The 144,179-nt window shown below is 40.6% G+C and overlaps 1 protein-coding gene across 2 annotated transcripts; it reads left to right on the top strand.

Moving 5' to 3' along the window:
* The first annotated feature begins 28,420 nt into the window (after positions 1–28,420).
* On the top strand, positions 28,421–119,317 carry NRIP1 (nuclear receptor interacting protein 1). 2 transcript variants are annotated; one of them, XR_010918823.1, is made up of 3 exons: positions 28,421–28,752; positions 36,934–37,015; positions 81,698–81,778. XR_010918823.1 is itself a non-coding variant. In XM_067543227.1 (3 exons), exon 3 carries the CDS (start codon positions 110,893–110,895, stop codon positions 114,394–114,396), a length of 3,504 nt encoding a protein of 1,167 aa, XP_067399328.1. In that variant the 5' UTR covers positions 28,421–28,752; positions 36,934–37,015; positions 110,530–110,892; the 3' UTR covers positions 114,397–119,317. The 2 variants fall into 2 exon arrangements, 1 of the variants encoding a protein (XP_067399328.1); XM_067543227.1 differs by lacking the exon at positions 81,698–81,778 and adding an exon at positions 110,530–119,317.
* The last annotated feature ends 24,862 nt before the right edge of the window (positions 119,318–144,179 follow it).

The raw sequence follows: 144,179 nt of genomic DNA on the forward strand, positions 1-144,179 counted from the left end.
TCTTTTCACATATAAACAGGCTGAAGTCATCACAAAAATCTTGTTAAAGATTATCAGGGTTTTTTTTTTTTTTTTTTTTGGAGGGTGTGGGGAGGAGTTGGCACACTCAGGGATATCTGTATATTTAAATTTTATAATGCACCCATCATTGTGGCATCTAAGCAAAGACTATACCATTCAGAATACAGCCCATGGTAAGGGGAGTTGCAAGGCCAAATTGCCTTAGCGGGGAGCATCAGGAGGCACCCTGTCTCAGGGAGACACAGTATTTATGAGGGCACTACTCGTCACCATTGCGCTAGCAAGATCAGTCAGCCTTGGTAGCTAATGTGGAGGTGGATGGAGCTGTGGCCCTGCTTCCTCCCTTCCCCCATGCATCCCTGGAGAAGCAGGCAGCCCCTGTCCTCCCCAACATGAAGGAACTAGAATTCTGTCTGGCCCTTGCACAGGTCATGCAAGAAGGAAGAATGCTTCCCTTGCTCACTATGCACCCACATAATGGCCTAAGCCAACTGTAACAGTTGCACCCACTTTTGGCTGAAAGATTCCCCCCACTGAAATCAATGGCAAAATTTCCAATGACATCAATAAGGCCAGGATTTCACCCTTTAATTTTTTGTTTCCAACCTCAAGAGCTGCTGCAAATAACCTTCGTCCTCGTCTGCTGCATGCATCCAACACTGAGGGTTAAAGTCTAGCCTGAGAATTTGGCACTGCTGTGTATAATGATACCATGAAACAGTCATCCAAAGGTCAGTGACTTGCCAGAACTCTAGAAGTCTGAGTTGAGTGGAAGATAGATTTATTTGTTTTAATTCATTCTTGCTTTTCACAGATTTTGAAGGGGGGAATTAGTAACCCAACAAAATTTTATTTAAAAGTTGTATGTGAATATAGTGCTTATTAAAGATAAGATTAAAGATCAGCTATAGAGGATATGGAAGCCTTCTGTTTATCCATATAACAGGTACAGTACAGACAGGCATGTAACGTTATACTTACAATAGGACTTGGTTGTGAGGAATGGGGAAGATGGCTCATTTTCCAGAGCCATCCTGGAAAACTCTATTGAAACTGCCAATATTTTGAGAAAGTCTGGCATCTAGTATTTGCATGTTTTTTGTTATACTGATTGATTAGATCTACATATGTGTGACTCTTTCTATCCCAGGAGCTTTGTCTAGCCTTTCCCACACAGTCTGGAGATCCTCAGTGGAGTATTCTTGTCAGTTTACATTCTCCTCAAAACCATATGTCTCCCAATTAGCGGATTTTGCTATAAGATCGGTCACAGGGGTTGTGATACAGAAATACGACAATCCTTTAACCCAGAGACTGAGTGTATGACCTCCATAAACATTCTCAATCTGAGCTACTCTGGGAAGTGAAAAATTCAATCTGGGTCTCTCCTGTAGCAGTACAAATTCCAGCCCCAGGCTCATCAGGTCAGTTTTAATATCTTATTCTTTCATTTGTTCATTAACAAAACAACAAATGAGATACAGAAGGCATAAAAGGCTAATTTGTTAGTACCAATACTTTTTGTGATGATTGTCAAACATTTGTTATTCTGGACTTTTAACATTTTGCTAGATCACTCTATATAACTTCTCCTTTATATTAGTTATGTTGTGTGTAATGGCATGTCTTCTTTTGGGGGAGATTATAGGCATATTTCAACCCAAGCAGTGGATGAACCAATCTGTCAGTGTGTATAAAAATTTAAAAGTGCTGGTTACTCACCCAGTGAGGTGTGCAGGTAAATATGATACTACTGGATGATTACAAACTTTATTTTCAGAGGGTATGCCATAAACATAACAGATGTACTGTACAGTTAGTCTCTTTTTTCCTTTTTAGGTTTATAATGGTATTTCACTATATGTGAAATAAAAAGTATAAAACATGCACTAACAACCAGAAAATAAAGCCAGCTGTCCTGTGGCTGAAACACACTAAAACAAAATAATAAGATTTAAAGTTAGAGATACGAGCATAAAGGAAATCATTGCAAGAAGAAAAAGTCTGAACTAAAGTGTAAAATGTATGTGAGAGGTTAGATGGGGAAAGGGTTAATTAATGGACCAAAGGGTGTGAGGCCACACTCTAAAATAAACTGGTGATAATTACTCAGCTAGAGGATGCTATAGAACTGATAGTAATATGGGTTTGGGAAGAAATAAGATTTTTAAACAAAACCAAAAAGAAAATAGAAAAGATAACTGGATCTACTTATTCTACTTTAATTTCTTTATTAAATTACTCATGAAGAACTTTGTGATAAATAAATCCATGGAAGTACTGTGAGAGATTCACAGACTTATTTGTTGAAAGATACAGTAATGTGCATAGTTCACTCATGATAGGTCTTAGACATCAAGACATAACTTTTCCCTGCGAGTTTCCCAATTTGCCATGCTTCTGTTTCAATACATGTAAGTGATGACTGCAGCACAGAAGGAAATGAAGAATATTCTTAAAACATGCATTAGAAGTTTCATAGAATCATAGAAATGTATGAATGGAAGGGACTTTCATAGGTCATCTAGCCCTGTCCCTTGGACAGAGGCAAGACTAAGTATTATCTTCTAGACCAGTGTTTCTCAACTTTTTTTTTATATCGGGGACTGACTTTGTACCTTCCTAAACAGTGTCAGAGAGATCTCAGGGATCAGTGCCTGGTTCATGGACTAGTCGTTGAGAAACATGGATCTAGACCATCCCTGACAGGTGTTTGTCTAAACTGTTCTTAAAAACCTCCACTGACAGAAATTCCACAACCTCCCTAGATAATTTGTTCCAGAGCTTAACTACCCTTCAATTAGGAATCTTTTTTCTGAATGTCTAACCTAAAATCTCCCTTGTGCAATTTAATAAGTCCATTACTTCTTATCCTGTCTTCATGGTTAAGGAGAACAACCTTTTATGTATTTGAAGACTTATGTCCCCCTTAAGTCTTCTCTTCTCCAGACTAAACAAACCCAGTTTTTTTTTCAATCTTTCCTCATAGGTCATCTTTTCTAGACCTTTAATCATTTTTGTTGCCCTCCTCTGGACTTTCTCCAATTTGTCCACATTTTCCCAAAGTATGGCACCCAGAACTGGAAACAGCACTCTATCTGAGGCCTTATCAGTGTGAGTAGAGGTGGAAGAATTACCTCTCGTATCTTGCTTACAACACTCCTGCTAATACATCCCAGAAGGATGTTTGCTTTTTTTTTTTTTTGGCAATATATTTCATTGACTCATATTAGTTTGTGATCCACTATAACCCCCAGATCCCTTTGAGCCGTACTCCTTCCTAGGCAGTCATTTCCCATTTTTTATGTGTGTAATTGATTGTTCCTGCCTAAGTGGAGTACTTATTGAATTTCATCCTATTTATATCAGACCATTTCTCCAGTTTGTCAAGTTCATTTTGAATTCTAACCCTGTCCTCCATAGCACTTGCAACCCCTCCCACCTAGGTTCATTCACAAACTTTATAAATGTACTTCCTATGATCTTATCCAAATCACTGATGAAGATATTGAATAGAACCAGACCTAGGACCGATCCCTGCAGGACCCCAAATGATATGTTCTTCCAGCTTGATTGTGAACCAGTGATAACTACTCTGAGTACAGTAAGTTTGTTACAGCCAGAAAGGGAACGACAATGTCACTACACTTGACTGTATTATGGAGAACTAAATATGTGGTGCTTCCCATTTTAGGGCTCAATTCAAGAGCCGATGACGTCAAAGGGCTTTAGCCGTGGTCTTTATAAAATTATGCAAACATGCTTGCAAAACATGACTCTCTTTTTACCTGCAGCATCTCTTATTGGAGAACCCATGAACTCATTTAAGATACTATTCCTTCCTTTGAAGGAGACTAGCCTTGATTGGGGATGTTTCTAGGACTCATTTAACAATGATCAGATGTGAATCCCCGATGTATACATCAACTGATACAGATATTGGGAAAGGAAGTAAATTATATTTGTAGGGCTTTTCTCTCCCAGATCTGGCATGTATATGAATATCGTTTCCTCAGTCAACATTTAAAGGAAAGATATATTGAAAATTTTTTAAAAAAAAGACTCAGATAATTTGGCATTTCATCAAAATGCTCCAGTTTTAGAACTAAGATTACATAGAACAGTAGAACCAAATTCTGGCACTACTACTCAAGCTGAGCATCCCCTAACTACACAAAAACCCTCACTGAAGTGAATGGAACTTTTTAGGAAGTTAAATGCTATGCAGTATGAGTAAGGGTGCTGATTATTTGGTACTTGCAAATCAGGCCCATAGCTTTAAAGAACTTAAAGTGACCCTTACATCTGACCTTAAAATCATGGCGGAGTACTTCCAAAAGTGGTGGCGGAGACCTTGATAATAGAATCGCAGAAAAACACTGGCAAGTTTTGTGGTGAAACTGTGCATTACAACCCAAGCCAACATATCGCAATGTCATTCTTCACTGCACACTGACCTTTCATGATCAGCTCAAGAAGGTAGCCTCTAAAGTGAAGATTCATATCAACGTTATTCAAAAGTTAGCAGAAACAAGCTGGGGATCAAACACCTCAGTGCTACTAACGTTGGCATTAGCCCTGATGTACTCAGTTGTAGAGCACTGTGCATGGTGTGGACAAGAAGCTGCCATACCCAACATGTGAATAGGCAGCTGAATTAGACCATGCAAATCATCATGGGAAGTTTAAAATCAACAGTTCTACCATGGATTTCTGTATTAGCAAACATCGAACCTCTAGCTATTCATCGAGATACAGCCACAGCACAAGAACTTAAATGCACTAAAGACTACCCAGAACTTCCCATCCAGCAGGTTATGGATAACATACCCCAACAATGCCTGAAAACATAAAAACCACTATGGACCACATGTGACCAGGGGTGACACCAGCTTCCTCCCGGTGGGGGAGCTGAGGTGGGCTAGACAGAAAACTGGAGGGGGCTCTGCCCCTTGGTATCACCGCCCCCTTCTCCTAATTTCCGACTACACCTCTTCCCCCCCCCCGAGGCCCTGACCCCTGGCTACAGCTGCAGCTGCTCCTCAGCTCCCTGCTGCCTTTCAACTGCTCACAGATACTAACATCCACCAGAGTGGAGGGACCTGGCTCTGGGGCCAGCAGAGACCTCAGGGAGCAACAACCATAGGGGGCAGGGCTCAGGAGCCCGGGCAGGAGCAGGTCAGTCCAGGCAGCTGTGTGGAGCCCTGGACCCTCCACCTGCCCTGAGCAGCACACCCCAATGAGTGAGGACACAGGTTGGGGGCTTACTCCACCCCACCAGGGCTTACTCCTGCGCTGCTGCATCTTCAGAACTGAGCACCCAGCTATAAGCCACTGATCTTGCCGCTGTGCCTTCAGAGCTGGGGACAGCTGGAGAGCAGTGGCTGCTACGGGGGGAATTAAGGCAAATTTTGGGGTGGCATAGCCTCCGCAAACCCCTTCGTAGCACCATCTCTGCACATAACCACCTCACGTCTCTGGATCTGGATCCAAACAAGAACATTATTACTGACCCAACAAGCCACCCTCCTGGTTTCAACCTGCAATGCACACTTCAGACCACATTGAACTACATCTGAACAAACCATGAAAGGTGCAGCTACTCGATGCTCAAGTGGAAAATCAAAGACTGCCCTTTGTGCAACTGTGATGAGACCATCCAAACCATTGAACACATCATAATTCAGGGCCCCAAATATGGTTTCAAAGGTGAATTGGATAATATCCATAATATCACAGAGGAGGCTCATAGACTTATAGGCTCTAAAGTCAGAAGGGACCAATGTGATCATCTAGTCTGATTTCCTGCACAATGTTGGCCACAGAACCTCACCCATCCACTCTTGTAATAAACCTTTAACTTACGACTGTGTTGAGGACTTTATTAAATCATTGTTTAAAGACTTTAAACTACAGATAATTCACCAGCAAGTGAGCCATGCTTCATGCTACAAAGAAAGGTGAAAAACCCACCGAGCCTTTGCCAATCTACCCTGAGGGAAAATTCCTTCTCGACCCCAAATATGGTGATCAGTTAAACCCTGAGATTGTGAGCAAGACTCACCAGCCAGACACCTAGGAAAGAATTCTTTGTAATAACTCAGAACCCACCCCATCTAACAACCCTTCACAGGCCATTGGCATATCTACCACCAGTAGTCAAAGATCAGTCTATTACCAAACTAGGCTGTCCCATCATACCATCCCCTCCATAAACTTATCAAGCTCAGTTGTGAAGCCAGCTAGGTTTTTTGCCCCCACAGCTCCCCTTGGAAGGCTATTCCAGAACTTCACTCCTCTGATAGTTAGAAACCTGCGTCTAATTTCAAGTCTAAATTTCCTGATGACTAGTTTATATCCATTAGTTCTTGTGTCCACATTGGTCCTGAACTTAAATAATTTGTCTCCCTCCCTAGTATTTATCTCACTGATATATTTATAGAGAGCAATCATATCTCCCCTCAACCTTCTTTTGGTTAGAATAAAAAAGCCAAGCTCTTTGAGTCTCCTCTCATAAGGCAGGATTTCCATTCCACGGATCATCTTAGTAGAGATAGCTTGCTGAATCCAGCCGAGGCTTATTTTGTTTTGCATTCTTAAGAACTTTTTATGATCTGTGCACAGAGTGGAACGGCCTTGCCTTATAAACAAAGAAGCTGCAAAAATGGAGTAACTATAGTCAAGCAACTAAAAATCAGCTTACAATTTTTTTTTTTTTTTTTGAGTTAAACTGTTTTGCAGTTTAGACTTATTTATATTATTTGTAGAAAGCTTGGTTTATTTTTAGTTTATTTTTTTACATCATCTTAGTAGCCCTTCTCTGCACCTGTTCCAGTTGGAATTAATCTTTCTTAAACAGGAGGGATCAGAACTGCACACACTATTCCAGATGAAGTCTCACCAGCACCTTGTATAACAGCACTCCCTATCTCTTCTGGAAATGCCTCGTCTGATGCATCCAAGGACCGCATTAGTTTTTTTCACAGCCACATCACATTGGCGGCTCATAGTCATCCTGCATAAGGGCCAGGCTTGTACTGCGTGTGTTACCCTCAGGAAACTGATATCACACATGGTCACCTAGGGAAGATGGTGCAAGTTTATAGTACCGACCAATATAATCACTGCATGTTATTCCCCTGCCATGGATGATGTCCTGGGCCCCCACACAGACAATAACTAGTCATGACATTATTGTCCTGGGTGTTAGGGGTCTGGGAACAGGTGCACCTATGTTTTCTTCAGAGACACTTCACCCACACCCTCTTCCAATCCCTTCTGGATCACCTCCTCCCAAACAGGTCTTTGGGATGGTAAAGAGGAGCCCAATGATCCTGCTCCTTGGTTAAGTGTGGATTGGGGAATTTAGTGCTGCACAAACTTCCCTATAATGGATGCAAGGGCCCCTTACCGTGGCTAGAACACCACTCCCACCCATGCACTAGGTACAGATTGGTATGCAGATCTGGTGTTACCTTGTGGATATGAAGGGGAGTTCTTTTTACATTGTAACATTGCTTTTTGTCCATGGGACCAGCTAACAATGGAAACTTTGTGATTTGCTTGCCTTACAATGGACAGCTCAGTCTTCACCCCAACTTCTACTCCTGCAGAGCGCCTTCCCAAGTTAGAAGATGAAAAAACCCCTGAAAACTTGGGATGACATGTTCAACAAACTAATGAGCACCTCCGCAGTTGCTGACACAGCACTCAGAGCTTGGAGGATGTCATTGTCAGAAAAACTGAACATGGACATGGAAAACAGAAAATCAGCCCAGGAGCAGGAGCATGCAATGCACGAGGAGATGTTGCATATTATGAGGGATCAGTCTGACATGCTGAGGCATCTGGTAGTGCTCCAGGAAGAGCAGCGGTAGGACAGACTCCCTCTGCAGCCCCTCCAAAACACTCAACCAACAAACACTTTCTGACCAGCCCCCACCCCCAAGTGATCTAGGAAGAGGTTGAGCAGAGTGTAGTACGTGCTCTACTCCACGCCGGTGGAGGGGAGCAGAAAGAGGAGACAGACCCTTTAAGAACTGGGAATGTGCATTCTTTGCTGTTTGCACAGTCACACTTTACTCTGGATCCCATAATAGCCTTATGATAATTTTAAATTATCTTCCTTTCCCCCCCACTGTAACACATCACCAATTAAACTATTGCTTTAAAAAACATTATTCTCTTTATTCATTGAGAGCTCAGAGATTGTCGAGGGGATGAGGGGAAGTGGAATGATGGTGCGAAGGTGGGGGAAGGGAAGGCACAGCACTGACAGAGAAGTACATTACAGTAGTTCATTGCAAAAATGGGTTTTCAATGCTTCCCTCTGTGGTTGTCTCTCAGCATTGCACTGGTTTCTGGCTGCTCAAAATTTGTGGCCAGCCTATCAGCCTCCATGACCCAATCCAGTGGGAACTTTTCCCCCTTTGTTTCACACACATTATGGAGCACACAGCAGGCAGAGATAATTGGGATGTTGTGTTCACAGAGGTCTAAGCTAGTGAGCAAACTGCACCATCGTGCCTTTAAGCGGCCAAATACACATTCCACCACCGTTCTGCACTTGAGCTTGTTATTGAAATGCTCCTTCTCGCTGTCCAGGTGCCTAGTGTAGTGTTTCATTAGCCAGGGAGCAAGCAGTAGGCAGGATCCCCCAGGATCACTATTGGCATTTCAACATCACCAATATTTATTTTTTGGTCAGGGAAGAAAGTGCTCACCTGCATCTTTTTGAACAGACCTGAGTTCCTAAAGATGTGTGTGTCATGCTCCTTTCCAGAGCACCCCACACTGATCTGTGATCCACAAAAGTCTGCAACACCATTGAGAAGTATTCCTTTCAGCTTATGTACTTTGTGGCAAGGTGGTCCAGTGCTAAGATAGGGATATATGTGCCATCTATCGCCCTGCCACAGTTTGGGAACCCCATGGTGGCAAATCCATCCAGTATGTCCTGCATGTTTCCCAAAGTCACTACCCTTCTTAGCAGGTCTATTAATGGCCCTGCATACTTGCATCACAAAAGCTCCCACAGTGGATTTACCAACTCTGAATTGATTCCCAACTGACTGGTAGCAGTCTGGGGTTGCTAGTTTCCACAGCGTGATGGCCACTCTTCTCTACTGTCAAAGCAATCTCAAGCGAGTATTCATGCATTCCAGGGGTGGGGGTAGCTCTGCCAAAAAGGTCAGTGAAAGTGGTCAGGATGGGAAGACTAATCCTGTGCATGTGACATAGGGCCCAAACTGTGTGTCTTGTCTGTGTGTAGAGGGATTGCCAGGGAGGAGGAACTGGTGACCCAGGGCCAATAAAGTCTCTGGGATGCTAAAACCTCTTCCCCAGCTTCCTGTCAGTGTAGCTCTCACTGAACCATATTAGCATGTCTCTCGTCAGCTCACTAAATGGGTGTTGCCCATGACAGAAGAGTGGTTGGGCCAGTGGTTCTATTCCCTTTTTTTCCTCCTTAGACAAACTGATAAGGACTGGTAGGAGGGATGGTATGCATCTCCTTTTCTGAACCTGCCAGCTTCTTTCCTGTCCCGCTCAATTCCTGTCTCTTCCACTCACCCCAATGAGGATCCCTCTGAAGGGTCAAGGTGTAGGAGATGATATCACCATGGCATGAATGATTTCCACCACCCTCTTTCTTCCAACTGGGGAGGTGGAGAACCACATGTAGACCAGGGAGGCATGATCATAACTGTACATCTTAAACCAGCCTGAAGTTTTGCTATACAAAAGATTAAACTAATGGATTTTATCTAGTTGCTTTTGGCCACAGTATGTATATACATTAAAATTAAAACAGTCACATAATTCACTGGTTTGGTAAAGGGTAATCCCTTTAATGTAAAATAAAACCACTAAATGTTTTAATACAGCATACCTGTCATTTCATTGTGTATTTGTTTAAACTGAGACTTACAACATCGTTGAATTTTACAGTACATGAAATGCAAAATCTGCTGCAGTTCCAAATGTATAAAATAACTTTACACAGAATATAGGCCTATCAATTTCACAGCCTAATTTCTGACTAGATTTAACAGCACCTCTGATGAACTGCATAGTTTCTACTCATTAAAAATGATGACTATTCAATTTAATCATTTTAAGTGGAATTAAGCTCAGTATTGCCAAGTATGATAATATCCTAAAAAAATTGAACCAACATTACAAAAACAACCCACATTAGTAGTTCTGTGTAGGAATACTGCACTTGCCATTTGTGAGGCTGATCACAATATATTAATGCATTAAAGTCTCTGTGAGCCTGATCCAAAGCAACTGAAGTAAGTGAAATAAATTCCCTATGGACCTTGGATCAGGCCGTCACAGGAGTAACAGTAATCATTTTTATAGAACTGTATAAAACCAATATTTTCACTGGCAAATATCAAATTTATAGAACTGGCTGGAAAAGTATACAGAACTGTTTTCAATTGGAAAATGCAGCTCCATTGAAATAGAAACGCTTTCTGAAATTGTGCTGATTTTTGCCAAAATTTTATTTTGGAGAAAAACTGGGGAATATATACTGTGACAGTGCCAGACCGACCGGCTATGAAAGAGTGCTGGAAGGTATGTATATTAGCCCCAGGCTCCATAAAGCCCTCTTCCCTGGGTAACCCAGCCGGGGCTAATTCAAGGCAATTGGGCCAATTAGGCCACCTGGAGCTTATCAAAGAAGCTGCCCCAGCAGTTAAAAGCCTCCACTTCAGGTAGGCCAAAAAGGGATGAAAGGGAGTTAACAGCCAGAGCAAAGCAAAGCGGAGCTGAGCTGAGCTGAGCTGAGCTGCCCGCCCCAGCTTTAGGGTTTGGGACTATCACCCGCTGCTGTTGCCACACCAAGACAGAGAGGCTCCAGCCGGGGAAGGCTGAACAACCCTTCATGCCGGTACCAGGGAGCAGGCCACAAGCCATGGGGCCGCGGACAGGCGACCCAGGGAAGGTAGTCGGTCTCAGGGACTAAGCAGGGGGCCCGGGGCAGAGGGCGGGACTGGGCCCCCCCCTTCACTCTCCTCCCAGCTGCACAACTGGCGTAGCCAGTGAAGCGCAGGATCCACAGGGCGGAACAGGCGCACCCTGCCACAATACAGATATATATTTTACTGTCTCAACATTCCATTTTGATATTTTCTTTTTCTATTTTATATATTATAACATTTGTGAAGTCATAACTGAAAAAACATTACGATTGATCTGAAATGAAAATTTCAAAAATCTCCAAGATAGAAAATTCTGAACAAATTTTCAAGTTTTATTCCAATTAGAGCAAAAGCCAAATTTTGAAATCCCCAAGTCCTTCACAAAACAAAATTACTGTACACAGTTGTCTACATTTATGATTTTAGATATAGGGCCTGATTATGAAGTCCTTGCTTGACTGAATATTCTTGTCAACTTAACTTGAATAAAAATTGCAGGATCGCCTCTGACTTTAGTGACTGGATCAGACCCTTATTCGGTATCTTAGTTATTCTTTTGTGATAGCAGCAGCAAAATTTGTTGCCAGTGGACTGTCTCAAGGAAGAAAATTGCCAGTAACTACTGAGAACTATTCTAAAAATGCAACCCTGGCTGTCCAGCCATTGGAACAATGTTATGCTACATTTCTGGAGAAAGGGGCTCAGACTGAACTGCGTTGATGGCACCAGAAGTCCCTGATGCCTGGTTCACTAACAGAACTGGCAAGTGACACTGAAGATAAAAGTTCTTGACGTCTTTCCAAGCTGAAGGAATGGAGCTGAGTTTCACTTATAACAGTATAGGAGAGGGAATAGCATGATCATGAATGACAGAGAAGCTCCCATGAAAGGTTTGCATGTAGGACAGGTCAGATGTACTACATCAGAGTGGAGTCTGGGGAATTTGTTTCAACTGGATAAATTTGTAAACACTAGGATGAAACAAAGTTTCTCTGAAACTCCAGAGAAAAAACATATATTCCCATTTACGTGGTTAAAAGCAAAGAATACAGATATTTATTTCCTCCCCTATAACTGACCTCCAAATAATGGCTACTGTAATTGATTTTCAAAGAGATTAGCACTCTATCCTTACTGAGGAAATATATTTCATGCAAGACATTTGTCATTTCTCTGTTATTTTAATTCATGATCTTATCATTCATTCTTTTCCTTGCTCAAGCAAATAGTAACAGTACTTTTAACCTGATACTTCAAAGGTAAAAATGTTGTAAAAGGATCCACGTATCCTTCCGCTCTCAGATCTCAGCCAAAGTCTTTGATCACCAAAGATCCTCAAAGATTGGGGCAACTTCTTAAGGATTGGGTTACTACACTGAAATCTATTGAACTTCCATGTTCATATTCAACATGGAGCAGAATGAATCTTTAACATTCATAAGTATTTTAATTTAATCACTTATAACAATTAAAGTGATGATCACTGCTTAAGTTTTTTGCTTAGTACAGTGAGACTCTCTCTCCCGCCATACTGCAGTTAATATTGTCACTACGAAAAATCCGAGATTTCAGTGATTTTGAACTTTGTTGTAAAAAGATTTTTTTATCCAAGAATTAAAACAAAAACAAATAGAAATGTCACATTAAGTTACAGTAAAAATACAACAAAATACCTTTGATTCTAAAGTGAATTGTGTGTTATTACTTAAGTAGCTTTCATTTTTAAGTGTATGGCACCATCTAAATTAGATACTTTTGATCTTTATCAATCTTTCTATGTGTATTTATAGTGTGGAAATCACTGGAGTCAAAATACATTAATCTTCAGCATAAGCCTGGTCCACTCACCACGAGGGGCACCTCCTCCTGGCCGCTGTGGGGATTAGCTCCACTCACATCCAATGCCCCTTTCTGTCATTCATTCGTGCAGCTTGGTGCCTCTCTCTCTCTGCAACTCTAGGGGCTCTCTCTTTGTGACTTGGTTCTCCAGCCAGGTCATTATAGTCCTTTCCTTCCAGGGTAGGAAAGTCATACTAGACTATCACTCTAGGCAGTCTACTGCTCCACCCTCTGGTCTGTGCAACTTCCCCAGTGGCTGGCAGGGGAACCCAGGGCCACCCACTATTTCAGATTTCAGCCTAAGGACCCTACAACCAGCAGCCAAGATCTGCACTGTCCCAAACCTTACTACTCTTTCCCCGAGGTGCTCCTACTGTGCCTTTATAAGGCTCTTTCTCCATCTTCCTCTGGGTACATCCTTCTCTCTGAACCACAAGACTTCTAATCTCCCTGTGGATGTGCCCCTGGAACCGGGGAGCAGCGTCCGGGTTTTTCCCTCTCTGGGTCCTCCTCAGAGGGGGACCACCCCTCCCAGCTACCTCTCACCGGGAGCAGTCGTGTGTCCTTCTCAGGGCAAGCAGTCTAAGGCCGGGCCCTCAGGCCGGGCTGGCAAAGCAGGCAGGCCGCTCGTTAGAGCGGTATGGCGAGGAAGGCTTCCTCAAAGTGGGTAGGGAAGGGGGGAGGGGGACGCAGGCCCACCCGTCTCCACTGCATCCCAGCCTAGGGCCCTGGCAGTGGCAACGGCGTTTGCCACGGAGTCGGCAGGGCTCCGGCTGCAACACGCTGCCCAGGTTGCCCCTGACTCAGCCACTAACTTGCAGCTATCCCTGGGCTTCTTCCTCTCCGAAACCCCTGGTACCTGCCTCCTCTGGGTCGCTGGGGCGTGGTAGGCCTACTAGGCCCTCCTCATCCACAGGCTGCAGCTCGGGCAACTCCATGGGCTCGTCCTCAGAGGGTAGCTCTTCCAGGTCCTGTGGCCCCCAGGCCAAAGACAGGGCTGGTAAGTTCTCTGGGTTCCAGGCTCTGTACTGCTCCGGCAGGTCCGCTTCCAGCTCCCAGGCTCTGGGTGTCTCAGGGGGGTTCTCCTCAGGCTCGTAGTCAGCAGGGAGCCCCAATGGGCCTTCTTCCAGCTCCCAGGCCGTGGGGTCCTCTGGTGGGCCCTCCTCCAACTCCCAGGCCATGGGGTACTGGGGGGAGGCCTCCGCGAATCCCCAGGCTGGGGTTAAGGCCTACTGCTCCCTTTCAGCGTGGCTCCTTGGCCCAGCCATAGCTAGGAGCTTGGGAGAAGACATGTCCTTCCCCCTTAGCCATCCCTCCTTAACTAAACTCACAGGCCTGGCTTTTAAAGGCCTAGCTCCGCCCCCGCTTCCTGTCAGGTGGGGGTACTGGGACCTTTAAAGGCCTGGACCCGCCCACCTGCTTCCAGTCAGGGCTTCCCCTGGGGGAAGGCTCTATCAGCCAGGGTGAGTCTGGCTCCAGCTCCGGCTCCCTCTCTGGGCCCTCCTCAGAGGGGGACTACCCCTCCTGGCTAACACTCCCCCTTGTTTCTTCCTTTCTTTTCTAAGGCTAGAAAGTGACTGCTTCCCCCTACTGCTGCCAACTTTGATTTTATCATAGCCCTACCTGCAGAGTGACCAGATGTCCTGATTTTATAGGGACAATTCTGATATTCAGGGCTTTTTCTTTTATAGGCGCCTATTGCCCCCCTCCCACTTCCTGTCTTGATTTTCACACTTGCTATCTGGTCACCCTACCCACCTGTTCCTTCTCAGCTGGGCTCTATTCCCAATCAGGGGTTGCTTAGTCAGCCTATTTCCCCTCTGCTGTAGCCTATCAAGTTAATTGGCACCCTCCTCAGCCTCATTAACCCTTTCAAGGCTGGTGTGGGGTTAACACCCTGTCATAAACCCCCATAGGACCATATTCTAAACTTTAACCTCCGTGGGTTGTAGTTTCATAGTTTATCTTTTTCTTTAGGTATTTAAAGGAGCAGGAGGATTTGCTGGCCACAGAAGTGCAATTTCTGAAAGAAAGGCCTACTGCCAACAGATTCTTAAAATAGATGAGTCTTGCAGAGAGCGTTCTGAATGAGACAAGACAGGAATTCATCTTGATTACTTGTGGCTAAGGGTTCCATGGCAGGGTGCCTCCCAGTGAGAACCATCCTGTGTACTGTCAGTTGTATCATATCTACTGATTGCAAATATTGCTGGAGTTTTACGGAGAAAAAGATGGCATTTCAGGTAGTTGGGGCCTATCCCATTAAAGCAGCTGAAGACGAAGATCAGGATCTTGAACTGAACCATTACAAAACAGAGTCACAATTGTAAATAGAGACCAGATGTGATGTGTTCTCATCTACCTGTTCTGCTTAGGAGATATGGGTAGACCATCTGAACCTTCTCTGTGGTTTCTTCCCTCAGCCTCAGATAATGAGCATTATAGCAGTATACCTTAAAGAGGCAAATGCCTAGATCTCTCAAATCTGGTCTTCATGCATGAGAAATGGCTTTAGTCTTTTCACCAGCTGGAGATGGAACTGTGCATCTATGTGCATCAGAGTCAAGTTGATTACATATGCCTGACTCACTATTGTGGTACTTTGTCAGAAGACTGATGTAACAAAATGGTTAACCAGGCCTAAGACTACAGACCTTCCAAGCTATCCGTGTATAGTTGCTCACAACTGCCTTGGATTCTATAAGATATTAAAAATACTAGCATTGCGTCTGTCTTATTTGGGCTAAGCTTGAGCTGGTGCTTATTTCTTTTAGACATTGACATAACTGGGTAATGTCATGAGCTGCTTCAAATGAGAATTCTGTCTATGGACATGTATAGCTGGTATTTGAGAGAATAAACACTAATTGAGTGAATGTTTGAAAACAGAGTCTTATTTATGTGGAGTACTTTTCTCCAGAGTATTTTGACACACACACCTGTTAATTTCCCCATTTTCCCCAGAGACTCCTGATTTCGGCTGCCCTCTACTAGAATTCAAGGCAAGTTCCTGGACGTCCAAATTCAAAAGGAAGTGAAGTAAGACATTCTAATCCCATTCTCTCCCCCAAAACAGCTCACAAACAAACACTATTTCCTAAGATTTCAGGTAGGTTGCTCGAGTCGGTTTATTTTCACATTTATTTACGTCCTTCAATATGAATTTAGGAGCCTAACTTTAAGCACTTAAATTTTAGTCTACTTTTGTTTTTAAATAGAAAAATAGTAAATGTATGATTTAAACCAACAAAATCAAGGAAAATTAGTGCTTAGGCTGGAACACTCCTCAGCTCCATGCAACTATAACTTAACATACTTTTTTGTACCTATATATTACAAACTTCAGCAATCAATCAAAAAGTTGCATGCCCTTGTCTGGCAGACAAAACAAGGTGGACTATCAACTCTTGTCACATATGGTAGCTTCTTTCATACCATATGGTGTCAAATCACTTGGCCCAGATCCTGATACCCTTACTCACCTTGAGTAGTTGTAAACATTCCCTGGAGTGGGTGGAAGTGATGGCCCTCCCTCACTGTCAGTCTCTGACGGATGCCACACCTCCCGGCCCCTATGCCAGGAGTTCTAGCAAAAACAGGGGAAGTTAGCAGTTCTGAGCCTCTTTGGACCCACTGGACAATCCCACTGTCCTGGGTCCCCCGCCAACCCTCAGGCAGGGCAATCCAATAAATTGGGACCCAAACCTGCCGTCGGGGATGGACAGGCCAGGTAGGAGGCTTCTAGCCCTCTGCAGGGTGAGCAACAGTTAAAAGCCCAGGCCCTCAGGCAGGGCGGGTGGGCAAAGTGGAGCAGTCTCACTCTCGACCGGCGAGCAAACAGTTCAAAGCTCAGGTCCTTAGGCAGGGAGGGCAAACAAAGGGGGGCAGTCTCGAGCCCTCCGCAGTGCGAGCAAAGAGTTCCTGACCCAGGCCGTTGGGCAGGCCTGGGCTGGGCCGGTAAAGTGGAATAGTCTCTAGCCCTCTGCAAGGCAAGCAAACAGTTCTCCGCCCTGGCCCTTTGACAGGGTGGGGCAGACAAAAGGGAGCAGTCTCTAGCCCTTGGCAGGGTGAATCAACAGTTCGCAGCCTAGGCTCTCCAGCAGGTCAGGACCTGACGGGGTAAATGGGCAGTAGCCCTAGGAAGGGCAAGGAAATAGTCTAAAGCCCAGCTGGCAGACAGGCCAGTAGTCTATAACCCTTGGCAGGGCACACAGTTTACAGCCCTGTCCTTCAGGCAGGGTGGGGAGGCAGAGCTACGAGTCTCTAGCACTATGTGGGGTGATCCCCCCAAGGTTGGGGTAGGAGGGGGGGGGAGACCCAGGCCCACCTGACTCCACTGAGTCCCAGCCCAGGGCCCCAGCAGTGATGGGTTGTCCCGTCACTGAGTCAGCGGGGCTCCAGCCAAAATGCGCTGACTTGGCTATAGGCCATAACACAGCTGGACAGGTATCTGGCTTCCCTGGGCTCCTTCCTTCCCCCGTTTCCCTGGAGTACCTTGTCCTCCGAGTCACCCTCAGTCTCCTCGGGGTTTTCTGCCAGCGTTCCACAACCCTTCGGCCTCGTTGATCGGTGGCAGGTCTGGCAGCTCCTTGGGGCAGTCTGTGGAAGGCAGCCTCTCCTCAGGATAATGGTCAGGCCACAGTACCAAGTGAGAGATGTCCTTCTCCCTCGGCTGCCTTCTCCCAACTAAGCTGGAAGGCCTGCCCTTTATACTTCCTCTTCTTTTCCCACCTATCTGCTTCCGGTCGAGTGGTGGTGGTGGTGTGGACTTCCGGGTTCCACCCCTCAGAGGGGGTTTGGCCCTCCCTTGCCATCAATCTCCGAGGGAAGCAACAACTCCTGTCCCCTACAGTAGTATCTTATTTGGCAAAATTTCCCACTGATTTCAGGAGGTAAAAAGGTCCAAAAGGTAAGATGATAGGCAAGTGGAATTAGGGGATCGGAGAAATTGCCTATTTAAATTATTATTTATTTATTGAGATTTATCATAGAAAGGAATGTTTACCCCTTGTGGTTTTAGGTGTCCCTGCCATAAATTACAAGAATCAAAATAAAATTAAACAACAGCTTACCCCTTGAGAGCCAACAGAGAACCCAATCCCTGACAAAACACACAACTTTGCTCCCACACCCAGCTCTAACCCCACTTTCTTCAACAGCTAGCACAAATGAGATGTATCTTGAAGAGCATCCTGAAGGTCAATGTGTGAAAAATGTACACGAAATATAGACTGCACCTGAGACAAAATATGTGTAAAATAAACAACTCATTTACCAAATACAGAGCAAGAACTTATTCCGAGCATAAGAGTAGAAATGTGCCCCCCATTGCTGATATCATAGCTTTAAGAACTTGGACCTTAGGACTTTAGCCTGCTTTCAGTGAAGTCAGGAGCAAAGCTCTCATTGAGTTTAGTGGTGGCAGGATCTGCCCCTTCATGAATATATCTTAATATTAAATCCAAGATACACCGGGGCCCTGTTCATGAAAGACTTTGTAGGTCAACAGCAATTATAGCTAATGTAGATCCCATGGGTAACAGATAACTAGTGTGTCGATGCCAAGATGTATAATGTATTTGTTTCTCTGCACAATATACTGCCCTGGAAGCAGAACTGGGTATACAAGATGAAATTTGATAAACAGTCTCATTGGCAGATCAGCAAGCCAGGCATTACAATAATCTAGTCTAGGGAAGATAAAAGCGTAAATGAGCAATATGCAAAGCAAAATACATTTATTTCAACTAATAGGAGGCCTTAATCTTCTGAATGCAACATTGAAAGGAGATCTTGCAATCAAAAACCACAAAAAGGTTTTTAACCAATGAACCTAGGTTGAATTTCACAGATGGGTTAAAAGTTCAAGTGCCAGTCATAAACAACTCTGTTTTGATTTTAACCAAAGAAAATTGATGCTCATGCAGACTTTTATAGTCACCAACTTGTCAATATGGTAATAACATAGTCTGAAATTGTTGGTTTAGTTGACACATAGATCTGTGCCTTGTCGGCATAGAAACGAAAACCAATATCATGCCAAAGAATAATCTTGCATAAAGGCAGTTTAGGAATGCTGAATAAGAGCAGGGCCAAAGTGGAACCCTGTGGACCACGAGAAATAAGTGCACCAGCATAAGGACACAAATTACCCTTGGAAATATACTCCAGGTAACTGTTGGATAAATATGATTCAAGCCAATGTAGGACTATGCCAAACAGAAAGTCCCTCAGGCATTCTAGAAGAACATTGAGATCTAGCAAAATGAAAATGGATGGAGAATTAGAATCTGCCTTTAGGAATAGATTATCTCATTTATATTTTATTACAAATTTTAAACAGACAAAGACAGAGCATATAGGATTTGATACTGCACCCAGTAAAATCAATGGCTGCAGTGATATGGGATTAGGCCCATGCAGACTAAGATTGTTCATTTAGGGACATGTCTTTTTTCCAGTATAATTATAAATACAATTATGTGCATGTTTCATCTCTTACTTATTATGGTGCCAACTCAGAGATAACACTTCTTTTTACCATTGCTCTTCTACTTCCCAAAATACTGGTGTTTATCATGGGGCAAATTTGAAGTATATTGTAGTAAGGACAGAGGAGGAAAACAAAGAGAAAAATGACTACCAACCTAATGAAATGTATCCAGCTTTTGATTTTATAGATTGTAATTGAATCCACAGACAAGATTATTTTCTGATCACTGAGAAACTATATCTCTTTTGCAGGTCCTTCTCTTCTACTTATTATAAAGCTATAGGATGGTCTTCCTCACCAAAACGATAAGTTTAGACTAGAGTATCACAGTCATTAACAGAACTCTCAGAGGCCCACCACAAACAACGGCATAGATTGGTTGAATTTTTTTGAAATTGAATTTTCATAAAAATTTTGAATTTTGACCAAAAAAAAAATCACAAAATATTTTCATGAAAATTTCCTCCATCCACCAACTTTTCAATCAGGAATGGATCTAGTAGAAATTCAAAAGGTTTGATGATTTTTTAATTTCTAGTTTCAGTTAACAAAAAAAGGAAGGGGAATTAGCCATCTAGAAAGAACTCTATTGTAGGAGGAAATGTGTAATTGTTCCCATCCTTGCATCTGGGCGGTGCAAAATTTGGCGCTGAGGAAGACAGGAGAATTTTCAATGAGGCTGAGAATAGAAAAAAAAGGGTAAATTTTAGATAACAGAAGTCTTTGTGTTTCAGATAGTAATTTGTACAGTCTTTTAGTCATGTGAGTATAAGAACAATTCATTCCTTGAATCCTGCTGGAGTCTCTGCTTCTGAGAGAAGAGTGAAGACCAATTTGAATGAAATTTAAAATGTTTTTTACGTTGTCACTTTCTTGTAAGAAATGAAGGAAACTGCTTAACAACTGAGATGATAGTTCAGAAAACTATTCATAAATATTTGTTGCAATAAAAACTGTCAATTTGCTTCAGTGGTATTTATGACCTCTTTTCCCAGCTTTCCTCAAACGTTCATATGAGCAACTTTCTGTTTGTGGAAATAGAGAGTGCTGGGAATAGTCCTGCAGGTATATTTTTACACCAGAAGTGCTCATGTGGCAATTTTGACGTTTTTTGCAGGTTTGGGAATCAGCCAATCAGAAGAAAAAATATCATTTGACTTAAGTGACCAATCAAACAGAATGAATAATAAATTACAAATGGCAAATAAGTGAATAAATAGTTTGGGTAAATAGTTCATGAGCCGTCCCTGAACTGAAGCAAAGTGTGTTGAAGTCAATCAGCTCACAAATCATTTGTCAAACCATTTTGAATAATGAACATATTAATAAGAGTGGAAGTCTGTTCAGAGATAAATCACAAAAAAAAAAAGAATAATTATTTGTTGCAAACGTATCATCCAGTTCTCAACTCTTCTATATCTCTTCAGCAATTAGACAGAGTCACCAGCCAAAGAAATAGAAGAAAGGCACTACTGCTCTAAGATGCAATATCTTTTTAAGTAGGGGGGCATAGTTTGGGAAGAATGATCCAATCTTTGCTGTCTTATCAAAGGAAGTTAGCTATATCCCATACTGGAATAAAACCAAATTTTGAAATCTCGAAACCCTCTGCAAAATAGAATTATTGTTTTCCACCCAACTCTACAGTTAAACAATGCTCGCCCGGCTATTGAGGTTTCAGTGTAGTGGATGCCATTTGGACAGCAATGTGTTTATTTAGGAGTAAGCTGTTTGAAGAACATTGACAGGAGGACTGTGTGCTGTGAATCCAAAACTCTGAATGACTGTCTACTGAAAATGTTCTCAAGTGTGTTTTGTTTTATTACATTATACATCAGATAGAAAAAAGCTGTAATCGTTACAAAATTAAATTTAGAAACTGTAGACACAGCCTGCAACAGCTGAAGTTTATATTTGGGAATAAATCATACTCTTACTAAAGGGTTTTTAAAGCAAGGGTAATCTTGTGAAAGCAGTTCTTTGATAAGATACACAGTACAAAAAATAGCAAGAGAAGTTTCCCCACTCCTAGCAGAGGGACACACCCTGTGTGAACATAACTGTTGCCATCTGGTTTATGGTGAGTCAGACTACTATCCTGGCCCTGCCAGCTTTATGTGACATTCAAAATCTCAGTCTTATGATCAACAACATCAAAGTCTGATTTTTATGTAGCTAACATTTACCAAGACCATTTTCTTCTAATGTGACTTGGATATTTGCATGTTAATAAACCCATTGAAGGGTATTCAGGTGGATCTGTTAGCTATACCATAAATTTAAATTAAAATAACAAAGTAAAAAAATCAAACACATGAACGAAAAACCCACATATGCTGGCAGAACTCCCTGGTGATACTGAATGCTTCAGTTTTTGGGTGCCTAATTTAAGACAACTTAAAGTTGTTCTGTTTTTTCTGATTTTCAAAATGTTGAGTGCCCAATTGAAGGTAGCCAAAATCACTAGTACTTTTGAAAATGTAGCTTTATGAATAAAAGGCCAGATTTTCAAAAGCATTCAGCACCCACAATTGGGACCAGATTTCAGAAGAGCTTCGCTATCATTTAGGTGCCCAAATGAAGTGTCCAGATTTTCAAAAGCGCTCTGTGCAGTCAGTGGATGCAGGCTTTATGGGTGGTGTCAGCAATATTCAGATAATACTTCCCCTTATGTTCACTTCTAATCTATTTGGTGCAATGATCAAAGTTATTCATTGTGGGCTTTTTAAAACTAAAACATTTGTCTTCTCCCCAATTCACCATTGGACAGGAAAATTCTACAGGTCTTAGATTCAGCACTCCTGAAGACCTTCTGAAGCAGGTTCCTTCTGAAGCAGGAAGTGGAAAAGAGGAGCTCTTACTTCATCACTGCTTATTAGCTCTTTTCTTAAGGTCACAGTCCCAAAGATAGAGATATTTTACCGCTGATTATTATGGCTTCTGAGAAGCAAGGTGCCCTCATTCTCACTTATTCAGTGAAAATGGGAGTGTTCTGCACACGAATGAACAGGCCCTACTTATTTTTTCTCAGGTGTTCTTGGAGTCTCAGGCTTAATAATTCTTAGGGTTTTTTTTTGTTTTGATTTGTTTTGGTTTTTTTTGAGGAAAAACAAATTGGGATATCAAAACACCAAAACTTTAGTTACTTTAATCTTAAATTTATGAATATGAGTGCTCAAAAGGCAGTAGAGAGAAAATGATTGTCCATAGTAATGATAACTTGGCTGCATTGAACATATGTTGCATTTTCTATTTTTGTTATTCCTTTAAAGGTGAATCATCTTATTCTAATATATGTGTAGTTAAACATATAACATAAGATATACAGGATATGCAGCACAGCTGAGTTAACAGTATCATAACATCCTCATTTCCTGAGTCAGATCATTTAAATTAGGAACATTTATATTCATGTACTTTCTTAATTTTAATATGTAATCAACATAGGTATATGTTATGAAAGATTTATTTGATGCATATTTTATTTTCAAAGGAACAACACTTAGCTTGTCCTTTCAGTTATTTTCTAATGTTAACATCTCAAACCTGATTCTTTTTATTGTTGGGCACTGGCTGCCAGTTTTCAGTATGTATAATTTGTACATAGTGTTCATTTTATTTTAGAACATACTGTTTCAACAACTTGGTTTGTCTCATCTTAAGAACCAATACAAAGGGTTATCCAGATCAGATGATAGCCAGCCAGCAACCCGATACTGTGAAACAATGGTGGTGTACACTGATAACCACTAGCTGTTTAGTCTGACAGAGGGCCAAATCCTTAGATTCTTACTCATTTTGTTCTCACTGATGTGACAGCTTTGCCTGAGTAAACACTGAGGAAGACCAGTGTAAGAACAGAGCCCAAAAAGAATATACGTAGACTAGAGATGTTGCAGATGCAGCTATATAAAACCAGGACATCTCCACAGGTAGCAATACCATGGTTTTTTTCACACCGAGTTTTATACCTACTATACTGGTGCTCTCTGAGGTCATCCCCGGAAGTAATAACTCCAGACTATTTTGCTTCTGGCCATTACTCAGGGGGTTGGACTAGATGACCTCCTGAGGTCCCTTCCAACCCTAATCTTCCATGATTCTGATTCTAAGTACTGGATGTATTCCATGGGTAAAGATAGATAGCAAGTATTTTACTACCCAGTTATTCTGAAACAATAATAAATTAAGCTTAATTAAATAATGTTTGTACAGCTTTGTGATTCTTGCATAAAAGGTGTTACAGGGGTTCAAAGTGTTATTATTTATTATTTCCTGACACAAAATATAAGAACAAAATGGTAGTGCCTATTGAGATATAGGCATGCACACACATGCTCACACATATACACAAACATGCAAGCAAACATAAATATGCCCTCCTGCGTGCCTCAAAACAGATGCAGTATGTGGATGGTTTTGTCCATGCCTTCAGTGTACTGTAAGCATATGATGTCTCCATGAGAGTTTATAGGATACAGCTGACTTCACATGATTTTGTAATTGAAAAGGCTATGACGCTGGTCCTTGGGCTATTACTCTTACTCAAAGAGTCATGATACGAAGTCTACTTTTTAATCATGCAGAGATTTCTGATTGTGAAACAGTGAGAAATGTTTTTTTAGAATGGTCCGTCCAGCTGAAAGAGAAATTCCAGAAACATGGATGAATATGAAAACAAAAGAAGAGAGTGAATATAGGAATTTAAGGTGCTGAAAGTACCTCTTGTGGAATGACTTTTCTTGATAATATTCATAAAGAAGGGCTTGGTTTGAAAAGCAACTCCAGTATGAACGTTAAAAGAACTCACAGAACCTCTGTAAATACACAGAGTTTTATAATATTTTGGAAATGTAAATAGATTCATTTTTCTAAGATGAGTGGTCTATAATGGCACACACTTTTGATACTTTTTATTGATATACAGGTTTGGTTATCCCCCTTTGCAAATACCCTCATATGAAGAGCCAATTAATTTTCACTTACAGTGATTATAGACTTAGTACTCACATGCACAAGACACTACATGAACAATGTATATCCACATAGAAATTGTCACTCTGAACCAAATTCAGCCCCCAGTTATACCAGTGCAACTCCCATAGATTTCTGGTCAGTCTAGGTATTACTACTGATTAGAAGCCAGATACTGCTGACCTTATTTGAGTGAAGAGCACTAGATAAGAGTCATGTGTTGTTGTTATTATGTATTATTATTTAGGCAAAACTCTCATTAAGTCAATGATGCAATAAATAAGATGTGTCAGTGTGATTTTCACCTGTGTAAGGACTGCAGTATTAAGTGATTTGATGCTCTAAGAAGGGACCTTCCTAAAAGTGGGTAAGTCAACGCATTATATGAATTGAACTGGTCTGAATCAAGGATGGGCTTTAATCATTTGTCCATGAACCTAACCAACTATTGCAGAATAAAAATGTTTGTGTAAATATATTTCTGTGAAGCCATCTAATTTCCCAAGCATGCCCCAAGCGTGGTTTAAATATGTCATATTATGGTTGGTTGCCACAAGCCAAGGACTTCATTGTCCTGATTGGAAAAGGTAGCTGTTACTGGTTTCAGAAGAGAGAGCCTAAATAATCATAATTCACTTAAACTGTTCAGGGAGCACTTTGCATGGTTTAAAGTGAAGCTAGCCTCCTCTTGCTTCTGTTGAAGCTCATGGGAGTTTGGAAATTTTGTAAGATTACTTTACAAATATACGGTCCATGTGGGAAAAGATGTTATCCATTTATGTATTTTGTTTCAACATCAGAAAAACAATCTTTTCTAGCTGGAACTGTATTGTAGATTTGTTAACCATTTATGAAATTCATTATCCTGAGCATAAAGACGATCAAATAGAAAGTCAACAATTTTTAAACTGTTTTCAGATAGCTAAATAGAAAGATCAAATTTATACTTCAAGAATGTAAAAAATGTAATTACATTTTGATTTTGCAGGGGTTAGTAATACAGAGACATGTTTGCCTTTGATCTGTTTTGAAATTTCTGGTGAGAAATATAAGTAGAAATGGCTCACTGATTTGGCAAATATGAGTTTGCACTTCACAAATGTTAAGCACAGTACCAACAACTTTCCAGTAAGTGCTTGTAATTCTGGGAAGCAATTCAACAGTAACTTCTGTAAATTTATATTTCTTTCAAGAGTAATTCAAAAATAGTCTGCTTTCTAGCAGTCATAAATAGTCTTGGACTTGTAGATGATTTGACAATGAAGAAAACCCCTGAAGCAAAAATGGAAAAAGTAGCGCTCTTAGGGTCGCCAACTTTTTAATTGCTGAAAAACAAACACCCTTGCCCCGCCCCTTTCCCTGAGACCCTGCCCCTGCTCACTCCTCCCCTCCCACCCCCATCATTTGCTCTTTCCCCCTCCCCATCACTCGCTCCCCTGTCCCCCGGGAGTCACCTGCCATTTGCAGAGCCAGGCTGAGAGAAGCTGCTGCAGAGCCTGCCTGCCCAATTGGGGCACAGTGTGTGTGTGTGTGGGTTGTTCCCCAGAGTGAGGGTCATTGATGGGGAAATTGGGGCACAGCGGTGGCACCAGTACCTATCTCTTGGAGCCAGATCCAGAAACCAGCCTGTTCTCTCCATCAGGCATCAGCAGCTGAGCAGAGCAGCTCCTCCAGGACCCAGCAACAGCTTCTGCTTTTCCCATCCCTCATTGGCAGAGGCAGTGCTGACCGGAGTTGAAAACTGGACACCTGGCAACCCTAAAAACACTTACATTATCTACTGTGCAAGTGCGTCACACCCACATATGTGTACATTGTCTATGTTGGGGGAATTTGGCTTTGGTTGAAGACTAACTACACAGAGAACCAATAAATATATACAAGTACTGTGATAAAGTCTTGCAGACTAATTTATTATTTCTTTGTGGACTAGATTCTTCCACCCTTACTCATATGGAATAGTACCTTATCTGGCAATGTCATTTGAACTACCCAATGAGAACTCAGTTTGAGTAAGGGTGTCAGAATCTAGCCCTGTATAAATATGATTTAAAATACTGAATATAAATTGGTTCATAAATGACAACACTGCTTAATACAATCTCTGCTGATTGCACCACATAAAAAGATGCTTTCCAAGTTCTGCTCATTTTATATTTTGCTAAAAGTTCTATTAAAGAATATTTCAGATAAGCATTCTTACAATTGCTTGTTCACAATTCCTCATTTTGTAGGTTCCTTGTCTATACAAGACATTCCCTAAGGTTAAGAATGAAAAGGTATCTACTACAGACATACTTGATTGAAATAGCTGGTAAATTGCTGCAGTAATGAGAAAATTCCCTTTCCTCTGGATAGTCCAACTGCTTAACACTGAAGCATTTTTCAGATAAAGAATTTTAAGGAAATTAAAAATTAAAGAGAATTTCTTTAAAATCACAAACAAAGTGTCTGCTCCCATTGAAATCAGTGGCAAAACTATCTTGCAGTGTTAGGCAGGATCAAGCCATAGCATTAATTTTTGCTCTGTAATAAAACAGACTGATTTTTACAGGCATTCTGATGTGCATATGCAATGATGCTTTAGAAAATGCTGGTAATTTTAAAAAAATGTGATTAAAAACACAAGATGAGGAAGTTCACCAAATATCTCATCGGCTTAAAAATAGGTCAAGTAAATACATTATTAGCTCTGCTAGTACACAATTCCTACATTCCAAAGTACAAGAGATTTTGCTTAATATTTCAACATCCTCTTTCATTCATTAATGTCTGTGAGTTGAAATATTTGGCTTTAGCCATGTGTGCCTCTCTTTTATTTTTTAAACTGGCATCCAGATGCTATTTGTGTAGTTATTATATATGTCTGTTTAGTTAAAAAAGATGTTTGAATATACTCATTTGTTTGTTTCTTTGTGTTTTTAAAAAATGTATTTTGGGTGTGTTTTATCTCTAGAATGTTTGCCTGTACTTTTGATGGTTATTTGCTTGTATGTAGCTGCAAATGTATTGTTTTCTTTCCTCCTTTAAAACTTTGTTTTTAAAAAGGCAAGCATTCTGTGTTGTTTTAGAAAAGGCAAGCATTACCATGTTTTTTGCTGTGTACATAAAAATCTTAAAGTGTGCTGCAAAGTACTTATGAACCCATTTGTTATGCTTGCAGGCTCTTTGAACACAAGCACTGTATTTATAGATAGGATGAGACCAAGGTCAGACATTTTGTGGTTTTGCATATACAAAACAAATAAAGCAGCATATCCCATATCTGTGGCCCACCTCTCCAACTTTTTCCATGGAATGGCACTAAAATACCTGAAGTAGGAGAAATTAGACGTTAGATTGTAATTCCTTGTGACATGGACAGTGTCTTCTTCACATAGGTTTGGACAGCACGTGGCGAAATATTTGGTAGCCCTGAATTAGTGAGACACAAAGCTCTACTCAACCTCAACTATGGGAATTACTACCACTACTTCGCTGAAATACTAGAACTAAAGGCAAAGATTCAAGGACAATAACATGAGTTTCATCTAGTAGTGAAAAAGCTGGTTCAGTGGGAAGGACTAGGGGAAAGGAAGGACTCAGTTCTCTCACCTGCCCTCCCTTCATCACTATTGTCAACTTGGCTCACCATACCTGTTTTCTTTCCTTAAGTCCCAGCTTCTGGAGCCATGTGACCAAGGAACCCTAAAGTCTCAAAACCAAGAAGGCAAAGAGAAAGAACCCCAGGTTTATTATTTTCTAAAACCACATTAAAAAAACACGAAACAATCTCAGGGGTTTTTTGGGCCCTGGCTCCACGATTTTGGCAGTACTGGCCCTTTCCAGTCTCACTCCCACGGACGCCTTTCCTTTCTTTGGGCTCGATTTTAAGCAAGGTTTTCTGCCTGGGGCCATTTACCACCCTGTCCTAAAATCTCCCTTATGCAAATAGAGCCAGCTTGCCCTGTTGAGCGAGATGTGCGTGCGTGTGCGTGCGTGGTGGTGGCAGGAATTGCCTTTCTCTGGCACTGCCCCTCCCTCACTCGCTCGCTGCGGCGGGAGGGGGCCCAGGAAAGGGTTAAGAAGAAACTTGGCGAGGAGCTGAGCGGCATGGAGAGGGGAGGGACTGGGCTGCGCTCAGCTGGGTGGAGGGAAGGGGGAGGATGAAAGTCAGCCAGCCTCAGCCATTGCAGCAGAGCGAGCCAGGGTGGAGGGCAGGCAGGGAGCTGTGTGTGTGTGTGCGCGCACGCCGCCTGGTCGGGGAGGCTGCCGAGCTTTGCAGTGCAGCCGGGGAGGAGAAGGAGCCCCCACCCCTCCCTTGGAGCCCGGCGGCGGCCCTGCCTAGAACTCAGCGCCTGAGGGAGGCGCCGCCGCTCGGCTCCGCAGACGGGCGCGTGCCGGGTGCGCGCTGCGCTGGAGGAGCCTCCCGGGCGTGTGTGAGCCGGCCACGCAGCCCAGGCGGGCAGGGCGCCCGCGGGCCGGAGGAGAAGCGCTGCTGGGCCGGCGGCGAGGGTGAGTGTCGGTGGGGGGCTGCGCGGGGCGGGAGGCGGCTGGGAGGGAAGGAACAATGCCGGGGCCCGGGGTGGCCGCCGCCGCCAACCGGAGCGGGCGCTGCTGGCTGGGCACTGGCAAGGAGGGAGGGATTGTTTCCGGTGACATCCAGCCCGGCCCCCCGCCCCCCTTTCCAGCCGCCCGCCGGCGCCTCGGGAGAGGGAGTGGAAAGTTTGGCCCCAAATTGCGGTTTCGGGTGGGGGGAGCTGGGATCGTGGCAAAGTTTGCGGCTCCCACCCCGCCGCCCCGCTTTCCGGGAGCCCCGGCTGCACACCTCCGCCCCCGCTCCGGAGGGACTCCCCCGCTTCTTCCTCCGGCCTCTGCCCGCCTCGGGTGAAGGGTTCAAGCAGAGCAAACTCGATGCGCAGCAGCTGCACTTCCAGCCGCTCCGGGGTGGGTGTGTGGGGGAGGTGTGTGAGGGCAAACCCTGGGGTAGAGAAACATTAGATCAGGCTCCCCCCAATCCCACTGTCTCCCCCCTTCTCGATCCACCGCCGCCTCTTGCTGCTTGCACAGCAGCAGGCAAGGCCATGCTTCCCTCTGCTCACCCCCCTTCTTAGTCACTTCCTCCCCCGCCCCGAAGGCGGAGGGAGGCGCCTACAGTTTATTGTGGGCTAGGAGGTCCCCCCGACTCCATCTGCTGTGTATGACATCCCCCTCCCCCTGCAAAAAAGGGTGCTTTCTCACCATTGAAGTTCCATAACCTGCAGTCCCTGGGGTATTTCTTCTTTGCCGTTTAAGGTTTGTACTTCAGGGCTTGCTACATATTTGGTGTCCCCAAAGCCCTTAAAGCAGTGGTTCTTAACCTTTCCAAACTACTGTACCCCTGAAGCCTGAGTCCCACCCCCACGGGGCTGAGGCATGTAACTTAGTTTCATGGCGCCCCTGTGGCTCCAGGCAATTGCCTTTCTTGCCACCCCCAATACCAGCGACCCCTCTAAAACTGTCACAACCCCCAGGTTGAGAAACACTGCCTTAAAGGTTGCCTTTCTTCCCCCTGAAAAAGTTATGCTGATTGAGGGCTTTCCTCACTTTGCTCAATGAGTAACTTAGTTTTGAACAAACTGAAACCCACAGTTTTGAACAAACTGTACCTTCAGTACAGAAATGTACTTCTGGGGCAAAGGGTAATAAATTAGGATTCCACAATCAGACCTTAGTGATGTGCACTGTATTATGTTTGGTGGATGCATGGGGTACTTTTCCCTCTCCCAATGAGTGTGGTGTTGCACATTTTTGTTTGTTTGTTTCTAATTTAAAGCACTATGGGACAAGACTGGAAATCCTCCACAGATGTAGATGATGTTCTAAGAACTGTGGAGTTTCTGACTTTGAGAATGATTCAGCGTTAGGGACGCTGGTATGCAGTTGACTCATTCTGCTCACTACTCCTTTCACTCTGTTGTGGCTAGATACCTTTTCCAAAATAAAGTTCTATTTGAATTGTTTGATTCTGGGAGTATTTTGTGGATTTTTGGTTTTTGTATTCAGTTGCTAGCACTTAGGTCGGTTAGAATTTAACTGAGTTATGGTAATATAAACTATCAGAGAGATATGGAGTTTGTTTACAAAGAATCATAATACAACACACAGAACTTGGTAAGGAAAAAGTGCATCCCCTTCTTATGGGGGGGGGGGGGGGTGGGACGGGGAATTATCTGTCCTTGAGTTTGATACAAAGTCTGTTTCTTTAATGTGTTAGTCAGTTGCTGTATTCAATGTTGTTGGAATAGAGACTGGAATGTGACACATCCGTAAGCCATCTCCCAAACAAAAGTTGTCAGAGGTTGTCAGAGGATGTTGTGTGGTTAATCATCTGATTTAATGGCATGCAAGAAGCTATTGGTGTTAAGTGAATTTTACAAACATGTTTAACTGCAAAATTTCCAGAACTGGAATTAGACTGCTCTCCTGCGGTGAGCTGTCATGCAGGACACCTGAATTCAGAGCAAATAAAGGGGTTGCGGCTGCCTGGGCTATTGTTGTGTTCTTTAACTTCTCAGCATTCCTTTCTTGTACAGCCTGAGATATAGAATTGAAATAGACTTTTAATTGATAGAACTAGTTGACTAGAAGTTCAGTACACCTGCATATATGCTAGTTTTGATAACAAATAGTGAACAGGCATTCAGTGGTGAATGGGAACTCTGGCCTTTCTCTTGGACTGGCCTGCAGTCCTGAATTATCATCATCTAAGGGGGGTGAGCATGCTTTTTAGAGCATAAGTGTACTAAATACAAAGTGAAGTTAAATGCACAATATCGTTAAACTGGCAAGCCCAGGTGATATACTTTACTAGTAATTTTGAGCATTACTTGTAACTATGATATGTACAACATTTTCAGGGGGGAAAGTTTTGTCAAGTATTTTGTGGTTGTTTAAAAAAAAAAAATCAAAACTTTTGGAGAAAGATTTGATTATGGTGCTAAAAACCATACTAGATAAAGAAGTTAAGGTGATCTAGTGTTTTCATATATTAAGCTTGAATGGCTGCTTTAAATGTTGGCTTTGACTGTTTTATGTTATATCTATCAGTCTGTAAATGACACCAAGGAAAAAATTGCTTTAAAAACAATAGTGGTTCACAAGAGGTCATCACAGAGTTCAAACCCAACTGAACTGAAATACTGATCTTATTTTCCTTTAGTTTTTGTTTAATATGGGATCTGTTAAAAGAAAGACACAGGCCTGCTAGCTAATGGCTTATCATATTGTCTTTGCAGATAAAATTGTTCTCTTTTTACATAAGTAATGTAGTCTGGCAAAATATTTCTAGGAATCTTAAATAATACCATGAAAACTTACGGGGATGTGACTGTCAGATTATGAGCTGCATTTGTATTATGTGTTGAACATATGTCTAAATTTGCCCTGAAGCATATCAAGCCTATGGAATTGAATTCCGCACAATTATAATGCCCAGGAAAGGAGAAGTTATGATTGCCTCAGTCTCAAAAAAGATATAATAGAAGTGAGAAGTACAGAGAAAGGCAACAAAAATGATTAGGGATATAGAACTGCTTCCGTATGAGGAGAGCTTAAAAAGACTGGGTCTGCTTACAGAGATCTATAAAATCATGACTGGTGTGAAGAAAGTGATTAAGGAAGTGGTGTTTACCCCTTCACATAACACAAGAATCTTGGGTCACCGAATGAAATTAATAGGCAACAACCTTAAAACAAAGAAAAGGAAGTACTACTGGATACAATTCACAGTCAATTTGCGGAACTCGTTGCCAGGAGGTGTTGTGAAGGCTGAAACTATATTGGGGTTCAAAAAAGAATCAGATAAGTTAATGCAGAATAGGTCCATCAATGGCTATTATCCAAGATGGTCAGGGATGCAACCCCCTGCTCTGGGTGTCCCTCACCTAGGACTGCCAGAAGCTGGGAGTGGATGACAGGGAATGGATTATTTGATGATTGCCTGTTCTGTTTAATTTCCTCTGAAGCACTTGGAATTGGCCACTGTCAGAAGACAGGATACGGGACTAGATGGACCACTGGTGTGACAGAGTATGGCCATTCCTATGTAGGTGCTTGACTCCTCACTGAAGGACTGTCACTGGGAATTCATTAAGACTACACTCTGGGGCTATCAACTTTGAACTATTGACCTACCCCAGGGAACAGTTATTTTTCTATAGCTGGGTGGGGGGCTGAAGTCTTCTAGTTGCACACCTAAGGAGACAGTACCCTACTTAAAAGCAGAGTGCTGCTCTGTGCAGGAGGGCTGACCATTGCCACATGTAAGGAGCATGTGTCAGAGAAATGTCCATCCTGAAATGCTGACAAACCTCTGACTCTCAGAAGGGGTGAGACCAGACATGGGGGAAAGTGCATTTGCAGGATCTTCGGTTGTTTTCGAAGATCTGTAACTCTCAGGTGCTTTAACAGTAAAGTTGTCATGGTTAAGAAAGTCTTTTGCAAAGCCTGTGTGCCATGCTTTCCTCCCACATTGTCCCCAGATGGGCTAGATTAGAAACCCAGAAAGCCCCAGCCTGAGTGGAGCTCAGGGGAAGCGTGTGTAAGCAACTGGGGAGCCAGGGAAACATATTGGTTTTGGGATTTTGCGTGGCTGGACTGTGGAGTCCCATGTTTCAAGGAAGGGCATCAGATGACGTGAGATCCAAAGCTAGAAATGGTGATTAGACTTTGACAAGCTCCAGTTGATCTGGAAGCATGTGGGATTAACCAGTGACAGTACAGAGAGGTACTGGGCCGGGTTGTAACCCTATCAACCACTAATATTTTACAGTACTGATATGAGCAAGTGTCTAAATATAAATTAATTTGTCCCTAATGATCATGGGTTTAATAGGGAGTAATAGATGAGTGAAAAACTGGTACCAGTAATTTTTCTAAGGGAACAGGTAGTGTATGAAGTTTAAACAGGAGGAAAAGGAAGGGTTAGAAATTAGAATATAAACCAGAATGACTAAACAGATAGGGAGATGTTAACCAAGAGGGGAAAAAACAAACAATTTGAGGCCGGTGTATAAAATATTTATGGAGCTTTTTTCATAAACTGTTTAAGACCTTAGTTTCAGAAACTTGTTTTAACTGTATGTAACAGACAAATTTAATGATTACTCGATATTCCCTGTTGCTGTTGAAGGACATTTTGATCGTTCTCTTAGAAAATACTGAATTTGAGAAGAGCATCCCAGTCTGTGTTACATGTGAGAAGGAAATAGTCCTTCCTTGCAGTCTCATGTGTAGGAAGATATCCTGCCACAAGAAGAAACTGAATGTAGGAATTGAAATTTCAAAGGAATGCAATTGATAGAGAGGTATTTGTTTATAGAACTTTTCATTCCTTTATAGAAACCCCATAGAAATGTGGACAGAACTATGCTGCTTGGATTCCAGGAAATTTGAGAGAATGATACTGTTTGGTTTGGTGCTTTGTTGCCTCTCATTTGGGTACCAGACATCTAAGCTTCATGGTTAAGGAAGCAGGATGCAAGCTAAGAATTTGTAAACATGGCAAAGGAAAAATAGGTCCAGTCTTGCGATCTTACCTGTGGCCAAAGAAACTGACTTGTCTTCCCTTAGGTCCCAACAACAATTTACATTCCTACATATTTCTTTTACAAGAAGAGGGTTATTTAATTAGCATGACTTTGAGAAAGACATTATGTTCTCTATTTTTGTATGTATATTTTATTTCTAAATGTCTGTGTCTACAGCGGAGGAAAAAGGGAAGTTCTGTTCTAGACATAATCAGAATAAAGTTAGAAGTTGCCGCCTATTTGGAAGAATGCCTGTCTTCTGTCTGAGATCAGCTTCTTTGAAGTTGATCTTCCGGGCGGGAATCATTTTCCTTATGTGAAGTACTGTAGTCTTGTTTTCTTTAAACATATCTATTTTGAGGAGGAGTTAAATGACTGAGATAAATACATTTTATAAGCAAGTGTTTTGCTTTTTATAGGCTTTTGTGCAATGATTACATGAAACAAATAAAGGAAGAGTTTGGAAGGTTCCACAGAATATCTTATTGGATATCTGAGTAAAAGGTCAGGCCCATAGGAATCTCACAATATTTCAGTTTCCTTTGACAGTAGATGGGTACTAGAGTTCTGTGTAGTCTGGCTTTTCAAGATGAATGTTAAGGTTTGTGGCTACTGCCCTTTCCAATTTCAGAGCTAAAGAAGAAATTAGAATGAACTTTTTTTAGTCATGAAGTGGATTCTGGTTCTCACAGAGTTAGAACAGCATTTCTAGCTGTGTATCCCAAGTGGTTGCCATATTTAGAGCTTTCATTTTTAGTTTTTTTTCTACAGCCTGTAATTTTAAACCAGTCAAACTTTTTGTATTCCTTCAGAAACTACTACATATACACAACCCATCTTCCAATGCACAGAGTCGTTCTGAAGTAACTCTTTCCAAAATTCTGTTTTAAAAACTTTTTTTAAGGAGGTCTAGGCATTTCTTCCATTTTCTCCAGCAATATCAAAGTGAAATTGTTTGTGCATTTCTCTCTAAACGTTTGTAAACCTGAAACCTCTTGTGCTTCCTTGAGAATATACAACAGTCAATTACTGTTAGCTTCAAGAAAAGCCTTTGGATATTTTACCCCACCATTGGGGTACAAAATGTTGGCTGTTATACGGAAAGCTTAGCTTCTTTTGGTGTGGTAGGTTGTGGGGTGGTTTTTTTTTGTATATAAAACTTTTGATGTGTGGATGATGGAAATAAAGAGGAAGAGTGCTCAGACACAAAGAAAAATAAACTATTCAAGAAAACACCATGCTGAGCACTAAGATGATCTCAAAAGATGAAAATATTCTAACGGAGCATGATTTTCCCTTCTGGTGTTACCCTCCCTCCTCAGTTTGAGAGTCACAACAATCTCTTGTGAGAAAGGTGGATGATATTACTGTGACTATATGTTAATAAAACTTAACATGTATTTCATCAAATTCATGTTCACTTGTCTGTCCTTCTTGCACTTTAAGTGAAACCGAAGAGAAAAAGATGTAGACCCTGTTTTTACTGTTTTTTGGCAATGCAGGCTATACCCACCATTTACTTATTAAATTACTTATCGTGACTGCTCTCTCTTCCTGTTTAAAATAAAAAATGGGGACTTGCTTTTGTTTAGTGAGGCCAAATAGCTTTTTGTTTGTTTGTTTGGAGACGCATGTAGGAAAATGGTTTTGAAGTGGTCTTGATATGTATTATTTGAGGGTATTTGCCTGCTTTTGCCAAAAAGTTTACGGCATAGTGGTCCTAATGGATCCATCACTTATGTATTATTTAGTGGCACCAGTGGTCCATAGGGCATCCCATTTATCTGTGTCTGAACTGGAAACTTTGACTGCTCCTCTTTTGGGCAGTGAGTCTTGTGAGGCCCATCTGCGACTTTATTGCTCCTGGTTAGATAGCACTGTTACCACGCTCTTTAGAAATAGTTGGAAGTTCGCCTGGAAGCACCTCTGCCCCTCCCCTTACATTAACCCCTTCCCTGAACACGCCTTTCACTGTCTACCCTGTTGGGGAAGCTGAGATCCGCTGGGATGCTCTTGTTGCCTATTTCTACCATAAGAGGGAAAAACCTTTGTGACTCCGTGAAAAGACTCTCCACTTTGAGGTTCCGCTTTGCAATTCACTCACCTCAGAGATCCACCGAAGCCAGACTTTGGCAAATCTCAAGGCATAACAGAAGTTTCATTCCTTTTGGTTGTTTCATTTTTGTGGGTTGAAGTTTTAAAAAATACATTAACTACAACAAGAACAAAAACAAACATGGGACCAAATTTAACTGTTATACACCTACAACCCTATTGGTCTGTTAAGGCATGTTGAAGGTGACAATTGTGGGAGTAGCTGATTTAAAAGGATATACAGTGTGTGTCCCTTCTTAATTTAAAATACATAGTTGCTCTGGTGACAAGCACTATATAAGTTCTTTATATATAAATATTTAAATTACAAAGCTAGAGTGGGCCAGCTCCAAAGTTTTTTTTGTTTTGTTTTTTTTATCACGTGTCCATTTAAGGAATGGGAGTGAGGAATGTAGTTACAAAGTTGCCTGAGGTATGTGATGGTATCATCACAATCAAAAACTTTACTTAAAACTAAGTGAATAGGCATGAACATAAATTGTTCCAAACTAAAACATTTTTTGTATTGTCATCTTTTTTTGCCTGATCTTTGGAATTCTAGGGAAATACAGCACGATATATATTAAAGGTTCTGCTATGGCTTGATATTTTCCTTGTTGCTATATTAATTTTTAATAAGGTCCCTTTTAGAAAACATGACCGTGGATGTGAAACTCAAGTGTTAAGTCATAATCATAGTACAGCAGGTCCAAGTTTAAAAAAAAATCAAAACTATTCTTTGAATCCAAAGTTCTTTGTTTTACATGGACACTATAGTTTGATCTTGAAGAAACACTGAGCAGGTAGTTCGGTAATACATCATTCTATATTCACGTTGACAGTGGTCCTGTTTGGAAGGTCTTAGTGTTTGGAGTTTAAAGCTGTGTTTATTTTCCTGACATAACCAGGGCGTTACTTGTAAATCTTACACTTCATTGGGTGTGTTAACTTGCCTAACAATAAATCGGTATATGGGTGTTGTGATAGAAGAGACTGCTATGCAAACACTCATGATGATGATGTTGTTTTTCAGATCAAGTATGGAATTGTTCAGGAAAACTAATGCATCCTTGGGCTCCTAAAGGATAGGCTTTCCAAATGGGACTGCTCTCAAGGTAAATCCATACTTTGGCTTAACTAGCTTGACAATGTCATTATATAATTTAAAAAAAGGCTGTTGAATGACTCTTACCATGTACTTTTAATCTTAGAATTCTACAATATATTGTAGGGTTATCTGTTTTTTGAAGTTAAAACTCTGCCAATGCAAGAAATGGAGAAAAGTTCTTATAAAATGTATACCCACGAGGCAGAAATCATACATTTTGGATAGTGTTGTGTGTGTGTGAGAGAGAGATTGATTGATTGATTGGCTGGTGGGCCCTAACATCTTCCAGATTTGTGTGGGAGATCATTCTTGGATAGGGAGGGACCCTGTTTTGATACATTTGAAGGGTGAAAAAGGAAATAAAAAAAATGAGCCATAATATATGTAATATGAGACAGCAAGCTTCTTTGGGAAGTGATTTGATACTTTGGAATAATTAATGGCTATTATCCTACTTATTACAAATGGTTTACAGATATTTAGTACCAATATCAATTTATTGATACATGTTAACTTTGTCCCCATCTCTCAAATCCTGTTACCATTTGGTGTAATGGTCTCGTCCAGAGATAGCAGTGTTGGGTCATAAAGCAGGCAAACACTTAAGCATCTGAGTAACTTTACCTACTCGAGTACTGCATTCAGTAGCACTACTTGCACGTTTATTTGCAGAATAAGGCCGCTAAAGAGCATGATGAAAAATGAAATGATTGAGCAGGGTTGCAGGATAGTCTTTGTTTTGTATTTTGTAGGACTTGTTTATTTGGAAAGGACAATGGCAATTTAAAACAAACCAAAAAAAAAAAACAAGCAGTGAGAGAGTAGTACTCAAGCTTTGTCTTAAAGTTTAACACACTGAAAACTCAAAAGTACCTGGCATATCAGCTTCATAATTGCAATTGATGTGGTTATAATGGATTCTTATTCTGATAAACCAATCCTTGTATTACCTGACTGTAGCCCGCATACTACTGGTGGTGGGTGTACTATAGTTTGAGAACATCTAAACTAATACCGTATATTTGGGGATAATTACCAGAAAATATGAATGTTGTTGGTAAAGTTTAGATACTTGGGTTTCAGAATCCTCCAGCATCTTTGATTTGCCATAGCCAGCCAAGTGAAATCAAGATATGGGTATCAATCAGGTTATGTCTTCATTAGAAACACTAGAGCTTCAGTGTAGACACTCACTATAGTAACAGGAGAAGTTCTCCGTCTGCGTAGTTAATTCACCTCCCTGAAAGGCTATGGCTTGGTTGACAGAAGAATTCTTCCTTAGATCTAGCACTGTCTATACCGGGGGTTAGTTTGGCTTAACTATGTTGCTCAGAGGTGTGGATTTTTCATATCCCTGAGAGATGTAGCTGGGTTGACCTAAAAGTTTTTGGTGTAGACCTGGCCTCAGTCCACCATTCTTCAGTTTGTTGCATTTGACCATCCAGAAAAGTGTAGAAGAGGATCTCCTGACTTGCTGTAGTATTTCTTAGTAATCTTGGCAGTCCAGGTTGTTGAAAAGTTAGGCAGGTGACTTTTTTGCTGATCTCAAAACCAGCAAGTTATAAAATTTACTATTAAAATTCATGGGTTTATTTGACCACTTTAAACATGTGAATTACCCTGGTCAGCAGTAGATGGCGGTTCAGTTCCTGATGCACTAGTATGCTTAGTGGAACAGTGGCTTTTGGGGAAATGAGTATTTGTGACTATATCACATGATAAATATTAGTTACAAATGTTGGATAAGTACAGATCTTTGAACAAAACTACTTTTATTTAAAAAAAAAAAAAAAAAAAGTGGTTGTGCAGCATAGAAGAAATTTCCTTCCTGGATTCTAGCAGTATGAACTGTAAATAAATGTTGTGCAATGAGTATTTCATCTTGTCAAAAAAGATAGCTTTTCTATAAACTGAGAGAATATTTATTACCTGTTTATGCACAGGTATTATTATGCACAGATATTTAAAATAGTTTTTTCTCTGCCCATCCAGCCCAATAAAAATGTTGCGTAGGTGACCCATGTTCTGTATTGCTGATGCAAACCGTGTTTCTTATGGGTGTTTTTTTGTATTCAGCCTATATCTGCACACAAGCTTGCTTGCATTACAAGTTGTTACTAACTGTTGCGCTGCATTTTGCACTGATGCTACCTCTTGTATTAGAATCAGACATTCATTTTTGCCATTGGAATGGGATTTTTGGCCATCCAAGTTCTAGATCATTAGGGTCATTCTCAAAAGACCTTTTTTGAATTCTTAAGCAAAAGTAATTTTGCGTATAGTAGGCAAGTACCAATCAACCTGTATAGCAGAATAGATTTATTGCTTAAAGCAAGAGCTCTCAAGCTGGGGACTACAAGTCATGATACTGAATGAGAAAGGAGTCCATTCCCATATTGCTAAAAGAGAGGAGTCCCAGATACATCCGACCTCTAGGATGGTCCCATTGTGGGAAAGAGGATTGTGATGTGGGAAAAAGTTGAGAATCCCTACCTTAAATGATTCACTTGCAACGTCTTAAGACAGAGTCTGCCAGTTGGGTGGGGTAAGTACTATCTTACTCTGCAAGTCCAACTGATGTCGTTGAGGCTATTGAAAAGAGCAAGGTATTACTCAGTGTGACAAGGATGGACAGAACCTTGCCCTCAGTGAGGAGAAATTGACGTTGTCTTAAAAATAAAATAGTGATTTGTTTTACAGGCTTCACTGCTCAGCAATCATGCATGGTGTAATCCATTCTGATGGTAAATTATTTTGTTTTAAAAACATTGCTAAAAATGGGAGGTTTGTGAGGGGTTGGTTGGCAGTGTTGGGGGAAAAAGATGTAGTGATCCAGTGACTTTTTTTCTTTTTTGTTCTAAGAAGCATACTGTACCTCTTTATAGAAGAGAAAGAAAGTGTTTTTCTGTGAATGCTGGTTAGTTTTTAGTTAATAGTTATGCTACGTCTTCTAGGATTTAACCCGTACATCACTGCCATTTTCCATTTTGCCAGCCAGATGAATTTGGTAATAGGATGTCTATAACCTTAGGGTTAAGAAAAATGGTCCTTATGCTTTCAGTAGCTTGGCATTTAATATTTTACTGCAAAGTTTTTAGTTTAACATATTTGAACTTGTACTAGATAGGGTTAATAGGCTAGAACAAAAGGTCAAAGCATAAGGCATTAGGCTTAATTAAGGGAGAGCAGGAGTGGCAGGAGTATGTGACAGTTAAATGGGTTTCCCACAGACTAATGTCGGTTACAGTGCAACCATGCCTCAATTTAAGTGGGTTATTTTGTGCAAAGGGCAACAGTGATTAGCAGTTTGACATGCCAGACATTTCTAGCCAATCCCATCTGTTTTAGAGGTTAAAAAAGCACACCTTTATGAGCTGATGGATTGAATTGTGTGCCTGTCGAGTAAAGATTAGAAGTCCAAGGCCAATGCAGTAAATGTCAGTTACAGAATATTGTTGTTTCTTGGTTTGTTCTTTGTTTTAACTCTCAACTGTTTTGTAATAGGGATAACTGCTGTTATAGTGTTATAAACATTGACTATAGAATAAGAAAAACACTGCAGAGATTCTGAAGCAGGTGTTTTGAATTGAAAGGGGGGTGTCATTTATTAAGTTTTTTTTTTTGTGGTTTTTTTTTTTTTTTTTCCAATTTTCAACCTTGAGTTGTAATTCTTGTTCATTGTGTAAATGCTTTACTCTGGAGGGAAATAGCTTTGATTGTAAAGTTACGTCAAGTTTTGACATGTGGTGCATGATTTTTCTTTACAACCATCACTTTAAAAAATATATCTGTCCAGTAGTTAATTCTCAGTCACAAATTAAGCTGGATGTGAGGAGGTTCTCTCTATTAAGTTTTGACTTCACACACAACTGTATAATACTCCCCCATCTCTGTTATTTGACCAGAATATAGATAGCATGTTTTTCTGCTATTACATTGCCTGCTCTTATGGATATAGCTTTCCTAACTGTGTCGTAAGTCTACTTATGAGCCTAAAATAAAATGAATGGTACAGTATGTCTGACCGTTAAGTGTCAAAATCACATCACTATTAATATAAGACTATCAATAAATTGAGGCAATAAAAGTTTTTGATAATGTTCGAAGTTCATACATAGTAGAAGGTGGTTATCCTACTTTAAGGTCAAGCAGGGATCAGATTGTCATAAAATATGACATCAGCCCAGATGACATGTGGTAGCTTCAAAGCCAATATAAAGCTTATTTTATGCACAGAAACAACCCCCACATTAAATCACTTGACTATGAATGAGCTTCATGGTAACATGCTGGTACCTTTATCATTTCTTAAAGAGAAATGATACAATGAAATGTTTTTCTGTTTAATTAAGACTATGCTGGCTTAAAAGAAATGAATACTTAAAAACTCTGAATATTTTTTTTAGCTGGTCCCATTCCGTGGTCAATTCCAGCTTTGATAGTAGTGGCTGAACAAGAAAGGGAAACTAAAGCACAGTATGCAGGGCTAAGAGCAAACCATTAATATTCTGATACTGTTACAAAATTAATCTATTTCCCAAATACCTTTATTTCTAGCTTTCCACAAATAAGTATAATATTCTTGCTGTCACTCTGTGGGGGGAGGGAGGGGGAAGGAGAGACTAAAATATTAGAGAGTGATTACTGAGATTCTGAAAAAAGTTACACAAGATTGATATGTATTTCTGAGGCAGCATTTATAATTGAAGTATAAAGTGAGTTTTTTGCTTTACCACACATACAAAATGTTCTCATCTTAACTGGTACCCCCTTAATTTTTTTTTGTTTTTGTTTTTTGATTCTTTTCTTTAACTTTTAGTTGTAAGGCATGGAGGTATTTTCTCTGTTGGTAGGAAGGGTCAGACAGCATCATTACCTTGCAGTTTATTCAGTAACGTGGAGCTGAAATGGGTATATGCAACGTGTTCTCTGTGGAATAATATCTATTGAAATTATTTGTATCTAATACATATTTACATGGAAAAAGCATCTTGCCCTTCTCTGTGAGGAGAGAAGGCGAAGAAACATAAATTTTGAAATACTCATTGCTTCACTTGCACTAAATCATTCTTAAATTGTTGAAGGTTGGCTTGAGAGTTGTGTAAAAGTGCTTGGCTAGTAAACTAAGGTTGCATGCAACCTTAATCTAATTTACTACTAAAAAACTGTTGTCAGTTGCAGTGAATTGATGTGTGTTTGCTTAAAACTATGTGCAATACTTGAGGTTTTTATATTTTTAATTTGTAATATTTAAAATACTTATATAAAAGACAAACTAATATTTTGTGCTACATTTTAGATAATTTCATTGCTGTTGATCACACCAAGACCATTATCCAGCCCAAATATGCTTGGGAATGGGATGGACTTTGTATCTGTCTTCTGCTGATCCACAGTATGACGTGCTCTATCAGTGCTCATGTTACTTAGTGGTCACAGTTACAATCTTTATAATGGTACTTGTGTGCAATTAACATCATTTTGGTATTTCCTTTAGTAAGTATAGCACAAATATAGTAGTAAACCAAATTAGGCAAAATAGTAAAGATTCTAATGACAACCTCTGTGCAGGATATTTTTTTCTCCTTCTATCCCCAGGGTGAAATCCTGGCCCAATTAAAGTAAATGGTAAAATTCCCACTAATAAGTGATTCAAGGATTTCACTCCCAAACCTACGTGATCCATGAGGTACGATGACATGATGTTAATAGAATGGCTTTTAGTACTGCCTACATTACTAAATAAATCGGTGCAAAACATTCCTGTTTCATATCACTAAAAATAGCGATGTGTTGTTGGTAACAATCATAGCACGTTTGGCAACCAGCCTCATCTTGCTCTTAACATTCTCTTCTTCCAATCTGTAGTGTGCTCTCAATTAGAATGTTATAAAATATTTGCATAAAAATTCATTTTGCTTGCATTGGTCATTAAGCATTAAAAGCAATTCTAATTGTCCAATGTGTCCAATTTTGGATCTAATTCAAAAAGGAAAATATACTGTTGTATAGATCAGTTTTTTAGAAGATGGTTGATGAAAAGGCAAGCACTTGTTGATCTCATGGGGCCCTTAATTGTTGGGAAGAGACTGCCACAGTGAACTGCCCAGTATGTGTATCTCTTCTTTTTCCTTTTCCATACTCTGTGACCTTGTAGTCATTGACTTCAGTCTGGAACAATTTCAAAGTCATGTAAATGAATGTAATTAAGGTATTGCTTATTATCTTGCAGAGTTCATAGGGAAGCTTATTGGCTAGAAAGGTTTGTTTGCTTAAAATGGAAGGTCAAGGTAAGGTTAAACTTTTTTGCATAAAATGGTTTGGTAATGGTTTTTATTTAGCTGCTAAATAAAATAATGTTGGGAAAAGCAAATAATTTTTTTTTTTTTAACCTCAGAGTGCTTGCCAATGCTTGCTTTATTGAAAAAAATTCTCTCTAATCCACAGTGTTTGTGGTACATTGTCTTCATCTCCTATCTGCCAAAGAAACTCCCATTTTAAAGCCAGTGTTTTATGTCTCCACCTATCCGGAATAAAGGAATTACAAAAACTGCCAGTAATAATTAGTATAAATAGTCTAGATAGCCTATTGGATTATTTAGCTGAGGTTAGTCCTGCTTTGAGCAGTGGGTTGGACTAGATGACCTCCTGAGGTCCTTTCCAACTCTGATTCATTCACTTCGTCTTTCAGTCTGTCTCTCTTCTTGTTGCTTTGAATTCAGGTCTTGGTCATTAGCTAACCTTTTTCAGATTTTGTAGTGCAGAGCATTTTGTCCAGGGCCATTCAGTTACCTACCAGCTAAATTCTGGATTTTTTGAAGAAGAGGAGCTTTCATAAACCAAACCATTTAGAGTGGGGTCCTTACTTTCAACCACCATTCATAATCATTTCCCTGGAACATGTTTGGATGACTCCAGGAAGGACAGTGCTAGAACACTGGCTTTATCTCCACTCAGCTAGTACCTTTATAACATAATGATTGCTTTTTAGCATGGTGGCGTGAGCACCTGCCCCTCCCTTTAGGATAATCTGTCACACAGTCTCCTGCAGCTTCGAAGAAACCCTTCTCTCACTTACACATAATATACTCAGTAACATTCTGGTATGTGAAGAAGAGGAGGAGGATGTTCTCTAGAGGTTGACTCACAAAGATAAGTGAATGCTAATGCTGTTATCTTAGGGTGATGTCCTTTAGCTAAAATACTGGAGCGGTGTTTCCTGATGAACTGAAAGATTGAGGTTCTAATCCGAGCTTCCAGGGTGTGTGATGTGTTTTGTTAATTTACTGTCTTTGGTGCATAACAGTGATTTGTATTTTTGTTGCTCCTTTCATCCAAGGATAAGTGACACCTCGATTGTATAAATGGGAACGAATAAGGGAGTTGAGACGGAAGGAGAGACCACAATGATCTACAGACAGAATAGAAAACAAAATCTGGGTGGTCCAGCTGAAGTCAAAGGAGGTTTTGCCATGGATTTCAAGGAAGCCAGGATTTCACCCCAAATCTCCTAATCCAAGATCACTCATCTAAATAGTAGGCCTTGCTAGATTATGAGGGAGGGATGCCTTGAGAACAGCTGGCTGGAAAATGTCCTGTCCTGCCATCGCTTCAGACCCGATTCATGAGAAACACAGCAAAAGTCCTCCCACCACCTGCAGCATCTCTTTTCCTTCTGCCATATTACTAAGGAAATTGGGTGAGGACCCAACCCTTAACTGCTCATCAGTGCCACCCTAAAGATGAGTAGAGACTGCTTGAAGAGAAATACCCTCCTGACACAGGGGAACCCGATTACTTCCCAGGAACTGCTGCACAGATGGATGCCTGCTCCACCTTCAGCCCTTTGTTCAGTCTGGACTCAGTGGGCCTAACTCTCCAGTGCCTTGCACCCTGTCTAGTCATTTTCACCCACACAAAGTGAGTGCAAAACCATTACCAAAGCAGGATGGTAGCATTTTTACACACTCTTGGCACGCACTATGCATAAGATTTAAATGACAACACAAGGTACAAAGCAGTGAAGAATCAGGCCCATTGTCCGTAGAATACAAGTGATCCTTAGAGTACAATATCAAAAATGAAAACTTGACATGACCTTTTTGATGGAGCTCTTGAACACAGCTGCCCTTATTTGCTTTCTCACAAACTTTCCATGAAGTATTTTCACAGGATGTTGGGCTTATTTCAGAGAGCCCTGTTTCCATTTATTCTGCTATCTTTCTGAGGATAGTTAGTGCCAAGAGATGGGATATTACCTTTTCTTCCTCTTCAAAGCAGCCCTTATGAAGGCTTTGTCCTTGCATTTCCTTCTGTTCCATCCTCCAAAAGTGGGACGAAGCAGTAACCGTTTCACAGAGGTACGACTTTGATGGGCCTTGAAGGTAGTCCCCTTGTCCAAAGTGATTAGTTTGCTTGGTAGTAAACTTGAGCCATAGAGCAGGAGCTAACTTACATGATGACGCCAAAAACCTTTTTCTCAGGCCATGATAATGATAGGGGGCTGAATTAAGAGTTTGACTCTGGTACTTGGACCAAAAACCAGGGCTGTCTGACTGATCCTGACTTGTAAATCATAAAATAATTGAAGTTAAAAATAAAAAAAGTAGGCTAGGCTCTCATTTCTTGTATTTATACTTGCTTTAAGTCTCAGAAGTGCTTGTGTGTTTCTCCCTGTATGCCCTGGGGCAAGGTCAATACCTATGATTACAATTCTTATAGCTCCTCATTGTTTCAGACCTGTAGGGTCTTCCCAAATCTCTAGCTTCAGGGCTCTGTCTTTCACCACAACCCTTCTCTGCTGAATCCTCTTTGTGAGGGACTGCTTTGTGAGATGGAGTCACTCTTAATAGGCACATGAGTGTTTCGGGTAGTGGATAATTTTCTTACTATATTTAGGGCTATATTTTCAATGTGGTGTATAAAGAAAGAATTTAGGAATTTTCTTCATGCTCCCTGTGGTGTATTTGCAACTTATAAAATTGAGACAATGTTTTGAATTAGCAAACTCAAGTTTCATATGGGAAGAGCGTACTCTTGTAACCAATCTATTCAGGGCCTTGACTGAGCAAACGCTGACAGTGCTCCTATAAAGGCAAAACAAACTTCAGCATTAAAATAGCTGTGTGGTTCCTCAATTCTTCAGTCACCCCTCTTGTGCTGTTTGGAGAACTGTTGTTCTGACTCTTAACTTTCCTGGAGAAATTGGTGCATGCGCGCACATGTAACTAGATACCAAGAGAACTGACACTCCTTGTATTTCATCTAAGTGATATTTTTTTTTGGATATCAAAAGAAACTGTCGCGTGTAAAAAGTGATTTGAATCTCAAATGTCTTACTTGCTGGATTCAGGATTGTGTATATTTAGCATACAAGCACCTTTACCTGCCTACTTGTTAAATGTCATTTGTAGGCAAGGTGAAGTTGAGTCATAGTAGGCTATTGACACTTGGAGGGCTGTTATTTGAGCTAATCCTTGTTAGTTTATTGCTTATAATAATTGGACCTGTTGTTGTGTGAGGTGTTTTATGGCAGAAAAATGCTTCAAGAGTCTACGTGGAAGTAAGCCCATTCATGTTTCAGGGCGTGAGCCAATTTCTATCAGTCTGTGGGAAACTTTACATTAATTTTAGTGGGCACTAGATCAAATCCTTAGAGCTGTTAATCCCAGCTCATCAAAAGAAACGTCCTTTGTAGAAGGGGCAGGGAAACGAGGGAATATGGAAGTTGACTTACTTGCAGTTACGTTTGTCCTATTTTTCTCTTACTCCATTCAGTCTCCTGTGAATCTCCAAATATTAACCTCGCTTTTCAAATGTTAAACTTGAATCTCTTTTAGTGATGAAGGAAGTGGACGGGGCTAATTCGTATCCTCATACACAGTTCTTGCTTCCTGGGAAGTGGAAAACCTCATACAAGCAGTGCTGCTTCCTGTAGAGGAAGAGATCATAAGTTACCACTGAGGAATTTTGATACAGGTGAAAAGCTTCTATCTCTGCCTTTTGCTACTAAAGCAGTGTTTCTCAATATGTGGCTGGAGGTGCATCTGCAGGACAGGAAAGAGGAATGGTGGGATGTGGGAAAAACTGTGACCCTGGATTTATCTTTTTCCCCACTTAAGAAGATGCTTGAAAGCCACCAGTCTCCATTTCCCTGGCCTTTTGGTGACTAGTGTGAGAGTAGTTAGCACATATGAGTTGCAAGCTCAGGCTCTGCTTCTCACACAGCTCAACTCAGCCATGAGAGTTCATCCTGCAATGAGTAGTATGTCTAACAATTCCTCCTTGTCCCCAATCATTAAACAAACGGGGAGGGGGGAAGCACCGATAAAAAGAAAATAAAAAGAAACAAGACAAAGGATGGTGTTTGGGCGGGAAGAGAAGAACAAGACAAAAAACCCTGGAAAAAATTAGAGACTGCAGAAACTGTGCTGCAGGCTAGCACTGAGGATGAGTGCTTTCCTCTGAAAGGTCAGTCCATTATAAATGAAGGGAGGGAGCCCCAAAAAAACCCCAACAAAAAAACCTCTGGGATTTGCATTACAGTTGGAGGAAGACTTTTTTCAAAATCTGATCAGCTTCATAGTTAATACAGCTATTTAATATAATTGGGGAGGAAGATGAAGACTTAACTGCATTTTTAAACTCCTTGTGGAACACCAAATTTGAGTTATTTTTGAAAGTTAACTTGTACTTGATCCGAGGATACCAGAACTGAACTTGTTTTATCCTCTCAAAGATGATACTGACATGCTGTGGAGGAGTTACTGAACTCTATTAAACTATGTTGAACTGTAGTAAGAGGTGTCTTTGTTAGACTGTTTCAGAAAAGAAACACAAAATGCAGAAGTGCCACTGTCTGATAGCTTCTCCCCACTCCATCCATTCATATTAGAACACAGCAACTAAGAGAGAGGAATGTGACCGTATATTTTACAGTTGATGGGACTGGTAACTTGAAATACACTAATTATCCCTTTCAGCCTTAATGGATGAGGCTTAATTTTTCAATTCTTGGACGGCTATCTCAGAGATGAAGATTCAGGCACATGGCAATTTTTTCTCATCCTAATTTAGATTCTATATTTAAAACCTATCAAATGACCACATGCATGCTCATTAGGGAGAATTAGGGCGTACCACCATCTCATGCCATATTTGTGAAACCATAAAGATGATGTGGAAACTTCAGAAAAACTTCAGTGACAAATGTCATGTTTTCTTCATAGTGTAAGGTATGATTATTTTTAGAATGGTTTTCATATACCTTTTTAATGAGCAAGAGCACCTGTTCTGAGTTAGAGGTCATTTAGCATAGATCAAATATGTAGTGCTTGTCACTTTTGAAACCATTCTGCCAAAAGGAGTTTGTGTTTGAAGGCATTTCATGATTTGATGGATAAAATAAATTTAGTACTCTTCAGAAATACAATAGCGAGGCTTGAGAAACAAATACTTTACTTTCCAGGGCAGTATTTTTCAGAATGTACAGCTTGGTGAGTCAGTTAAAGTAAAGCAAGTTTTCCCTCTTCATGTGTCCGCCCCTTCTCCTCTCAACCTTTTTATCTAAAGATCTTGTCAGTTACTAAAATACAGCTACATAATCACAGCTTCATAGAAACTAAGGGCCAGATTCTTGGTGGGTGTAAATCAGCATAGCTTCCTTGACTTCAGTTGAGTGTCAAGTCTTTTTCTATGCTCTTATTAATGCAGGAGTGTTCCTACACCATATTCTGATGCTTTTTTTTATTTCCAAACAAGGCACATAAGTGATAAAGAACATTGCATTGTCATGTTTATTTTAAAGGTTTTTTTTTTTCTGTTAATCTAATTTCTAAGAGGGTTTGGGGATTTTTTTTTTTTTTTTTTTTTTTTTTTTTTTTTGGTTATATATGTATGTCAACAGGTTTTTCAAAATCACTTGTTTTTGGTAGATAACGTTGTTTGTTCAGAATTTGCTCTTGTATTTGGCATGCATTAAGGAAAGGATGGAGGGAGAGAGACCTGACAACCAATTTCTCTCTGGAAATTAAAAAGGGAAAAATCAGAACAATTAAGTGCAACTATGTAAAGGCTTTGTGGTACAAGCATAGCAACCAGCAGGAGGCATGCCAGAAGGCAGTTTCCAAACATGTTTTCATGCTATTAGAATGATATGATGGGTCAAAGTCCTCATTGTGAGCTATGAGGGCCTTTTCTTCAGTATAGTCAGTATACTACACTGTTCTCTAGGGCTAGATCTTCAAGTGATGTAAATCTGTATAACTTCATTGAAGTCCGTGGAACTTAATGATTTACAGCAGCTGAGCATCTGTCCCCTGTATTTAAGTTAAAGTATTTGTATGTTTTTTAATTTACTGAAACACTTTGGTTTTGGTCATGGTGGATTTATTTAAATCAAGGCGATTTTAAATCATTGATTTAAATCACCATGAGAAAATCATTGATTTAAATCAAGTTTCCCACTGATACTACTTCACATATTTCTTAAATAATGGTGCAAATCTGATCATTAAAACATGTTAATTTACAACTCAATACAACATTTTACAACCTAGGAAGGTATACTTTGTATAATATTTTAGATAACTTGATTTTTATTAATTTAGGAAATAGTACATAATACTCATTACCTGTGTGTCAAGCTGCAGATGCAGCAGTAGTACATTAGGAATGGTAAGAACTAAATCTCACACAAACACAGAAGCACTTATATTTTAGTAAGCTAAATCTTAAATGTTATATAAATGTTTCACATTTGCAGTAGCAGCAGTTTCCTGAGTTGCCGGCTGATGGCTGTCCTTAAACTTTTTTTTTAATTTTAAAATTTTATTAACTCTGACAAGTAATTGCAACGCTAAACATACATTGTCTTTAAGACTTCTACAACTGGCTCTCATCTTCCTCACTCCCACTGTCATTTTTATTCATAGACTGAAATAGAAATGAGTTTTCCTGCTTTTTCAACTACCAGTCGTTTTCTTAGCTTTGAGTGAATAATACCAAACAATGAAAATATTCTCTCTGCCTGCGGAAGAACCTACTGCTATGAAAAATTGGCTTAGCAGCTGAAGGAACTCTGTTTCAAGGTGCCTGGCTAATGATTTCCACCAATTCAGGGTAGTGACTTTGTTCAAGACATCAGCAGTAAACATGTACTGTTTAAATGGTTCCACTCCAGCCCTGAAATTTATTATGACTGGCATAACTGAGGAGTGATTGAGATGCCCATGCCATGGCAGCAGCATCTTCTTCAGATATTAGGCATCTCTACCTTTATATCTGGCATCAAGAATGTTTGCAAAAAATGAGGTGGAGTTAGTGCTTGATCCATTCGCTTCTTTATTGCCTGCAGTTTAACTTTCTGGTGAGATTTCTTTCTTCAGTGTCTCTTGAAGTGCCTTCCAAATTTCGACAGCATCAGCAATGCAGCAGCAATTTCTCTAAGTTTATGGATGTAGGCTTCAGTATACTGAGCATATCCTCTACATTCCTCTCTTTAAGCCAGTGTTAGTTACTTTGGATGAGATACTTCCATCTATCACGGTTTTCTTCACAATGTTTTATGAGAATAGGCCTGTTTTTAATAAATTGTTCAAAACAAACTAGGAATTTCTTCAGAATATTCCCAAATAGGGTCTCTTATGTCCAGAAGAGATGACAGTTTTTCTGTGGGAAAAGTGTGGGGGAATATTGGAAGCTGTGTGTACACAGAATAATGTTTTCCCTTTTTCTTTCTAGTCCACTCCACTGTTCCTTTCTACTCTGCCTCCGTCCTTTGTGTCTGTCTTTAAGACAGTGTCTTAACTAACTCCTCTGCCTTGCATGGCCCAGCTCCACCACCACATAAGCACAGAACAACAGTCCTAACCAGCCTCTGTCTGTCTTTGCGCATGTGACTTTAGTCTGCTCAGAAACCGAAACAAACAAACTGAAACCCCAGAATTTTCAAGAAGTAAGAGCTGGTAGTTTGGTTGGACAGAGCCATTAATTAATTAATTTTTTATGAGAGTAAGTGTAGGTTTAGCATGTTTGTGATAGGATTTAATTGTAACTTTTTAAACAAGAGAAATGTAGTATTTTTTTAAACCGATTTAAATTAAAAAAAATTTAAAATCAGTTATTTTTATCCACTCTGGTCTTGGTAGTGCTGACTTATGAAAAGGAATAACAAACAACTGATCTATTGAAGGGCACTTATTACTGCTGTCTTAGGAACATAGAGATGGGAGAACAGTAGTATTTTGGTTTTAGTATGTTGCTGTGAGAGCAAGTGTTTTATTAAGGCAAGAGATTATTTGTTTCAGTGAACTGTTTTAATGTATTATAAATTTCGACAGGTGTTCCTGCCTTGTAGCGGAGTAATGAGGTTGGAAGTAGTGCCTGGAGGTAAAACATGGCTCTTCCAGATTGGGTGTACTTGGAGAAAGGAGAGTGGTTCAGGGTGTCCCTTCAGTCCCCTTTCCCACAAGCAAGAGTGAATCATAACACTGCTTTCTATGCTCTTGAGTGCCAGAGGAGCTGCTGCACTGGAACATTGAGAATATAAAAAGCTGGTTTCCTCTGTTGCCTGGGAATCCCCTGCCTGAAATCAAAGGGACTGAACCTGCTCATGTTTTGAAGTGCTATGTTGAATTGGGACCATCATACTTCCTTGTGTGCTGCAGATGCTCCACACTACTTTACATTCCAGTCTCAGTGCTCCACTGTCACTGAGATTTAATTTGTTCTTTTTTTTTTTTTTTTTTTTTCTTTAAAGGTGTAGATGTGTATGTCACTCTAGTTTAGTAGTACCTTACAATGCAAGTGAATACAATGGGACATTTTATAGATTATTCACTGTGAATAAGGGTGTCTGAATCTGTCCCTTTATATACATTTTAAGACACATGAGCGAAATTGAGCTCAAAATTAGCTTATATTACAGTAGAGACGAGAGTTGCAGCTGAGATTAGAACTCTGTGCTAGGTGCTCTACAAACACATAGTACAAGATAGTCCCTGCTGTAAAGTCCAAATAAACAAGAAAGGCAAGGGGGGATGGGGTCTGTCTGTAGTTGTAGCAATAGTAGTTCCACATCTGTATAATGGGAATGAGACTGAGAGCTATTAAGTGATTTGCCCATGGCCATACGGGAAGTCAGTGGGCAGTACTGTGAATTGAACCCAGATCTCCAGAGTCCTAGTCTAGTGTTTTGACCACAACAGCCTTCCACTTTATGCAGAGTCCATGATTTTGGCAATTTTTCATGTTAACAACATGGAGGGTGAGAAGTTATTTAGTAGAGTGCAGGGGAATATAATCGGAGGCAGTGGGTTGAAATTAGCAAAAAGGAATATTTAAACAAAAAAAATTCATCTTCCCAACAGTATACTCCATGATGCACTGGATTAGATGCATAGGAAAAGTGGTTGAAGCCTTTCCCATGAACACTTAAGACTAGATGAGACAATATAATAGACAATATATTCCAGGAATTTTCTTCCTTGGATGGAAAATAGAAAAGGAAAAATTAGAATTTTTTTAAAAAAAAATTCTAAAGTATGAACTAAAGAATAGAGGTAATCTAGGGTTTAAATTAAGGAACCAAAGACACTTACCTAGTTGCTTTTTAAGTATTGGGTTGTGTGCTACTTGAATTACACCTCCCTACACCTTAGACTCCTTTACTTGTGGGGCAGAGCTTGTGTAAATAGCAGTCTAAAGTGGCATATGTGGCAAGAGGTCTAATTCATGCCAGGGTACTTGTCATTTCTGACTTTGACTCAAAATGTCACTCAAATTCAATAATGTGAAATTGAAACTTTTGCTGTTTTGGGGGAGACTGCATGTGCAGAGGAAAATTTGGGAGATGTGACTGAGTAATTTTCTGAATTAGGAATGACCTCCCAGGAGGCAAAGGAGTGAATCCTTGTGTTACAAGGTCATCCTCTCCGGCCCAGCCACTGGGGCCCTCCTTCAGGTCCAGACTCCGGGGGAGGCCACAGCGCCTTCCAAAAAGGTGGTGGTGGGGGGGAACAGTTAGCTCTCAGATGGGGCTTAGCCTGGCCCTCCAGCAGGGCAGGTGAGCCAGTAGCCTATTGCTCCAACCCTTAGACAGGGCGAGCGAGCTGTGAGTCCGCTCTTGGGAGCGGTCAGGAGGAGGCGGCTCTCCCAGGGTGGCTCGGGAACGGGGGAGAGGCCCTAGTAGTGGCAAAGGCATTGCCACTCAGTCGGCAGGGCTCCCACCGCAACACGCCGATGGGGCTTGCCCCTGTCCTAGCCACTCACTGTGGCTGTTCCTGGGCCACTTCCTCCCCATATCCTCGGATACCTGACTCCTCAGGGTTGCTGGAGCACTCCGTCTGGGGTAGGCTCGTCAGTCCCTCTTTGTCCACAGGAGGTAATGCAGGGAGCTTCTCTGTGAGGGGCAGCTCCTCTAGATCATAGGGCTGGGGGAATGGCCTGGCCTCAGGCAGCTCATCCAGGTCCTGCCCCGACTCTCGGGTTTGGCAGCCGGCAGCTCCTCCAGGTCCCGTCCGGCCTTGGGGGATCTCCCACCTGGGTTGCTCCAGGGTCTTGGTCCAGTCCCGGCATTCAGGGGACTCAGTCTCTTTGGCTGGGTTGCCTGGTCCAGCTACGGGAAGGCCCTACCCAGTCTCTAGGCCTCTTAGTCCGGGGATGGTTGGAGTCTTTGCTCCGGCTTTAGCTGGCAGGGCAGTACATCTGCCTCTGGCAGCAGTCTCTCCCAGAGTGAGCTCTGGGGCCTGTCCTTTATACCACCCCTTCCTGTCGGGGCTCCGCCCCACGGTCGCTGATTGGGCTGGCCGGGCGGTCCTATCATAGCCCGGCCCTTCTGTTGCCAGGTAGACTTATCCAGTATACCTCGTTCGGTCCACTCAGGCTGCTGGGGCCCTCCCTCTGGTCCAGATGCCGGGGGAGGCCATAGCGCTTTCCTACACCTTGGCTGTAATCAGCTGGACTTGTTTTGGACCCTTGAAGGGTGAGCCTGCGGATTGGATCACCAAGAACAGCGGGAGGAGAAGGGTGAAGAAAATACCTGTTCTTATAAATGTTATCGGAGTCTTTTAAAGGAAAGGCTATTATTTTCTTATGAAAGGGCTGCCTCAGTCTTCTAAGCACCTGTGTTGTTCCTTTTCCTTTTCCTTGTTCCTCTCTTGCTGCTGGGTTTTATTTCAGCTGCTTTCAGGGCACCAGATCATTTTAAGTGGGGAAAAGGGTAAATCCTCAAGAATGTAGGTGAAATGGGATCAGAACACCCAAAGAATATTTGCAGTTCAGGCTCTTATAAAAACCATAATCTGGCCTATCTTCATTCTTACTGTTGTTGGGAAGTTTAGGAGTCAGGCAAGTAGGACTTGGGAAAGATCTTGTTCCTAGAAATCGTTACATCTGTGTAAAAGTAATTGCTGCAATTAACACTTAGACCTAACTTTTATTTTAATTACTGTATTATAGTAAAATGGAAATCTATAATATGTTATAGCAGTTAACAAAGAATTATTTTGACTTAAAGCATAAATTCTGTAAAGAATAGACATATACAGTAATGAATACTAAGTTCCAAAACATTAGAAAAATGCTTTGAAATTAATAGGTTTAATAGTCATTTTAGAACAATAACTATCACAGCCATTTCATAATCTTTTTTCCTAATATTGGAGGACACCAATCCATATTATAGACTGCAAGACATGATTTTAAAAAAGATCTCCTAGTTAGAATTTCTTTCCAGTATATTAAATGTTTTATAAACAAGCCTTGGCAAAAGCAAGCTTGTCTGCTATTTTCTTTTGAGTAATGTATTAAAATGCTCTGAACATACAGTTAAAACTCTTTACTCAATACTGTTTTTAATTTGCCTTGAAATACCAACTTCAAAATCTTTTTGACAATTTTGAAAGGCTGTCTAACTGCACTATGACAACTGGAAATATATATTTTCTGCTGAAATGCCACTTTGTAAATTGTTTCAGCAATAGTTAATTAATCAGAACAGAAATCCTTATGCCTTGTACAACAGTACAAGACAAGAAACGTTATTCCCCACCCCACCCCTTTCATGGTACAGGAACACCATTGACCCAGAAACCTGTGCTAAACAAAGGACAGGCCATTTCTGCACAAAGATTTCTAAGCTGGGCTAGAGGATTGGTTTTTTGTGTATTTCTGTTGGACTTTGATAAGACTGGTGCTGGAAGGGGCAGTACCTCTGTAAAGTTGTCTGGCTGGAAAGCCAGGACACCACCTCTGGCTGGAGTAGACCAAAAAAATGGTGGTGCTGGTGTGGGAAACTGAGGGGCAGCTACCCCAATATCACGTTTTGCTACAAGGGTTCATATTAGTATTACTGCTTTCCACAGGTGGAAAGAGGCCACCAAGATTTTTTTTGTTAATTAGAAACTGTGGGTTTGTGAGGTTGTACTATAGTTCACAGTTTTCTTGTTCGAGAGAGCAACTTCTCCTTTACTTACCATAATATCCTGAGAACGTATGAGTGAGAAGTGTTTTAGTTGTTTAAACTGAGAAACATGGACTATATTGCACGTATAGTATTTTTGTGACCAGTTGTGGGTGACATACTATACCTGTTTGAATACTTTACCGTTCATTACTTGTCTGCCAGGACAGTCTAACCTACAATAAATGGAAAGGGTGGTTGATTGATTGAAAATTGATGTTTTAGCTGTCATCTGGGGGCTAGTAGCTTATTTAGAAAGCAACATTTGTTGCCAGCAATTTTGGGTTAAGTATCAGGTTGTACATTACTCTCTCGCCTATTTTTAATACTTGTTTAATAGCTCGACATTTTTGATTTATTTATACCAGATGCTAAACAGAAGGATCTTTTTACTGCATAAACAAATATTAAAACATGACAGGAGTCTTTGTAACTAACATTGAACTAGAGTGCTGCTGGTGTCACAGATGACCAAAATGGACATGACCAACTGGTTCCTTAGTACTATCTGTCAAATCACTCCTCTTAAATACAATTCACTTTTTTGTGTGATAAATGACATTTCATCGTATGAACTCTTAGAACGTTATTGAATGAAATGTGAATATTGTTTGCTAAGTAGATTTTCCACCTTAAACATGATCTTGTTTATTTCAATAAAACTATATTTATAATGAAGTATTGTCCATTTCATGATTTTTCATTTTAAAATGGTTGTTCAAAATTACATATTATTTAAAATCAATTTGTCATTTTGAGACAAGTAGAGATGTCTGTCTGTGTACTAGATATTAGTCCAGTGTCAGTTGCTCATGCTAATATAGAACCACTGAAAGAAAAAAATTCTTTAATAGCAATACAAATGGACCCTCAACAACAGTGGTGTTGCAAGGAGCTTCTGAAATTACATTTACACCATAATATAGCTATATATAATACTGAAACTGGTTTTCCGGCACTTGGACATGGAAAAAGCATTAGGTTGCAACAAAACTTAAATGTAAGGAAAAATATTGATTGTTTTGGAAGCCTGCTTTTCATTATTGAGTACTGCTGTAGATTTTAATCTTTTACTCTTCAATTATTAATCCCTCCCTCCCCCCCTTTAAAAATGCTCTTTTGTGCAGCATCGGCTCAAGAGATTGACACTTCCCAGTATTTTTTCTCTGTAGCTTCTGATAGCATTGGTAAATACATTGATAAGCAGTTATTTTTGGAATTCTCGCTGTATTTTCTTTAAAAGAATACATTGTGTGGCTTGCCGCTATGCTGTGATTATTGGTAGGAGTTTCAGGAGAGTATGTAATTGTATAGTTGAATGAAAAATCTGGGGTGGGGGGGGGGGGTGGGAAGAGATTGATTGATGGGAGGCTTTTTCTTACGGCTCTCTGTACTTAATATGAGCTAGTTTCTGCCCTTTCAAATTATTGGGAATCCTGGCAGAATAAAATAGTACCCAGTACAAACTCTGGCCCTGTGTCACTCATCTGCACAAGTCTGGGAATGAGGTTCATTAACTTGTATTCTTTCTTTCATTTTTGCATTAGTAAAACACACATTTATTGTTTTTTGTCTTCCATAACCAAGTTTTCAAATTATTTTTCATTTCTGATCAAGGAAGATTGAAAAAGTTGTTTTGAGACATGTCTGGTATCATCTGGGTTTTGAGGGTTTCCCTGAACCCCTTTCCTACCAGCATTTGTTCCATCAGTGCTGATAGCTTGGAAATATCCATTTGTCAGTTTCTCCCTCAAAACCTTTGCACTTCCTTTTGTGCTGCCTGTCTCTAAAATAATCCGTCAAGCCACTTCCTTCTCTTCAGAACTTCCCACCAGACTTTTTTTTAATTTCTATGATGCTAACAGACAAATCAACCTTGCAACAACGGTTAGGATGTATGGCAGTCAGGGAGTGCTGATTTTATTTATTTAAATATGAAATTAACTTTGAGATCATTTGAAACCCTGAGAGAGGCTTTTTTTCCCGAATGGAATAGTTTGGGGCAATTTCTTCTCTAGCAGATGGAGCTCCCTTGAGTGGGATTCTGAAACACTTTTAGTCATTTCTCTCTCGTGGAAGATTGTGGGGCAATTTGGCTTGTTCTTTTTTTTTCAATATGAAGGAGATCTGCAGCTCTAAATCTCATTTGCCTCAGAGCCAGATATTGCATGGACTTACTACCCTTCCCGCTGCGTAGACAAAATTGGTGTGTGAGTGGGAGCAAACTGGTGAAACTTAAGATAGAGATGATACTAGGAGGTTGGGAGAAAAGCTGCCCTGAGTATAGTAGGGTGGTTTCTGCACCTGTAACTGAGGGTGTTTAATTCACTCTTTTGCCTCAAGACTTCTGAAGATCTATTTGCTTCTGTAATTCCAGGAGGTCTCAGTGTCCAGTAATGTCTTATTCCATCTGCATCAGGCCAAGTATTTTCTTTAGGACTGGATTTCAGTGCAGTGCTCGGTGCCTTTTGTAACTTCAACACTGGGCTAAAGAAATGTGTTCTTGAAGCTAAGATAGCCAAACTTCTGAGAAGTCTTCAAAGGGCTTGTCTATACTTGCCGCAGTGCAACTGCAGCGCTTAGTGAAGACACTACCTATGCCGATGGGAGTTGTGTCAACGAGAGAAGCTTTCTTGTTGATACAGTGCTGTCTACACTGGGGTTAGGTCGGTAGAACTGTCACTTGGGGAGTGGGTTTTCCACACCCATGAGCAATGTAATTATACGTAGAGCCCTGCAAATTTGCGGATATCTGCTTTATATCTGCCGACATCTGCATCTGTGGACCATTTCTTGGGGATTGTGGATCAGATGGTCATGGAGGTCCTGATCTCAGTGATTTCTGGGGCAGGTCTGGAGCAGCTGACAGCCAGAAGTGCAGCTGGAACCGCTGATCAGCTGTTAGGCAGATGGGAAGGGCTGATCAGCTGATTTGAGGGGAGGTGGCCAGTTCCAAAACAGCTGATGTGCGAATGCGGTTAAATTTAAAAGAGGGGATGCGGATTGCGAGTTGGGTAAAAATTTATTCCAGCAGATGTGGATTGGATGCAGAACCACATACTTGTATTCGCACAGGGCTCTAGTTATACTGACATAAGTTTGTAGAATAGATCAGGGCTCACAAAAATGCAACTTCCTTCATGGTAAGTGGGGTCATGTGATGAAAACATATGCCTGCAGTTTTTCAATTGCTACACTGGCTTCCGGTCTGAGTGCAATTCAAAGTTTTGGTCTTGATCACCACAGCCTTACATGGCTTGGGCTCAGGCTTAGAGACTTGCCTGCCTTTTTGATCCAATGTGGCAATTAATGTCAGTTGGAGTGTTCTACCTGAATTGCCCTAGTTTTTAATATCAAATGGCCTTTGGCAGGAAGCTCTCAGAGAAGGACTTTGGACTCCGGAATGAGCTCTGCAGCTTAGTCTGATGGAGTCAGTTTGCTGACAGGGTGTGCCAGGCCTGTTTAATTTCTTTGCCTAAAGAGATGAGGAATTTGCTCTAGGGCTTGTTCTTTTTCTCTCCTTGTCTCTGAAAAGCGGTGGGTTTTCATGGGATTTACTTATTAAATTTTATACGTGAGCCATTTGGGACAACCCGTAATGTGCATTAAAGAAAAATACTATATCTGTTTAAAAAAAGAGGGGTGAATTTTATTGCGTATGTATAGACTCTTAAGGTCAGAAGAGACCATCATGATCATCTAGTCTGACCTACTGCACACTGTAGGCTACAGAACCTCACCCAACCACACCTGTAATAGACTGCTGGCTAAGTTACTGATGTCCTCAAATCATGATTTCAAGACTTCAAGTTATAGAGCATCCACCATTTATACTAATTTAAACCTGCAAGTGACCCGTTCCTCATTGTGCAGAGGAAGGCAAAAAACCCCAGGGTCTCTGCCAATCTGAACCGGGAGAAAATTGATGGCTAATTTAGATGCCTTTGTTCTTGTGTCCACATTGGCACCTAACTTAAATAACTCCCCTCCCTCTCTGGTATTTATCCCACTGATGTATTTATAGAGAGCAATCATACCTCCCCTCAGCCTTCTTTTGGTTAAGCTAAACAAACCAAGCTCTTTGAGTCTCCTCCTGTAAGGTAGGTTCTCCATTCCTCAGATCATCCTAATAGCTCTTCTCTGTATCTGTTTGAGTTTGAATTCATCTTTCTTAAACATGGGAGACCAGAATTGCACACAGTATTCCAGATGAGGTCTCACCATTGCCTTGTTTAACGGTCTTAACACTTCCCTATCTCTTTTCTAGAAATACCTTGCTTGATGCATCCTATGGCTGCATTAGCCTTTTTCAAGGCCGCATCACATTGGTGGCTCTGTCATCCTGTGATCAACCAATACACCCAGGTCTTTCTCCTCCTCTGTCACTTCCAACTGATACGTCCCCAGCTTATAGCAAAAATTCTTATTGTTAGTGCAAAGCCATGCATTTAGGGACTATTAAATTTCATCCCATTTCTATTACTCCAGTTTACAGGGTCATCCAGATGATCTTGTATGATATTCTGGTCTTCCTCCATATTGGCAATACCTCTGAACTTTGTGTCATCTGCATATTTTATTAGCACACTCCCCCCTTTGTGCCAAAGTCAGTAATAAAAATGTTACATAAGGTTGGTCCCAAGACTGATCCCTGAGGAACTCCACTAGTAACCTCCCTCCAGCCTAACAGTTCACCTTTCAGTATGATCCACTGTAGTCTCCCCTTTAACCAGTTCCTTATCTACCTTTTAATTCTCATATTAATTCCCATCTTCTCCAATTAACTAATTTCCCATGTGAAACTGTATCAAATGTTTTACTGAAACTGAGGTAAATTAGATCAACTTGATTTCCTTTGCCTAAAAAATCAGTTATTTTCTCAGGTTGATCTGTCACTGTCTACCTTCTGTAAAACAATGTTGTATTTTATCCCAATTACTATTCATCGCTATGTCCTTAACTATTTTCTCCTTCAAAATTTGTTCAAAGACCTTGCATGTAATCCAGGTCAAACTAACAGGCCTGTAGTTTCCTGGATTACTTTTTTCCCTTTCTAAAAAATAGGAACTATATTTGCAATTCTCCAATCTGGGACATGACCCACAAATTTACAGATTCATTAAAAATCCTTGCTATTGGGCTTGCAATTTCCTGTACCAGTTACTTTTATATTCTTGAATGGAGTTTATCTGAGTCCCCCAATTTAGTCCCATTAATCTGTTTGAATCTGACTTCCAATTTGAATTTGTCGTAATTTCTACCTCCATATCCTCATTTCCATTAGTCACCCTGCCACTACCTCTAAGTTCTTCATTAGCCTTATTAAAAAAACTAAGTGAAAGTATTTTTGTTTAGGTGTTGGGCCATTCCTAGATTATCTTTAACCTCCCACCCCATCCTCAGTGCTTAGTGGTCCCATTTCTTCTTTCCTTGTTTTCTTTTTATTTTTACAGCTGTAGAACCTTTACTATTGGTTTTAATTCCCTTTGCAAGGTCCAACTCTGCTTGGCTTTCGGCAGTTTTCACTTTATCCCTATGCTTCTTGACCTCCAAGAAGTAGCTTTTCATTCCTGATCCACCCCATTTTCCATTCCTAGTAGGCTTTCCGCTTTCTCTTAATTACCTGTTTTGAGATGCTTGCTCATCCAGGTTGGTCTGCAACTCTTGCCTACAATTTTTCCCCCTCTTGCTTGGGATGTGGGTTTCAGTTAGCTCCTTCAACTTTGACTAAAAGTAATTCCAAGCCTCCTCCACATTCAGATCCTTGACTTCTTCAGTCCACTCACCTAACTAATTTCCCTTTTAATTTTTTAAAGTTAGCATTTTTGAAATCAAGGCTCCTAGTTTGCAGACCTATTTTTGTTTATCCTTTCATTTAGTTTGAACTGAATTAGCTCATGATTACTCGAACCAAGGTTATCCTCTACAACCAGTTCTTCTGAGGTCCTCACTATGCACCAATACCAAATCTAAAATGGCATCACTTCTTGTTGGTTCAGCAACGATTTGGTGAAGAAAGCTGTTAGCTATCACATCCAGGAAAATCTGAGCCTTACTATTAGTATCACTTGCCCTCCAATCTATATCTGGGAAGTCAGTCTCCCATAATCACACAATTCCTAGTAGTATTTATTTCATTAAAAACAAACCTGTGGTAGCTTTCTTCCTCAAAATGATTTTGGTCCAAAGAGACTGTTATCCATTCCATCCCTTCTAATTTCTTTTCAGTCTACCTCATCATTAATATACAATGCTACTCCACCACCTTTTCTCCCAGACAGCAATCGTAAGGTATTTTTAAGTTTAAATTTACATCCCCACAGCATTTTCTTCTTCAGTTTTGTGAGAGATGCTGAGGTTGCATGTGAGTCCCCTAGAGACACCTGCTGGAGGAGGACTTTCAAACGATTTAAAATACCTCCAGCTTCCTGAAGATGTAAGTAGCCTCTCCTGGCTGGCCCAAGTTGGCACTGGGACCTGCTCTGTATAGGGTGACCAGATAGCAAGTGTGGAAAATTGGGATGGTGGTGGTGAGTAATAGGCACCTATAAAGACATATCTGGTCACTGTAGGTCTTTACCTAAAATTTACATCAGCTTAGCTATGTCACTCAGAATTGTGAAAAATTCACACCCCAAGAGACATAGTTAAACCACTCTAAGCCATAGTATAAATTCTGCTAGGTTGATGGAAGAATTTGTCAGAGCTTTTGAGGTAGGGATTTATTACAATGATGGGAAAACCCCTTCCAGTGCAGTAGCAAGTGTCTACACAACAGTGGTATAGCTGCTGCACTGCAGCGTTGCTGCTGTAGCTCTTGTAGTGTAGAAAAAGCCTAAGAAAGTTCTTGCCTTTTCCTGGTAATGCCATCTCTAATGGGATTGGCCAGCTCAGTTAAGAAAAAAAGTTAGAAGCAAAAACAATTTTGAGAAGGATAAATTTTATTTCAGCTGTGTTTTGAGAACCGAAAGGGTATATTTTCAGTAAATTACCACCATATAAACAACTATAACATAGGCTCAGAAAAATTCTGCTGCCCAACGTTTATAGCCAGGCATTAGTACACTTATTAGCAAATGCCAGCAGCCCACCAAGATGAAGTTGGGAGTTTAGGACCACAGCCCAATGAAGTAAATGGGAATTATGTCAATGAATCAGGCACACATGCTAGTAGACAAGCCACATGCTCGTAGACTGAGCAGTGCTGCAACATGACATTATACTTTCTATGAGCTGACAAGACTCTGCTTACTTTGCTGCTTTGGAAAGCAATGGAAGCATGTTATTTTAGCACTTTGGGATTATTCTCTGCTGGAATGCTTCTCTGATCAGAACCTAGATTGTCCAGAGCTTCCATAGAATTTACTGAAAGGTATGTGCCTGCTGGAAGAGATTAGAAACAGAGTTGAAAACAGACAAGGAAGTGGAAAAAGGATTTGAGAGTGGCTCAGAGGAGATTAAGAGCAGGTGATTTAGGCTTGGTCTACACTGCTGCAGCCGCTCAATGGGAGATACGCAAGCTATATTATGTAGCTTGCATATCTCCCATTGACTTATTTACATTGTGGTACCACGGCGTCTCCACTGCGCTGCGTTGATGAGAGACCCTCCGGTCGATGCAGCCTTACTCCTTTCGGGAGGGGCAGGGGGGTGTTGGATTAATGGCATCAAGTGGATAGCACTTCCAGGATCGATTTTTGAGCAGGTCTCCATAGCCCTCTCAGTCGATCCTGCTGGATGGATCCCTGCAATCTCCGCAGCGTAGACATACCCTAAGGAAAATGGGGACACTACAAAAAGAATTAATAGAAACTAACATTCTCACGGGGGCTGATCCAAAGCCAAGTGAAGTAAATGGAAAGACTCTCATTGACTTCAGGGGCTTTGGATCATGTCCAGGTTGAACAAGAAATGGCAATGAAAATGTAGAACAGAAGTAAATAAACAAGGGAAAGTGGGGAGGATGGAGAAATATGCTTACATAGCACCTAGATGCCAAGATGATGAAATACAGAAGAACAGGAAACTTTGAAAGCTGTGAATGGAAGACATTTGTAATTTTAAGTTTAATTTTTAAATTCTTATATAAAGAGTCATTGTCCACTGATAGGCATATGTTCTTAACATACCTGATGAAAATACTAAAGGAATTAAGGCAAGCTACTGACGAGATTAAAATAGCTGCTTGTGTGTTATAGTACGTGAATTGTTGTGCTTTTGTGTGAAGGTTTGGAGTTACTCACAAGCAAGCACTTGGAGCCTTGAATAGGAGCAGCACAAATACACACTGTTGTTTACTCACATCTTCAGTGCTCTGAACAAACATTGAATAATTTTCACTGTGTGGGAAAGATGGAGCTAGTAACATCTGGTGTTAACAGCAAAGCCTAACAGCAGTAAATGTTCTTAAGTTTTCATTCTGAGTTGTGAAGTGTCAGGCCAGGTCTACACCACAAAGTTGTGCCAGCATAACTTTCAGTTGGGGGTGTGTGAAAAAGTCACAAACCCTGGCAGAGCCCTCAGATGCGACTGAGCTGACATGAAGTCCTTTTGTCAGCCTAGTTATTGTTTTTTGGGAAAGTGGTGTTATCATATCAGCAGGCAAACTGTCAGCATATTCAGTGCCCACCACTAGGCATCTGTGCTGCTATAGCTATTCTTATGTAGGCGCTGTAGTGTACTCATGGCCTCTTCTGAGTTCAGTGCAACGTAAGACACACGAATATACACATCAGCTTTTTAAAAATGAAAGCTTGCTTTCTGTAGAATCTGAAACTGCTGTGGGAGCACATAAATACCATAAGTGGTCTATAGCCAGAGTGTGAGCTGGGTGTTGGCATCCCTGTTATATCATGTAGGCTTTAATACAGGGTCTTCTATCACTTTTTGCCTGTAACACAGTGAACAAACCTGTGCTGGAGCATAAGTGATTTATTTAAGTTTATCCGGTCCCAGATTAGAGTGTGTTACCACCCCACTAGATATTGCCACCCTGTCTAATGTACTTTACAAAGATTTTCTTCCCCCTCCCTTCCCCATTGTTAGAATTTCATATCAGATTTAAGAACGAAAATCTGTGTTCTGTTAGTGGTAAGTTAATAGTTTAATTATTTTGCTTGGACTGAAAAAAGGGTTAGATGAGATCTGATAGCCATTTAGAATCTTATCAATTGAAGTCTATTTTTAAAAAAAATCTCTATCCACAATCAATTTCTTTTAAAAAAAAAAAAAAATCTTTTCAACTCTATTAGATGATTTCATTAACCAGTCTCCTGCCACCCATGTACATTTTCATTGTTTAACTGGAATTCTTGGATATTAAATGACTGATAGACCATATAAATTCTCTGTTTGGATGGTCAGTATAGAGGACACGTGCATCAAAACATTCAGAGTGATAGAAAATATCTTTTAGAGTTGCATTCAAGTAAAATTAATGGTTCTCAAGGAAATTCTGAAGAGGAAATAAATTAATAAAATAGAATAAAATCTGTTTTGTTCAAGGTTCAGGAGCTTGGATCATCTTTAGAAAAATCAGTAAAGTCTGAGGAATGTTAATAGTAATAAAATGTTACGCTTGATTCATAGCTGACAAAATCTACTGAGGCTTTGTTGTGTCCTTGTGGGAACCTCCTCCATGTTACTGAAAACATACATAAACAATTTTTTCTTTCAATTTTTGCATTTATGGTTTGCTCCTTTGCTTTGTGCAAGCTTATTTAATATTATGTAGAACTAGTTCGAATGGTAGTGAAAGTATATAATTAAACCCTTTCATAATTAAACTAAACTACAATGAAGTTCAGGTAACATTAGCAGTCCGATTTATATGTAGTAAAGCAAGGCAATTCAGAGTTGACGTTCACTCTGTGCTTTCAACATTTTAATGGTATACTAAATCATTGGCTCTCAAGCAAAGAGCTCCTTATCAAATTAGTTGCCAAAATTCAAGACTCACCCATATTTAACACCTAGATTAACTCTAATAAAAACGTTTTCCTTGGTTTCTTCTGATCCTCAGCCTTACCAGTGTTGCAATGGGGGGTTGGGTTCTGTTGGACTGGAGTTGCAAGTACAAAGTGGCCTGGGGCAGATCATTTTAGACCAGCTTACAAAATGTTACAGCACTGTTTACAGCTTACAGCACTTTTTAAGCTTGGTGCCACTGAAGAGAGTGGATGACTTGAGGGGAGAAGGTGGCTCTGTTGTTCCAGCAAATGATCAGGCAAAGTTCTGTGTGCTCTGGCCTGCCCTGGCATGCGTCTGTAAGTTCCTCTCCCTAATGGGGAGTGGAGCAGTGTAGAGCTGGCATACCAAAAGCAGGTGCAACAAGGACTGAGGATCTTGGCCCTCCATACATTTTTGTGTGTGATGAGTGAGTGTCGCACACAGTGGGGAATGGCATATTAGGAGTATTCTGTTACAACATAGCTGCCTTTTCTATTCTGTTATACAAGACAATATTTCAATTTGCTGCGTCTCAGCTACTCTTGCCTTTTTACCTTGTCTATCTCTGCACTCCACTTTCTTCCTTCATTTTTCAGTCTCTTTGGTCTATCTTTCTTCATGTTCTTTCAGTCCCTCGCTATTCCCTTTCTGTCTTTTCCTTCCTTCTAGTGCTCTGTTAACCAACAATCCCCATTCCTAGTTTCTCCGTCCTTTTTCAATACTTACTTTTCTGATTAATCTACCATACCTCTGTTCCCCTGCAACTCCTCAAAACCCATTCAGATCCAGCCTCCTCTTAGGACCAGCTCACTTGGAAATTACTGGGAATATGATGGAGCCCTTTGTGAGCACAGGCCACCCTCAGACTTTCTGAGCTCAGCAAAAAAGTGGAGCATAAAAATATGGCTGCTTGTCTGTGTTGTCAGAAAAACAGACAGAATGGCTTCCTAGCCTTGGCTCCCTTATGCATCTCATTGCAAGGACAAGGGGAGGAAGCTAGCTGGGGATCTCTCTCTTTCTCAGTACAGAATAGGTAGACATGAGGATTGAACCGAGCCCTGCTCAGAAACACAGAGGCAGCTGATGAACTGGGGCAGAAGACCCCAGTTTAGGAATCCTGATCGAAAACATTGTTTGGCGATAACTGCACACTTGTCCACTGGGTTTGCTGTGAGATAGAGGCCAGTGATGCTTCTGAATATCCTTGCTTTTGGGAATTGAAATCATATCCATGTGTGTTTTTTGTGAGGTCAATCTTTTTAACGATTTCAGTATATTACTCTCCTCAATTACAAAAACAACTTTTTTGCAGTTAATATTAAAAATCTGTCTTGCACTGACAAAAAGCAAAGCAATCATTTTAATAAAACTGCTGATCCACTGTTAACTCAGAAAGTTAATCTAGATGTCTCTTGAATTTACTTAAGCTCATTGCTTCAGTCACCTTCCATGGTAGCTGATGCCACATGTTTGCTACCCTTAGCATAAAATAGTTTTGCCTAATTTACACATTTAATTGAAGTTTCAGTTGTCCCTTTTTACAAGTTTGAAAAGCTCTACTAGGTCACCTTAAAGTCTTTTATCTTTCATGGTGAGAAATAAACCCAATTTTTTTCTCTCTCTCTCTCTCCCCCTTCCCCCCTTACACTTTTCTGAGATCAGGTATCTTCCATGTTTTGTGTCATAAGGCTTGTGTACATGAGGGGCACATAGGGAACTTTTAATCCAAAACAATTAAAGATTTGAATTTAAAGCAGATTAAACTACATTAAACCCATGTGTGGACACACACATTCAGAATTCAAGTGGCCTTAGTATTTCACTCAATTCACATTAGTAAATTAAACTAAACCGAATTCAAGCCACTTGAATTCTGAGTGAGTGTGTCCACATAACGGTTTAATGCAGTTATTTTGGATTACGTTTCCTACGTGCCCCAGGGTAGACAAAACCCTTCTCTCTCTCTAAAGGCATTAGTGTCCTCCTTTAAGTTGGTTTATCGAATGGAGTCTAATCACCACTTCTGCATCGCAAGTGTCCTTGTTTGGTTGGTTTACCCCTCAACTGCAGCTTGTACTAAAGTTTTTAACTGCAGTGACTCATTCCCCCTCCACCCCCCACCCCACCCTGATAAGCTCCGGTGAAGAGGTTAAGACTCCTGTGGGTTTGGGTCAACAATGGGTGTGAAACTGGAATGGGCTAAATTGTGGTTTTGTTTGTGTGTCATCCTGTGTATTTTCATGCTTGCTTTTCTGTAGACTAGGAACCTGATCCTGAACATAATTCCCTTTAGAACTCCCACAGAACCCTCAGTGGGAGGATGCACACTCCTTAAACCAATCGCTTTTCAACTGATTGAGTCTTGTAAATTGCAACATTAACACAATCCTCCTTGGCAGAGCCCTCCCTAGGGTAGGGAGGATCAGGGCAACCGCCCCAAGCCCTGTACTTTGGGCGGGGGCCCCTGTTTGGGTGGGAAGGGGATGGCTGCAGCCCTCCTGGTCTGGGAGCGGGTTCCTGTCAAGGTTGCTAGATTCCATATTTGACCACTAACTTTTTTCTTATTTCTGTCTTGCAAAATGCAGGTAAATGGTCAAGTTTGTCCGAAATCATGTGTGTTTGTCCACATTTATTTTTCCCCTTCCACAAAAATAAGTTATGAGCGGCCATGAACAACCCCATCAACAACACATGGTAATGGAAAACAGGCTGCAAAGGGTGGATCTGGCACTCTTTCTACGGCATCTGCCTTCTTGAAACACTACACTGGGTTCGCTGAGGGGCCCAGGATTTAAGCCTGAGTAAGAGATCGGAGGGGTGAGAGGGGATCAGGGAGAACACCTATTGTCCCCAACTTCACAGGGAATCTGCAGGAAAGTTTAATACACTTAACAATTCCACTGTCCCTTGTGATGTGAGTCTTGTGGATAAGTGTAAAATGGAAAGACCTAGCTAGCATGAGTCTAATAAAGCCACACTGAAGCAGACCATGAAGCCAGACTGAAGACACATGGCATCAATTGTCACATGCCTCCAGTGGCCCCACTGAGAACTGTGATGCTTGGGAGCTGACCCCCCTGCTTCTTTGGTGGAAGGGGCAAACCACCTACTGAAAGCAGGAAACTTGGTCAGGAATTGATCAGTGAGTTTACATAGCAATAGAGCCGCCACTTCTGCTGACTTTCTCATGGGGTTATGTGATGAACCATATATATATATATATAAAATTTATATATAAATACACTTAGTAGTATAGCTTGATGGTATTTCTTTAACATGGACAGACATGTTACATATTGCTTTATGTATTAAGAAAAAAAACCAAATTTAATAACAGAAGAGAGAACAGCAGTGCTAGAAAAATTAGAGTGAATAACTTTTTGATATGCAAGTAGAAGAGTGTTTTCACTGTAGCTTGTAGCCATGGAAAAGCTGGTAAACACTGTTTGTACTTGGGGTATTAAATTTTCATGTATATTTTGCCAGGTTGATATGAGCATATTTTGTAAGTGTTCCATGTTGTTTTTAGCATGAATGCAGTTCTCACTGCACATTTGGTAGCTAGCCTTCAAAGAAATCTTCTGGGCCAGCATTACTTGTATTGTAATTTCTAAAAAAATTTAAAAAAAATTTACACTCCAGTTGTTTATCCAGTAGAGCTTCCTATTTTTTTTTAAATGGTTCTTCTTATGTTTTTTGCATTCCTTGACTTCACGTTCTCCAGTTAAGAAATGGGAGAATATCAAAATTTCATATGCTTAATAGTGGGGGTGTTTTTTGTTTGCATTAAAGTTTGCTTTTAAGTGTTTTTTTGGGGCTCAATCCTATAAGCCCTTTCTCATGTAAAATTGAAGCCAGTGGTACTCAAATAAGTAGCTTGGTACAGGATCAATCCCTGTTACTGGTCTATATTGTGGTTGTTTGGAATTTTCATTGAATTTAAGTCTTTGCAAGCATTCTTACCCACGATAAGCTATCAGATTTGGTAAAATAGAGAAGATAGGCATTCTGACGTTGGGACAGACATTTTATTAACATGAAGACCTCTTGATCTCAGATGAATTAATGTAACTAGATAGGTATATTGTTAAGAAAATCTACCCACTACATTTTAGAAAAGTTTACTGCTAAAGCAAAAAATAATTTACTCCTTTTGTTATTACTTGTTTGATCAGATAGATAAAATCTGCCAAAAGAGCTCAAAATGATCCATTTTAAGTTGTCTGAACTATGTTGATACCAGTCCTAGGGTATCTAACCTTTCTGCCTTTTTTCCTTCTAATTTTGAAAGTCAAAGGTAAACGTCTTACACATTAAGAAGAGCTGTGATAAAACATATATGGATAATGTGGCAGCAATCCAAGGACATTAGCATGCATGTCTAGTTGGAATGGCAGCTAGCTGTCATTCTCAACTTTCAGCTGAGTTCTATGCAGTCAACTTGGTGTGCCTATCTCAGTGAACTGTACCTAATTTGAAGGATAAAAAATTATTTGAATTTAAGGCTTTCATCATGTAGACTGAGAGAACATGTTGAAGATTTAGAATATAAAACATAAAATACAAAGTTTTTGTAGAAATAGTTCCTGGACACTACTTCCTCCAGGTTAGGGAAATTTTAAATTTTATATTTGTCATGTTCAAATGCAGTGTTCACATATTTGCAACAGAAAAAGATGTATTATAGAAATTAAGTATGGAAAAGCTTTGCTAGACTTTATCTAGTTGCTGTTCCTGCCAATGCTGGATTATTCCCCACAGCATTTTTCTTTTGGATATTTCTTTTAAATGCTAGTATCAAGAAGCAAGTCTTGTTTAAAACTTCAGAGGAGCAAGGGAATGGAGTTCTGAATCTTAATTTTCAATTTTGGTTGTGCCTATACTGAGAATGATACCTGTTTGTTTTATTGCTGCCTTTGTGGGGTTTCCCCCTCCACACCTGTAGCATGCCTGAGCCAGATAAGGATAAGAAAAAATGAGGATGTGGGCTCGCATGTTCAACGAGATCCTTCAAGCCAGTGTGGCATCAGACCCTGAACAGAGGGCTTACAGGATGACTATCACAGACTGTATGGAGAGGGAAAGAGCAGAGAGGAGACAGGCCCAGCAGGACAAGGGGGAAGAGAGGGATGCACCAGGACATAAGGGAGCTTCTCTGACACCAAACACAGATGCTGCAGACTCTTGTGGACCTACAGGTTAAACAATCCTAGGTTTGCTTCTTTTTGTGGTCCATGGAGAGCTCCAGCATGGCACCTCCCTACGCTCCCCCTCAACATTCCACGTGGCATCAGGGGCTGCATCCACATCCCTATTCCTCCCACTCCAAACCGGGAGACGTTAAGGACAGCCACTGCTTCAGGTATGCTCACCTGTGAGAGCCACAGTTGATGTGTGTGTATATATAGCTAAAATGGATATGGACTCTCTGTTCCCTAAATTTATTAAGGTTTTAATGTATTTACTTGTAACTTGTACAGAATTTTTTAGGTATTTTCATTAGTTAATAAATCTGTTAGGAGAATATTTCCTCTTTTAGTCCTCAACAGATGCACTGCCTGGTGATAGTGAAAGTAGTGGTGGTGTACATTATGACACAACCCACAACAGTTTGCCGCAAGCACCGCAATATTAATAGGTGAATTGATTGTGTTATATTCATGGATGTGCAGTCAGCATCGCACAGCTCCTAACAGACCCCCAAACTGCAGGGCTGGGTAGAGCACAATAAATCAGAATGCGTTCCTGTGGCGTGCTTTTTAAATGCTCTTTCAAAGCCTCCCTTAGTCATATAGCTCTATGCTGAGCTCTTCTAATAACCCCTGTGTTTGGCTGTTCCAATTCAGTAGACAGCAGTTCCACCTCACCCTGATGGCAACTTCCCCCCCTTTGCTTCACTGATATTATGCAGGACATAGCAGGCAGCTATAACCATTGGGCTATTTTTCTCACTGAGACCCAGTCTGGTGATTAATCACTGCCAGCATCCCTTCAGTCTATCAAAAACACGTTCAACTTTGTTTGTTCTGCAGCTGCTGAGATGGCAGATAAATCTTTCCCTGGCTCTGTTGAAGTGGCCAGTGTATGGCTTATGAGCCAAGGGAATAAGGGGTAGGCTAAGTCCTCCAGGATCACCATTGGCATTTCAACATTGCCAATGGTAATCCACTGGTTGGGAGAGAAGGTCCCTGCTTGCAGCTTTCCTAAAACCGTTTGTTTCATGCACTTTTCCTGACCACCCAATACTCCTGTCAGTCAAGCGTCCCCAGAATTTCACCAGTGCTTCCATAACCATAGAAAAATAGTCTTGTCTGTTGATATGCTGTGTGGTAAGGTGATCTGCTGCAAAGATAGTTATGTGTGTAAAGTCTATTGTTCCACTGCAATTTGGGAATCCCATTCTTACAAATCCATCCGCTATTTCCTACACGTTGCTGAGAGTCACAGTCCTGTGTAGCAGGCAGCAATAGTCCTTGCATGACAGTGGCTCTTGCCTATCCGAAATGTCTGCAGTCACTACTCATCATCCCAAGCCAGCGTTATGATGCAATCCCACCAGTCAGTGCTCGTTTCTTGGGTCCAGAAGTGGTGCTCCTCCATCTGCAGCTAATCTCTGCATACCACCAACAGTCTTGAATTGGTTTTTGTTATGTCCCACAGCCCCCTGCCCTCCCAGAAATCGTCTCACATTTCTTCTTCTGGCTCTGCAAATACTGGAGAATCTTGTGTCTTGTGCTTACAACACTCCTGACAAACAGTACAGAGCTGCGCAGGTTCTGTGCATCTGTCAGAGATGGTAGACAGTGACAAGTCCCATGCAGGTTCATGAGGTTTTCCAAAGAGCAACGAAAATTATAGGTTAGAGATGGCATTATGGGGTGGAGAAAATTGCATGATGGGAACTTGATCCCACAGTCCCAGTCACCCTGTGCAAAACTCATTTCTGTCCACCATGCGTTGCCACCGTCCAGTGCATTGTCTTTTGGGAAGTCATGGCAAGTTGCACACTGGGATACCTATCCATAGTGTGCTGCCCTGTACATTGAAACAAGCACTTCTATATCGGTGGTGCACGTACTTCACGAGAAGGAGCCAAGTATGCACTCACACAAGTGATACATTAACTGCGGTGACTGTATGCCGACATAACTTGCGTTGGCAAAAGTTTGTAGTTCAAATATGCCCGAACTCACCATGTAGACAAGCTGTAAAATATTTTTCCTGTAGGTGGCTAACCTTTCATTACTACTTGCTGTGACAGAATACAGCTGTCGTGCATTCCAAGATCTGGGCACTATAGTCCTTGAAGGAAAAACTACATTAAGTTTAATCTTGCTGGTAGTATTAATGACCTCCTAATATGTCTTTTTCCTTTTGTATTTATATATGCTTTGATGATTTTCAAGATGTTGCAAGACCCCTTGTAAAATTGTAACTATCCAAAGGGAACTGGAACATAAATGAAGAGTGAACTCTTCCTTACGTTTACTCCAATGAAAGGGGAAAGATTTGTTTGGAGGATGCTTTTCCTGTGGCTGACGTGGTGGAGGAACATGAGAACAGTTAGTACTTGGGAAAAATGTCTGCCTAATAGCGTCGTCGTCATTGCTTACATAAGTTATTTGCTGCATGTTGATCTACTGTAAATTTAAAGTTTTATTTGATGGTCAACTCACCCATCTTGTTTTTTTCTCATTCTTGACCTTTATTGGCAACAGAACAATGAAATTGTTCACAACTTCATGAACCTTCTCACTGACCATCCCTTGAATGCTAGATGGCTGTTCTATCCCTGTAGTCTGTCACTGAATACAAAATGTGTAAGTTACTTGAAGATTTGAATTACACCACTAGGAAAAAATATCCTGAGCTTTAAGGAATTTGTGCCAGTTGTTTTAAGTGGGTTGTTTAGCCCACAGTAATGTCTGTATACATGCTTTGTTTTACCCTGAACAGTTCTAGAAAATAATTTGTTAATCACAAGTGTGAAACACTTCTAGGGATATTTCTTCATACACACAGTCTTAATGAAAGGTTAAAGGAAATATTATCTAGAACAGTTACTGTTTGAGATGCTTTTTTGTAAAGATCCTTGGAGACCATTTTATTTTTCTGTGGAGGCCTACTATATAATAATGGTTTAATATTTTTGGGGTATTTGTACCAGTTTAGTAGAGAAGCCCTCGGAACATAGGAGGCAGTACCTAGTATGTCCCATTTAGTTTTGTGTTTCCTAACTTGTAGTATAGCTTGGGCCGCTACAAAGCTTAGTAAGATGGATACTTGGGCTTGGTCTACACTTACTCTGGTGATTTGGCGGCAATCGATGAGTTATGCAAACTACACAGAAAACATGGAACGAACGAAGGACAAGTTGAATGGCGATATCAAGCCAAAAGCCCTTGGAAAGTCACTTTCAAGTGTTTCAAAGTGTAAAATCAATAAAATGAGAGCAAGACCTTTTGCCTGTTAGATGCTCTTTGGCGCCCTTTGCAAGAAGAGAAGTTTGGAATTGTGTTGAATAAAAGCCATAAGCTGGCTGGAGACAAGCAGTAGCACTACAGTCTTAAATTATTATAGAATACAGGAATAGGAATAATTAAATATGAACTAAAGCACATTGGGGCGGGGGGGAAACGATACCTGAATGCTCTAATGAACGTCATTACCAGGAATTGCAGTAAACTCTTTGGCTGTTGCCTGCACCTCTTCCGCTGTTACTCCCATGCTTACATCATTTATTTATTCACTATGCCTATTTGGTTCTCGAGACTTTTACTCCTTATCCTATAGGATATAGAATATCCAATTAAAAAATACATAAAATGGTCACCCACAAAACTTTTCCAGTCTTTGCATTTCATGACTAGATAATTTTACCTCCATGTTTTCTGTATTCACTATGTTTCTCTGTATTTTGCATAGGGAACGTCTAGGGGGAATGTGTTCCAGAAAGAGGTAGTTATTTGGCTTTCAAAGCAGCTGGAAAGTATTTTAAAGACAACCACAATAGACATAGTAAATGTTCAAGATTTAATGTTCCAGTTTGATAAACTCCCTGTTAGTGATTGTAGTGACACTAGTATCCCACTGTATGGTGGGCATCTGAGTAATAACAGCATGTTAGGGGTCCTCAGGATAGCCATTTCTTTGTCTTTCTAAAGTGTAACCTCAGGTAATGCAATTTTAAGAAATGACTTTTCTTTGGGTTTCTGACATTCATTTCGGAGTCAGGTACTGCTAAAAGTATTTTTAATAGTTAATATTTCACCATCACATATTTTTTAAGAGGGAGAGAGACATCAACCAGAGACATTTGCAAGATTTTGAATCACAAGACCGTTACTGAGCAAGGCCTCACACCCCAATCATAAGAAGGAGGCAGATTTCATTTATGGGCTAACCAAGAGTTTAGAAAAGATCTCTTCTGACAGAGGTGAGAATAAAACACCAGGGTTCAGATTCTGTGCTACATCTCCTAGAAGACTCTGGAGAGAAGGTGCACTATGGGGGAGGCAAAAATAGCTTTAAACTACCTTTGCACCTTACAAATTCTGGGTTGCTCCTGGGGCTGGGTGCATAAATTAGAGCAGCTTCTTGAGGAGCAGCTCTAATTTATAGTCCCCTCACCTGGATGCTGGAGCACTCTTGTCACTCTTCTTTCTGCCCCCCAGCATAACCCTACACAAGGTGCTGCAAGGGAGAGCATAGTAAACACAATTTTAAAAGATGTTTTTCAACATTTAAAAAAAAAAAAGTTTAGACATCACTTTGTTCTTGGAATAAAACAAAACAAAACAAAAAACCCGCATCTCTCTGCTATGCACACAGCCAGAAAGCTATGCTTGTGGATATTTACAATGACCATAAGCAGAAACACTTGACAGGTGGTGGTGGTGCTTTTGTATTTTACTGAAGTAAACCTGTGAAGCTATGTGAAAAATCTGCATTAATAGTTAAGGCTCCCATTTAGCAAAACACTTAAATATTTACTTACTGGATTACAATTAAATCCTCATTGAGACTTGTGGGAGTGCTCACGTACTTATAGGAAAGCACATGCTTAAGTGCTTATATGAATCGGAAACACATTCATTAATGTGTGCAAAGATGATATGATTAGGGCCATATAAGTAACCAGACAGATGGACCAACATCTGAGACCTCACAATCAGCCAATAGAGTCCTAAAAATTGGTGTTACATCTTCTCCACAGTTAGCATCAGCATGTCTAAGAAATGATTCAGTTGAATACATCTTGCCAGCAGGAAGGATACCATGAGAGCCCCAAGTGCAAATTAAATCTGCCCTCTTCTGGCAGAACACCTTTAGGAGGTGGCTGGTGCAAACCCATGGGGCACAGCAGGAGGCATGATTCAAACCCTCTGTTTGTTTCTACTCACACCCTCCCACTCCCCAAAAAAGGGTGGGTGGATGAAGGGCTACAAAAGCACATGTTAATCAAAGACTAGCCTAGATAAGTTGCTGGCTTTAAATTGTTACGCTAAAGTCTAAATTCTGCAGTTTTCTATTAAAAATGCTTTTCTTTTTCTGTCCATTTCAAATGGTTCATAACTATCTTTACAGCTCTTAATCAATAATACTCTATTTACTAAACAATATTCAGACTTAAAGAAGCAACAATAACTGACATTATCTCTACTATCAATGGTTATGTGCATCCTCACAGTAGCTATTAAGAGTTTATTAGAAGTTTGAGTTTCCTTTGGGCCACTGTAAAAGCTTTCCGGGCTCATGCAACTAAATAAGCTTGGTCTCTCATCATCCTTCGATCATTTATGGAAGTGTTTTGTGTTTGTTGATTTTTCTGTTCTCTAAGTGAGGTCAGTAGAAAAATGATTTTTACCAGGTTTGTAAAGCAAACCCCATCCCCCCCAAATTTTTCAGACTCTTGGATGCATTATGACTTTTAAAACCTGTAAAAGGATGTTTGATAGTGAGCAGCATGATTTGTGGCTGTCGTCCCCATGGAAGACTGCCATATGCAGTACTGAACTATGATAGTGAGAACAGTTTAGGGTGACCAGATAGCAAGTGTGAAAAATTGGGACGGGGTGGGGGGTAATAGGTGCCTATATAAGACAAAGCCCCGAATATCGGAATTGCCCCTATAAAATCAGGACATCTGGTCACCCTGACCATGTGCAGAGTTTTAATATGGTTTTTAAATTGTTCGTTTTTGATGAAGCTGATCTCAAAGGAGACAATGTGCAGTGGCTTCCAAAGGGGGACTTCCGCTTTTGTAGGTTTAATTTTTTAGTTAGTAGAGGTCCAGATGGGAGGAGGATAAATTGTGATGACCTCCACCAACTCTTTCTCCCTTTGGCTGATAAGAAGGAATTTGGAGAGTGTGTGTGTGTGTGTGTGTGTGTGTGTGTATTGTATACAACACACAAAATAATCAATGTTTAAAGAATGTTACGGTTGCAAATCTCAGCAATTAGAAAATGTCAGAATTAAGGATGCATGGGCACATGATGATAGTCTTGCCTAATATCACAAAGCAGCTGTGGAGAGTGGAGGGGGGGGAGAGAACCCATGGATCAACAGAATCCTACTGCTCGGAACAAGGTGTTTCTCTGCAGAGACAGAACATGACAAATTTTACCCCTACAGACCGTTTGTAACAGACAAGTGACAGGCTGCCTGATTTGGTACATTTGTGATGTATGGATGATAAAATTCCAAGCACATGTAACTCTTCTGGTTTGTGTGCGGGTGGGGTGGGGAGAGGGTTGCGTGAGCAGGCATTCTGCTTTTTGCTTGCATTTCTAAAGACAATCCAATTTGGGAAGTTCTCCCTGGAGCGCTGCAACTCCAGAGTGAAGCTATTAACTTGCATTTTGTTTTCTGGCTCCTGCTTTTGGCATTTTCACACTGTGTGTCTCAAACTTGGCAGCATCTAGTGCCTGACTTAAAAGCTTTCATTGCGTCTTTAACTCACCCTCTTCAGCCAGGTCATTACAACACATTTTTGTATTGTTTTGAGGAGCTTCACAACACTTGGTGATGGTATTCAGGGAGCCAGTGACATTTCTGCCTCCACTGTGTAGTTGAATTACATGAAGAGAAAATTTGAGAGGCCGCTTATGCTGCAGCGTATTGCAGTACACACTTATGGTATAAAAAAACATCATAGTACTTTCTGCTAGAAGGGCATATAATATTAGACTTCTTAAGACATTCTCTTAGTCCCAGCCTAAAAAGTGTATGGGTTAAAATAGAAAGATTACTGAAAATGAGGAAGGGATGCAAAGGCAATCTTATGCCACATTTATTCCCCAAACTGGCCACAGTTCATTTGAGACCATGTCGCATATCCTAGAAGTGCTCACATTTTTGCCCGGCTGCCAGTGATCCCAAGGGGCTGCTCTGATAACCATGAATGTAGTGGCACTTCACCCAACCAAAATAAATATATTTGAAAACTCTGGAGACCTATAAGGTATTTCACTTTATGTAGTTTTTTCTTTGCTGATAATAGGAAGGAACTATCACTGATTTACTTGAAGAAAACAGAGGGTTGAAGTGAAGTATTTAACAGTGGGATGTTTTGTGAGAAGAGTGGTCATTCAGAGGAGTGGCCAATTGAGCCCATTTTAGTGGTAGATGGATAGTGCTGTAGCAGTTGATATAATTGCCAAAGCAGTATCATCCTTTCAGTAAACTTCCTTTCTTGTCTATGGTAGAGCCAAGTACTTTAAAAGTCAGTGTACAATAAGAGACTAAATTAAACTGTGAGTGTGTAGCCAGAGAAGAATTGGAACACCCTCTGCTGGCATTAATGGACTCCTTTTTCAGTTCTCCTTTCCCAAGGACTTGTCTGGCCTATACACAGTAAATGTTAAAAGGCATTTCTAAAGTGTCATGGTGATTTCTTACAAATTGGCTGAGTTTGTTTTTTAACCCATCTTTACTTGTAGGAAATTACAACAGTTTTATTGTTCGTGTAACCAAATCAGCCATTGTAACACAAGGTAGGGTATGTGGTTAAGCCATCTTTTCCCATTTATATACATAAAAACCCTGGTAGTTTTCTGTCTAGTAATACAGGAAGCTACTTTTTTTTATATATGGAATTTCTTTTTCTTCAAATCAAAAATGAAGTAGGAAGTTCTGTTGCAGAAACACATTTCTGAATAATACACTTCTTTTTAGTAAAAGTGTTGAGGGTTGTTGTTAAATGACACTGACAAATCACTTGGTGAATGCATAGTTTCATAGGGCAGTCATATGTTCTCAGGGCCTTTCCTGGTGTTCCTCTCAATGTGTTAACCCAATATTTTTGAACTCCTACTTGTCAACCAATTGAAGGAGCTGTCATCCAAATGGCCGGGTAAAACTGAGGCAGGCTGACAAAGTTCTTATCTATTATACAGTTCCCATCTCTACCAGCTTATCACATGTAGACATCCCCTTCGTGAATGATTCCTTAGCACCTCATGAGTTCGATAGCCAGCCTTCTCCTGTACGTAGTCAAATCCACAATGTGGTTGAGAGGAAAACTATTTTTGTTGTATACAGTTCACCCTCCATGCTTGCCCGACGTCCTTGTGGCAGTTGTCACCTTTTTCCACTTAAAGGATCTGGCAACCCTCTATATTCATGAAGGGCCTGATTCTGTGAGGGGCAGAGCACCCTCCTTTTCATTGAATTCTCAGGATTGGGCTGAAAAAGAATGTTTGTTTCTTACTGAAATGTCCTGTAATAAATATAACAGCAGCAGGAAAATGACATAGTTCAGGTTTAAGGTAGGGGGAGAGAGAAGAGAGGGAATTCTATGTAGTAGGTTGCTGAATATTCAAATAACAGTACCATCCATCCTTAGTGAATGCTTGCTTACATAATTTTGAAGGAATGAGGCTGGTTGAACTGTGTGAATCTCTGTTGCTTATTAAACTGTCTCCAAAATGCCTACAATATGTTGCCTTCTGCATGAGAAGGGTTAAGAAGAGACAACATCCTGTCAAAGACCTTGTTTTTAATTTTGCCTCTCACACTGGCACAGATCCGGCTAAGAGCAGCCCAGATTAGTTTGGAAAAACCTTTGAAGAGATTTAAGATGTCCTTCAGCCAGTTTGAAGGTTTTGTCTTGCAAATCCAGTACAAGGGCGCTTGCAGGCATCTCGACCCTTGCTGTGCTGCTGATGCAGCTCAAGGTCACGCTAACCCGCCCTGTGACATTCAGCAACAACAACAAAAATTATGCGGTGAAACTGCTTCAGCATTCAGCCAACCAACAACTTCCTCAGTTCCTCACTAAAGGAAGAAGTGTGTGGTTTTTTTTTGTTTTTTTTTTTTGGCTTCGTGGATTTTTGCTGTAGGAAATAATCTAGGATTTCTGGTGTGTGTGATGACAAGGTCATTTCTTAATTAGAACACATGTAAAGAACAAAGCTAAATGGCTTCAAAACAGCTTTGTAGTTGATGGAGAGGATTTAAATTATTTAAAGAGATAGTCACCCAAGTATGATGGAAACTGAATTCTAAAGACATTAACTCTTTCACTGCGCTGCGGTTTCCATATGGTACTCAAAAGGAAATGCAAAACTTCACGAGCAATATTCTAATTGCTATTAAATGAATGTTTTCCATCTCTTTACGAATAGGACAGCAATGTGCATATAATTATGCCTGAGCTTTGAAAGTCAGAGAGAACTTTGTTTTCCTTTTACCTTGAAATGCTTAGTGGCTATAGAACAAGAGAGAACTGTATAAAACTTAGCTCCTGAAAGGTCTGTGAACTCATTCCTGCTACTGTATAATTCTTCCAAGTGATTCTCAGTGTATATATAAAAATGTTTAATTTCTCTGTTCAGAACTGTTACCTTAAAAATTTTGGACTGGTTCCCACATCACTGAAAAATATTATGAAAGAGAAGCCCTATGGAAGATGTATTTGAGAGCAGGGAGAGAGTGCTCATTTGTAATACAGAAAAAGGCAAACTGCAGTTAAACTTAACCCCCCCCCTCTTTTTTTCCCCCCCAGATTGTGCATAACATAAGATGTCTTGGAATGGGATTTTTTTTTTTCCTGGATTTTTTGTTTGGCCCAAAATGTGTGTGCAGAATTATTTGGTTACACATGTGCTAGGGGTGCTGTATATTGGTCATGAATTTTTTTTTCTGTTCTTTTTTCCTCCTTTCCACAACCCCCTACTTTTTTTCCTTTTGACCTTAGGGGTAGGAAAATAATATTTGGCTACCTTTTGAGCTAAGGTACAGGCAAGTCAATGAATTGGCCTGGTGATGTGTAAATCAGCTCCATCTGCTGGAGGGAGTTACCAAAACACTGTTGTGATAGACTTGAGAGGAGAGGATGAGGATGACTGTATATTGTTCTGCAGAACCTGGCTTTCATGCACAACTGCAAATTTCTGTCCTCTTAAACTGCAAACTTAAGTAAGCTGTTTACCAGCTTTTTAAAAATATTATTATTCATGAGACAAGGAAAATGTTGCCAACAAACTTGGGAGTACGTGACTGAGAGCATTCTTTGTGCTTCTGTACGCTTGCTGCCTCAAGGAGAACTGAAATAAGGAGAAATATTTCCCCCTTAATCTTAAGTGTAACACAATTGTTGACACTTCAAATGGTGATTTAAGGGCTTTCAAATGTAAATGAAATAATGCACATGGAGGATTTATAATTTGAATTGCTATTCTGGTCTTTCTGGACAAACCACGTCAATGTAGAATGTCAGATGCTGTGACCATTAAATGTCAGGCTGAAATTAACTATCTTAGTATAGATAAAATTGTGCTTGCTCTTGGTGGGGACCTCCCTATGAGAAGGGAAACTGAGCCTTTGCCAGGATAAAAGGGCAAGAGTAGGAAATGCAACTTCTTTTCCCCTTAGGTTCCCTCTCCTCCCCCACTGTGTTCTGCACTTGCTCTCTGGCAGCAGGCTTGCAAGAATAAAATGATAGAGGAAAACAGACTCCGTGCAAGAAAAATGGACAGAAGAAAACTGATATGCTGTGTAAAATCTGTACATGCTTGCCCTTGCCTGGGGTGTAGTATGCCCTTAACATTACGTGAGACCTAAGCTCACCTGCTAGTAACTTCTAATTTACTGTCCTAATTCATCGATTTGTTATCACTAATTGTACTTCATTTACTTCTGTGTAGTTTCCAGTACCTAAAGGGTTGAAAGGTTGCTGTAATTGGCACCCGCAGCTGCTCTTTCTTTTGACAGGGGATAATTTTGCAGCCTATGCTTTGTGTGACAGCTGCCTAATTGGGCATTCTCCCCTTGTAGCAAGCCAGCCTCCTCCAGCCTCCCTGCTGACAAATGGTGGTGGATTATAGATGAGGACACGCTGACCCATTCGACCTTGCTGAGACTGCAGGGAGGGGCCTCCTGCTACTTGAGGGAAGCTTTGGGTCATTTAAAGGACAAGGTCATGAGCCAGGTGGGGGAAATGACATGATATCACATGACAATAGCCTGATGACACGGTCAGTATGTCAAGGACAAACTCATCAGTATTGATTATGCTTCTTTTTTATGCTATCTCATTGAAGCTACTGAGATTTCAAAAGTATTTTGTTAATTTCAAGGTGATAAAGTGCCACATGGTAACATCAGGGTTGTTTTTGGGTATTTCTGCATTTATTTATTTCCAATACAGATCTCACAGGAGAAGCATATTAAAGCCCTGTCAATAATGATTTATATCAGTGGCCTTGATGAATTTTATAAATGTGCATGTATACTTAGACTAACTTACTGCTAAAGAAATACCAAAACACAAATGCAATTAGGCAAAATTAAAGGAGAAATAAACTGTTAAATTTTAACATTTCTCTTTCTGGTCTTTCTAGGATGATGATTCAGTAACTTAGAACGCATGCATGTGCACCCCGACACATTTATAATATAAATATTGGGGGAGGGTGTATATTCATATAGTGTAGTGGTAAAATATTATAACAGTTAAAATGGAAGGAAGGAAAGTAAATACATGAATGTTTAAAGGAAAACTTTTAAAGTAGCTTAAGGGCTATTTGACTAAAATAATGCCATGCCCACTTTAAAGGAGTAATGCAATATCCAACTATGTCAGCCAACCAAAACCTTTTAAATGGTTTTGAAAATGTTGAGTACTGCTGACAATATTTTGAGAGCATCTTGATATTACTTTGCTATGCTAATAAACTTCAAGGTAAATAAACAGCTTGTTTGACTTTTGCAATGTTAGACAATAGTAAAATGCTTATTCCTGGATAGTAATTAGACTTGAATATATTAATTGTGCTAAAAACTAAGGATAAATACACTTAAAAAGAGAATTCCTCCAAAGCACATTAAATCTGGTAAACTTAATGGCATAATTCCATTTTAGCTTCTGCAGAACAGTTTCCCATACACATTTTGTTTCTGAAACAGTCAAGCCTTTCAGTCTAGAGAGCAGTGTTCACTAGTTCTCGTTTCAGTGAAAACAGAATTGTTGTTGGATGCTCTTGTGTCTAAATATCATCAGTTCACCAGGATGTAATTTTACTCCCATGAGGTAAAAAGCCGTCAGTGGTAAAGTGTGATGAATTAGTTCACTCAAGTAGACGTGTGTGTGTGTGTGTGTGTGTGTGTGTGTTTAATTCTGACCTTGCTGTGCATGTGTTTAGCTGCTCTCAGTGCCCGAGTCAAGCCTGGTGGAGGTTTAATCCTGTGCCCTTGTACACGTACACTTGATTAGTAGTTGTGGTTATCTCAGCAGAAGACATTCCGCCCTCCTCCTTGTATTGGTCAGGACCTGGGCATTGGGGAGTCAAGTCGAAGGAGAAAGAAAAGAGATTTTACATTAGCATTCTATGAAAGCCTTACTGTCTGCAGAACAAATTGATTGCTACAGTGTACCTGTGCTTGGCAGTACTGCTGTGAAAGAAAGGTATGGTTGTAATCTGTTTTATTGTATTACATGTTGTGACACTCCAGGAATATTTAACGTTCAGCTTTTTTCTCTGGCACATGCTGTAAGTTTAACTAAAGAACAAGAAATGAATGAATGAAAGTTTGCGAGAGCATTGAGTCTGCATCTTTGTTTACTACAATCAACTAAGCCCATTCTAATAAGACAAATTGGCTGTATACTTCACTGGTAACGTAACCAGATTGATAACAAAAACTTATATACAATGCTCATGACAAAAATGTATGTCAGTGGTTGCAACATACCTGCAGAGATGCAGTTCCAGTTTATACTGTGAGATTTTTTAATATCCAGATGAATGGGGAACAAATCTTAGATGTGACCATTATTGATTTGTTGTTCTAGTTAACTGATGAGTGTGGTGTGGTTTTTTTTTTTTGTTTTTTTTTTTCTTTACACTTTATTGAACTGGTCCTACATATTGGTGCTGCAGAGAAAGGAAAGGGAAGAGGAACATATTAGAGAGTGTATGTTACTGTTAAATATTAGAAGAAGGCTTGGGAAATAGACTTAGGTAGTATCTTGTGTTGTGTGGTGGTTTGATACAAATTTCTATGCAAATGAAAATAATTTAAAAAAAAAAAAAAAAAGTAGATTAGTGCTCTTCTTTTGCTGAGTCAGTTACAGACTTTACCTAGTTGATTCTCTGGTGGTTTTTTTGTTTTTGTTTTTTAAGGTGCTGTGCTGATGTCAATTGTATGTTTGGTGAGAAGTGTAGAACACTCTAGTAATAAGATTCAGGCTGCTTCATATTGAGCTGTACTTGGTGCTCCATTCTTAACATTGCTGAAGTTATATTTCTGATTGTTTGGATGTTTGTGGCCATTTTAAAACATTTGAAATATTTCTGCCCTTGTAATGCAAACAGTCTCTACCAATTAAGTTTGGGACAGGTGGAAGATTTGTCCATGACATTTAAATCGTTATGTAAATCCAATCTAATAACTTGATGGGGAAATGAAAATCCATCTTTGCTGCTTTGTTATTACAATATACAAGTTATGAGAGAGAGAGACTTTTTTATAAAACTATCCCTCTACACGTTGTTCCAGTAGATGACAAGTAAACAATTTGCTTTAAGGAAACCAGGGACCTAAAAGATGCCACATGCTGAAGTATAGATATGCATTAAAATAATTTCTTCCATCACATGGCCTTGTAGATTTAAGATTAACACTTTATAGATGTGCAGTATATTTATTCGAGTACCCTTGAGTTTATATTTTACACCTTTCAAAGAGTGTGAACATAGTCGTATGGATGAAAGTTATTTGTCATCTAGACCCTTTGACAACTATAAGAATTTCTTCAAGAGGCATGGACCTTGAGGCGATGTGATGTGATAGTTTGTTTAAGTAATGAATAAATAAATTAAAACTATTTAGTCTAAACTTATTTACTCAAGGAAAGTACTTTGTGAATGGGATGTTCTCTCTCCCAGCACCATTTGTAGTTAATTTAAAGCAATAAAAAACATGTTTTGTAATACGATAAAAACAATTACCCAGGTTCTTTGTACTCAAAGCATAAGTTAAAGAAAACTGACCAAATTTAACAAGACTTTTAAAATAAATATTTAATCACTATAACACAATAGAATTGGTTAATTCTTACTTAAGATGTATTCAATTCTGCAGTGACTTTTAGCAATTTTTAACCAGTTATTGGAAAATTTTGTTTTGCGTTTGAGTTCTGAGGCATACATTTGTTAGACAAATACAGAGCAATAAATACAATGCAATTAACTTTTTTCTTCATTAATAATTCAACCTTTGATTTTGAATAAATTATTAGAGGAAAAGAAAATGTCAGAAGATTAAAACGATCAGACCTTGAAAACACTTTATCAGCAAAGATTTTTGTGACTACTTCACATTGTCCTTTATTTTTAATAAGCACTATTTTGGTCTAATATAGAGTCTAAGTTCAGGCAGAAGGAAGATTTTTTTTTTTTTTTTTTTTTTTTTTTTTTTTTTAATAAACCGCTTCCTTTGTGTTCATCACTTTTTATAATAAATGCACTGCCGTGAGATCCAGACCTATCTGTATGCTTAGGATGGTGTGTGGTTTTTTTAAAATCGGGATGTAGGACTACATCTATAGAATTACACTTTTGATGCTCGATATAACGTGTTAATATGTTTGAAAACGATTTCCTTTTGCTGCCAAATAGGGGGGAAAACTTGGCCTGGATTGGATTTTGTGTCTGTAATACATCTGGATTTTTTAAATCAAATTCCAGATCTTTCTAACTTTACAGATTGCCAAGATCAATAGTCACTCCATTTTGGACCCATCTACTATTGCCTTCCCTTCAGGGATGTATAATCAACTATAAGGATATTTTTAAAAATTATGCACAGTTGCCTATCAAGACAATAAATCATGGAAACGGAAAGGAGAGGTTTACAGTTCATGCATCTTCCAACAGGTGTTTCGCATGCCCTGATCAAGATTGTGAAACTTCAGTTCCCCATTTCCACCCCCTTCCCTTCTGTTATCATGTTTCAGCATAATAAGGAAAAGAGGAAGTTGTTCTGTTGCATAACATTCCTAAGCAAACAGAAATGTATGTAAACAAGGAGCATATTCTTAATTTGTGATTTGGTCTGTAGCTGCTCAGTTCACATTAATGCTATAGACAGTTGTGTAATTAACATCCCTGTGTATTGAACTGAGACTACTGCTAAGCCTCTTGGGGGAATTGTTGCATCTATTATGTGGGTAAGTCTCCCTGAAAAATACAAATGTTACTAATATTCTCTATTTTGAAAGGTAAGGCCAGATTTTTAAGTGATGTGGATACCTAACTCCCACTGAAATTAATTTTTATTGTTTTCCTTACATAAAATTCTTATTGGCTACTGTGTCCAATCTGAATTAACCAAATTTCATTTAAATATAAAAATGTATCAAATTAAATCTTGCAGTATGACTTGGAGCGTGGGAAGCAAGCCTGGGGTCATATCTCATTTCATGGACTTCTTCATCTATGCTAAGAAATTTTGTGTGTGTTTTATCAGCAGGCTTTTATGACACAGTGGTAAAAACAACTAAGCTTTGTCTACACTTGTAGTTCCAGTGTTGCTGGTAGTAATATAACTGCTCCACTGTTAGAAAATGAGAACTTTTCTAGCTTAGAAAGGACAACATTGAATAAATGGCCACAGACACCTGTTTGTATTTTCTTTGTTTATATATTCTTATGACAGCATTTGAAAACCTAGAAATTGCTTATCCTCTAGTTAGTGTTTTTGGTGCTTAAATGATGCAAAAGTTCAAAATTATCATCTTTTCTTCACCCTTAATATGCTTTTTTTCCACATGAGCCATAAGAGGTAGTGACCAGTAGCAGAACCAAAGTCTGGGGCTTTCTTCTCCTTCTCCCCTCCCCTTCAGAAGTATCTTGGTATTTGATTTTTTTAAAGCAGTGACATGTACTTGGTGCCTTCCTCTCTAAATGTTTTCTTTCATTAAAGGAAAAAATCAAAACCATGTAAGGGGCCCACAAATCCTACTCGTAAAGGGGTACAGCAATAGAGATATTAATAAGGTCCACCAAAAGAGTCTTCAAAAAATGCCACACTTTCTCAAGATCAAACAAGAATGTTTGTGTCTTTGAAGCTTGTTTTACCAATGTCTTCAGCCATAGGCAGATTTTTGCTACATTTAGTAACAAACACTCAGCAGAAAAAGTTAATATTCTTTGATTTAAAAAAAAAAAAAATTCTTCTTTTGCTTTGGCTTCTTCTGTATCCATAGGATAATTAAATTGTAAAGGTTAGATTCTGGTACCCTGCCACAGAGTAGTATCTGTTTTTCTGAGACCAGCCAGACCCAGTGAAATCAAGGGGCTCCTTGCAGAGTAAGTTAAAACTTGGTCTGAACAAGTGTTCCAGAACCTGGATCTGAATTAGCAAAGCTGTTAAATATAAAGGGAAAAAATAAGGAGCCCCATCATCTATTTAGACTTCACTGGTTTCTTCAGCTCAGGTCCCTTTCCACTGTGGCCTCCTTTCCATCAAAGCCTCCCTCTTTCCCCCCCATCTACTTCTCCTCTGCCCGATCAAGCCACTCCCAGAAGCACTCCAGGTGATCAAGGCCAAGTGGAAGCAGAAGGTTTATGACCAGTTTCCAAAAAAAAAAAAAGTATCTTTGTGGGAGAGAGCAACAAGGTGAGTGAGTGATAGAAGTTTATTCCAAATCTACAGGGATTCATTGTGCCTGTTTAGAAATTAGTCTGTATTGACAAGTAGTTCAGTAGGACTATGTGGAGGAAGACAGTGGACTAGCTGTAAAATTCTGTCTGCTGCAGTTGTCCTGCAGTCTTGTCAGCTTGCGTGAGCTAAGAAGGCTTGTGCAAGGTCATTACATGCCACTACTGGCCTAGGGTGGGAGAATCTCTGAGAAAAAACTGGGTGCTGCAGGGAGTAATGTCATGGGGACAACAGGTGAGGAAATAAAGGGTCTGGCAGACGGGAAGATGAGAGGAGGGCTTTCCTTACACAATGGGTTTCAAAGAGGGATTTGAAGAAAGGAAGGAAGAAAGAAGGTTCTAGAAGATGAGGGAAGAGATGCTATTTCAGGTGTATGGGAAAGTGTGATAAAGAGCATGAAGTCATGAGTGGGGGGGGGGGGAAGGAGAGGCAGATAGGAGCAGCAAGAGGCATAGGGGATCGTGAGGGCAAAGACGTAAATGGAAGTAAGATTATTATGCTGTAAACAGGGCCAAGAAACCTGAAACTGATGCACTAAGACATGAAGCCAATGGAAAGATTCAATCCAGAGGTCTTCAGTCTGTGGAGGAACAGTAGGGGGAGGAGCATGGTAGGGTCCAGGCTAGCCCCCCGGCGGCCAGGGAGGGAGTGCTGCCATGTTTGACCCTAGGCTCTTCTTTGGTCCCACCTCACCCAACCAGGACTCTGGCTCCGGCCTTAGCTCCCAGCCCTAGCTGCCAGCTGTGGTTCCCCAGCTTGGACCATGGTGCCAGCCTCAGCCCCTGGCTCCCAGCCACTGTTCCCAACTTGATCCCTGGCCTCTGTGACCCCGCTCCCAGCTCCAGCTTAGGGGGATGCAGAGTGCAGACAGAAGTAAGGGGGGGCATGACCTAAAAAGTTTTAGGACCACTGGTTTAATCAATGTTTATAAGAAGATACCAGCATGGTTCTTGGGCTGTCTCTTCATAATATAGGATTCCCTTCTCCACCATTGTAAAGAGGATTTAATTGATGGTGAGGGTAGATAAAATGGTCCAGTGCATCTGGACAGTGACCTGCTGGGTCCATTAGGAGCACAGAATTATCAAAAGAAAGGAAGCAGTACTCAAGTTAGTCTTCCCAGTACAAACCCTAAGACTGACAAAGCAGATGCAATGGGATGTGCAGATAAGCATTGTACACAGTGATGCCAGGAAATCCCTCCTTCGGTAAATTCTTTCCTTCTCTCTCTTTTCTTTACCGAGTGATTACTGCCTATTTTGAGCAAATTTTATCTGGAGTTAGTTTTTTTCAGGTAAAGTTGGTTCAACCAGCTTTAATCTCAGTGCTACAGCTCAGACGACAGAACCAGAGAAACTGCAGCTGTTAGGACAGAACTGTGGATAAGAGACTCCATTTTTCTCACGTTATCCAGTGGTGGGACACTGAAGGGAATTCAACTCTACATTATAGCTCTCACTTGCTACTTACAAAAATCGTTCATCCACTGCAGTTCCCTGCTACTCTTCCATGAAATTATTTTCTTTGCCAAATAGATAGTCACAGGAGTAAATGCACATTGAGAAAAATTCTCCAGATTAACTTGAATAGACTGCTAAGGATGTTCTTCTCCAACTGAAGGCACAAGAGGCATGAAAAGAGATGTTACTTTCCTCCAGTTAAGTGAGGTGATACCCTAAAGCCTTAAGTATGAGAAAAAGATTTTGACGATAATACTGTATGTCTTTCTCTGAAAAAGTAGGCCAAAAACAAAACCTAAAACGATGTTGCTGTAATGGTTGCTCATGACACTGATCACAATTTTTACTGTTACCTTGTGTCGCACCATCTCTGTGTTTGTATTAATTGGTTATCTTTTGTCATACATTTAAATTGTAGGCGTTGTGAGGAAGGGACCGTCTCTTTATTTATGTGTGCAGTGCCTGACAGTCTGGGCTTGATCCCCAATTGGGGCCTACCATTATACAAAAAAACGGTAGATAGCCATATTGGGTCAGACCAATGGTCCATCTAGCCCAGTATCCTGTCTTCCAACAGTGGCCAATGCCAGCTGCTTCAGAGGGAATGATCAGAACAGGTAACCATCAAGTGATCCATCCCATCACCCATTTCCCAGCTTCTGGCAAACAGCAATCCTTTGCCCTCTGGCTCATAGCCATTGATGGACCTATTCTCCAGGAACTTACCTAGCTCTTTTTGAACCCTGTTATAGTCCTGACCTTCACAACATCAACAGTAGTAGTAATAGCTACACCATGGCCCTCATCATGGCAGTATCTGAATGCTTCACAAACATCACTGAACATATTACCATAATGGCACTTTCCTGCCTGAAAGGACAGTTATCTCCACTTTATGATTTGGAAATGAGACAGAGGAAGATTAGGTGACCTGCCCAAGGTCACCTATGAACTCTGTAGCAGAGTTGGGAACTGGACACAGAACTACTGAGTCTCAGTCAAACACTTTAACTTCAAGACTATCCTTCCTCCCCACTAATGAGTACATATAGGGTGAAAACATCTCTTCTGTTGAGTATCAGAAAACCGTGTGTAACAACAGTTTACCATCACATCCAATCAGAATTGCAGGGGGAGATTGCAGTTACATGACTCAGAATATATCCAGGACATGTCTTGTTTTATTTAGTTTGTAAGCACTTTGGGGCTGGAGACATATCTGTGTTCTGTAATGTGCTTTGTAAATTTATGGCATTACAAAAAAATTACTACAGTAATAATGCCATCTTCTAGGGCTGGAGATCATTTGCAACACAGTTGCTTAAGACAAATATCAAAGGCAGAGAGACTTTTTCACATAAATCTGCCTGCGTAAGGAAAATCCATGAGCAGCAACTCTGGAAACAAGCCAGGCTTCCCGCCCCCCTCCCCCCTCCCCACTACAGGTGGATAAAAAACAGTCTTATTTAAAAGCTTTTTTTTTCTGGCAAGAAGAGGGGACGTTATCGCACATTCTGTTGTGTGACCCCCTAGGATCCTGCTCCCTGCATTACAGTGGGCCAAGTTCTGATCTCAGGTTTATATTGGAGTCAGTTCAGAGAAACATAATTTATTTTACTGGCATTACACTGGTGTGATAAATGAGATCAGAATGAGAATCAATGGTTGCTGCCTTCTCTCACTTAAAAAGCATGGTGGGCTGGAGACTCCATTGAGTTAGAAGCCTTTTGTTTTGAGCCAGAAAGGTTAGTTCTGTTGATAGGATGATTAAGAGGTATATTGCAAAGCCTTCTCCATTACACTGAACTGGGGCCTAGTATATATTTAACTAGATCCCTAGAGTGATTTCCTTCTCTTCCTTCAAATCTCTCCTCAAAATTCACTTTTATCATCTCTAATCTCCAATTTGGCACCATTTGCTTTCATGATTGATTCAATTTTTAAAACAATCCGCTCTGAAAATCAGGTTCTGCTATAAGCAGTATTTCCTTTCTTTCTCTAGTCTCTCCTCTGTTTTGTAATCTCAGGGGTGAAAGTAGATTGGAACAGGAGGGGGAAATCTCAGAGGGAGAATTTCACTATACTTCTAATAGCATTAACCAAAGAGGAGGGGAGATCTCTTCTCCCCTATATGTAACCCCTGTGCGTTCTCCTCTCCTCATCAACACCCACCACATTCACTGTGGTTCGTATTGGCCCTTTTCACTGTGTTATCAGTAAAGCCCTGCAATCTGCAGATATCTGCTTGAAATCTGCAGCCCAAGTTTGCGGATCGGATGCAGATACAAATTTTTTTATCCCCGAAGGACGCTAGTTATCAGTCTTAGTTTGTTGGTTTTTGGAGAGGAGGAACCATATGAGATTTTTTATTTGTCTATGAAGCACTGTGCATCACTATGCTGTTTCGTAAACGGTAAATACAATTTTCTCTCGAGCTCCTTTACCAATAGGAAGGGACAAAAATCTGTCTATTCTAGGAGGTAGTCTTGTTCAGGGATCTCATTTAATTGTCAGGGGTCAGTCTAATTGATGATACAGGTGCCTAGGCAGCTCACAGACACAGATTTGTTCCGAAATGTTAACAGTCTAAATGTATACATGATATGATGAGGGAGGGCAGCAAACAGTAACGAAGGAACAGGCAAGGAAGGACAAGCTGTGTTGACACATGGACTCATTTTCATCATGATGCAGTTGTGTGTTTCTTTTGACTCATTTCTCTTGGGTATTGTGGGAAGGATATGAATGAGGAGAAGAGAGCACAGTGGCTTGGCAGACTAGGAAATTCTTTGTGTAAGGAGCAGCATGGAAAGTCTCATGAAAATGCTTATAGGAGAGGTTTCTGTTGCAGTGAAATTGGCTTCTGTGAAGCAGGGTGGGTGTAGGGAGAGAGATGAAGTCATATATGTAGGTAGAACGGAGTTACACATGCCCAGAAAGCTAAGGCAAGATGTTTAAACTTCGTATGGTGGACCGGGGAAGCCAGGAGAGGGAATAAGCGGGGGGAAGTGTGGGGGGCGAGATGATCTGTGATCAGAGCAAATGGTGAGAGAGAGAGAGAGAGAGAAATTTAGCAACTTCATTTTGGATGGATTAGAGGAGGGCCTTGAAGATATTAGTGAGGCCAGAAAGTAGCAGGTTGCAGTAACTTATTCATGCCTTTATCCTCTACTGACTGAGGGTCTTAACCATGTGGAGAAAAACAGGATTCCATCTTGGAGATGGAGGAAGAAATGTCAAAGTAAGGGGAACATCCTAAGCATGCGGGGAGCCAGAGGGGGAGGAGTTGAAGATGACCCCCTGGTGATAAATGTAGGTGACAGACTGAATAGTGGTGGTAATATACATTGACAGAGAAACAAGTGAGGGGGAAAACAGGGAAGGTTTATCTTCACAGCCTCTGTATTGAGTGTTCTCACTTTTTGATAATCTCATGAATCTCATTTATACATTGAAAATTAGAGGGGAATTCTCTTCTAGTTAAAGTTATTGACACCTCATTAAGGGCTAGGAAAAGTTTTCTTTCATTGGGCTAATACTGAATTAGCTTTTTCACTACTATGGAAATAAAGGATGTTTCCTGTCCTGTCTTCAGTTTCTACTTCTCTGGTTAAACTTCTTGTTTTGTTCTAATGTGGATTTGACAAAAGTATAGGGCTATCTCTTTTTCTTCAGAACCCTGATGGCAGAAACTCTTATAATAAAAGAAAGTTTCCTACTCCTTCCTTGTTTTCTCAGGCAATGAGTGGTAACTTGGACCTTTTCACAATTTGTAGGTTTGGTCTTCGTCACTTTTGTGAAAGGAGGGACCAAATGATAGTTCACTTCTCATGCTCTTTCAATCTTTGACATTTCATTCCTTAAACAGAAAACCAGGGTGCCAATTAGTACTAATAATAGTATTGTGTTTTGTGGATATGCACATCTGCTCGCTAAGAACTGGACTGAGAATTTTTTGTAATTTTTAAAAATACACACTTTTTTCCCCTACTGACTCTAGCTTCTTCAAGAAGAGTAAAGGTGAAACTAGCTTTCTTAGGCACCCTTTCTGTTAGACTGTACTTGGCCTGTCCAATCTGAATTGCATTTGTAATGACTATGTTCTGTGATTTTGGCTCTGGTTTTGTAAGGCATGTCCTGTAACTGTATTAGCCTGTAAAGGGGTCTGCCTCCATTTGCATGGTGGTGAAATCATTCTCTTTTGAAAGGTGATGAAGTCAGTCAACACAATAGTGAAACCTTCTGTGAAACCCCATGATCCACTAGTCACAAGTAGTCCGTGCAAGTGGGGGCAAAAATCCTCATCTTAGTTTCATGTTAGTATTCCTGTAAAGACAGTGAGAGTAAAAGAAACAAGAATTAGCATAATTCAGTAACAGAACACCTGTTTTGTATGAAAGCAAACCTTGTGTCAGTACCATTGCATTACTGTGTATTGACTCAAAAACCAGAAGTCTCTCCATGATGGTCTACTGACCTGGGAAACACCCATCATATGCACATTAAAAGAAAGGTGACTATATCAAAAAGGACCTGGAGCATAACCTTCAGCCAGGCTGGATCTCTGCACTATTAAATTAAGCTGTAAGTATGATGTAGTCTGTTAGGCTGTGAGAGAGAGAGAGATGTGATTATTCTGTACAGTAGGTAATAATTTTTGCTTCAAAATGCAAACTTGGTGCCACTCTAGTGCCAGACATCTGTACTACTTTTCTTGTGTGTAGTTATACCTCTTTCATTTTGTGATGTATCTCTTTTTATATGTTGCCGAGGAATGTTCCATTCACTTAATATAACCATATCAGATATGGAGATTGTCAGCTTTAGGTTGCATCTTCTTTAGGTACCTTGGATTGAAGGAATCAGAAGGGGGAAGGTTTACGACGAGTCCAGTGCACAACTCTCACTGACTTCTGTTACAATTACTATGGTGTGGGATGGTCTTAAATAATTAACCAAATATCAGTATTTTCTAACCTGATCATGCATCTATAATAACCACTCTGCATTATGGTATAATGTACTTGCTAGATGTCCATTTATCGTGGATCTGATTCTGACACACTTCCTCACATTGGATACAACTTACTCCTCAGTCCTGCAAATACTTACACATGTGTTTAACTTCACTACCATTGAGAAGTCCTACAGAAATGAGTGGGACTAATCATGGCAGTTAAGTTAAGCACCTGTGTCATGTTTGCAGGATTGAAGCCTTATTCTGTAAGTAGTCTCATGGGTTGGCAGAATTAGACCCTTTGTTTTCTTTTCCTTTTATGCAAAAAGGAAGATGCACAATTTTAGGGTTTTAATAGTAAAATATTTGTATTTTATTAAAATTAGCTGTATTTGTAAAAGCTGCATGAGAAGCTGTTTTACATGTAAATTAAATTATAAAATTATTTTAATAAATTAGAACATTTTATAGAATTGGAGATTCACAACAGATGCTTTAAAATACCCACTGTAAGGAACTACATAGCTACTGCATTGATTAAAAATACCCTCTTCTGTGTTATACCTGACATACTCCTTTCTTCTGGTTTATTGGCTGATATTTACTGCAATTTGGCATTACTTCTTTTTAAAACAGCCCTCTCAATAGGTTCTGCATATCACACTTTTAAGCTGTCTCGGCTCAAAGCTCAACAGCACCTGATGAAGTGAGATAATTCTGAAAATAAACAATATATTAAATTTTTCAATGGAATTGTATTTGAGGCTTTAAAAAAAACAACCCTGTTGTGTTATGAGTGTGTAAAAGAAAACTCAGAGCCTGACCCTGTGCCCATTGATGTCTATAGAAGTCACTCTATTGACTTCAGTGACCATTGGATTGGATCCAAACTGCAGAGCAACACAACCACCCCACACAGTATTATGCCACTAGGAAAATTTCAGAAAATTAAATGTTAGGATACCATATACAAGATTTGAAATAGGAAAGGCTGCAACAGATTAAAAGTGAGTTAAGACCTGAAAATAAAGCTCAAGTAACTATTGGGCTCAGTAAACAGAAATATATGATGATTTTTGATACACTTGTTGGTAAACTTAAGTTCCTGTTAAATCAGGTACTGAAGTATCACTAAATACAAAGGGTAAGGGTAACATTATTTACAAGCCTGGGCTCTGAAACATCGGGAGTGGGCAGGGTCTCACAGCCCAATTTCCAGACCGAGCCTGAACAGCCACTGCTGTTTTTAGCCCGGCGGCACAAGCCCAACTCGGTTGTCCCAGACTCTGAGGCTCGTTGCTGCGGGGCGGGGCGTGTGTGTGGGGGGGAGGGTGGCTGTATGGATGAACCTTACCTACAAATGTCACCCCCACTGTCCCGCCCACATTCACTCAAATGTTCGGATAAGGAAATGCAGTAGTATTGTCCTGAGGTCCAGAACTGACCAATGTTGGTCTTAAACTTATGACCATTTAAGATTTTAAGAAGAGACATCAGGGTTAGACCCAGCTATGCTATTCCAGGATTTGGCGTAATCTGTACATTTGTATCTGGGTCCCAATAGTTCATGAGATACCATATTTAAAAATGTGACGGCACGATTCATGGGAAATATTTTTTTAATTAGATATGAGTTTTTTGGCTTTTTTTAAAACTACCTCACTGCAAGGCCTGTACATAGTAAACTAAGGCAAACTTGTCAGACAGGTGGAGTGCTACAAATGTAGTACCCATAAAACATTTCAAACCTTTATTAAAAGGGGGAGGGCAATAAAACAGTTTTAAAATGTGGCATAAACAAAATAATTGAGGGTATATTATGGAATAAAGGTTTTATTGGCAATGTTTGAGATGCCTGCAATACAAGTGAGTTATGCAGGTCACCCCAAATGATGCCAGTAAAAGCTTTATACCAACACACACCATCTTATTTATAGAGCTAGATCTCTGTCTATATATAAACTGCTCCCAATCATGTCTAGGCTGACATCAAGTGAGCTGTATATGTATTGAGGGTGGGGGTCGAAAGAAGAGCACAAGCAATACTCTTCCTCAAGGGGCTAGGCATTATGAAAGCATCTGTACTCTCCTCTCTCTCTCTCTTTAGAAAAGCAAGTAGGTCACATGACTTTCTGTTGCACAAGGCATCTTTTAATTTTCTCAAGTGTCAGAGGATACGTCTGATGAATGTGACCTATAAGCTAAACATTCCTTTTCTTTTTTTTTTTTTTTAAAAAAAAAGCTTTGAGATTATAGAGGTTGGTGGATGGATGAATCAGTAGATGACTTTCATTGCTAACTATTTTTGGCAGTTACTTTAAGTCTTTCAACTGTTGCTACTGTGTTTAATCTGCTTATTGGCTCAACGCTCAGCATTAAGGAGGCATCACAGGATGGCAATATCATGGCATTATTATGGAGAAGTTTATTGTGATTGCATTCTACATAAACCTTGAGTGGCTCCTTTTTTTTATAGTGAGATATATGTGGTGAATGTAGTTGATGAGGATGATGTGTGAGAGGTGAGACTTCAGTGTGTGCAACCAAGCAGACTGTCATTCTGGTTAAGCATGCAGTGTGGCATTGTAGCATGGAAAAAAAAGTCTTGACTCACTAGCAGAAACACTTACATGTCCGTAGAATTCCATACTGCAACAAGATCTTAGATCTTTTTGGATCTTGGCTGTTGACATTTTTTTTTTTTCAATATTGGGCTTTAATGTATGCTCATTGGCTGTTGTAATTGGTGAAAATGGTGGCAGACCATTTTTGTTCAACATAAATTGTTCATCAGTTTTGTTAAATTTTCTCATAACAGTCCATCTCCTATAAAATAGGCATAAGTTAGTGCTTTTCAAAGATGGAGAACACTTAGACAACAAAATATACAGAATGAGTAAAATGTAGTGTGTTTCTTGTAAGTTCACTTAAAAAAGAAACCAGGAGCTTTGAACAAATGCCAGCTGTTACATCAGTCCTGTTTGTAATCTTTCTTGCTGATCTGTGACCTTGACCTTGTACTTGTACTTGTGTTTGTATGTCAAATCTATTTTAGAGATGGACAAACCATAGTTCAGTTTAATAGGCTTTATACTCCAATCTCAAAAATTAAAGCAATTAATTGAGGAAGTTATACCATTTCCATTTTTTCCCCTGATTGCTTACAGTCTGAAAATTATACCTTTTGAAAGTTGGTATGATTCACACCACCATAGTAGATTTTATTTTTTGTGCAACCTGGAAGATATTTTCTGGAATGTGCATGCTTTGTTAGTCTTACGAAAGCTAAAACACTTTTAAAAATTGCCTATAAATTAGAACTTCTGTTTGATTGGATTATCCTTTTTGCAGTAGAAGAATCTTTTTGTTGCATACAAAACCTCTGCAGCTCCCAAATGTATTGGTTTGCTTTTGTTATTACTTGAGTTTTGTCCACAGCTAACTTTGATGGTGGTTTACAGATAGGCATCTAAATGAGACTGAATAAGTATAATCTAATTCAGGAGTCCACTATTCAGCCAAGTACTTGAGCACACACTTAACTTTAGTAAGAGCTTAAATGGGATTTGAGAACATGCTTAAATGCTTTGTACAATTGAAGCCTTAAACAAATGACTTTTTTATATGTAACAGTGAAATTGTTGGGATGTTGATGATGATCACTCTCTAGTCCTATTAACAAGCGGTGATGGGCAAAATTAGTTATTTTTTTGTGGGATTCTAATAAGCAAAATGTTGGCTTGACTTTTTTTTTTTTTAAAAAAAAAAAAAAAAAAACTATTTTGGGGGAATTTTTATGTATGGACAACCATGAACTTTTTTCAGAGATCAGAAAGTGCCTATGTATTTTTGTTGTTGTTTTATATAGTTTTTAAATGAGTCTGAGTACCTGTCTGAACTTTCTTGACATTAATGGAACAAGCAGTGAAGATAAATGGCAAGAAAAGGCTATTTTGCAATTATTTTCTTGCTGTAGCATTCATGAAAGACTGATATAAAATATACTAGTAAGAGCTGTTTCCACAACTTTGTGACAGCATATCATCTTTTTGCTTAAAATGCTTGTCATTTTTATCAACATAAAATTTGAGGAATTACTTCAGAGTGTATGTCCTTGTATTGAGCATTTAGGGTAGTTAAGCATTGGCATCTTCCCTCTCCCCTTCAATCATAGCTTTGTGGCAGGGAATATAAAGTAACATTCTTTATTCATGTCAAATAGTGATACAACTACTAGAAAACCATTTTAATGCTAAAACTGGCAAATGTTCGTAAGTGAGGAAGTTGCAGCCTAGTTTTTGATGTTGTGAATATTTATTAACATTCATGTACAATATATTGTTAAACTGTTTGTGCAAATAATATTTGTGTTTCAAATATGTTACGAGCACTTCTCAGGGTCATTTTTGCAAAGTGGCTAAGTTATGGTGGAGTTGATGTAACATTCCTTACTGTATGCTGTTAGTCTCTGAAATATTTCTTCCGTAGTTTTACATAGTGTTGGCTTTCATGTTGCATCTTTATTTCCAGTTAATTGTATGGCTTCTCTGGAGAAAAATCAATTTTACTTTGTAGTAGAGATTTTCTGCTAATGCAAATAATTCCTTTCCCACTTAACGGAATTGTACAGAATCTTCTGCATGCTAAGCCGCTTGTGATTTGAGAGACGAACAGAACCAGGTACATGGGGGCCATTGTTTACAAAAGTGATGGTATGATGCAGCACATGAATTTTTCATTTTATAATGGTGGTAAGACAGGATCACTGAACTCTGCCCTATCATGTTCCAGTATGAAACTGTGGTTTGTTTGTTTATTTATTAAAATCTGTCTTGAGGAAAACATTCAAGAAAATGGCCCACATCAAAAATTATAAATTAAAACACAAGTACGAGTGAAGTGGATGAATTGGTGTGATGCTACCTTTGTTACTAAGCATTGTGTACTGAGTTGAAAATGTGCCTTAGCACATACACATTTTGATAATTAAAAAAAAATAATGGGAGGCTACTTTTCCGTGTGAATGTCAGCAACTGTTTAAAACTATTCCAGCAATTCCAATAGTGTTACTGAGAATTGTAAAACGTCATGCAATAGGAAATTGGCTGCTACGTTTATCTCTCCCAACAGGTATGAGGTCAGAGTTCTCTGGAAACACATCATCTTTGAGTATTGTGGCATGATTGTTCTGAGGAAAACATTGATTTCTTCACTGTATATATTAATCAAGTTTCATTCTTTAGGAGTTGACAAGTAAAATGCTTAATCAGTGATTTGTTATCACAAGTTTAAGGATAATAGGAATCTGGTTTTACATTTTAAATTTAGAATTTGGTAAGTATCAAGTAGGAAAGAAACATCCTCTCTTCATCCCTTTTTATGCCCAGTCTTGTATTTGACTGTGAATTAGACAGTTCCACTTTCACCTGTCAATCATGAAGGCAGATGTTGCTATTTATTTTTGTCTTATTGTTCTTAACAATAGCTTGACTGAAATTTAACACTAACATTTCCTTTCACTGCTTCACTCTCTGACCCTAGATCATAACTGAATCAAAATTATCAGAGTGCGTATTTCACTGTTGAGGGTTGTGTTTACTTTCCCCTTGCCCTCTGACCCCTTCTGTGTTTTTCAGTATTCTTCAGTCCGTTCTTCCTTATGTCTCCTTTTTTTTCCTCCAGTAGAAGCAGATTACTTAATAGTCATTTATAAGGACAGTTCTTAGGTGCCAAACATTCAATCTGATTTGTAACTGACGTTATCTTTTTTTTTTTTTTTTTTTAATTTACACGTGTGGCTAAGGTGCTTTAAGCAGCCTTGTGATGGTTGTGTGTTGTTAAGGATGCTAAATATAAACTTATAGAAGAGTACTTGGTTCCTTCAATAGCATTTTCAAGAAAAAAGATTTACTTTCTGAAGGTAAAAGGGTTGTGATAGAAACTTTCTCTGAGTTAATTTGTCTATATTTAGGTGTGCACGTTATACCCATCAACAACTCTGTAGGTTTATTCAAAATGTATAATACATTCCTGCTGCTTATCTTGCCAATTGCACTTCATTCAAATCCTCCCCACCCCATAGAAAGCCTTGGAAAATGAATGGAAGGCAGTTTTCTAATGTTGCCAAGTCCGGGGTCTGAATGATCCATTGCGGGAAGTGAGTGCCAAAGCTGAGAATTCATCCCTTCCTAGGAAACTGGTCCCATTCAAGCCAGGACATTGTTAGGTCGAACACCCCAGCTTATCAAAACTGTCATGCTATCACAAGGGAGGAGCCAGGACCCCAACTATCTGGGACTTGGTAGGTTAAAACCAGTGCCTCAGACTCCCCCCAGAGATCAGTTGTTGCTAGCATGGATCACAGGATTTTTTGAATGATTCTAAGGTGCAACCCCATGTTGAGTGCCTTTGAGTAATGCATCTTAAAGAAGATAAAAATATGGATAATGCTAGGGAGGTCAACAGCAACCTCATTCACAAGTTCTAAAATGTGCCATCCCTCAACACTTCCAGAACCTTAACTGGATGAAGTTCATGCAGAGAAGACACACTTTTTTTTTTCTATTGCCAGTGACAATTGTGCTTCAGCAGAGAAAGACAGGTTGGTCTAGCTATTATCTGCAAAATAATTTGAAAATGTCTCTGAGAAAATACTCCATTCTGTCGCAAGATGCAAACAGAATAGCAGTTCTTACGTTCATGAATTTCTGGGTGCTGTGATGGAAGTGAAGAAATAGTTAGCATCTGGAAAGGTTCAGAAATGGTCCATTTTAATGTAGTGTTAGTATGACTAACTTCATTCTAAAAGTGTGTGTGTGTGTGTGTGTGTGTGTGTGTGTGTGTGTGTGTGTGTGTGAGAGAGTGCACTAAAGAATTGGGTTCAATATATATATTAAATGTATGTTCATATATGTGTAACTTGGTGAATATGATGGATTTGTCTCATCTAAGAATGACACTTCTGCATGTGTGCCTACCTTCTTGGTCTGTGGGTGTATGAAATCTCAGTTTAAGCAGGATTCAGCTTGGTCAGTATTTAATGGTTCAAGAGACGCTATAGGTCAGTGGTTCTCAACCAGGGGTATGTGTGCTCCTGGGGGGTACGCAGAGGTCTTCCAGGGGGTACATCAACTCATCTAGATATTTGCTTAGTTTTACAACAGGCTACATAAAAAGCACTAACAAAGTCAGTACAAACTAAAATTCCTATAGAAAATGACTTGTTTATATTGCTCTATATACTATACACTGAAATGTAAGCACGATATTTATATTCCAATTGATTTGTTTTATAATTATATGGTAAAAATGAAAAAGTAAGCAATTTTTCAGTAATAGGGTGCTCTGACACTTCTATATTTTTAGGTCCGATTTTGTAAGCAAGTAGTTTAAGTGAGGTGAAACCTGGGGGCGGGTACCTAAGACAAATCAGACTCCCGAAAAGGGTACAGTAGTCTGGAAAGGTTAAGAACCACTGTTTTATAGGTGTTTCAGTAGATACAATTCAGCTTAGAAAAGCAGTATGTCCCAGCAGGATATTTTAGGATGTAGGCATGGCTTGGAATCAGCTGGTTCCTGGTAGTGTTAGGTACTGGCACCTCTCTCAAGTTGCTACGAAGGTTTCCAGAATTGTCACTTTTTAAAATAGCTTCTAGCTTTTATGGTTTGTGAAGAAGACTTCAAAAATGTTGATAATGTAATGGATGCAGATATGTCTACATGAGTTTGCAGAGAGCCTGGATAGAGGTGTGAACTATGCCAGTCATCTCACTGAGGTGTCCAGTGACGATGATTTTAAATCTTTCATTTCTCATGTAAGAAAGAAGAGGGACCATCACAGATCTGCATAATTAATCTACCGTGAATGAAGTCTCACTTTGGTACCAGAAGTAAATGACATGTGAGAGAGATCACTTATCTTTTCATTGGTCAAAAAAAAGCCAAGCATAAAGCAGAGAGCTGTACGTTCCTATTTTGAACATCTCCACAAGCTGCTGTTAGTAAGGTCTCTCATTTTGGTGATTCCCTTGAGTGGAGATGAATTTTTGGGCAGAGCTTGGGAGAGTAGCACTATCTTTCTCCCACAAAATTTGACCTTTGGGTGTCGGAGGTATATTTGTTCGGATGAAACATAAAATCAAGGTCTTGACATCAACTGGTGACTATTATAGAGCATAATACTAGTCAAAAGGTATCTTTTGATATAAATGCATATCATGTTGTGTTCTGTCATTGGAGAAATACCATAATGTATTGTAGTATATACACGTTCATTTCCTCATTTAATGTATATAGACATTAACCTGTGGTCTATGCTGACTCTGTTTTCTGGTTCCTTTTTCTTCCTATCTTGATCCTTCTCCCTGACCTACGTGTACCTGCCTGGTCTTCCTACTGATAGTGGTTCTGCATAAATATAGTTTCCCCCCTCCTTACTCCCACCCCACAGGGGCAGGCCGTGGAAATATAAGCCTGCTCCTTTCCATACTACATATCCTCCCAGAGCTCTTTGTTGCCAGTGAGGTGACCCACTTGTGGATCCCTGGACTCATGGAGAATTTCCCTGTGAAACGTGGGGGAAGGAGAGAGACATTGTCCCCTGGGAGTCTGAACCACCTTACCACATAGGAAGAGAGGAAATTGTGTGTACAGCTTCCACCTTCATGTTTGGATGGAGGGGGCATAGTTGGAATCCAAGTCTATTGCATTTTATTTAATATTTGTCTTATAAAATAAAATCAAGTGAGGAGGCCCATGTTCTGCTTCATCTGCCAGAACAGTCATCCATATGCTGTTTCTCAGGTGTTTGGTTACTAAGAATTTGATTCAGCAGTCTGTCACTTCGTTCTCCCTCCCTAGCAAGAACATTTGTTGTGTTAGCCATGAGCTTTGTGTTCGTGTCAATTTTGTGTGACCGAAATCTTCACAGTAGTGAACTGTTCGCATACTGTGATGAAATGTGTTTTTGCATCCTTCTTGAGCAAGGATGTCATCTAATCTGGAATTAGTTTTCTTGAGTATGATTCAAAATCGTACCTTTTAAAATTGCTTAATTGATGATAAAGATTTAAACTGAGTATCTGCCATAGTATGCTCCAGTGTTCAAATGCAGAAGTATGTATGTGTGGGGGGGGGGGGAACCTCTTCTACCCCCTTTTGTATTCAGTAGCTTGTGTTTGTTTTCAATATAAAGAGAATATGGGTTTATTTTATTAGAAGTGCAATTCTGTTGTATGGTTCAAATTAACTTAAAGAGCTGTGTGTGTATCTTAATTCATGTACCAACCAGTTGTTAAACCTTCTCTTATATAGTATGATCTTAGCATTATGAATTCATGTTTTAATTCAATCTAACAAAGTAAAACACCAAGAGAAGGTTTTAATCATTTCTCTTCCACCGTTTTGTCGCCAGAGGTATCTCCCAGGTGATACATACATAACACGTAATGGTTTATCTTTTCTGTAGACTATGGATGATGTTTTGTAGAATTCAGACATGCAAGTCTCAGCATGTATATAAAGTCATCCTATAAGCTATCTAATATTTGCATGTAGCTGTGATAAGGGGGTGTTAAAGCAACCCACCTTAATTAAGCTGTTTCGATATTCCTAATCCCCTTCTTTATTTCCTCATCCTGTTTTAAATTCACCCCTGTTGCTTCATATGGAAAAGAAAAAACATTTAAAGGTGGTTAGCCAGGTGGTTCTTTACTGCCTTGCATCCCTAAACATTCATTTACACCTGTGCAAAGTGAGTTCAAAATACTACCATTGTGGTTTAGAAATGCACAAGTGTAAATTACTGCACAGTGCATAATGCCATAGAGAATCAGGCCATGTATTGGCAGTAATGGTGGGGCACCCATCCAGTTCTGTGCGGAACATGCTGTTCAGGAAAAGACTATGTGGGCTAGTAGTACAGCACTGGATTGGGATTAAGGACTCCTAAATTCTATTCTCAGCCCTGCCATTTGCCTGCTATGTGACCTGGGGTAAGTCTATTCACCTATTTGCAACTCCTCCTTTCATAAATAGGTAGGGTAGGAAGGTTGGTCTGATGGCTAAAACATTGAACTGGGATGTAAGAGACCTGATTTCATATCCGGCTCCGCCAAGCTTCCTGAATGGCCTTGAGCAAGTCAAGTTAACTCACCCTGTGCCTCAGCTAATTCATCTATACTTCAGAGTTGTGAAGATAAAATCCATTAATGATTGGGAGGTGCTCAAATGCTAAGATGATATGGCCATATAAGTAGGCAGGTAGATGAGAAATTGTGAATTAGTCCATTTGTGTGTTCCAAGGAATTGCGTTTCAGAGTCCAAGAATTGGAAAAGAAGGATAAATCTGAGAGCTTTTCTGCTTGAAATCTGCAATAACCTGTAACAACATTGACTTGCTATTTCCCTCTCCATAGTTTTGGATACCCACCCTCTTTATGAGAATTCCTGTAGGGGACACCTCCAGCCATAGTAGATTTATGGCTTTAATACATAGAGCTACTACTTTCCATGAGACATAGTGTAGGTGGAGAGAAGCAATCGTCATGCGATCAGCCGAAAAATTCCAAGGATGCTACATGAGATCAAAGTTGACTACCCCTGAACGGGAGTGTCCCTTCAAGTGGAATGATCTATTCCAGTATAATTTACTTTCATTATCTACCCCTTAGAAATTATTCTTTATTTAAAATGCAGTTCTGAGATAGTGATGATACTGCAGTATTTGGTAAAATATCTCAGAATAGAAAAATGGCATAGGAACTAATTTTGGATTTGCTTCACTGGACTGGAGGTGCAATGTGCATATGTTTTAAGTGAGCTATATAGGAGAATGACCATTCTTTTTGGTCTCAGAATAGGTTTTAAACTGCTGTTTAGAAATCAATTAATTCTTAACTTTTCATCATCTCAAATTGATACTTGAAAGTTCCTTTGGTCATAAGTAGTGGTTTAACTTTTCAAAAGGTGTTTTCAGAAATTTAATTACCTTTGGCTCAAGTGGAATCTTATTGTTCTCAAAAGTTCCTAAAATGTACTTTAGTCACTTTATTTTATTGTCCCATCTTTTGAAGTCACCAAGAGTATAGTCTCTGGTAGCAAATCCATTGACACCTGAAAATTTGTCATGGTTCATGGTAAGGCGTACCTTTGCCCCCGCTACCCAGTCTCTCTCCCTGGGCACCCCTTTAAGTGACAGCCCCAGCACCTGCTCTTCTCAGAGTGGAATCCTACAATTCACCCAACTTGAAGACTGCTGCTCCCACAAGACTACGTTGCCCCCCAGCTGACCTGGCAAGGGGAGGGGAGGTCTCTACCTGCAGGAAGGACGGACTCGCCGCTTACCTCCTCCTGCACGGGGGGGACGGACATGCCGGTTACCTCCTCCTATGTGGAGCCTGCCTGTCCTGCTCCAGCCCTGCAGCCTGGTGCCAGCTCAGACAGGGTGGTCTCAGCCCTGGGCCTTTGGCGGAGGCCGCCAGGCCGGCCCTTCATGACACGTGGGGAGGGGGCTCTGAGGGGTATCTGCTGCTGCTGCGTGTCATGAAGGGTCAGCCCAGCGCTTCCCCAGCAGGCCCATGCCTGGGGGCCTAGTCCCCTCGGTACACCACTGCCCAGCTCCCGCCAGGTCCTGCCACGAAGCCACCCGCCTCCCACCTGGTCTCCGCTCCCAGCCAGAGGGCTGCAGCCCTCTGTCTCCCGCCTGGTCTAGAGCGGGGCCCCCCAAAGTGCAGGGCATGGTGCAGTTGCCCCGATCCTCCCTACCCTGGGGATGGCTCTAGGCTCAGCTACTCCCATGCACCTTCCTTCCAGCTTAGTTCTGGGGACTGGGAGGGAATCCCTGTATTTTTCTGCAGACCCTACTCCTTTCTGTCAGGCTCAGGGCTGAGGCTTTTAAACCCTCCCAAGCTCTTTGTTTCATTTTCCTGGCTTGGCTTTCTCTCTTCACCATGCCCATCTCCTTGGGTTCCCAGCCAATCTGTTGATCAGAGCATGGTGGGGGTTAAGAGGTCAAAGGAATTGATACCTGTATTATTTGTTATGCACTAGTAATTGGGCTATCTACAGCCATTGATTTGATTTCTGCAGATATGCAAAAACCACTAACAGAATTAACCCCTTTCACCCATGTAACAGACAGCATGATAGTAATCAAATAGACAGAGGTACACATGTTCATAACAAATATGGATACCTCCCGTATTGTTCAGTTACAATTTTATTGTGTACAAGAGATTGAACTGATCTTTTGGATCTTGTTGCAATGGAAAGTATTACATTTTTAGTTCCAAGACAATACGCTGTACTTTATCTGCTTATCTGAATATTTGCTTAATTTATCCATTTGTTTGTCATAATTAACTACAGCATCTAGAGGTTCATATATGTTAAAGATCCATTGCACTAAGGTTACTGGTTTGTTCAGGGATAAACACATCGCTGAAGATTTCTTTACTGTTTTCTCCTTTTACCTCTCTCCTCCAGTTCATCTCATATAATTTTCTCTTGCTTTCTTTTTGCTGCAGTACATAGCTTATGTGATACTGTATATTAATATCTTATATATAATTGTAATGAATTTTAAAAGAACTTAGTATCTCTCAACCCCATATATCTGATATGTGTATTATCAATGCTGCTTTGTGGTGTTCTAAATCTTTATTTGCAAAACTTGATCTCAATTTCCACATAGCCATAGTACTGAGCAAGGACTGCAACAAAAGTACATGAGACAGAGGCCTTTGAAATCTGCAGTTTTGAGACAAATGCCTTTTAGATGGAGGCCCACAAAATTTTATCTAGATACTTTACTTCCCATAAAAAATATGAAAAGTGTATTTCATCCTCGGCACCTGACTTCTTGAGACCCAGTTTAACTGTCTTGACAGAATTGCTCAGCACATTTTGCCTGTTATAAAAACATACACAGTGATGTATAATATTACAAAACTGATCCATCACTTGCCCCAATTAATTACCTTATTGAAAGGGCTGATGGAAATCCTCATTCCTCATACTTTTTTGGACTTTTTCAGATTTAATCTTTAGCAAATGGCCCCTTGATCAATCTATCATTTTCTCTAAATTACCAATTTCTCCAGCTCTGAGTAATTTTTTTTTTTAAAAAATCACTCTTTATGTTGTTCCCATGAGTAAACTCAACTGTTTCTGGGTACTATATACTATCACAGAACCAATATTCACCAGAGGGATTTGCATATAAAAACAATGTTTTCATTTAATTACTCAGAGTTTGAGAGATTAATTTCAAATCAAGTATTGGCATAACCCATGCAACATTGGCTACAGTCTTTAACTTAAAAGTGACCAGCAAAAGATTTCTTTAATGTTGGGCATTTTGATTTTTTTTTTAATATGTTTAGAAAGCCTGAAAAAATTTGGGTTTTTTTTTTTTTGTTTTTGTTTCCCCCCTCGCCTGCTTGTGTGTGTGGGGTTTTTTGTTTTTAATCTAAAAAATATCAAGAATGTTTTCACTCGTTTTGCTGAAGGATCCCTTAGAAAGAGTTTACAATAAACATGTTTTGATCTGATACCTTTCATTGGAAGGGGAGCAATGCTAAATTTTAACAAAGTCCTTTCTCCAAAATGTAAATTGTTAACAAAAAAAAAAAAAACATACAATTTTCTCTCTCTTGCCTTTGGTGATATTTCATTCATCAGTCATCATAGAATCTTTCCAGGGCAAACAAAATCTGGATTTCTCATTTTATTATTATGCTTTGAATTTTACACTGTTCATATCATTTGTCCTGAAATACAAAAGCAGAGCCAACTTGGATTATCATAAATCTTTAGAAATGGTGGTACTTGTGTGTTTAAACAATTCAAGGATGAATATCATTTTTCTAGCTGTAAAAGAAGTCCGTTTGTTTCTAAAAAGAATCCTCTTGTGCCGAATGCTGCCTTCTAAATCTTCTGTGGACTCTTGATTCTCCTCTGAAATGTGCAAATATAGCAGTAGTAAACCATTTTCCCCAGAATATATAGCATACCCAAAAATTTGAAGAAATCAGCTTGACACAGGATGGTCCCATGAGTGTCCTTTCTTGCCATAAGTGCAGGCCACACCCACTCTGGGTCTTCTGCACCACCACCACACTTTACTTATACACTTCCTCTAGTTCTATTTGCATATTTACAAGTCCCAGCCAGCTCCTCCATTTGCTTCTGGGAAAGGCAGCGGTGGTAGCTGAAGCCAGCCCTGCCTTCCTTTAGGCTGTCTGCTCCCCCCTTTCAGGGCTTCCTTCCTCTCACTTTATCCTCCTCCCAACTGCTGGGGTTGCTTCCCCTCTAATTAGCCTTTCAGCTGTAGCTTGGCTTTTAACTGATCCTCTAATTAGGTCCCAATTAACATATTGGTGGGAATTTGAATGACAGGGTACTGATTTAGCTCCTGACTCAGCACCTCTATTACACAGCCTAGTTTATTAGCATTGCATTTGCCAACCCCTTGATGTTCCCATTAGGAACCCTGATTTTCAGGGATTGCTGATTTTTAATTCACATTGAACTGGTATTTGGTAAGAGTCTGCCCAGGGGCTCATTGTTTGGGAGAAGCTGTAACTTATTAGAGTTCTTAGTTAGATGAATTCAAATGAAGCACACCTCCTTTAGGCCGAAGCCAAGGATATGATCAAACATAGAAACAGCTATAGTTATTTCTATTATGAAGGATGATTAGTGTGTGTCTGTATCTCTGAGAGCAAGGCTGAGACTTCAATAATTTTTAGATGACTTTAGACTTGGTATTCTAAAAATGCTGGAGTGCAGTTTTTTTTTAATGGCTGATTTGTAGAGATTCATCATATTGCTTGAAATATGAAAACAGGATTTTTGCGCAGCATGAGTGGGTTACAGAAAGTGTGGATTTTTATTTGTTCTAGTGACGTTTTCAGTACTGAGGAATCCTTTTAGCCTATGTCTAGCTCTTGGGTGAAAATCCTGGTCACAATATAATCAACAGCAAAACCTTGTTCTTTAAACTTGAATTCACACTGTATGTATAGACTGTCATAGAGCCTGATCAGTCTTCTGCTTACAGCAGTTTTCTTCCATTTACTTGAGCATTTTTACACCTATTGTACACTATTACAATTGATAGACTAATCAGGCCTGTACAGTGTAGTGATCCCTATTGTTGAATTGTCCATATACTAGCCATGAGGTTATTGAAAATGTCTCCCTTGATTCTAATGCAAGTGCCATTGTTGGGATTTCCAGAGAAGAGTTGTATGATGATCTTCTACTTTCATTGATAAAACAAAGAATCAAATAAAAGGTTTCTCTACATATTCAAGTACTGTTAAAATAAAGCTGAGAAATCAAGGGACATTCTTCTGATTTATATTCACTTCCAGGGTTTGTTTGTTTTTTTTTAATAAAAGTGAAATGCCCCCAAATGTTCTCACATTCAGAACTTCCCCCAGCCACTTTTCTGTTCCCAGTCCCACTTTCCCCCTTCAGTGTGGGAGCAGTGAGAGAGATATTGAGGATGGTGGTGTTGTCAGCATTCAGTGCAATGGAGGGATCTGTTACTGTGTGCCCGTTGATGATAATGGGAGGGATGATATGCATCAGCCTTCCCAAACCATGGTACTTGTACCACTGGTGGTGTGTAAACTCGATGTTCCATCTATTTACGTAACAATATTTTTTAAAGAAGATGGTATTTGAACCAGTAAAGTTTGGAGCCGCTGCTCAAATTCTGTTAATTGGAGAGAGGCAGAGAAGGGGCCACATGGAGGTTTAAGTGTATGATGGGAGTTAATGAAAGATCAAGGCAGATTATTAAGCATCAGGGAAAGGAGGGAAACGATTGTGAATTGGCACCTAGTCTGGCGTGACAGCAATCTTTTTTTTTTTTTTTTTTTTTTACTTTTAAATGTCCAAACTGTCATCTGTCTGCCCAGCAAACGTTTACCAAAAAAAAAAAAAAAAATGAAGCTACCTATATTAAAAAAATAATATAGATTCATCATTAGCCTAAAAAAGCCTTCTGGGTTCCCTCTTCTACCACCAATCCTCATTAAGAATTAGTTTGTGTTGTAATTTATTGACAGGGTGCAAGGATGTTCTATATAAGCTTTATTTGCTAAAGATAATATAACTTTGAAGTTTTAAACTGAAGTTCTGAAATACATTGGGATTTCTTTTATGTACTACTGTTCTTTGTTTTCGGCTATACATTACATATGTAAAGGTGTATTTATGACCCCCTCTAATACTTAGGCCTGTGAGGGTTTGTGTTTCCTCTACATTTTCATTCTCTGGGATATTTGAGTAAATTTTTTTCATTTTCAGTGTAGGCTTTATATACTTTTCAGGTTTTTTCTTTAATTTGGCTATTTATTACATATGTATTGCTGGTAATCTGCAATGATCTAGTCTCTGTGTAGGAAATGTGACCATTTACACTCAAATGGCACTGGACATTTTTTTTTTATCTCATGTTCTAGAGCTCTCCCTTGTATCTTTCCTGACCATTTTTCTTTTTCTTTTCTCTTTAGGAATTTGACATGCCTGATGAAGGTGAAAAAGGATGAAAAACAAGCTGATGTCCTGGACAAAGGTGAAGAAGATGAATGTTTAGTAGAACTTCATTAAATTGGAATCATGTTCTAAGTAATTCTTCTAGACATCTTTCATAAATATTCTATATCACTACAGAGACTGATATGACTGAAAATTTGGCTCATCAGCAGTATATGCTGGAAAAAGCCTGTATGGAACATAAAGTGTTTTAGTTCAGCTTATGTGAAAAAGGATAGACTTTTACCTATTATTTATTAAACTTGCATCTCAATTCAGCTACAACAAACTAGACTTTAAAGTGAATAGAAACAGAGCCTTTGTGGATACTTTTATTGAACATGACTCATGGAGAAGAGCTTGGCTCTGAGATGCACCAGGATTCTGTTGTTCTAACTTACCTAGAGGGATTACTAATGCATCAAGCAGCCGGAGGCTCAGGTACTGCAGTTGACCAAAAGTCTACTGGGCAGAGTGGAGAAGATCAAAACTTTAAGATTTCTGGAAATATATTTCCCAACTGTCAAAGTAATGGTCCAGTTGTTAACACACACACATATCAGGGATCTGGCATGTTGCATCTCAAAAAAGCAAGACTATTACAGTCTTCTGAAGACTGGAATGCAGCAAAGAGAAGGCGGTTGTCTGATTCCATTGTGGATTTAAATGGAAAAAAAGAAGCTCTGTTAGCTGGCATGGTTGAAAATGTGCCTAAAGGCAAACAGGATAGCACATTACTTGCCTCTTTGCTTCAGTCATTCAGCTCCAGGCTGCAGAGTGTTGCTCTGTCACAACAGATTAGGCAGAGCCTTAAGGAGCAAGGGTATTCCCTCAGCCATGATTCTTTACAAGTGGAGAAAGATTTAAGGTGCTATGGTGTTGCATCGAGTCGCTTGAAGACTCTGCTGAAGAAAAGAAAAGCAAAAGATCAAAAGCTGGACACCAGTCTGCCTGATATAACAAAGACCCTGCCTAAAGAGAGGTTCATAGAATCTCCACATACAGGGCAGAGTGGACCCAAGGTGATGAATGAGCCACTGTCATGTGCTGCAAGATTACAAGCAGTTGCAAGCATGGTAGAGAAAAGATCTAGTCCTACTGCTTCACCTAAACCCAGCGTAGCTTGCAGTCAGCTAGCTTTACTTCTTTCAAGTGAAGCTCATTTGCAGCAGTATTCCAGGGAACATGCTTTAAAAGCACAAAATGCAAATCAGATAGCAAGTGAGAGACTTGCTGCCATGGCCAGATTACAAGAAAGTGCCCAGAAAGACCTTGGCCATTTCAGCCTGTCAAAAGGAATGTCAAGCCATCTTAATGGTCAAACGAGATCATCAGCCAAAACAATAACGAACAGCAGCAATATGGCACCATTTCAGAGCCCCATCAGAATCGTTCATTCTCCTCCCAAAAATATAGGATACAAAAGTACATTGGAAAGAAATCATTTAAAACCATCTCCCAGCAACAGTTTGCTTTTACATCTTCTTAAAAGTCAGAATGCTACTAAACAAACAAAAGGGCATGAGCAGAATGAGAGATCGAGTATTGCTGTGGACAGTAGCACGCCAACTACAGTTGATGAGTATTCAGACAACAATCCTAGTTTTACAGAAGGTGACAGCAGTGATGATGAAAGCTCCCATTCTAACTGTCTTCCTATAGATTTATCCTTCAAACAGAGGATAGACAAACAAGATTCTGGACAGCCTGCTTCTCTAGATAGTCTGTCTCAGTCATTGTTTCATAATTGGGATCCAAAAATTCCATGTCTAGAGAACACCATGGAGGATAAGGAAGAGAAGGATACTCCTAAAGGTTCTAAACTGAATCCCCATCAGAAAGTAACATTGCTTCAGTTATTACTTGGGCATAAGAGTGAAGAAAACCAAGAGAAAAATACAGACCCTCAGGGACAACATAGTACAGCTGATGTTGCAAAATTTACTGTACAAACTGGTAAAAGGACTCCTGTGACAGAAAGTCCCAGCACAAATCGAATAACTCCATTAAGCACTCCACCTTTGCTTATTTCTACAAAAGCAGACTCTCCTATAAATCTCTCCCACCAATCTTCCCTAGTAGTGAAACGTAATTCACCACAATACACTTGCAGCATCCAGCCAGAGAGGCTAATGAATCCAGCATCTAAACATTTGATAGATCTTACAAAAAACAAAGAACTTCAAGGACCTAAACTGAACAGAAATGAAAGTGCACAAAATTCTGCAGCTTTCAGTGCCAGCAAGCTGTTGCAGAACTTAGCTCAATGTGGAATGCAGACTTCCATGTCAGGTGAAGAGCAAAGAACCAGCAAACAGCTGCTAACAGTAAATACAGATAAATCTGTAGGGTTGATTGACAGATTGAATAGTCCTCTACTTACAAATATATCAGGTAAACTTGAAGAAAACAACAAAATATTCAGCTGTCATCCTACACCCGCTGACCAAGGACTTCCCAGTTCAGAAATAGAAAATCTCCTTGAAAGACGCACTGTCCTTCAGCTGCTTCTGGGAACCCCCAATAAAGGTAAAAGTGAAAAGAAGGAGCGGATGCGTTTAAAAGATGAAAGTTCACAAGAACAGATGGATAAAGCTTTGAATGAGCAAATACTGACAGTGAAAATAAAAACTGAACCTTGTGAAGAATCAAATGCTCCTCATAATCCAAATGCACAGCCAATAAGAGAGATTAAGGGTAACACATTTCAGGGAATAGCTCATTCATTGCAGAGAAACATAGGTGCCTCTCCGGCATCTGAGGACTTGAAACCTGAGCCTCTTTCACCTGAAGATTTTTCTTTTTCAAAAAATGGCTTGTTAAGTCGATTGCTGAGACAAACTCAAGATAGTTACCCTGTGGATGATCTGGACAGAAGTCACAGAAATAGTGAACTGACACTTCTAGACTCAAAGAGCCTTTGCACCATTCCTAAGAAGAGGAAACTTCATACTGAGCTTTCAGAAAGTGCATTAAAAAGGGTAAAAAGTAATGTGTCTGATGCTTCAAACAATCACGTTTCTCCTACAGAGGCATTGTATCGGCCTTTGCTTAACCAGCAAGAGCTGAAATTCAACAGAAGCGATCTTGAATTTAAATATGCTGCAGGTCATGGTTCAAATAATGAAAGTGAAAATAGAAGTTGGTCTAGAGATAGTAAAGGCTTTAATGTGTTGAAACAACTGCTTCTCTCAGAAAACTGTGAGAGAGATTTTTCACAGCATAGGAATAATGCAATAATGGAGGGCAAGAAGAAAGGAAACAAAAATAATGTAGCAAATAATAAACCTGAATTTAACGTTTCTTCAGTAAATGCATTAATGGGGAACCCTGCGCAACCAAACAGTTGTGTGGACCACAGGACATTTCACTATCCAGTAGCAGTGAAGAGTCCTGGCAGTTCCCCCTTCCCTGAACATTTGGGATGTACAATACCTAGACCTGAATCTGACCAATTTAGTGTTTGCCCCATACCCACTGAAAAAGGCCCCATCAGATGGGTTATCACAGGAATGGACAAGGGTGAATATGAAAAAGACTCCCCAAGACTGACCAAAACCAATCCAATACTGTATTACATGTTACAGAAAGGAGGCAATTCTATTAGTAACCAAGAAGCACACAGCAAGGACATTTGGAGTGAACCTTCATTTATGGAAAATTCAACCCCAGTTACAGTCAAGGAGGAGTTATTACCTGACACAGAACCTAAAATTCCTTTTCATAATTTAAGAAGCCCTTACAATAGCCATATGGGAAATAAGACCTCCCATCAACACAATGTGAATGGAGAAGTGTATGGACTCTTCGAAAAAGTGCTAACAATCAAAAGAGAACCAGAGTGAAATATAGCCAACACAATGAGTTTACAGTCAGTGGGTTTGAATCTTGGTTTAAAAAATATATATATATAATATATATATGAACTGGAATACTGTATAAATTGAGCATGATTTGAAAAAAGCATGGTCTAATTGAATCATATTTTCATTTGAGAAACTTTTTGTTTTTCTGGTGATGTTATTTAAAAACATGTAGATATGTTTGCTTTACAATAGATTTGTCCCAAGGAAACTGAGAGTTGTAAGCTGTACAAGAAAGACACAATTCTGTATGCATCAAACTAAGTTATGAATAGTCTGTGACTGGAGTCTTTGGAGCCATAGGTATTTAGGTAAAGTGTAAGCATACAGCCGAGGTGGTGGCAATGCATTCTGCTGCATTTCATTCTTTCCATGTAGTATATTCCCCATGTTTGGCAGTTTAAGCATAGAGACAATGTAACTTCTGATGTTTGTTTAATACCTTTTGTGAAATTTTAAGGATTTTTAAGAAATGGAACAGTCCATCCAGGGTAGTAGTGCATCATATTTGGTAATCTGTCAGTGTTAATTAATGAAACGCACTGAAATGTAATTTTTAGTGCTTCCAAATTTTATTTTTATTTATTTTTGTGGTCCTCCCCAAATCGTGCTGTGATGTCATTTCCCCTCCTCCCCCCACTTGCTTTTGACTAAAGCATTCTGCAGAACCCTAAGTAGTATTCATATAATATGTTTTTATAACATTGTTTTCCTAATGTTTTACATAAAAAGCAGATTTTCATCTACACTGTAAAAACAAAATAAAAAGTGGGTAAGTCTTTTGTCCACTCTTACCTGTTGCTTCCCTTCTCTTAGTCCAGGTCCACACTCAATATTAAATTGACCCAGCTATGTCACTTAGGGGTGTGAAAAATCCACACCCCACTGAGCAACGTAGTTAAGCCGATCTACCCCCAGTGAAGACAGCACTAGGTCGATGGACGAATTCTTCCATCAATTTAGCTACCACCTCTCAAGGAGGTAGATTAACTACACTAATGGGAGAACCCTCCCATCGGTGTAGGAAGTGTCTATGCAGCAGCTATGCCGCTGTAGCGGTTTAAATGTAGACATACCCTAAGAAAGGGAAGGTTAAAAAAAAAATAGTATCTTTGAATTTTGGGATAAACAGAGCTGTCATCCGAGGCCAGGATGGTGGAATTTTCAGAAAATGTTGCTTCCTGTCAAAAGAACAATTACTGTGTTTATACAATCCATATTCCATATTCTACTGGAAACTGTAAGATACTCCTGGAAAACATGGTGGGTCTTCCTATGAGTAGAGCCTAAAGCATATTCTGCCAGGATTTATTACTCTGAGCCGCTGATCTGTGGTTAATGCACTGATCTTTCATCTCTGAAAACCTAGATTCAGAACCATTTGTTAGGTGTCACTGTGTGTGAAAATAAAATTGGTAGTTTTGTTATGTTCCATAGTGAGTACATCTCAGAAATGGCCTGTCTCTTCTGTTCCCCTGCCTCTCCCCCAACATCTTATAATGTTTGGCAGCACTGTTTCAAAATCAGCCTTGGACTGGAGCCGTGGAGTGTTGGGAGTCAAAGCTGAGATGCATTGAAAGCATTGTTGTGTGGGAAAAGCTGAGCAGCGCACATTTTCCCAGTTGCCAACATGAACCCCGAAGAGCACCAAATTTATATGGAAAAAGGCTAAGATTTACCTTCCCCCAACAAAAATAACTATGAATAACCATAAATACTGCTGAACTTAATTTATCCAAAACTGGATCATGTTCTCAAGAGCTACTTATTTCACTGAAAATTCCCTATTATGAATAAATCCCTATTCTATCTAAGTAATGAAAGTTGTACTGTATTAAGGAATACAAATATTTGACAGCGTCCTATACAAAACATCCCCCAAGGCATACAGTGTAACAGAGAGATTAAAAGGTACATTTTTGTTGTCTGGATGAAGCTTAATATGTTGTTGAGCTGTATGAAGGAGATGTGTGTTTAAAACCTTCACATGAGTCCAAAGTTGTTTTAAATTTCATTATCACTAGCCTGACTTCAGTTATGCAGTCAATTACAAACAATCAAGGTTTTGTTTGTCTTTAATAGTTAGCATTTGTAATCAGTGGCCCGCTAACAATTAAAATATGTCAGAGAAATTAATCATTAACAAGGTAAACTATATTTTAGATTATTGCCAGTGGAGTTGAATCTCTTTTCATATGAATCAACCTGACGTAAATATTAGAAAAAAATGGTATTTGTTCCATCCACGAAACATGTCTCATAAAGTCTTAAGTGATTATTTTTCTTGAAATTACATGTATATAGCTACGAAATAGAGAATAATAGATGGACCTTAGAATAAATACAAGGCTGTAATTTACTTGAAGGGTGCTGCTAACTTCATACATAGTAGGAGGAAGCTTGAATGTGTGAAGCTTGAATGTGAAAGTAGATGTGGTTGGAAAACCTCTATCAAAATAAAATTCTGATGAAAAATAGGGGAACATCAGTCTTTCCTGTTTTTAACCAACCCTAGCAAGAAGTGATGCGGAAGCCCTTAGAGGATGCTTACCCATGTATTTATTCTATGGTAGTCTCTTGTTATTTATAATATATACTTTTTTAAAAAATTGGTTTTTAAAGCTTACAGAGCATTTAAGTTAAAATAGTAATTGTTTTAACCATTAACAGTTCAGTTCCCCTTTCAGATGAAGTCAATGAAAGAGTATTCCAGCTCTCTGACATCAGTAAATTACAATACAGCATAGTACAATTCTAAAACCTGTTCATAGAAAAATCTCACCCATGGTAGAATTTACAACAATGACCAGTGTTGTAGCATATTACAGTAAAACCTAGAAAAGAGGTGAGGGCACTTTGCTGCTAAACTGGTTATTTAATGCTGTTTGGTTAACCACTGGGGGATGGGGCAAAACTGTCATGTACATTAGCTTCCCCAATGTAATACCAATGTGGTTCTTGCCTACTAAAGAGAATTTTAAGACATGGTTTGCCCCCATATATATTGGTAAATTGAAACCAATTTGAAAGGTTTAGGCGAACCTAAAAGGTACGATAGCCCTCTCTGTTAACTCTCATCCAGGAGTTAGAGGAGGAGATCACCAAAATTCGCCTTATGAGGCTCTCCTCCCCCTTGTTGCATCAAACAGCATGCAGGAGCAGGGCTTGCTCCACTAGCAGAATAGCCAGCAGGACTGCCCCCCTGCAAGTTGCTGCAAGTCCCTAGGTCCTGGAATCAACATAGATTGTGTAGGATCGGTGATTAGGCTAAGACCATCCATACAGAGGCCTTGTGTTTCTGTACTTGCTCGCTGCTTTGTATCCTCAGCAATCCCCAGCCCCATGGCTCAGTAGACCCTTTCTCCTAGGGCACACACAGCTGTTGGCTTTCTCCACTACAACTCCTCAAATGAGGATTCCCAATTGTGAGAGTGGAGGACAAAAGATAATACACCCTGGAATAGGAAGCGTTTGGGGTTGCAACTGGGCCATCATTCTTTAGACCTGCATGGAAGGAGCTTAAATTATCATACTGGGGATGGGATAGTAGTCTAAGAGAGGGGTGCAGGTTTGGTAAATAGTGCTGTGGGATTTAACAACTCTAGGTTTACAGCATCATGGAGGAAGAGGGGCTTGCATTGCAGCTACAAAGGAGTGCAGTACATTCCTGATAGCTGGGGTGGAGAAAGCTAAGAATTGCAGTAAGTCTTAATGGGAAATGAGGTGTGGGGGCCTGAGAGCAGAACTGGGAATTGCTGTTTCTGATTTCTCTTCTGCCTCGATTTTAGAAGTATAAACAGCTAAGGTAGCATGTGACCATAGAAAGAATCAAAGGAGACTTCCACTGATATCACTAAACCATCATTTCAGGTCGAGCAGTTTATGACCATCAGAAGATTGAAAGGGAATTCAGCCATATTTTTCACTTGTTTTAGCCATCTTTTGTTTGTAACATTTTAAAATGCTTAATTTACAATTTTTAAAAATAAAGATACGAATGATTTAAAATTTCCCTGTTAAATGTTGTCAGTGAAAGAGTATTACAGCTCTCATTGACGTCTGTGAAATATTACCAGTTTGTTCTCTGCAGCATCTTACAGAGGAGTAAACTGGTAAGTATATATTATATATATTTATATATGTAAATAAATTGACTTGTTAAACATATAATATGTTGAAATTGGTTTTTAAAAGGTGATGTAAATAGTGGTTTCCTCAATGAAAAATACATATTTTGTATTGTTCTAATGCAAAGGAAAAAAAACTTTTAATCTCTTTTTTTGGTTCTGTATATTCCGTGTATAAGTGTAAATATGATCACATAGGTTAAAAACTTTTGCATGTAAGTATAGAGTTGCAAGTCTGGAAGAATGTATAGAAAATAACTTTTTATTTAAAGTTGTGATTACCTGCTGCATGAAAAATGCATGGGGGACCCTGTGCATCTGTGCATTGGCAAAAATGTCTTAAGTCAGGTCAGTTCATCAAAACACAACAGTATTCCATTTCTGGACATGACTTCTGCTGTGGTATTTTAGCTTTGTGAAAGAATGTGCTTCAAATCAAAAGGGTCTGGAAAAAAACTCAAAACTACTTTTAAAGCATAAAAAATTCACACAACTGTAATCGGTCATATAAGTTTTGAACTCCATTTTAAATAATTGAAATATTGTACCAGGAGTATTTCACCATTGTGAAACAATGGAATAACAGTTCTTATTGCCATACACCGCAACCAATTTTATTGTGATGTGTTTTCAGTAATATAACTGGTCTCATTTTTTATTAGAAATTAATTTCTTCATGTGATGTCACAAAACTGTACTTACTGCAGAGTGAAGTTTTTTAAATCTTTCAGTGTTTACTTCCTGCAGAAAATTTGAATAAATGAGAAAAATGCATTGTGGTGGTGGTTTTTAAAAGTACTTTATTATGTGTCTTTTCTTTGAGTCTTCATTGTCCAGTAGCACCACACTAGTAATGTAAACTTACATCAGCCAAAAATAATTGCAGGATTTCAAGGACTCCATATTTTCTTCAACAAAATATGCTATAAGAAACCAACAAAAACGGCAGGAAAATGAGTTAGTGGAACAGATATAAGATTCTCAAACTATGGTTAAATCAGATTTGCAGAAGTACTATGTCAGTACATTATATTATCTTCTATAGAGTCTGATCAGCTCGCCTAGATTAAATTAACAACCAGTGACCCTGCTCCTGCAAGCACTTCAGTGGGGCTGTGCACATGAGCAAAGTTTATGCAGGTGCTGAAGCATTTGCAAGATGAGTCTTTAAGGATTTGTCTTTAGGCAGAAAGGTGGTGTTTTTCAAACTAAAACATAGCCAGCTAACACTGCTTCAAACATCTGAGCCTGTGTCTTGAGGAGGGTTTTTCAGTTGCAGTAAGATAACTTGATTGAGGGCATGTCTTCACCTACAGCACTAAATTGGCACTGCTGCCATTGATGCAGCTGCATCGATTTAGCAGGTCTGGCGAAAGCACACTTAAGCTGATGGAAGAGCGCTTTCTTGTCCATGTTTGTAATCCACCTCAACAAGAAGCAGAAGTTATGGTGATGGGAGAGCGTCTCCCGTCGACATAGCATAGTGTGAACACCGCTGCAATTCGATCTAAGGTACACTGATTGAAGTTATGTCACTTATGTAACTTAATTGGCATAACTTAGGCCTGGTCTAGGCGAACGCTGAAAGTCGATCTAAGTTAACACAATTGAAAAATGCACCCTTTTTGCCAATCAAGACAGAGCCTAAGATTCAACATAATTTTTAATTCTGATATCCGTATAACTGTCATCTGTAATTGTTACTGTGCAGTTATTTCAACAACTGAAGGGTACAAAATATTGTGTTCTACCACACAATTTTTTTAACAGTACTAGAAGAACGTGTTGTAAACATACTGTATGTGGAATTGCACAACTGCAGGCAAGTGATTCAGTTTCACTTTAAATTTGATAGCAGTACCAGGGCTGCTTTCATGTTGTTTATACATTTTCTTGTCTCCACTGCAAGACAGAATGATAAATATCTGTTCATAACACTCAGGAAACTTCATCTGGAAAGTATGACTTAATGGTGGACAGATCCTTCTTCCATTGAAGTTGATACAAAATTCTGTAGATTACAGTGGGGTCAGGCCCTTATTGCATGTAACACCTTGTTCTGAAGGACCCCAAAGCACTTAAGTTGGAATATTCAAAGGAGCCTAAGAGAATGAGATGTCCAAATCACATTGAATTTAATGGGATTTGGGCACCTTGCTCTCTGACGCCTTTACAAATCATAGCCTTAAACTACATATGCATAATCCTGCCCTGAAATGCACCCACGCCTGAGGCTGAGGGTGGTTACCACATACTACCAAACAAAGCAATAGAGGAGGGAAATGTATATAGCTGGAAGAGGAATTGTGGTGAGGATCAGCTGGTGCTTATGGGTGAGTGCAGGGGGTCCCCTCATGCTGGCATGATGTCCCAAGCATATAGGCAAATGGCCATTTTTGATTGATAGCAGAGGTCCCTGCCCTTCTTTTATACCCTCCACAGCTTTGCCATGATCACTCTCAGCATAGGCAGTGTCTCAGTTCAATCTCCATTGCTTTTGCTTCACCATATCGGGGGCATGCAGGAGCATTCCACACAGTGGTCATCTTTGAGGGGTTTATTGATGGTAGTGTTTCTCTCATTACCAGTGAAGTTGTGCTTCCCCTTACTCCCCTCCTACCACTTTCTCTACTCTGCCATACACCCAGTGCTTCCATCTGGCCAGAGCCTTTTGCTGTGGCCATGGTGCTTGCTCAAGTCACTCTCAAAAAGCTTCTAGAAACCTCCCCCTCCCTTTTGTCTTGCGTGCCCCGATTAGCACATGGTAACATTTTTTGTGTTGCGTGCCTATTAGTATATGTATGTCATTGGTAAGCAGTCATTGTCGATTAGCACATGGTAACATTTATTTGGCACTGATGTGATTACTGCTGGAATATGTGTCCAGTTCTAGTGTCCACCAAGAACGATGAAAAGACTAGAAAACATGCCTTACAGTGATAGACTCAAAGAGCTTAAGCTAGTTATTTTAACAGGGGTGACTTGATTGCAGTATATAATTATCTGTATGGGGAACAAATATGTGATGATGGGCTCAATCTAGCAAAGAAAGATGTAATACAACAAAATGGCTGGAGTTGAAGGTAGAGAAATTCAGACAGGAAATAAGGTGCAAATTTTTTTAGCAGTCAGAGTAACTAACCATTGGAATAATTTACGATGTGTCATCGTGGATTCTCTGTCACTGGCAATTTTTAAATTTGATTTTCTTAATTAAGATATACTTGAGTTCAAAAGGAATTATTTCAGAGAAATTCTATGGCCTGTGTTAAGCAGGACCTCAGACTAGGTGATTACAGTGGTCCCTTCAGGCCTTGGAATCTGCATATGTGAACGGAGCGGCACGCAAACAGGAAAAGTCCAAGAGATCATTGTCAATTTCTAAGGAGCATATGGCTTCTTAATAGTTCTACAGAGACATGCTTTACCACTGACATACTTTAATGCTCATGTTGCCACAGATGCCCAAACCCATGCAGAAGCCTCTGCCATGTTCACAAACAGGCTAAAGCGACCATGTGTCTTGGCCTTTCATAGGAGGTCTTGGTGTCCCAGGAAATTATCTTAGGGTGCCTGGATATGTTCCATTTTTTTTATTGCATCATTCAAAATATTCAGGTTTTTTATAACCTCAGTATATTTATTCAAAACATTAGTATACCGCATAGAACTTTTTTTGTGTTTACCAGAAACAAACAACCCTGTGGAGTGTTTAGTGAGATTAAAGTATTTGGAGAGAATTTGAATGGGTATAGATCTTATCAAAGAAGTTCTCTTGATCATAGAGAGTGATAGCAGCATTTGTTCAGTATTTCATGATAAACTTAATTCCAAATGTTTGTTCAAACCAGCAATGAGCTCTGCATAGACTACCTATGGTCAGAATCCTGTTGATCTCTAGTTTGTTCCTACTTGAAACAAAAGATCTCTGATGTTGGTGTGTTTACCCTAGAGCAGTTGTACAAAAACATTAAGATTTTGTTGTAGAGAGTGCTTCTTTTTTCTTCTAATTTTTGCAATTGTGATCACATAATTTGCCAGTAAAATTATCTACCTGCTCAATTAATGTCATGGCAAAATTGTCTCCACGGAAGCTCTGGGAAGGTACAGAAGTCTGCTCACAGGGAGCCTGTTGCAGGATTAGGGCCCGATTTAGGGAAGAACACTTCTCCTCTGAGAAATAGGCTGTTGCTGTTGAGTCACAAGCTGGCAGTAACAACACAGGCATACATTTTTAAAAAAAATTGAACTTTTCCGAGCGTTGCGGCTCTAAACTGTTACCACAAAGTGTGCTGGCATTTGATTTGGAAAATATACTCACCTTAAACCAGGCAGCAAGCCCAAGGTCTCTCTTTGTGAACTGTCATTCACTCAGGCCAAATGGAAGGGAAGGCAAGTAGGGACAGGATGTGGCCCTTCTTGTAGTTTAGACACTGGCTGAGACATCAGGGGAGTCTGTAGGGGTAATATCCATCACTAATCTGATTTGTGACCGTCAGTAAGAGTGTATCACTTTGAAACAGTGCTTGGAAGGTACAGTATCAGGGCACAGAAGGCCTCCAGGCTTGTTAATTCTCATACCACCAGTGAGAAAGCACAGTCTAGGTGCAGCCCACTACATCCAGCACCCGAATGGCCATCAAGACATTGCTTACCCACAGTTCATACAGAAGTTAGCTAGTATGTGCACATTTCTAAGTAGTTCCATGAGAAAAGTATTCTCCTAAATGCTAAACTAAAACTTCCTTGCAATTGTGCCTGTTAGGTAAGCTTTACACTAGAGTCTGTGATCAAAGCTGGAATTCTTCACATATGAGTCATAAAATGAAGGGTGATGATGGAGGCATTGGCACTGGGGGTACATCAGCCACAGTTTACTCTGAGGTGTTAGTTAATTCTTGATCTGATCATTTTGAACAGCTCCTCAGCAAACTGTACGGGTGATGATCACACTTAGTACTCATGTACGGCATCTCTGAACATTGAGGTATCTGTCCTATTCATGTGGCTTCCTGATATTTGCCTGTCTGAGTCTCTGTGCCAGCAGAAAGGTGACAGTCTCCAAGTTCCACCAACTTTTACAGACCAGGACCCAGACACACACACACACACACACACACACACACAGAAAGCTGTGAATTTAACATGGTGGCTGGAGGTGGTTGTCCTGACACTAGCAGTCTCTGAAGTGTCGTGACATACAAAGGTATTGCTTAGGATTTTGTGTATTTAGGAAACTTCCTGTTTTTTGTTCATGTTCCCGTTTTCAGCACAGAAAATTCCTGCAATACACTATAATCCTTGGTGGAATTTTTCCTTTTAAGAAAAGGAACCATTTACTCCCTCTCCCTCCTTTCTCTCTTCAGGTGCAGGTGTGCTTTCTGTAATGCCCTACTATATCACAGGTGGTAGGGTTGCCGATTGGGGTTGGATGTATTCCTGAAGGTTTTATCACATGAGATAATTAATTCCTGGGGACTCCAGAACAATCCTGGAGAGTTGGCAACCCTATGGACTCCGGAGAGAAGTGTTGAAAGCATCTGAAGTGTCTTTTCACTGTGGCTCGGGAGTGGCAATTTTGAAGTTGACAGCATGGTCACTAGAGAGTGCTTTTTTTTGACAATTCCCGGTGCTGAGAACCCAGGGGTAGACAGGGTGGAAGGAGAGTACTAAAAGTATTTTAACAGTACAAGAAGTACCATCCATATTCTGCTCTGAAAAGTCCCTTTGTTTTCTGAGAATCCCATACTGGTCTCGCATCCTCCGCACATGATCCAGCGTGTGATTTTTTTCCCCATAACACACACAACACACAGAAGAGAACACTGGTTTCATCAGTACTTGTGCAATGCCGTAACTACAGGACCATCCTTCATCTTTATTCGTGGATGCAAACTGTCTAGTTGGTGGTGCAGCCACTCAGATCAAGGTCCACACTTCATTTTGCAGGTTCCATTTGTGCCTCAGGTGTCCTGGAACTAGCAGTAGCTTGGCTAAGCCATCACATGGAAATGTCATCACAAAAATTACAAGTAACTGAAGTGAGATTTCGTACCATCTCATCATAATTTGGTGCTGACCTAACATACCCCCTCCAGATTCCCAGCCATGACTGTGCTGTTCTCTTACAGAGGGGCTCTGGAGTCACAGGACAGCATGCTGCAAAGGCATTGGTCTGCCACGTTTGCTACATTTCAAGGGGTTTTTTGTCCCACTTCACGCTTCTATTCAGTGTGGCAGCTGGGAGTATCTGGCCCTTAGCATTTGAATTAATACTTCATAAGATTGAAGAGCTAGCAAAAGGCAGGAAGCCCAGGTAAAACTAAAACTCTGCGCGCCAGCTCCTCTGCTGGTGTGAAGTCAATGGAGTTGACACCCGCTGAAGATTGGCCACCTGTGATTCAGTGGCATTGCATTAGTCACAGAGCAAAACACTGCATGCATGTTTATTTCCTAGTCCCCCAAACAACTGCACACCCCTACCTTGCAGCACCTAGAATCATCCCTTCACACTAAAAACTGGTTTATTTGTACATAGATGTGGAAACCTGAAAGGATTTGGGTCAGTTAATCCCTGCAGATATCTTTGATCCCAGCTAAAACCAACGCAGACATTACATTTGCCTTCACTCCTCTCGCTTTCTGTCGTCTCATCTCATTTTTTAACTATGTGGGAACCTGACTATACCAACTGAAGGGTAAAAGAAAGAAAGATATTGTAATATATTTTTGTTGGACCAAAAAAACCCCAAACATACTAGGGGAATGTTTATTCCAAAAGGTACTGCATTATGCATGACTGCACACCATACCTAGCATTCACTAACACTAATTATTAACCTAAGGCACTGCATGATGGCTGCATACTGAGAGGAGGTGACCTATAACTGGGCGTGACCCCAGTATCTGTTTACACTTCAGGAAGCTGTGTAGCATGGCAGAAAGAAAGGAGTGTGGATTACATATCCCCATTTTTCTTAAACCAATGTTGTTTTTTATACAAAGGCCACTAGGTACAAAGTATCATTTCAAGGAGAGAACATCAGAAAGGACATAAAAACAAGAGAGAGTGAGAGAAGTGGTATTTTTCTTTTTGAAAATGAACTTAGAAGTTACGGGAAACATGGCAGAAGATATAAGAACAAAGCGATCCTCCATCAGTCGAGAGGACAAAGGAAAGTGCCTAGTTTGGTGCCCTAAGCTAAAAATGAAGAAATCAGAAACGATGTGGGCAAGCGTACATTAGGCTTTAGAATAGGTTCGAACTTTTCCTGCTCTGCCCCTAGCCTCCCATCTGGAAATCTGCCAAGCGCAAGGCTTGTTAAACTCGAATGTTTTATCTTACTATTTATTAGTTGTAGTACCGTAGTGCCTAGGATCCCCAGTCGTGGAACAGGACCCCATGCTGCTAGGAACTGTAATATTGTTCAGTTGTGTTTTAATACACAATGCACACGCAAACCCCACAGCAGTCATTGGGAGTTTTCAGTGAGGACAAGATTTCACGCTTAGTCTATATTGCACATCACCATGGCATCTGAACACTCCCTGCCTTCAAAGAATTTTAGTATCATATAAATATACTCCCATTAATTAACAAAAGGAATAAAATATCTGGGAAGAGACAGCAGTAACTTCACTGAATACGCTCTTCAAAAGGCTGCATCAAGTGTATGGATAGGTAATTGACAACAGAGCTTTGATTACTGGTTTTTTCCCTTAGCTGTTTGGCACTTGGAAACTTTGTTCACTTTGGTAAGAAAGGTGCTACTTTATCCTTAACTTTTTCTTTGTCTCCCTCTGTCAATGTTCTGCAGAGGCATTGCTGTCTCTCCCTCTTCCTTCTGGTATACCAGATCTCCTGCTGTTTGTTTTAGTTTTACAGTTTATGAAGTGTTCTTAGCCAAAAATGTATAAGTACATGTACACAAAAGAGAACAGACAACTAATTAGTACTTTAACTAAAGTGACTCCTTGCTCAGAACTGCTCCATACCTCCTTTTGCGTTTCCTCCCCTCGCATCATCTGACAAACTCCTGTGTAAGGAGATGCACCTTCCACTGTGTTTGAAAGGTCAACAAACCCTCTGGCTCAGTCTACACAAATAAAATTTGGCTGGTTAGCCATCATTTGGTTCCCTAGCACACTTGTGACACATCACATATCTACACAAAATGGCTCCTGAGCTGGGCAAGCATTTGCACCATTATTTAGAATGGAGTTATTTTGAGCAAGGCTAACCATCATGGGGGTCCTCCACGGTGCCAGTCTCCAATGATGCATTGCCACGGTTGATGGTAAGAGTTGGTATAATAAGCTTAATGGCATTGGACTCTAATCACTATCTAATTTGGGTTCCGTAATCTCTTGGCTTGGGCCAAGGTGCCACTGGAAATGCTTTACCTGTACAAATAGCTTTGCCCAGTCCATAAAACTCATTTGCATGCCATTTTACAAGCATCAACTACTTCTCCACTGTTCTGTGTTCAACTCCTTTACCAGCAAGGATTTCTCAGAAGACGACTTCCCATGAGCATGCTGTCAGCTGGCTCGCTGGTGCCGAGGAGGTAAGGCTGCAGCTAAACTCTGATTTGGAACACAGTGGGGTATGACCTGGTGTCCAACGTGCCTTGCAAAAAGGGAAAAGATGGGCCCTAACGTTGCAATAGAATAAGGCCCGGGAGTAGTGATGGGGTAGAGATAAATTCATGCTCAATTTTTGAAGAGCTGAATAGAATTTTTGGAGCTCCCTCTTTCAGCACAGTCAGATGTGCTGTTTGATAAGCCAGCGGCACAGTGCATCGCCCTGTGCTAAGAATGATGAAGGGAGAAAGAACATTGGCTCTGGAGCTCAATCCATTGCACAGAATGAGGAAGCAGAGCCTGAGATGACGAAGACCATGCTGGGATCCTTGGACTTACTGAGTGGTCCCAAGGTCAAGAGACCATGACGGTGCTGGATTGAGACGAGGAGGAAGAATCGGGTGATCTACAAGCTCTCTAAGCTGAGTATGTAGCTTTTACTGCTATATGAACAGATTGGAGCTGATTAAGCAGGCTCTGGTGCTGCAGAAAGTTTTCAGGGATCCAATGAATGTAGCCATTATTGTCATGAAACTGGCAGATACAGCCTTACATGAGGTCAGAGGTCTCTGTTCATGCCTGCCTCCGCCTCCACATCACAAGTGGCAGCTGTTGATCCCCTCCCTACCCAGATTCAACATTTCTCTCTGTAACCATCTCCGCAGTAAGCAGCCTGGGGTTCTTTTGTCAGAGAAGGTGGAAGTGCCTAGCACACTGTACTCTGACTGGCTGAGCCCTTCTTGGAATGGTGATCAGGTAAGGGAAAATACTATAAAGTCATATGGAAACCACTATATAAAAAAGTACAAGGAGGAGGTTTTTTTGGCACTAAAAAAAGGCTGTGGCCTACGTATTTACATTACTATGGGACAGATTCTGGTTCCTGCTAAAGCTGTTTTTACATTCTGGCACCAAGCCACCTTACAACCAATTTACCCATATGAGGAAGGATGGTCCAGTTGTGAGGGAACTAGCTTAGGACCTGGGAGACCCTGGTTCTGTTTCTATCTCTGCCACAGATTTTCTGTGTTACCATGTGCAAGTCACTTAGCCCCTCTGTCCTTCGGTTTCCCACCTGTAAAAGTGAACTTACCTGTCAGGGGTGTCAGGGAGGATAAATAAATTACAGATTCTGAGGCGCTCAGACACTATAACACTGGGGGCCATAAAAGTAACTCAGATAACAAGACAACTTGTTCTTCTACATCAGAATTAGCCCTGCTATACTGAAAACTGTAAATTTGGCCCTTAAAATATTTAGACTAGTTAAACCATCAATTTGTGGGGCGAGGGAATCCCAGGGTGTCACATTGCTGCTATGCTCTGGTAATCCCCAGCTGACAGAACTGACTTCAACAAGTAAGGAACCACAGAGCAGAAGGGGAAACTCCAGGATTCTGACCTCTACTGCTTGCTGTGCCCGCATCCACTGCCTAATAAACTCTCTGCAGGGCTGGCCCTACCTTGGTTATCTTCCCTAGGGTCATACAGTAAGCCTGGATTTTAAAAAAAATGATGCTGGTGAGAAATATTTTAAAAACCCTAAAGCAATTAAATAAAATGAATTAAACAAGCTGGTTTTAAAAAAAATAAACCTAGAGACGGGCATATAGAAGTAGGTGAAAAAGTGTGAGAGACAAGGGTTCCCCTAGGTGGGGAATAATTGAAATGGGGGCAAAGTGCTATTTTAAATTTTGACCTGGACCCTGTAAAACCTGACTTGTAGCCCTGATAAGTACACAGCAGGTCTAATCTTCATACAGCCCCCATCCAGTGGAAATGCTCTGTTTCTACTGTGCTAGTGGGAACCTGATGAGGATTTCTTTCCTCAGCTGTGTGGTGCCTCAACATGTTTTCCTCAGCCCTTTTACTTAGGCTTTGTTCCAGTTTTCAGGATTACAGTATATTTTTAGCCCGCTGTTTATCATCTGTAATATACTTATTATAGATAAAACAGGGCAAGCTAAACATGGGGCTTCCCATCTAATATAGCCTCTTTTGACTTTGTTGGATTAAATCAGGACACTAGAACAATGTTTTCATTTTCTGAGATTATTTTTAGGGTTTAAAAAAGAGCTTCCTACGGAGAAAGTGAAAGTGGAGACCTTTAAAAGGCTGATTGTGTCCCCCAGCTACCCTAGAACGGTCCATAATGTGTGAATTTGTGTGGAAGGAATTTTTGTACACTCCAATATGATTTGTCTTTATTTAAGGTCCTTCATAAAATGTTTAACTCATTACAGAGAGAGAGAGAACTGTGTGCACACACGCATAGGTGATCAGAACTATGATTCTCATGCTCAAAATGGCAAAATTCAGTAAGAAAATGAACAGCAGGAAAGCTGACATTCTTAACCAGCTGGGTGTAGAGTAAGTTCTCTGGCAGGCTATCAATTATTTAAGTGCCATCAGAGTGATTGGTGCCATACAAAAATATAAGGAGACATGCTTCAAGGAATTTGCAGCTTATTACAAGCACAGACCAGTTCAGGCACATACAGTACGTTAAGTGCTGGTAAACGTAGAGGTGGTGAAGGAATCTAGCAGAGGTCATTGTCAAAAGTTATTGTGAAAGAAATGAGGAAAAAGGGAAAAATAATTTGAGGTGCAATTCATTTGAGGGCTGAAGTGGAATTTAAATGGTGGACAGAGGCCTGGCACTGGCTCCTCTGCACGGGATGAATTTCATTCTTAGTGCGTGAGAAGGAGATGACCCATCTGTAGAGGCTGGCTTGATGAAGAGAGACTGGAAAGAGAGGTTTAGAATGAATTGTCCATTAAAGTGATGAGAGTTTTATGATGGAATCTGAAAAGAAATGCCTGAGAGAGAGAGAGAGATCTGGCTGGAACAGCACAAGTAATAGAGCATTCATCATATAAAGAAATGTATGGCCAAGAAACTGAAGAATGGAAGCTGAGAAGAATAAACTGAATAGGTGAGAGAAATAGGGTCAAGTAAGTTCAGAGGGAGCTTTGTAAAGTTGGTGAGCAATTATGAATGTGATTTGGAGTTAGCTAGGAAACAAATGAAGCTGGTGTTGGTCTGATCCTTTAGATTAGTCCAGACTAATCCCAGAACATTTGGGATCCTATGAAATTTAGAAGATAGGGATTTAGAAAATCATAAGAAGTAGAGTATACACAGTGTAACCAGCAGAGAAGAGAGATTTTCTATTAAAATGAGTTCAGTATATATTCCTAGATGAGTGCATTTTCTAGTGTCAGCGTGCCCCATCTTTCTGGGCATACGTAGCATAGCCTTTTGTTATAGTTTAGACAACTTTCAGGGGGGAGGCAGAGAAAGGAGTTTTTTATTGAATTACTCTTGAGATTAAAAAGAAAATGAATTCCAGCTGGGTTTGTAAACACAAGCTACACACTGAGGTGTTTGTGTATCTCTAGTAAAAAGTTATGTATTGCTAGAAACTGACATTTGAGACAAATGTGAAAGAAACCACAGAGATTCAAAGGAAATACAGAGCTGTGGCATAGAAATTGTGGTCAAGGGCATCATGTAATGTTTGGATACAAGCAGCTTGTAGTCCTGAGTGCTCTCTCCCAGAACCTCTACTACTCCTTTCAAAAGTCCATCTGGATCTCCAAATGAACAAGAGCTATGTAAAAATGAGCAGACTTCTGTGGAGGAGCTGACTCAAAGGCTCCGGACACCATCTTTGTGTATAGTTGCTTGCCTTCTTTAACTGTCAGAGGAGCACAACCTTGTATGTGGCAGAAGATTCCCTATCCTACCATGGCCCTTTGTCAAAAAATTAGAGCTGGCAGTGTCTCTGAGTATGTAGGGGTTAAAAATAGCACAGGACTTCGCCATAATACAAACGTCTTTTGGGGAATTTACCATGCAAATCAACTGCAGGAGAGGGGAAAGAGATTGAAGTTATGGATGATATGGCTATTGTGAGGAAGGAAGCTTTGGACCGACCAGGTTTTTATGCTGACTTTGAATGACAAAGTAGATGATCTTGAAATTTATCACTGAAAGTCTACTGTACATGTTGTATGAATACCTGAAGGCATCAGTTCTTGTTTTGATGCAGTTCAGAATAGGCATTCTTCAGTTCTCTAGTATTGCTGTGTGCTTTCAGGGCTGCAAACCTGAAGTGGGTCTCAAAAAGCTATAGTCGGGGAGGTTGACTAATCCTTTGAAAAAATGACCAAGGGAAATGATAGAGTCGCCATCTCTTGAAGTCTTCAAATCAAGACGGCCTGCCTTTCTGAAAAGTGTGCTTTAGTCCAGATTAAATTCTATGGCCTGTGTTTATGCAGAAGGCCAAACTAGATGATCTAGTGGGCCCTTCTGGCCTCATGAAACTATGAACCCTCAGGTCTTTTGATTTTCTTGCTGAAAGGAAATGCTCTTATCTCACTCAGATATGATTTTCATTTTACTTGGTGAGACAGTCAGGGCCAGACTCAAAGCAAGAACAGGGGGATTGAATCCCAAAAATTAAGCAGTCAAATCAACTGATTGCATACATTTTTATAGTACAATAAAGTTGTATCAAGTAAGGCCTTTCATGCAAGATAATGTTCTAAACTTGATAATCATCAGTGTATGTACACACACACTAGATATGATTTTATGTATTTATGTACAGTACACCCTCAAGTCCCTTGGGATCCAAGCCATTTGTTCATTATAGCCATATTTTTCATTAACCCATGAGGGGGGCTGAGAGCTCCTCCAGCCTTACAACTGGAGGAGCGGTCAAGCCCGAGGGCTATGGCGGGGACTGAAGTGGCATCCAGGGACTGGGTTCATTTCAGCCAAAAGCTTGTTGTTATGAAGGGTGTTCTAGCAAGGGTGTACTGTATATAGAGAATTGTGGTCATAAACTTCTGCTCCACTTCACCACAAGGAGGTGAGTGATCTGACAGCGAGAGGCACCTCCCAAGCCAGGTGTTCGCACAAAACCGGACTCACGTAACAATCCATTGTACAACTCAGAAAAAGAATAGGCCATTAGAGTTAATGGAAAGACATAGATGCAACTGGGAATTTCCTCCACTCTGAATAACCATGAGTCACCATGACAGAAAGGGTGGGGAAAGCCCTTTGAAAGAAGGTTTGAAACTGAGACCTGGTCTACATTAGAGTTTTGTTGACCAAAGTCAGCTTTGGTTGACAAAACAGTGGTGGTGTACACACTGCAATCCCCCCGCCTCCAGCTGACCCAACTCCCCTGTTTTTTCGACAAAATAAAACCACCTCGATGAGAGGCATAGAGCTTTTTGCACCAAACTTTTATTGATAAAGCATCAGTATAGACACTGTGCTTGGTTATGTCGCGGTAAACAGCCTCCTGAAAGTACACAATATGTGAGCAGGCAGCCATAACCATGGGAATGGAAGGGCTGCTGTTGTCACTGTGCAAGGGGTAACTAGGCTGCTGGAAGCCAGTTGAGACCTTGTGCTTGTGGGCAGGCTACTGGTGTCAGGGATCTGAACAAAAGTTGCACTGCATGAAGGCACCCAAGGTTATAGGGCAGGTGGTGGCAGAACTCCTTACTGGTGTGGGTGGTCCACAGAAGGTCACACCTGGGTGTAGCTAACTAAAAATTAGTCTTACACAGCAACAATAGCCTTGCACTCTGCAGAGAAACTTTGCTTCTTTTCAGAGAGACTGCTCACAAAGCCCTTTTATTTATATTCACTCATACTAAAAAAAAAAAGGTGTAGTTGGCCATATAATTTGGTCAGATCGTGCACTGGTCTTGCAAAGCAGGATCCTGCACACAGAAGTCAATAGGAGTTTACCATTGACTTCAGTGGGTGCAGGGTGGAGCCCAATATGTCTTAGCTCAGCAGTTTGTAGCCTCTGCAGATTATATATGAATCTTTACTGAAAGATGCAGTAATTTTTGACAAAATGAAAGGGGACATGTTAAAATGTTTTAGACTGAATTATATGTGTATGTATATATTATATGTATATAATATAATTTCATAGATCTGAAAAAGAAATTTGCACTTTGGAAAAAATGACTAAGTGAACTTCTATCCTGCCATGTTACAAGAGCTGATTACTCTTAGAGGAAAGCTCAAATGTGTGTTAACTGAGGAGACAGAAGATCTTCTCCACATGACTCTATAGAATTATTAGGAGCATGGTAATGCAGTGAGTAAACTTTAGCTCTCATGTTAGAGTAACATTTTGCAAAATAAGTTTGTTGCTTATTTGTGTAGCATCTACAATGTTCTCGGAGCTGCACGGAACTCAGAAATAGTTTCTGCTGCTAAGAGTTCATGATGATAAAAACAATTTTATTCGTTTTTTTTACGGTTTATTACAGATGAGGGGATATCTGATGACTCAGTGATTTTTTTTTTAATTATTTTATTTTTTTTTACAAGCAGTTCCACACTTCAGTGGGCAGTCACCAAAGAAAGTAGTAAAACTACTTTTAAAAATATAGTTCAACTGCCAACACTGAAGGAAGAGGAGAGTACCAGTACTTCCGCTTCAATCCTGCAAGCTTCTCTGCACAGACAGACCACTGAGTCCATGCGGAAAAGCTTGCCGTACTGGGGCCTCATAGTTAGACCTCCCCATCGGAGGTATGATGAGCTACCTAAAACCTCACTGCCGGTAAACTTTGGGTCCAGATGCCTAGACCTGACAGAATACTAGGAGACCTTTAAAGATGTGACAACTTTTGCAAATCTAGGTGTCTGAAGCTGGGATCTTAAGTTTTATTTAGTGATCATTATTAATTAGGCACTTTAATAAAAGTGGTGTAATTTTTCAAAGGTGCTGCATAACACTGACTCCTGTTAAACTCGGTGGGAGTTGTAGTGGAAAGTGCAAGTAGGGTATGAGCCAACGTGGCTGCCAACTTCAGTAGGTTTTGTATTAGATCCCAAATTCCCAGCTATGGTCTTCTCGATCAAATACTACTATCAAAACTCCAAAGAGTGGATTCTCCAGTCCACCAGTGGCCTTTAAATCAGCAAAGAATTCTTCACAGCCCATTCTCTCCCTGTAGGGTTAATGTACTCTGGCAGAAGCAGCATAGCTCACCTCTAGCATAATGCCAAGTTGCCAGAACCAAAACTGTTCATGGAAATGTATTGCTTTTTGATGAAACTTTTGGCTGCAAGGTTTCTCTGGTCCCGAGTGGAATTCAGAGCGAGCAAGAAAGATCCCAGAACAGCCTAGTGGCAGGCAACAGTACTCACCGGGGATGTGGGCAATCCATGCATAAGTTCCAAGCTCTAAGTCAAGCAAAGCAGGGTTTCTAATACTCTAGCCGAGTGCCCGAATCTCTAGGCTATTGGTCATTTGTGTGTGTGTGTGTGTGTGTGTGTGTGTGTGTGTGTGTGTGTGTGTGTGTGTGTGTGTGTGTGTGTGTGTGTAAAAGTACACAAGGGCTTTGTTTTGTCCCAGTTTGGAATTAAACAAATTTCAAAGCCTCCATTTGTTTTCTGTCCTGCCCTAGTGACAATTAATTAATGCAGCTGGATAGAAATTTGCACAGACAACGTGAACTCTCCTTGAGCTAGCATTGCTGGGCTTTGTCTGGCCTCTTCTCAGCCTGTTATGCTTTTCCTTTATATTTGTAACAAATGAAAATGTGTGTGTATAATTTCCTAATTTTACCCTCAGTTGTGCCTTTAAAGTTACTGACTTGCTGGGGGCAAAGGGGGTGTTATTGTCAGCTGCAGAAGGGCTAGGGCCTTGCCTCCCTCCATCTCCTCCCCCACTCACTTTTTGGCAGCATAATTGAGGAACAGGCCTTGTAGGCAGGGTGCACAAAGGCACAAATACCTCTTGGCCCCTTCCCTCTCTTGTGAACCTGCCATTACTTTTTTAGTTTTCCCCACCTATTATTCTTAATGGAACTGTATATATAATTTCTGCTTTAGTCTTCATGGGGACTTTCCTCCATGTAACTCAACATGTGATGCTTAAAATATGTACTGACCTTCTGATGTCTGTTTATACAACTCTCTCTTACTTCTCTATGCTCTTGAAATGAAGTCACAGCCCTGAAACCCTGTCATTTCTCTCGGGAACTGGATTCAATTTCTACTGCTCAGACTACCCCTGGTATACCAAACCATCAATGCGCTGTACTAAAATATTACCTCAGGTACTGTGGTGTCGTCAAAGCCTGGATGGATAGGAAAATCTTAATTTCTCCCACAGATGTGTGAGGGGAAAGTCACCCGTGCACACTGTAACGTGACTGTAATGAAACAGTGTAGAAAATAAGTGTGGTTCCCCCTTTTTTGGCCTGACTGATTAGTCAGAGTTTTGCGACCCTGTAACACTACATTGTAGTTGGAAGTAGATGTTGGAGTCTGGTATTTTCTTTGTGGTTTTGTTTATTTACAAAACCTGTACGGTGTCCTGTCTCTGGATACAGAAGGAATCATAGTAGGAAATAGCTTCTGTGGTTCACAGCCCTAAGGACACCCTTTTTCATCTGGCTCCCCCTACCCCAAGCATGTCTTGAAGGTTTCTTCCAGGGTCAGTCACTGTGCTTTCAGAGACTTTTTTCTTTCTTTTTTTTTTTTTTTTCTTTTTTTTTCCTTTTTGCTGTGGCTTTGATTCCTTGTGTGTCAGTTTCTGTATGTTCTCTTCTCTCCCCTGCCCCAAACACCTGGCCACAGTATCTCCACCACTGGGCATTAGTTTTTGGGCAATCTCCATTAGGCTTTCTTTCAGGTGTGGTCCCTTTAACTGTCTCTTACAACTGAGTTAAATGGGGGAATCAGCCCAGCTCCATTCTTCGGAGCGCTCGCTCTTTCTCTTCCTGAGCTCTGGGTTCCACTCTCTCTTTTGCCTTACAACTCCCTGGCAGCCCCACCATCCTCATTACACCAAAGTAGGGCACACCTGCACTGGAAGGGGACTGTTGGGCCTGATGTCATTTAATTGTAATAGGTTTGGCCCCAAAATAGGGAAAATAACTCCTTACAAAGGAAGCAAATGAAGGCCCCAGTTCTGCAGTGAATTCTGCAAGGGTCTGCTGACATGAAGCTCATAGCAGAACCAGGGCTATGGCATGCTTTATTTCCATTTCACATGAATGTGGTCTGTGGGAACTATGCAGAGCACTTTGAAAGGTCAGACCCATTGTCTAATATCCCATTTTTCTCTAATAGGAGGCACAGAGAGGCCTGTGTGAACTTCCTCTGGCAGATTCTTCAATGCCTGAAAATTCTGGTAATTTTTAAAGCAAAAAAAGCTGAAGCCTAAAGGGGCAACCTGACATTAATATTGGAGGTTGTGCATTCTAATCATTCTTTTTCTCCACTTATAATTTTCTAAGACATTTTTTATTATACAATGCAGCTTTGCAATGATCCCCTAGATGATATGGGGTGTTTTAAATAAAATTATTTGAGAGTGAACTTAAACTGATAAGACAGAAAATTCAGTATTACGCTGAATTGTGAATGCATTCAGGTCTCCCATTTTTATACCTAGGTAAAACATCTCTCTTTAAGCAATGAGTGATTTTATAAACCATATAAGGCCTGATTCTAATCTCACTAGACTAGTATAAATTAGGTGTCCCTCTACAGAACAGAAATTAGATTAGGCACATGTATAAATCCCACGACCCTGATGCTACAATCAGGGCCCCATGGACATATATATCCTTTCACTTCTATGAAGTCCTATTGAAAACAGTGGAGCTCCATTCAGATGAAAGGGTTATCCCGGGCATGCCAACTGTAAGATCAGAACCTCTTTCATTTTATAGGTGTAAATTCAATACATTCCCATTTTTCTGTTTAACGTTGTAAAGGTCCAGAGCAATTGATTTTTAAGAGCTTGTGTGTGCTTCTGCACTGTAGAATCTAGAAAGTGTTCAAGCTTTCTGAATATGGACTGTATTTAATTTTGTTTATATAGCACCTAACACAATGGGGTTCCTGACTGGAGATGCTACTGTAGTAATAACAATCTCTATCCAGTGAATTAGTATTACTTCCCTTTCTCACTCTCCTGGGATCTTCTGTGACGTGCGGGAAATTCACCACCTAAAGAGTACTTAGCCTAATGCAGGGGTCATGCATCAGCCTAGCAGCCAAGTTTGTCTGCAGCATGCAGCTATGTTTCAGTCAGACTCTCTCATCTGTTTGTAAGACAAGTAATTGCTTACAGTGCAGAATACTATCCTCACCTAGAGCTTTCTTTGCCAGACAGAACCAGTGGATGACACCAAGTTATTTACCTGCTATTTCAACATTTCCCAGGAATGGATACCCGGGCATCTCCACCATTTTTATGCCTCCCTGCAGCTCACTGCTTAGGCTTAGCTGACTGCAGGCATGTAGCTGGCACTTGCAAATGGAAAATAAATATGCCAAACAGCAGATTAACAGAAAAACAAACAGAGGCTGTAGAAAGGTATGCCAAATAAGGAATGGTAGCATGGCAATTATCATGAATATAACGAATATCCATCATTCAGGCAAAGGTGTAAAAAGCCCATCCCCTTGTCAGACGTGTGCCAGCAAAGCGGGGGGCTGTGGATCCAGAGTGGATAAATATTATGATGCAAGAAAAAATAATAAATCAATTTTAAAAACTTGAATCAGATTTTTCTCTTGCTAGGCTTTACTTTCTTCCCATTTTATAGTCTCACATGGGGGAAGATGTTTTGTACCTGTTTCTTTAATTAGTTTCCTAATTGTTAGCTTAGTAGAATTTCAGATTTCACACAATCTGATTTTCTACTAAAACCTTTTGCAATTAAAATTCTCATCAATGCTGAAAAAGACACGTCCAGGGCCTCATTAACATTGCTACTGTGACATCAGCACAACCTCAAACACAAAATTGATGTTTGTTTATTAGATTTAAACTAACAAAGACACCTATCCAAGGTGCTAGGTGACCTAACACCATTAATTGTACAATCGATGCAATTAAAGATTGTAGGCCGGGCTTGACGTGAGTAATTGGACAGGGGCGAGGTCTCATTTCTTGGGAAACAGGATGAGGGAGAGAAATGAATCAGCTGGCTGAAAGAAAGGTATGTCTACACAGCAGCTGGATGAGTGTCTCCCAGCCCACGTACTTAGACACATGCTAACTCTGACCAAGCTCAAGTGCCAAAAATTGCAGTGTGAATGCTGCGGCATGGGCGGTGACACAGGCCAGCCACCTGTCTATGGACCCAGAACATCAGGTAGGCTTATACGTGGGTGGCTAGCCTCTGCCCCACCAATGCCCACATTGGTATTTTTTGCTCGCTAGCTCGAGCAGAGCCAGCACATATGTCTACCCGAGTTGGAAGGCGCACGCTTGGCTGCAGTATAGACATAACCCTAAAATAATCGGTGCCACAGTACCTCAGCCAGCCACCTCACCTTTTCATCATCTAGGAAGCAGAACCTCCGCTCTCTCCAAAAACCCTATCAAACCAATGTCTTTTGAAGCATGCCCCGAAAGGCACCAAATTCAGGCTTTCACAACCAGGTGCGGGGCAAATTCCTGTGTCCTGGAGCTCTCGCACCCTGCCAGCCCCCCCTCTATCTTTTATAATGAGGGGGACCTAGTTTAAGTGCCCCTGCTGATGGCAGCTGTGGCAAGGTGGCATGAGGTGAGAGGCCTGGGTCCCTCAGGATTTGATAACCAAATATCCTGTGCTATATTTGCAACCAATTCCACCTTCCAGTATTGAGCATCTGCAAGTCAAGGAAACTGAAATGCTTCAGCCAGGCTACACCCCTCTGTAACAATTTGCGGTTTGACATCAACAGGATTTGTGATTTCAAATCACTTAGGTGAAAATAAATCTAATTTCTTCTTCGAGTGCTTGCTCATGTCCATTCCGCTATAGGTGTGTGCACGCCTCCGTGCATGGTTACCGGAACTTTTTTTTCCTTAGCAGACCCTGTAGGGCTGGCTTCGGCACCCCCTGGAGCCCCGCGCACATGCCGCGGTATATGAGGCGCTGCCCTACGCCTCCTCAGTTCCTACTTTCCACCCATGACATTTGTTGGAACTGCCTTTACTTGCATCGCAAGTGGTTCATTCCCCATTGTTTGAACTTTTATCATTGTTTGTGTTAATTAGATAATTTAGATTAAGTAGTGGTAGTTAGATACTTAGGGTTGTCCCGGCTGGGACTTGCCGAGACCGGGGTACGCCCCAGTCACGGGCTTCAAACCATGTACTTCCTGCAGGAAGACCCCATGACAGCTGGCTGAAGTGCTTGGAGGAAGCATATTACATCCCAGCCAAGGGGTTTGAATACCTGTTTACCCACCTCTCCCCTGGGACCTTGCTGGTGGATGCTGCCAAACAGAGGGTTAGGCAAGGGCACCCAGGGTCTACACCAAAAAACAAGGACAAGAGGAAGTTAGACTTGTCTGGCGGAGAGATTTCTTCCACGGCAAGCCTACTATTTAGGATTGCCAATCTGCAGGCTCTCCTGGGCAGGTATAATTTTAACCTTTGGGACTCACTGAGACGCTTTGCTGACGGTCTGTCCCAGAACCAGGCATTGGATTTTAGTACCATTGTGGAAGAGGGTACCATGGTGGCTAGAGCAGTGCTCTAGGCGTCTTCGGATGCAGCTGATTCGGCAGGCAGAGCCGTAGTTCCACCAACTGTATGCGCAGGTGCTTGTGGCTCCAATTCTCTGGGCTGTCCCAAGAGGTCCAACAGTCCATCCAGGACCTTTCCTTTGACGAGTCAGCCTTGTTCTTGGACCAGATAGATGCAAAGTTGCATGGTCTGAAGGCCTCGAGGGCCACACTCCACTCCCTGGGCCTTTACACACTGCAGACCTCTAGGTGTCAGTCACGTCCCCCAGGGACACAGCAGCAGAGATACCAGCCACGGCCATTCATAACCTATAGACAACGGGACAGAAATAGGGGGTCTAGGAGACGCAGTCTGCCCCCAAGTTCCTCCTCAGCCCCTCAGCAAGGGTCATCTAGGTGGTTGGGCAATCAAAGAAGGTCCTTTTGATGGTGCGCCCTAGGGTAGTGCCCCAGCTTGTTTCCTGGATCCCTCCCACTCCTTTTTAAACTGCCTAGCTCCCTTCCGATCCTAGTCTGCCAAAATTACTTCAGACCGCTAGGTCCTTGGCATAGTGTTGGCAGGCGATGCCCTCCAGTTTCTTTCTTCCCTTCCCAACCTCTTCTCCTCCATCCCTCTTCAGGAACCCCTTTCACAAGCAACTCCTCATTCAAGAGGTGGAGACCCTCTTCAGCCTGGGAGCAGTGGAAGAGGTCCCTTCGGGGCATAGCGGGAAGAGGGTTCTACTCGAGGTACTTCCTCATTCCTAAAGCAAAAGGGGGCCTAAGGCCCATATTAGACCTGTGTTGTCTCGACAAATATATCAAGAGACTCAAGTTTCGCATGGTCTCCCTAACTTCCATAATCCCATCCCTGGATCCAGGAGACTGGTATGCTGCCCTCGATCTCAAGGACACATATTTTCATATATCTATTCTCCCCAGCCACAGGCGCTTCCTTCGCTTTGTGGTGGCCGGCTCCCACTACCAATTTATAACTTTACTCTCCTCGGCCCCAAAGGTGTTTACCAAATGCATGGCGGTGGTGGCTGAACACCTGAGGGGAAAAGAGGTACAAATTTTCCCCTACCTGGACGATTGGCTGATCAGAGGCAGGTCCAGGTCCCAAGTTCAGAACAGTGTGAGCCTGATATGTGCCACTTGCTGCTGGCTGGGCCTGCTGGTAAACAAGCAAAAGTCCACGTTAACTCCTGTGCAGCGCATAGAATTCATCGGCACAATCCTGGATGCTTCCTAGGCCAGACCCTTCCTGCCCCAGCTGTGCTTTGAGGCAATTGAGGTGCCCGCCTGCACCAATGCCCTACGACAACAGCCAGACATTGTCTACGGCTGTTAGGACACATGGTGGCCTGCATCTATGTGGTGAGGCTGGCTCTTCTGAAGCTCAGGCCACTTCAAGCATGGCTGGCCTTGGTGTACATTCTGAGCAGGCATCTTCTGGTTTGGGTGGTCACAGCCCCTGCCCAGGTCCTAGCCTCCCTAGACTGGTGAAGAACCCCTTGGGCAGTGTTAAGGGACATTCCGTTCGAGAAGCTAGTTCCCTCGGTTACCCTGATATCAGATGCCTTGGATATGGGGTGGGGTGCCCCTATCAGTGCCGACCTCGGCACACAGGGGGTCTGGTCAAGGGAAGAGAGGCACCTGCACATGAGTGTGAAGCCAGTGCAGGCATTCACTTGGCGTGCAGTGTGTTCCTCTGCTTCATTGCGGGCAGAGTGGTACAGGTGCTGACAGACAAGACAGCGGCCATGTACTACATCAACAGGCAGGAATTCCTCTGCCCTATGCAAGGAAGCTATCCATCTGTGGGACTTTGCGGTGAAACACGATTTTCACATGATAGCCTCTCACCTCCCAGGAGTGAGGAACAACAAGACGGACTGACTCAGCAGGTCGTTCTTACCCCACCACGATTGGTCGCTACACCCAGAGGTGGTGTCTATGAGTGGGTTCTTCCCAGGTGGACCTGTTCGCATCATCTTAGAACAAGAAGTGCCTACAGTTCTGCTCTCTCCGTGGCTGAGAGAGCAGGTCGATCTCCGACTCTTTCCTCCTGCACTGGTCAGGGAGCTTTATGTATGCGTTTCCGCCCATTCCCCTCTTGCTCAGAGTCCTGCTGAAGATCAAGAGGGACAAAGCGAATATTATCTTGATTGTTCCAGCCTGGTCGCACCAGTGTTGGTTCAGCATGCTGCTGGGCCTCTTGATTGCCCTTCTTCTGGAGCTTCCGAGACAACACGATCTCCTGTCCCAGAATCACGGTCGCCTGTTCCACCCAGACCTGGACTTCCTACACCTCACAGCGTGGAGGCTTTGTGGCTGACCGAGGACGAGCAAGCCTGCTTGGCGCAAGTCCAGTAAGTCCTACTGGGTAGCAGGAAGCCTTCCATGCAGGTCGAGTATTGGGCTAAGTGGAGATGGTTTACCTGCTGGGAGGAGTCCTGGGGTATCCCGCGTAGTCTCTTGCCAAAACAGGCAATCCTGGAGTATTTGTTACAGCTAAAGCTCCAAGAACTGGTGGTGGCCTCCCTGAAGGTTCACGTAGTGGCTATATCAGCCTCTCACCTGATAACAATTGGGTTCCTCAAAGGGGTGGAGAGGCTCTATCTGCAGGTCCATGACCTAGTGCCTCCCTGGGATCTCAACCTGGTCCTTTCACACCTCACAGGGCCCCCCTTTAAACCCATGGCTTCATGCCCTCTGTTCCTGCTTTCCTGGAAGGTGGCCTTCCTGGTGGCCATTACCTTGGCAAGGAGGGTCTCTGAGATTAGGGCCTTGACCTCAGAGCCCCCCCATACTGTATTCTACACAGATAAAGTTCAGTTGTGGCCACACCCGGCCTTCCTGCCCAAGGTGGTTTTCCAATTTCATTATAACTAAGATATTTTTCTTCCTGTGTTTTTCCCCAAACTGCATGGTTTGGAGGAGGAGAGAAAGTGGCACACATTAGACATAAGACGGGCCCAGGCCTTCTACATCAAGCGCAAGAGACCATTCCGGAGATCAACACAGCTCTTCATCATGGTGGCTGACAGGATGAAAGCCTCACTTGTCTCCACCCAGTGCATCTCCTCATGGATAACTTCCTGCATCAAGTTCTGCTACGAGCAGGCGAAGGTGCCGCTTCCAGGAACCATCACAGCGCACTCAACTAGAGCTCAAGTTTCAGCTACGGCCTTCCTAGCGAGAGTGCCTGTACAGGATATCTGCAAAGCTGCCACCTGGTCGTCAGTACAGACCTTCATGTGCCACTATGCCATTGTCCAGCAGGTGTGGGAAGACGCAGGCTTCAGCAGAGCGGTGCTGCGAGGAGCTCATTGGTAACGCCGAACCACCTCCAAGGTATTGCTTGTTAGTCATCTATAATGGAATGGATATGATCAAGCACTCGAAGAAGAAAGGAAGGTTACTTACCAGTAACTGCTGTTCTTTGAGATGTGTTATTCATGTCCATTCCATGACCCACTCCCCGTCCCCACTGCCGGCGTTGGTGGAAAGAAGGGACTGAGGGGGCATAGAGCTGGCAGCGCCTCAGATACTGCAGCATGTGAGCGGGGCTCCAGGGGGCGCCAAAGCTGGTCCTATAGGGTCTGCTAAGGGTAAAAAAATTCCAGTAACCGTGCACAGAGGCATGCACACACCTATAATGGAGTGGACATGAGCAACACATCTCGAAGAACAGCAGTTACTGGTAAGTAACCCTCTTTTTCTGATTCAAAAATCTTTTTTTGAAAATCCCATCCGTAGAGGCCGTATAAGGGCTCAGGAGCATAATTTTAGACTATTTTTCAAAATGTTGGCCTGTGTGCATAAAAAGTTCACAATAGCTTTGTAAATGTATTAAAAGTCTAAATAACATTTCATTGTTGACACTGAAACAATTTTGTTTTGAAGTGATGACAAAGATTTTTGCACCACTAAGATTGGTTTTTAGTAAAAATACAATTTTAGTCTCTTTTTGCTGTAAACATGAACATGCTTAATTTTAGTCCCATTGCAGTGAATTAGTTATTAATGTCAGGAATGCGATCTACCTGCTTAAGTGTTTACTGGGTCAGGGCAGGTCAAGTTCAAGCTACTGTACTGCTAGTGGCATTAAATATATACAATTTACTTATATAATTTAAAGTTGCAATAACACAGATTAGTTTGACAAAGCTTCAGTGTGATTTCTGTCAAAGATATTTTTAAAAAATCAAGGGATTTAAATGAATGATACAAATTGTCTTGATTTTAAACAGCTCCACCCTGTTTTATATTGTGAGGAAAAAAACTTCAGTCTTGGGCAAATGTAAAAAACCAGTAACATACAGATGCAAAATATCCATAAACTTAGATTTTACTCTAGACTGAAGAAAGCAACCAGTCTTGGGCTTCCCTATGAGATGCTGGTCCTAGTCAAGAGGGATATGCCATAGAGAGTCAGAATAATAATCCTGATAACAAAATGTGGCAGAGGCCGATAGGCTAACTGCACGATATGAAGACACAGTCACAGGAAAGGCTGTCTCCTGGAAATATGCAAA

The sequence above is a fragment of the Emydura macquarii genome, unplaced genomic scaffold (genome assembly GCF_026122565.2).
Source record: "Emydura macquarii macquarii isolate MOO-44397 ecotype Brisbane River unplaced genomic scaffold, CSIRO-AGI_Emac_v2 contig_75, whole genome shotgun sequence".
NCBI classification, from domain to species: Eukaryota; Metazoa; Chordata; order Testudines; family Chelidae; genus Emydura; species Emydura macquarii.

Excerpts from the sequence above, each read along its gene's own strand:
- NRIP1 (XM_067543227.1), top strand. The coding sequence starts at position 110,893 with ATGACTCATGGAGAAGAGCTTGGCTCTGAGATGCACCAGGATTCTGTT.